This window comes from Miscanthus floridulus, chromosome 9, assembly GCF_019320115.1.
Source record: "Miscanthus floridulus cultivar M001 chromosome 9, ASM1932011v1, whole genome shotgun sequence".
NCBI lineage: Eukaryota > Viridiplantae > Streptophyta > Magnoliopsida > Poales > Poaceae > Miscanthus > Miscanthus floridulus.
In genome coordinates, this window is record NC_089588.1 from 33,351,097 (window position 1) to 33,495,275 (window position 144,179).

The 144,179-nt window shown below is 42.6% G+C and overlaps 2 protein-coding genes and 3 pseudogenes across 2 annotated transcripts; all 5 read left to right on the plus strand.

Moving 5' to 3' along the window:
- The first annotated feature begins 3,960 nt into the window (after positions 1-3,960).
- LOC136481695 (wall-associated receptor kinase 2-like) lies at positions 3,961-10,441 on the plus strand. Its single transcript, XM_066479016.1, has 5 exons — positions 3,961-4,927; positions 7,666-7,815; positions 7,908-8,852; positions 8,974-9,126; positions 9,219-10,441. The coding sequence occupies exons 1-5, from the start codon at positions 3,961-3,963 to the stop codon at positions 10,439-10,441; spliced, it is 3,438 nt and encodes a 1,145-aa protein (XP_066335113.1).
- Positions 10,442-26,758: 16,317 nt separating this feature from the next.
- LOC136481696 (wall-associated receptor kinase 2-like) lies at positions 26,759-33,240 on the plus strand (annotated as a pseudogene).
- Positions 33,241-49,588: 16,348 nt separating this feature from the next.
- On the plus strand, positions 49,589-55,992 carry LOC136481697 (wall-associated receptor kinase 2-like; annotated as a pseudogene).
- Positions 55,993-70,218: 14,226 nt separating this feature from the next.
- Positions 70,219-76,793, plus strand: LOC136481698 (wall-associated receptor kinase 2-like). Its single transcript, XM_066479018.1, has 4 exons — positions 70,219-71,212; positions 74,124-74,273; positions 74,366-75,319; positions 75,571-76,793. Exons 1-4 carry the CDS (start codon positions 70,219-70,221, stop codon positions 76,791-76,793), a joined length of 3,321 nt encoding a protein of 1,106 aa, XP_066335115.1.
- A 14,224-nt stretch (positions 76,794-91,017) lies between these two features.
- On the plus strand, positions 91,018-98,698 carry LOC136479627 (wall-associated receptor kinase 2-like; annotated as a pseudogene).
- The last annotated feature ends 45,481 nt before the right edge of the window (positions 98,699-144,179 follow it).

Here is a 144,179-nt window from a genome sequence, read left to right on the forward strand (position 1 = left end):
TATTAAATACGGATAAAATTTCCACTGAGACCGATCTTATGCTTGTGTATTTCATTTCATGCATCGGGGCACGTTCCGACACCGCAGGGTGGCTACACCAACAACCAAAATTCACCTAGTTAAATACGTGGAAAACAAATGTTGTGCCGTGGTACTACGTGTGTGCAAGATGTGTAGACAACAATCTACATCATTAACTTTGTGCAAAGATACCGTGTACAAGCTCTGGCCAGAAGTATGATTAACAAACTTTTTAGAAGAAAATATTTAAGGATTAGACTTATGCTTTTGGTTAGGTTTCCGAAAAGCAGGGAGTGTAGTAGACACGCTAGTTGACTGAGTGCTTCCCTTACTTAGGTTAATTAATGAACTACATATATGAAACCATAATGTCACGGCCTAACCGCTCACCGGCCTATGAGTATACGATGCAGCTGCTTTTATATATACACAATGTTCGCTTGATCGTTTCTATGGCTTATAAGTCGGCTGATGCTGTTTTGTTGTGAGAGAAAAACACTGTATCATGGCTGATAAGCATGGCTGATGCGATCAAGCGAACAGGATATAACTAACAAGGAGGTCCACGCAAATAGGGCGAGCTAGGTTTTTTTTTCATTTTTGTCATATAACATTTGGATTTTTTTTCATAAATTAACTTTTCTAAATAGTGCTTTTATTTGTTTGGTTATAGTAGTCATCCCTTTATTTAACTAAATTGCATCTATCGGTACGGACAACCATATATTTCTTTATTATTTTTGTTCATTTAAAACTATTGTTGTCTTTCTGTCATCCTCTTTTTTCCCTTTCCTATGAAGTACCCCCTGCGTTCCAAATTATAAGACGTTTTGGCTTTTTAAAATACTCCTATATTGATTTTACTATGCATCTAGACATAGTATTTATCTAAGTGCATAGCAAAAGCCATGAATCTAGAAAAGCCAAAACGTCTTATGAGTAGTTATGAAATTTATAATGATGCCAAATCAAAATAGTATTTAATTTCTTTGATAAGCTTCATTCCTCAATAAAATCAATACTAGTTTTCAATTTCTTCATCCTATTCTAAAAATTTAAAATTTGGACCATCTTATGCATATAAAATATTGTCTTAGCTATTCGTCCAAATTTGTATATAAATTATCCACTATCATTATTATTGATAATCTAAATCCAAGATCGAAGTGCCTGGTACAAAGTATCAGAGATAACAGAATACTAATCCTAAAGTCACTCGAAATTATGCTCCACTCCTCCCTAGCTCTCACTTAAAATTTATTTTCCTATTTTTTAAGTGGAATAGTGTCAAGGCTTCGCCTTGAATGGTTCTTCGTCATGTTCGCTTGAACTTATCAGTCTGGCTTATCAGTCATGTTACAGTGTTTTTGTCGTTTTCCATCCTTTGCAAATGAGCTAAGGAGCGCCGTTTATTGCTTTCAAATGGTGGTGCTTGGATCGGAGCAGGGCTATTTTGCAGAGAAGTGGGAACTCAGGTCGAGTAGGCTCCTTGATTAATAGAGACAGATACTTTTAGGAGCCACCATTGACCAGTATAAATGGTTAGACAGGTCTCAGGCAAACCCCCAACCTCTATTAATCATTTACAAAGGTAATCTAAGTATTTATAGGGGTGGTCGCCTGAAGACGTACACCTGCCTCTGTTAATTGATTTATTAATAGAGATGGACATTCTCCTCTAGAAATCGATTAAAAGAGGCGGCATTCTTAAGTGGCATGCCTCTAGAAATCATTACATAAAAAATAACTCATACCAAAGTCTTAGATGCCGACACTATCTACAACTCTGTAGTCGATAAGTTTTTTATTTGAAATTATTTGGAGTCCAAAAATTGTTTTAAGTTTTCAAACTTTGAAATTTAAAATTTAGAATTTTCATACAATCATAGATGTTATCATACTCTGTACCAAAGTGGTAGTTGTCAATACAATCTATAACTTTGTAGTTGACAAGTTTTTTATTTTGAAGTTATTTAGAGTATCAAATATGTGTTTTAGGTTCTTAGACTTTGAAATTTAAAAATTAGAATTTTTAAACAACCTTAAATGTTCACATGTTAATGCCAAAGTTGTAGTTGTCGATCACCCCCAATGGGTCTGTTTGGTTAGACGGCCAACCCCAACCAGGCTCTAGCAAGCCACCATGTGGGCTGTTTGGTTGCCTATTTGAAGCCCGAAGCCAGGCCCTGTGAAGCCACCTACCACCATCAAGCTAGGGTAAGTGGAAACAAGGGGGTGGCCATTTCCCCGTAGCAAGGCTTGCGCCCAGGCTCGCTTCACCGCCCGAGAGGAGCTTTGGAGCTCGCCGGAGGACAAGCTAGCCCTGGTCGCCACCGTTCTCCCCTCCCCTTCGTGCAAGCCATGGTCGGATCTCGCCAGAGGACCAGCGCCTCCTCGCCCTTGCCCACCGGAAGATCACCTCCTCTCCATCCCTGCTTGTGCACAGCCTCCACGCGCGCCATGACCGCCGCCATCCTCCTCCTCCTCCTTGCCTGCACGCGAACGACTAAGATGCGGGAAGACCTCCTTGCCGGAAATGCTCGCTCAAGGATGTGCTCGCCGGAGATGCTCCATGAGCTCCTTCCCGGAGATGTGCATGGAGGTGCTCGCCGGAGATGCGCATGGAGGTCCTCGCCACGAGCTCTCCTCGCCGTAGCTCCTCGCCCATGGAGGTGCTTGCCATGAGCTCCTCGCCACAAACTCCTCGCTCATGGAGGTGCTCGCATCTTGCGCTCGAGCTCCTCGTCGGAGATGCACCCGTGGCCATGGCGCCGGTGGAAGGTGCTCGCTAAATGCTTCAATGTGGTAACCTTACCGGTCTTAGGATATGGTGATTCTATTCAAGCCAAAGCAAACAACCAAACACACCAAAACTTAATCAGGCTTGAGCAATCACTCCAACCAAATAGGTGACTATTGGTTTGTGCCAAGCTAGTTAAGTCTAGCCGGACTCAGAAAACTAGGCAGGCTTGGAATTGAACGGGAACCAAACACACCCTATGTATCTACGAGTTTGTAGTCTATTGTTTTTTTTATTTAAAGTTGTTTAGAGTATCAAATATTTATTTTAAATTTCCCTAGTTAAGATTGAAATTTTAAAATTTTCAAAAAATCTTGGATGGAAATAAACCTTTAGGGCTTTATAAATTTGGTCAAACTTACAACAATTTGACAATTTAACTTGCAAATAAACCTTTAGGACTTGTTCGGTTAGCTCCAATCCGAGAGGATTGAGAGGGGATTGTGAGAGATTTTATCCCTACACCTTAAAATCCCCACCAATTTCCTGTAATCTTCTTGGATTAGAGATGAACCGGCTAAGCCCTTAAGGTGATTAGTCTGTCGGAGGCACTGATAAGGTGGTGAGTAAGTTGGAGAGATGTGGCAGGCAGGTTACTTGGGCGCCGACGCTAGCCAGTGCCTTGGATTTTTATCTCTCGTCACGCCCTTCACATGCATGTCCTTATGCCCTAGTACTATAGTATTGAGCGGTGTTTCTCGGAAAGAATCACTGCATGCAGGCGCCATGCCCAGCAAATAAAACTGTCAGGTCTGTAGACTGTAGGTAAAGCTTGTCGGTCTGCCAGCTGGCGAGTAGTCGGACACTCCAATACTCGATTTGTTTAGGCTAAAGTGTGCTTGTCGCGACCAGCAAACAAGCTAAGTTTAAGGGCCGCTAGCTTGGGAAGGCAGGCCGGTGGCAGAGACAGCCGCGTGCTTGCATGCAGCACGCGTGTGGTAGGTGAGAGATCGATCGATGATCTGTCATGGGAACACGTTCACCCCTGGCCATGGCCTTGGCCTGGAACGCGCGTCCATCCATAAACGGCACACATATATATACCCTCCCGGTGCTCGCATCTCATCACTACTGTAGCACAATCCACAATGGCAGTTCACCAGATGCGATGCGCCGTAGGTAGCACATACTCCTCCATAATGGCGCCAATCTCTGCAGCTGTCCTATTACCAGCTGCGGCGGCGGCGCTGATGGCGATGGCGGCGTTGCAGCTCTCGGCCGCAGCAGCTGCGGCGCCGCCACCGGGGCAGCCCGGCTGCAGCACCACCTGCGGCAACGTTAGCGTGCCGTACCCCTTCGGCTTTGGGCCCTCCCACTGCTACTGGCCGGGGCTCAACCTCACCTGCGACACCAGCGACAGCCACCACCCCCCGCGGCTGCTGCTCGGCGACGGCAGCCTCCGGGTCGCCGAGATCTCTCTCTCTAATCGAACCGTGCGCGTCATGCGCGCCGGCTTCATCATAAACATAACCGGCGACGGCCTAACTTCGCCCGGCTGGAATGGCTCCCTCGAGTTCGGCCACGGCTTCAGGGAGCACGGCTACCTGCTGTCGGCCGGGAACGAGCTCGCCGTCGGCGGGTGCAACGTGATGGCGACGATTTCCGCGGACATCATAGGGGAACGAACCACCAAGATCGTCAGCGGCTGTGCCTCCTTCTGCACCAAGAGCGACCGCGGCGGCTACTTCAGCGGCGAGGTAACAGACAAGGTCTGCAGCGGCACGTCGGGCTGCTGCCTGGCGCCCCTCACTTCCAGCGGCGTGCCCGTGCGCAATGGAGTACAGGCCAGGTGGCTCTACGGTGGTACTGGTAACCACACCGTGGAGCAGACACTTGATGAGGCGGTGACCGTGTTCGTCGCCCAGCAGGGGTGGGTCGAAAAGGAACGGCCGGTGGACGGATTCCAGGAGGTTCCGCTTCTCCTCGATTTCGGGGTCAGGCAGGGCCTGCCGCCCCGCAGTGAAGGCAACGGTAGCTGCAGCCAAGATGTACAGCGCATGGTCTGCAAGAGCGAGCACAGCGAATGCTTGGCCCTGGACCCGGGCTACGCGTGCCTCTGCGACCCTGGTTACGACGGCAACCCTTACCTCGCCGGCGGGTGCCAAGGTTAGTTATCATTGCATACTTAGTAGCTCCAGTACTACTTCCTTCCTACAGTCCCGTCCATTTGCAAGTAAAAAATTACATTACTCCTAGTCCTATCTCGATCCTATATGCGTGCGTCTTTATAAACCCTTAAATCAGAAAAAAAAAAAAAAGTATCGAGACCTCCTTATAAAAAAATATAGAAAAATATCTCCTAAATCTACATGTATATACTAATATAAGTTATTGTTGCTTTAGCTTGCACAGTGTTGTCGTAGCTAAGAATGAATAATACAGAATGCTCATCACCATCAGTTTCGTCACTTGGTGGTGATGAATGTGGGCGGTGATAACTATGGTCATCACCGCCAATTCCAATCAGCGTGATAATGAATTATTACCGCTAGGTTATCATCTCTGGTTGCAATAAGTACTGATAATGGAATATCACCATAGGCTCGTATTGCCGGTCAATTAATGGTGATAAGGATTTTAAAATTAATAAAAAGAAACTCGGTGAGCCTTGATGATGAGCATGTTGGCCGACCGTTGAGCCCATCGCCACTCACGCATCAGTTATAAGAGACCAGTTGGTCCGTGGGAGAAAAGAAGCACATAGGAGACCAGTTGGTCTGTTGATCCGAGCCCCTACCAGGATGCCAAATGTGGGGTGACACGCGGGTGAGTAAACCCCGCCTGTATTGAAACGGTCCATATTATGGACAGACGATGAAAATCACCACCAGCTGTTTTTACAAAACCAATGGTTAAAATGGTGTTGGCGAAAAAATTGTAGTAGTGAATGTAACGTAGGACCTAGACTCTTTTTTAATAAAATGAAAATTAAAATTTCCAAATAAAACACACAATAAACACTAGGGTTTCAACATATTATATGGATAAATGGTTGCAACAACATTAGGATTACAAGTTGAAAGCTAAAATATAGGTTTATGATGTTAAAGATATGGATGGAACAAGAGCTTATTACGCTAGAAAAAAAAATCCTATTTATTGTGACTAGCGGTCCCCAATGAAGCCTCCACATTAATCCTTACATGCATGAGAAAAATAAATCCTACAAATTCTCATAAAACCAGAATTACAGGGACATCAATTGGTAGACTCTAACCACCATTAATAATAATATACACTGGACCTATTCTATTTTATAAATCAATGTCCACATCAGCATCGTGAAGAAACTAGGATAAAGTAACCAATGGATATATCTATAAATTACCCACCTATACCATTAGGAAACACAATTTAATGTAACCCTATAGTTGCATCTAATTGCTGACCTACCATTATGATAGTTAAACTACTTAACCACTTAAATTTGCATCTTAATCACAACTTCGACCACTATTAAAAAACCTAATATCCTCTCAATCTATATATGATCTACCAACATCTTCTATTACACAAAATTTTTAAACAACCATAAATTGTGAATATATGCGTTTCTACATTACTCATTTATGTTAATATCTTAAAAACTAATTAAACTAAACATACATATTGCACCAAAATGTACATCAAGTACACACATGCTTGCGTAGTAAATATACATGTTATGTTTTAGCAATCATGAATCATATTTTGTTAACAACTCATACAATAATGGAACTAACAAATCATTTAAAAATTATATAAATAACCATGACATATAGTTTATGTAGATATTTTAGGTAAATTCATACTGTAACTGAAATGTTTTACATATCTATATTTGTAGTATGATCGTAAGAACCTTTTTATAATTAAGGAATATTATTAAGATATAATTCACATATAAGAAAATTCAAACATCTGGAGAAGTGGTGGAGGTCAATACACAACAAACGTGGCTATAACTAACTGGTCATTAATATTTATTCCCAGCAAATAATATTATCTTCCTAAGGTCAGCACTGCTACCATATTTTAGATCTCACTTTGAGTTTGACCACAGATTTTAAGTCACATGGTGCTGATTTTAAAAATTGTTGCCATTTTAGTACTTGTGCAGTATATGACCTAAAAACTTTATTTTCATACCAAAAGAGAGTTAGTAGATTCTATAATAAGCGCAAGAGTTTTAGGTCAACTCTTTAGATTAAAAAATATAAGGCAACTAATAAATTAAAATTTTGAAATGTTATTGGTCTCCTTGCAAAAGCTCGCATGATGGATTAGTCTTACTACCAAATGTGTGGCCATGCATTTTAACGAAACGTACAACTTGTTGTGCGGTTACCTGGACGATTTACGGTTTGGAAATTTATTCAACAATCATCAACTGCTCCAAAAGTTTTGGAATAAAATTTTGTAACATTGTTTGATGTGTCTTGGAATACGACATTATACTGCTACTCGACGTGTGTTGTTCTAACTAGTATGATCTCGAGTCGTGAGTCAGTAGGTCACATGTGGGATAGAAAGGGGCGTGAGGGCATTGTGGTAGTAAAAAAAGACGAACAGCAGAATACCTTCTCAGTTTAATATTAGACTAGCAAACACGTCCGTATGTTGCAATGGAACCTAATATGTCTTGCAATCGGACTCCTTAACAATGTTGAACGTCTGTTTTTTTTCCCCAACTTGTATGAGAATGTGTCGTGAGTTTGGACATATACGGGATAGAGAGTGCGCAGGGGCACTTTGGAAACTAAAAAAAAGACTGATGGAATCACCACACCTTTAATATTAGGTATATACATATAGATACAGATAAATTTCTATCATGTGTGATTTCGTGGGTTGATTGGCTCCAGATGTCGACGAGTGCAAGTTCCTGGGTGAATATAGAGTGTGCTTCGGTGTATGCATCAACACGATCGGGTCATATGATTGCCAGTGCCCGCAAGGAACTTACGGCGAACCCGACGTCGAAGGTGGCTGCGTCGACTATAATTTCAACAAAGGTCAGTATTAATTAAGTACAAAAGCACCCCGGAGTCGCACTGGTTGCACACACAGACACAGCGGTATCTTACATTAATTGATTTATTTGCAGCAGATGCGCTGTCGCCTACCGTGGTTCGGGGGCCGATCGGCTGCAACACCAGCTGCGGCGACGTGAGCGTTCCGTACCCCTTCGGCTTTGGGCCCTCCCGCTGCTACTGGCCTGGGTTCAACACCACCTGCGACACAAGCCACAATCCCCCGCGGCTGCTTCTCCACGGCAACGGCAACGGCACCCTCCAGGTCGTCCACATCTCCTTGCGCAACTCCACAGTGCACGTCATCCATCACAACAGCTACACCAACATGATCACCGTCGTCGATCACACGGTGATCAACTACACCTACCTTCTGGCTGACGTTAGCCTCCCAGACATCGGCGAGCCCTATGTGCTGTCGACCAGGAACGAGTTCATCGTCATGTCCGGGTGGGACATGCGTGCCAACCTCCACGGGGAGTACAGAAACAGCAGCAGTAGTAACACCAGCGATAGTATCATCAGCCGAGCTGTCTGCAGCACCTCCGGCGGAGATCGTGGTGCTGGTGGGCCGTCGCCGGTCCCAACACAAAGCCACCGCGGGTACTGCTCCGGCCACGATGGCTGCTGCCATGCGCCCATCTCTGCAGGCAGCACGCCCAAGAGAGTGGAATTCAAAGTGCTCAATAAGAACATCAGCCATCATCAATATGGTAATCGGTCGTGGAACTTCGCGTTGGCGTTTGTCTCGGAGGTGGGGTTGACTGATCAGTGGTACAAGATCTTCAACATGTATGAACAGTTTATCGGTTACATGTCATCTCCCGTTGTTCTCCAATGGGCTGTTAAACAAGGCTTGTCAGCGCCTGCTGCCGACAACTCAGGCAAGTGCCCATCGGACGTGTCCAGCCGCCTTTGCAAGAGTGAGAACAGTGACTGCCGACAAGAGAATGGAGGCTTTACGTGCCACTGCTCCAAGGGCTACGACGGCAACCCTTACGTCGCCAATGGATGCCAAGGTCACTAATGCTTTTACCCGAGTACACATTCCTCCTCGTGGATATCTCTATTCACTAGTACGTTTATAGTTCTTTGGAATGGCTTCCATTGTTCTCTATTGTCCATCATTATTGGCTACAGATATTGACGAGTGTAACGACCCGGCGATACGCAAATCATGCTTGGGCGGCTACTGCCACAATTTGCGTGGACACTACGAGTGCCGGTGCCCGCCAAGAATGCACGGCAACGCTTATGAGCACGCCGGCTGCGTCGTCAACAAGGCCCCAACAGGTGAGAGCCACTGGATCCTTCTGCTGACATTGTACGTACATTAGTAGCTTGCAAAAATGATCATAATAGTGTATGTGTATGTACATTTTCAGGTTTAATTATTGGTTTGTCAGTTGCTAGTGGCCCAGCGCTCCTTCTGATAGTTCTGGGTTTATTTTTCCTACTCCGCAAGTTTAAACAACGCAAGATAAAAGTACAGAAACAAAAGTACTTCAAGCAAAATCGTGGACAATTGTTGCAACAGCTGTTGTCCCAAAAGGCAGACATTGCAGAAAGGATGATAATACCATTGGATGAGCTTGCAAAGGCCACAAACAACTTCGACACAGCTCGTGAGATTGGTGGCGGAGGGCATGGTACTGTTTACAAAGGAATACTATCAGATTTACATGTCGTGGCCATCAAAAAGTCAAAGATTACCATGAAGAAAGAAATAGATGAGTTCATAAATGAGGTAGCAATCCTCTCACAGATCAACCATAAGAATGTGGTAAAACTCTTTGGATGTTGCCTAGAGACTGAGGTGCCACTGTTGGTGTATGAGTTTATTCCCAATGGGACCCTTTATCACCATCTTCATATTGAAGGCCAAGAAAGCTCACTTTCATGGAGCAATAGGCTGAGGATCGCAACTGAAATAGCTACTTCTCTCGCCTATCTTCACTCGTCAGTTTCAATCCCAATAATCCATAGAGACATCAAGTCTAGTAACATACTTCTTGATGATACAATGACATCAAAGATATCCGACTTTGGAGCTTCAAGGTACATTCCGATAGACAACACAGGGTTGACAACAAGGATACAGGGAACATTCGGATACTTGGATCCAGAGTGCTTTCAAACCGGTCGTCTTACCGAGAAAAGTGATGTTTATAGCTTTGGTGTAATTCTCGTGGAGCTACTCACCAGGAAGAAACCAACTTGTTCACATTTGTCCAGTGAATATGGTGGCCTTGTTCCACATTTCCTCAATCTGCTTGCCTCTAGAAACCTTGACCAGATAATGGATCCACAGGTTCTAGAGGAAGGAGGCACAGAAGTACAACAAGTTGTTATGCTTGCAGCATCCTGTATAAACATAAGAGGTGAAGAAAGACCAACGATGCGACAGGTTGAACTTACACTAGAAGGACTTCAACAAGGTTCCAACAAAAAGTACAAGAAAGATGATATGGTAACTGAGGAATTTGTGAATGGTAGCATTGGGGGATACTATCCATCATGGACTAGTGAAGGGCAGAGATTTAAGGAATCTAGTAGAAGATACAGTTTGGAGCAAGAGATGATGATGTCGGCGAGGTATCCTAGATAGCATAGCTCTGTGTCGTGTGCATCAGTAGCACAAGGGATTAGTTCACTTCTCGTACTAATATTTTTATGCATGATGATTCTACTGGATCCTCTATTTGTACCATTGCTTTTGTTTTGTTCACATGATTCAGCCATATCACCAGTTAATAAAGATAACCATATAGCAGATCAAATCAGACTTGACGAATCAGCTGTAGATTGAGCCACCTCTATTCAAAAAAAATTCTCGTTACTGAAAATCATTTCTATATTGCCTTTTGATGTCTTCTACGGGTCAGGCCTTTCCCATATGTATGCACCTCTATATATATTGTTCACTATTTTATTTATATATAATTTATTTTATCAATCCAAGAAGGAATCACCGCAGACGCCATGCGCAGCCAGGAATAAAACAGTGTGAAGTTGTTACATAAGGCTATAGTCGATGCCGAGTAGGAGTGCTCCGTTTGCTTGTTTAGCCAGGTGCGCCGGCCCACGGAACACTTTTGCTAAACTATTTAAATTTAAAAAAAAGGGCAGCCGTGTGCGTGCGTGCGCGTAGCTGGTGAGAAAAGATATCTTTCATTCGAACACGGTCGGTCCACGGTCAATCCGTGCCACCGAGAGCAAACTGCCAATCGGAGAAAATGAGAGGAATTCACATGGCGCGGCTCCTGCGACGAGCGCGGCATCCACGCCGTGGTCAACCACTTAGATGCTTCTCCCCTCCTCCGAGTCTGGACGGCAAGATGCTGCTGCTCGTCCTCGCGGCTCCGGCCGCCGGGACGCTGCTCACGCTCGCCACGCGACCATGAGAGCACTCGACGCGCTGGCCGCGAGGACCCAGCTTGCGCTCGAGGCGACCATGAGAGGACGCAGTTTACAAATTCAATTTTGGGAGCTCTTGGAGTTGCATCTCTCTTTTTTGTCTCATGGTGTATGTCGCCCAGCCCACCGGCGACCTAGTCAACGACCTCCCCACCCACCGCCGACCCCTGCCGTACGAACCCACCCTTCCCTAATCACAATGGAGGAGCTCGCCGACCCAACCGGTTATCTCCGTCTGCCCGCTTGGCCCCGCCGCCGCCGCCTCGCTCACCGCCCCTCAACCTGCCACCACCGTCGGGCCGGCGGCCGCCCCAAGGCCCCTTCTTCTAAAGCCGCCAGCCATAGATGGTCACAAAAGTGAAACCCTAACTGTGTTGCCTCCTCATCCACCGCCTTGGCCGCGGCGACCTCGCTGCTGGCCGTTCCGCCCACCGCCCGCCGTTGCCCCACCCCCGGCCCCTTCTTTCCCCATTATCGTTGATGTGTGCCAGGGCTGTCCCGAGGAAATCCGAGATCTTGTACAAAACTAAAAAATGAGGCCTACTAACTTGAAAAAAATAGGACTAAAATAAGATGTACGATATAATCACTACCGGAAACCGGCGATTTGCCGAGTGCTGTGGCTTTGCCGAGTATATTTTATCGGGCACTCGGCAAATACCGTGTTTGCCGAGTGCCAAATAAAATACACTCGGCAAACAAAAACACACGGCAAAATACGTCTTTGCCGAGTGTTTTTTTTCTGGCACTCGGCAAAGAAGCTTTTTGCCGTGTGCATTTTTTTTGCCCTCGGCAAATCATTTTTTCGAAGCAATTTTTGAGGCCCTAAATGAATTCAAATGAAAAACTTTTCAACTACAAAGTTGTATAACTTCTCAAGATCTACAAAGTTTATTTTGGTCATTTCTTCATTTGACAAAGCGACAATAACGTTGTTCATAAAATCTACATATCTCATATCTCTCATATTAATTTCATGAAAGTAGAAGATACATATATAAGATTTGTGAACAATGTTACTACCACTACGTCGGATGAACAAATGACCAAAATAAACTTTATAGATCTTGATAAGTTATGAAATTTTGTAGTTGGCAACATTTTGATTTGAAATCATCTTGTCATGCAAAAACGACGTTTGAATTTGAAAATTTAAAATTTGAATTTTTCAAACGACCCTCGGATGAAAAAACTTCCTAAATGAAAATTGTAGATCTCCAAAAGTTATGAAACTATGTAGTTGACAACTTTTTGATTTGAAATCATCTTATCATGCAAAACTATGTTTGAATCTCTCAAATTTAAAATTCAAATTTTTCAAACGACCTCGGATGGAAAAACTTACTAAATGAAAATTGTAGATCTCAAAAAGTTATGAAACTTTGTAGTTGACCACTTTTTGATTTGAATTCATTTAGGGCCTCAAACAAGCAATTTACTCTCAGTTTGCCGAGTGCCTTTTTTCTAACACTCGGCCGTATTTTGCCGAGTGTCTATATTTTGGCACTCGGCAAAGAGGTATTTTGCCGTGTGCATTTTTTTGGCCCTCGGCAAATCAGTTTTTCGAATCAATTTTTGAGGCCCTAAATGAATTCAAATGAAAAACTTTTCAACTACAAAGTTGTATAACTTCTCAAGATCTACAAAGTTTATTTTGGTCATTTCTTCATTTGACAAAGCGACAATAACGTTATTCATAAAATATACATCTCTCATATTAATTTCATGAAAATAGAAGAGAGATATATATGATTTGTGAACAATGTTACTACCACTATGTCGGATGAACAAATGACCAAAATAAACTTTGTAGATCTTGAGAAGTTATGAAATTTTGTAGTTGGCAACATTTTGATTTGAAATCATTTTTCATGCAAAAACGACGTTTGAATTTGAAAATTTTAAAATTTGAATTTTTCAAACGACCTCGGATGAAAAAACTTCCTAAATGAAAATTGTAGATCTTCAAAAGTTATGAAACTATGTAGTTGACAACTTTTTGATTTGAAATCATCTTATCATGCAAAACTACGTTTGAATCTCTCAAATTTAAAATTCAATTTTTTCAAACGACCTCGGATGGAAAAACTTACTAAATGAAAATTGTAGATCTCAAAAAGTTATGAAACTTTGTAGTTGACCACTTTTTGATTTGAATTCATTTAGGGTCTCAAATAAGCAATTTACACTCGGTTTAGTATAATATATTGGGAACTAAAACGGAATCTAGACACAAGTGACAGTGTGGTGTAGTGGTAGAGGAGGTTTGTGCGTAGCGGGAGGTCTTGGGTTCGAATCTCGTCGGCCGCGTAGCCGTGAAATTTACGCAAAAAAAGCCGGAGATGGATGGGCGCTGACCGGTGGGGGCCTCCACCAATTAAAAAAAAATTCATTTTTTTGGGTAAAAATTCCCATTTTTTCGGCTTTTTTTTCGGTTCCAACTTTGCCGAGTGTCGGCACTCGGCAAAGACTTTGCCGAGTGCCCGACAAAAGACACTCGGCAAAGACGTCTTTGCCGACTCTTTTTTTGCCGAGTGCTCTTTGCCGAGTGCAGCACTCGGCAAAGCCTTTGCCGAGTGCAAATTGGGCTTTGCCGAGTGCCCCTGGCACTCGGCAAATTCACTGAGTCCGGTAGTGAATATATTATATTGCAATAAGATATGTTATGAATGGTATCTATGTTGCATTACCTTTACTTGAATAGCATCATTCTTTTAGTGTTCTTTGAAATGGAATCTTCAATGATATGCTCAGAATCGATCTTGTCCAACATTTGGGCACAGGGCGGTAGGAGACGGCGAGACTAAGAAGTTTGGGAACTGGGATCGCAGTATCGCAGAGTCAGGGAGACAAAACGTCCATGCGGCCGGACGGGAAATCATTTTCTATTGGGTTAATTGGCCAAGCTATTGGGCCAGGCCAACGAACGGATCAAACAAATACGGCCTGCTTAGCTATATAGGTAATGGTACTACATACTTGGAAGCCTGTCAGAATTGGAGGCCCTGCGCCATCGCTGAGGCTGCACGCACCCTAGGAACGGCCTTGCGTGTGTGACGCTAATCTTATCGGCGCACGCGCGCTCAATAAGATTTGGGGTGACCGCATGTTTGTCGCGGAGCAGGGGTGGGTCACCAAGGAACACCGGGTGGTTAGGTTGCAGTAGGCTCCACTTCTGCTCGATTTCACGGTCACGCACAGAGCCTGCCACGACACGGCCAAAACTAGAATAACTGCACACAAATTATATTGTTTTACATGTGAGGATGACCTACATGTGGGTTTTTCTACGCTTCCAATCCCTCGATAGATTGGGAGTATTAGGGGTCCTTTTTGTGAGCTATAATTAGGGATGAAACGGATCAGATACGGACGGATATCACCGATATTACATTTGTTTTCATATTTCTGTCCGGATTCGGATTCGAATACGGATAGTGTCAACTATGTCGGATAGGATACGATTGGATATCGACATCATAAATATGCGATTTGAGTATTCGGATACGGATACGGTATCGGATGTTGGATATCCGGACTCGGATACGGACATATCTCAACCCCTCTAAACGGATTCGGTTTCGAATACGGTCGGAAAATATCCGTACCATTTTCATCCCTAGCTATAATTCATGGTCGTGGCATGGGCTGTGGATAATATATGAAATAAATTATATTGTTTTCTGACTTGTGATGTAGAGTTGATAGTGGTTTGCGTGGGATGTCATAAACTAATAATGTGTAAAACAATGTGTTGTAACACTTAAGTACTACTGTTCACTAATGTGATGTGAATTTGTGGTGAGTTATGTTTGCCCCCTTACGATTCATCTTGGATGAAGGTTGAATAGATGTGGTGCTAGGAATGGTAGTACTCTGCACGACTGGGCAGGTAAAGCCGTAAAGGTTAGGCACTTAGGCTAGTACGGTCAACAGATGACAGCTTGGCTTTAACGTTCCATCCAGCTAAGGAGCGGTCCTGTCAGCTAAAGTGTGTTATCCAAATTTAATTCCATAAGACCAGGTCAGATTATTTTTTGAATTAGTGGGAGGTCGGCTATGGAGGCAATCCTTACATCGCCGGTCGCTGTCAAGGTTGGTTTACTACTCAAACTCAAGCTACGTAATTAATTAATTTGATTCATTCAATTGCACGCAACTGAAATACAGTAAGCAGCAGGCAAATGGTCAACTCATACTCCCACTCCCGTACGGGCTAAAGCTTAGCAAACATATTCATATCGTGTTCTTTACTTGAAGAACTTCATTTCCTTAGTATTCTTTAAAAAAAAACATGATTTATTATGTACAGGATGATTTGAAGAAACTCATAGGGCATCAACCAGATTTAGCAGACACTAGTCAAGGAAAGGTTGCATGGAGAGGAGATGCACTAAATAGAGTACTAGGAGAAGAGAAGCTAGGTCATGTGCATGGCTTAGGACTTGTTCCAAATCCAAGTCAAGTTTTTGACCTGTCAACTTCAAAGCAACTTAAGAATATAAATATGACTTCGTTGGATGAGAAATCGAGTGAAGATGTTGTATCTCTAAGACTTCAAATGGAAAAGTTTGGACGTCAAGTCCAAAATCAAGATGCTACAATACTAGAATTACAACCGAAGACAAAAATCTTGGAACAAAGACATATCCAACAGGTAAATTTATAGAACCTCTACAGTAATCATTTTCTATACTAAAATTTTGATTTCTTATCACAGGAATGTTTAGATGTTCCATTGCAAGATAGCTTTTCTACTGATGTGCCAAATTCGAAACGAAAAGTATATGTCTCTATGGAGCATTAATAGAACATAATCTTTTATGTAAAATTATTTTTTGAATAATTAGTTCTGATGTATTATCTATTGTCTCTCAATAGCGAGTATATAGTGACCATCGAAGTGAAGAATTTGGCATGGTTGATCAATTGAATTGTATAATGGTATGATTGAATAGGCATGATTCTCCAACCAAATTTGTGTAAAGAAAATTTAGTTATTCTTTTCCATCACAGAGGGAGCAAACTACTAATGTTGAACGGACACACTACAAATATTATTCTACTGAAGATAAGGTTAGTGCACATAACTTAACATGGATGAAAAGCAATTCATTGTGTTTGTATTGTGGATACCAATGCTACATCTATTGCTTTCAAATCTCCTGACTTGTGTGTCATTCTAGAAAAAGAGATTTTAGTATATCTTGACATAACATGCAAATTCATTTATACTAGACTTATGGTTCAATAGTTCAATTTTATTTCATTACCATTGTATAGTAATTAAAGTCACCTATTCTGATTGTTTGTTGTATCTAACTGTAGAGCAAGGAAGCTAATGCCCATCATGAAAAAAAGTACAAGCCAATAAAGTTTCTGCTGCACATAAGGTTAATTCATATACTTATTTCTGTTCGAGAAAAAAATTCATATACTATTTCTAGCAGCACATACTTTGCAGAGATTGACACCTATTTATGATTTTATTATAGGCCAAATCAAACCAAAATGATATAAGATTTGACAAAAACAAGTATACTACAGCCAAGGTGATCAGTGTCATTTATTTTGTTATATGAATTTTATTAAATTGATGACCAGAGTGTTGTAATCAAACTAGCATATATTAAAGGTTGTGGACTAGGAAATATCTTTCAATTGCTCAAATCATGAAGCATCTTATTTCTAGGTAAATAATCTCTTAGAAATATATTGATGTTATATGCAAATTTCAAATTATTAGCTAACTTGCTGTGACTTTTATCTGCTCCACAGAATAAGAAGATGTCAACAGGAGCTAGTGCAGTTGTACTTGCTAATGTATAAGACACATCTTCCAAAAAGAATTTCTATTTCCTATTTCCTAACAATTCATGTAACTACAAACTAATATTACACGTAATATAATTTTGCAGAAATATCAGCATGGTACTAAAATTTGTTGGCTGCCAATTCTTTGAAGGTATGAGTGTCTAATTAATGTTTGTACTATGTTTCCATTGTGTTCTTATTTCCTATTTCCATTGCCCTTTCGGTAAGCTGCTACAAACTAGAAAGAGCAAGGTACTAGACTAAGACCAGAGCCATGTAGTCCGCATGGTTGTACTGTAAGTCCTTTATGATCACTTACAGATAAGTTCTTAGAGAGAGGAATCTGAAGCATTTAGAAAGTAGCTAAACACTCCAGCCCATGTTTTCAAGTTGCTAAAAAGTCATATTTTAATGTTTATTGCATATTCCATTAGTCAAGTTACAAGATCATGGTTGTAGTTGAGCACTAGCAAAGCTGCCCAATGCAATACCCCATAGGAATCAAGGCACAAGTACAAAAGACTAGGATATCCTTAGTGGTAGTCAAGGTAGACACATGCAGCATGAACTAAATGATTAAAGGTGAATAGGAAATAAGGATGATCCCATGCTATACTTGCCTTAAAACAACCGATCCTTCGGTAAGCTTTAATCTTCAATGTTTTTCTTCTTCTTCTTGATCACCACGTATATCTCACCAACTGGACGTAATCATAAAGCAACACATAAGCATCCATACAATCATACACGAAGCAAACAATAGAACTAAATCAGAACAGCACACCAATCATAGAAAAATAAGTGAAAGTTTGAAATACGATCCTACGCATCACTATGAACACACAAACGTGAAAAGCATGCTAATCGGAGCTACGGTGAAAAAGATACATCTACCGAAAGATTTGCTCATGGGAGAAAATATAAAAACTATTAGCTTCATGTGGTTGTAAGTATATAAAACATATATAAGATATTTTATAGATAATATAATTTAAGTCAAATTTAGTTTTAAAATATAATACTAAAGTAAAACAAATCATATTTTATTTATAAAACCCAGTTGCATAATTATTATTCAGATTGGAATTTAAACCATGAAATTCTAGAAATAGCGACATGGTAACCACTGTTACTAACGCGTAAATCTCGTCGCTATGAATCTAACGCAACTTGAATGGACTAAAACGGAGTTAAAACGTAGAAGATATGAATTAAACAAGATTTACTTTAATAAAATAATAGATTAAATCTAACCTCGAATTGTAAAAGTTGAGAATATACTTAACAGCAGTATGAACACGTAGACAACAAAAATACGAACCTAACGCAATTTGAACGGGTCAAATCGGAGTTGAAATGGAGAAATTATGGCCAAAAACAAATCAGTGGCAAATCTGTAAATAAGTGAAAACGTATTTTTAAGTCAACCGAGCAAAATACGCTTTTAAAAGAAGAAAACAGAATCCGGAAAGACGTTTTGGACTGTGGGTTCTATTATTGAAAAACGCAGGGACTCTTTAGTAAGACGGCCACGTGAAGGGGTATCTTTGCTTTTGGGCGTCGGATTAGAGATGGACGGTCGAAACTCAATCGGGCGGATGAAAAAAAAAACATGGCCGCCAGAACCGTAGCCGGCGCGGTGGCGCGCCATGGCTGGCGACAGAGCACATCGGCGAGACTCGAAAACGGCCTACGATGCCCGATTTTCAACGGGAAAGGCACAGGGTGGAAGAGGAGGTGAGGCGAGCTCACCTAAGGGTACCTCGACGGCGGAGAAGGAGCAAGGCGGGCGCTGTGCTTGGCTGGGCGATGGTGGACGGCGGCGCGAGCTCGCTAGGGCAAAGGCGGCTCGGCGAAGGTAGCTGCGGGCGCTCGAGGGCGGAGTAGGGAGGTGGCGCGTCTCGGTCGGTATTTATGGGGGTCGAGGCGGCTTGGGCGGCACAGCACCGAGGCATAGCGGACACAGACGGCGGCAACGCAGAGGTGTCCGACTGGAGCACGATGCGGGGAAGGAGATGCACTCGATAGGCGGGCCCGGCGTGTCAGCGAGTAGGAGGAGACTCGCGGCGTGCGGCACGACTTGGGCCAAGTGGAGCTGGGCCATGCAGAGCGGCGCGGGAGGGAGTGAGGCGACCTGGGCTTCGGCCCGAGCGGGGAGGAGAGGAGAAGGCCACGGCCAGCTGGGTCGGTGGGAGGAGATGGGCCACGGCACTGGAAAGCAAGGCCACGCGGGGAACGGCCACGCGGGTGAAAACGGGCCACGAGCGAGGCAGGCCGTCTGGGCCGAAAGCTGGGGAAAGGGAAAGAATTTCTTTGCTATTTTGTTTTCAAAACCAAATTCAATTTGAACCAAATCAAATTCAAATAGAGTTTAAAATACACTTTTTAATATAAATAAAAATGAGAAAATTTGGTATGCTCCCAAAAATAAATTTTACAACTTTTAAACTCTTTTATTTTCTAATTTTCTTTTCTTTTATTCAAATGCCATTTTTAATTTCATTTGCAAAAGAAATTTAAACCATTTTGAATTTTCAATCAAAACCACTTCAACCCAATAAATCAATGCAATGGCATGTATGCTCAAACATGTTGCCTACCTTATGATGAATTTTAATTTAATAAAAAAATATTTTCTTATGTTTTCATGAGCACAAATTTCATAATAAATCATTTTAATCCTATTTTTCAAAAAAGGCAATTTTAGGGTGTTACAATCGAGCGCTGGCTGCTCGGGGTGGCAGAGTTTGGGTGCCACGTGGCCATGAAGCACGTCGCGCAGTGACCGTGAACGACGGCGTTCCCTCCCATTTGGATTTTGGGTTTAGGGTTCTGGGTTAGCCCAAGACCCATTTTCTAAGCAGTTTTGGCCCAAGATCCAATAAGAAAACTTGCTGAACTCCCAACACAGTTCAAAGTTGATTACAGGACTTAACTCAAAAAGTGATTAGTTTGAGAGATAAGAGATGATCAACATAGGTTTGCATTAGGGTTTAATAATTAAACCAAGATTAAGATTTTTAACATTTTTGATGAATTTTTAAGCTATCAAAATGGCCTCTAATTTGGTCTAGATCAGCCCTAAGCTATTGTTCATAGTTTAGACCAATAAATGGTGAATTAGTTCACCCCCTTGACTTAAGAAATTTGGATAGAACAAGTTGATGAAAATGGCATTGCCATTGTTTTCCAAACTTAGGGTTATTTCATTACCTTTTTTATTTCCATCATTTTTATATGACCTTTAAGTTTTCAAACACTTGTGTATTTTGTTGTTACCTAAATTTGATTTATACTCAAAATTTCAAACTATCATATAACAATAATTAATCAAACAAATGCAAAAATGCATGATCATGACAAGATGAGCATGATGCTTATGTCAATGCAAATGAAATGACCTTGCATAACACCTAGGGTGTTATAGAGCACGTGCCGATCGGATCCACCGCAGTCGTGCCAGATTTGCTGCCACTGCCAGGAGAGGACCTTTGTCGCCCATGTGCGCTGCCGGGAGGGAGCCTGACCTTCCCTGCGTGCGCGCAACTGGAAAAGGGCCTTGGCCGCCCCTGCGCACACTGCAGGGATGAGGCCCTAGCCAACCACGCGCGCCACCGAGAGAGGCCCTGGCTGCCCCTGCGTGCTGCCGGGAGTGACCCTAGCCGCCGGAGCGTGTCTCACGAAAGAGGTGCTACCGTCGGGACTGGATTTAGGTCGCGCCACCGGGAAGGAGCCCTTGGCTGGAGGCGCGGACGCGAGAAGGTGTTCGCTCACGTTAGAGGCGTGGATATGGGGAGGAGTCCGCTCGCGTCGGAACTATGGTAAACGAGCAACCAAGATAAAAATAAACGAGCGGTGTAGTCCCAAACACCCCCGTATTATTGGGTTCGATTGGATTTATCAATTGGCTATAACCCTTTATATACTTATAAAGCGACTAGGCTAGTCTTTCCTTGTGTTCACGGAATATCTATGTCTGGAATATATACAGCTCAATTCTCCTGCATAAGATATTCCTTTCCCTTTCATGCCAACCACAGCTGCATTTAGATGGATCTGTAGGTCTTCAACTTGAATTCTATCTCTCCCCATGTGCACATGTCAGCATTGATTATTATGAATTTGGGTATAGAGTTTATCTTTATTTAAGTTCATATGAAAATGTTATAATTTTTTTGAATGACTTTTTTATAAAGGTGGGGCTTTTTAAGCTTGCCGCCTCCATTCACCGTTTTTTATAAATTTTAGAGGCGGCCCTAACAGAGACGGGCATCCTAATAAAGTGAGTGTCTCTATAAATAGTCGATTAACATAGATGGTCTCCATGCATACCCGGTTCTATAAATGATTAATAGAGACCAACATTCTGTCTGAGACTCACATTTTTTTAAGATAATGGAACAAAGGTTCTGAGACTCGCATGACCATTTTACAGAGGTGACTCTGAAAAATATTCGACTTTATTAGTTATGAGACCTGCCTCATAAAATTATTTTTGTAAAAGTGCGTGTGTCCCGACGATAGATCTCTCGTTGCCTCTAACCTGTACTGCCAGCTGCGCATGTGTTAGTTTATTTGATGGTCGCGAGATGCGTATTTTGGCTAAACCAATCGAGTGTCCTACTCGGCAGTCAGCACGTACAATCCACCAGCTTTATGTACCGACTTCACAGGTTTATTCGCTGGCATGCCGCGTGGATTCGGTTATTCTTTTCCGGGACGATAATAAGAAAATTAGCGCTTTAGACATGCATGTGAAAGGCATGAGCAGAAGACATGAGAGGGAGAGGCACAGCCTGAGCTTCCTCGCACTCTCTTCTAAAGACCTCCCCACGGACCCCCACCAGCCGACCCATCATTGCTTGCCTCAACCCTTCCTAAAATTTGTGTATCTGCTCTTCGTATTTCCTCTGTTCCTGAATAAATAGATTTCTAGATTTATCTTAAATCAAACTTTTAAACTTTGACGAATTTTATTAAAGAAACTGTCAAAAATTATGACATCAAATTAGTATCATTAGATATACCATATAATATATTTTTATAATGTGCTCATTTTATGTTATAGATATTGTTATTTTTTCATATCAATTTTGCCAAACTTATGATAGTTGATTTGGGGACGGTGGGAGTACAACAAATCTCCGATACCAATAAGTTCTTCACATTTTTAATCACTAAAAACATTAATCCCTCTATCACAAAATAAGTGTTGCCATGGTATTCGTGCTCTTAAGTTTGACCAGATTTATAGAAAATACTAGCAACATTTGTATCTCTGAATAAGTTTATTATGAAAATAGATTCAATGTATCTAATGATACTAATTATGTACTCTAAATATTAATATTTTTTGTATATATTTGGTAAAAGTTAAAAGCGCTTGACTTTTCGGGAAGAGAGACCGACACTTATTTTTTTAGAACGGAGAGAGTAGCTTATAGTAGTACTACTGATGCACCATCTTGGGTCCTTCCCTAATTAAGGAAGATGCATACAGGCTTTGTAATGATGCTTACCTAAGGTCAGTCTCAATAGGGAGTTTCATGGCGTTGTTTTCAACAATGCCACATCAAATAAAATGCAAAAACTAGAATGAAAGAACCACTCTCGATGTATAGTTTCATTCTATAGTTTTATAGATATTTAATTTTATGACGGTAACTATGCCAGAAGAGTTTCATCTTCATGAAACTCACTTCTTCTCTCTTCTTAAATATGGTGCCATGTCATCAAAATTTCTACATGACAATTTATTAAATACGGATAAAATTTCCACTGAGACCGATCTTATGCTTGTGTATTTCATTTCATGCATCGGGGCACGTTCCGACACCGCAGGGTGGCTACACCAACAACCAAAATTCACCTAGTTAAATACGTGGAAAACAAATGTTGTGCCGTGGTACTACGTGTGTGCAAGATGTGTAGACAACAATCTACATCATTAACTTTGTGCAAAGATACCGTGTACAAGCTCTGGCCAGAAGTATGATTAACAAATTTTTAGAAGAAAATATTAGGATTAGACTTATGCTTTTGGTTTAGGTTTCCGAAAAGCAGGGAGTGTAGTAGACCGCTAGTTGACTGAGTGCTTCCCTTACTTAGGTTATTAATGAACTACATATATGAAACCATAATGTCACGGCCTAACCGCTCACCGGCCTATGTATACGATGCAGCTGCTTTTATATATACACAATGTTCGCTTGATCGTTTCTATGGCTTATAAGTCGGCTGATGCGTTTTGTTGTGAGAGAAAAACACTGTATCATGGCTGATAAGCATGGCTGATGCGATCAAGCGAACAGGATATAACTAACAAGGAGGTCCACGCAAATAGGGCGAGCTAGGTTTTTTTTTTCTTTTTGTCATATAACATTGGATTTTTTTCATAAATTAACTTTCTAAATAGTGCTTTTATTGTGTTGGTTATGTAGTCATCCCTTTATTTAACTAAATTGCATCTATCGGTACGGACAACCATAGATTTCTTTATTATTTTTGTTCATTTAAACTATTGTGTCTTTCTGTCATCCTCTTTTTTCCCTTTCCTATGAAGTACCCCCTGCGTTCCAAATTATAAGACGTTTTGGCTTTTTAAAATACTCCTATTGATTTTACTATGCATCTAGACATAGTATTTATCTAAGTGCATAGCAAAAGCCATGAATCTAGAAAAGCCAAAACGTCTTATGAGTAGTTATGAAATTTATAATGATGCCAAATCAAAATAGTATTTAATTTCTTTGATAAGCTTCATTCCTCAATAAAATCAATACTAGTTTTCAATTTCTTCATCCTATTCTAAAAATTTAAAATTTGGACCATCTTATGCATATAAAATATTGTCTTAGCTATCGTCCAAATTTGTATATAAATTATCCACTATCATTATTATTGATAATCTAAATCCAAGATCGAAGTGCCTGGTACAAAGTATCAGAGATAACAGAATACTAATCCTAAAGTCACTCGAAATTATGCTCACTCCTCCCTAGCTCTCACTTAAAATTTATTTTTTCCTATTTTTAAGTGGAATAGTGTCAAGGCTTCGCCTTGAATGGTTCTTCGTCATGTTCGCTGAACTTATCAGTCTGGCTTATCAGTCATGTACAGTGTTTTTTGTCGTTTTCCATCCTTTGCAAATGAGCTAAGGAGCGCCGTTTATTGCTTTCAAATGTGGTGCTTGGATCGGAGCAGGGCTATTTGCAGAGAAGTGGGAAACTCAGGTCGAGTAGGCTCCTTGATTAATAGAGACAGATACTTTTAGGAGCCACCATTGACCATATAATGGTTAGACAGGTCTCAGGCAAACCCCCAACCTCTATTAATCATTTACAAAGGTAATCTAAGTATTTATAGGGGTGGTCGCCTGAAGACGTACACCTGCCTCTGTTAATGATTTATTAATAGAGATGACATTCTCCTCTAGAAATCGATTAAAAGAGGCGGCATTCTTAAGTGGCATGCCTCTAGAAATCATTACATAAAAAATAACTCATACCAAAGTCTTAGATGCCGACACTATCTACAACTCTGTAGTCGATAAGTTTTTATTTGAAATTATTTGGAGTCCAAAAATTGTTTTAAGTTTTCAAACTTGAAATTTAAAATTTAGAATTTTCATCCAATCATAGATGTATCATACTCTGTACCAAAGTGGTAGTTGTCAATAAATCTATAACTTTGTAGTTGACAAGTTTTTTATTTTGAAGTTATTTAGAGTATCAAATATGTGTTTTAGGTTCTTAGACTTTGAAATTTAAAAATTAGAATTTTTAAAACAACCTTAAATGTTCACATGTTAATGCCAAAGTTGTAGTTGTCGATCACCCCCAATGGGTCTGGTTTGGTTAGACGGCTAACCCCACCAGGCCTCTAGCAAGCCACCATGTGGGCTGTTTGGTTGCCTATTGAAGCCCGAAGCCAGGCCCTGTGAAGCCACCTACCACCATCAAGCTAGGGTAAGTGGAAACAAGGGGGTGGCCATTTCCCCGTAAGCAAGGCTTGCGCCCAGGCTCGCTTCACCGCCCGGAGAGGAGCTTTGGAGCTCGCCGGAGGACAAGCTAGCCCTGGTCGCCACCGTTCTCCCCTCCCCTTCGTGCAAGCCCATGGTCGGATCTCGCCAGAGGACCAGCGCCTCCTCGCCCTTGCCCACCGGAAGATCCCTCCTCTCCATCCCTGCTGTGTCACAGCCTCCACGCGCGCCATGACCGCCGCCATCCTCCTCCTCCTCCTTGCCTGCACGCGAACGACTAAGATGCGGGAAGACCTCCTTGCCGGAAATGCTCGCTCAAGGATGTGCTCGCCGGAGATGCTCCATGAGCTCCTCCCGGAGATTGTGCATGGAGGTGCTCGCCGGAGATGCGCATGGAGGTCCTCGCCACGAGGCTCTCCCTCGCCGTAGCTCCTCGCCCATGAGGTGCTTGCCATGAAGCTCCTCGCCACAAACTCCTCGCTCATGGAGGTGCTCGCATCTTGCGCTCGAGCCTCCCTTCGTCGGAGATGCACCCGTGGCCATGGCGCCGGTGGAAGGTGCTCGCTAAATGCTTCAATGTGGTAACCTTACCGGTCTTAGGATATGGTGATTCTATTCAAGCCAAAGCAAACAACCAAACACACCAAAACTTAATCAGGCTTGAGCAATCACTCCAACCAAATAGGTGACTATTGGTTTGTGCCAAGCTAGTAAGTCTAGCCGGACTCAGAAAACTAGGCAGGCTTGGAATTGAACGGGAACCAAACACACCCTATGTATCTACGAGTTTGTAGTCTATTGTTTTTTTTATTTAAAGTTGTTTAGAGTATCAAATATTTATTTTAAATTTCCCTAGTTAAGATTGAAATTTTAAAATTTTCAAAAAATCTTGGATGGAAATAAACCTTTAGGGCTTTATAAATTTGGTCAAACTTACAACAATTTGACAATTTAACTTGCAAATAAACCTTTAGGACTTGTTCGGTTAGCTCCAATCCGAGAGGATTGAGAGGGGATTGTGAGAGATTTTATCCCTACACCTTAAAATCCCCACCAATTTCCTGTAATCTTCTTGGATTAGAGATGAACCGGCTAAGCCCTTAAGGTGATTAGTCTGTCGGAGGCACTGATAAGGTGGTGAGTAAGTTGGAGAGATGTGGCAGGCAGGTTACTTGGGCGCCGACGCTAGCCAGTGCCTTGGATTTTTATCTCTCGTCAGCCCCTTCACATGCATGTCCTTAGCCTAAGTACTATAGTATTTGAAGCGGTGTTTCTCGGAAAGAATCACTGCATGCAGGCGCCATGCCCAGCAAATAAAACTGTCAGGTCTGTAGACTGTAGGGTAAAGCTTGTCGGTCTGCCAGCTGGCGAGTAGTCGGACACTCCAATACTCGATTTGTTTAGGCTAAAGTGTGCTTGTCGCGACCAGCAAACAAGCTAAGTTTAAGGGCCGCTAGCTTGGGAAGGCAGGCCGGTGGCAGAGACAGCCGCGTGCTTGCATGCAGCACGCGTTGTGGTAGGTGAGAGATCGATCGATGATCTGTCATGGGAACACGTTCACCCCTGGCCATGGCCTTGGCCTGGAACGCGCGTCCATCATAAACGGCACACATATATACCCTCCCGGTGCTCGCATCTCATCACTACTGTAGCACAATCCACAATGGCAGTTCACCAGATGCGATGCGCCGTAGGTAGCACATACTCCTCCATATGGCGCCAATCTCTGCAGCTGTCCTATTACCAGCTGCGGCGGCGGCGCTGATGGCGATGGCGGCGTTTGCAGCTCTCGGCCGAAGCAGCTGCGGCGCCGCCACCGGGGCAGCCCGGCTGCAGCACCACCTGCGGCAACGTTAGCGTGCCGTACCCCTTCGGCTTTGGGCCCTCCCCACTGCTACTGGCCGGGGCTCAACCTCACCTGCGACACCAGCGACAGCCACCACCCCCCGCGGCTGCTGCTCGGCGACGGCAGCCTCCGGGTCGCCGAGATCTCTCTCTCTAATCGAACCGTGCGCGTCATGCGCGCCGGCTTCATCATAAACATAACCGGCGACGGCCTAACTTCGCCCGGCTGGAATGGCTCCCTCGAGTTCGGCCACGGCTTCAGGGAGCACGGCTACCTGCTGTCGGCCGGGAACGAGCTCGCCGTCGGCGGGTGCAACGTGATGGCGACGATTTCCGGGACATCATAGGGGAAACGAACCACCAAGATCGTCAGCGGCTGTGCCTCCTTCTGCACCAAGAGCGACCGCGGCGGCTACTTCAGCGGCGAGGTAACAGACAAGGTCTGCAGCGGCACGTCGGGCTGCTGCCTGGCGCCCCTCACTTCCAGCGGCGTGCCCGTGCGCAATGGAGTACAGGCCAGGTGGCTCTACGGTGGTACTGGTAACCAACACCGTGGAGCAGACACTTGATGAGGCGGTGACCGTGTTCGTCGCCCAGCAGGGGTGGGTTCGAAAAGGAACGGCCGGTGGACGGATTCCAGGAGGTTCCGCTTCTCCTCGATTTCGGGTCAGGCAGGGGCCTGCCGCCCCGCAGTGAAGGCAACGGTAGCTGCAGCCAAGATGTACAGCGCATGGTCTGCAAGAGCGAGCACAGCGAATGCTTGGCCCTGGACCCGGGCTACGCGTGCCTCTGCGACCCTGGTTACGACGGCAACCCTACCTCGCCGGCGGGTTGCCAAGGTTAGTATCATTGCAACTTAGTAGCTCCAGTACTACTTCCTTCCTACAGTCCCGTCCATTTGCAAGTAAAAAATTACATTACTCCTAGTCCTATCTCGATCCTATATGCGTGCGTCTTTATAAACCCTTAAATCAGAAAAAAAAAAAAAGTATCGAGACCTCCTTATAAAAAAATATAGAAAAATATCTCCTAAATCTACATGTATATACTAATATAAGTTATTGTTGCTTTAGCTTGCACAGTGTTGTCGTAGCTAAGAATGAATAATACAGAATGCTCATCACCATCAGTTTCGTCACTTGGTGGTGATGAATGTGGGCGGTGATAACTATGGTCATCACCGCCAATTCCAATCAGCGTGATAATGAATTATTACCGCTAGGTTATCATCTCTGGTTGCAATAAGTACTGATAATGGAATATCACCATAGGCTCGTATTGCCGGTCAATTAATGGTGATAAGGATTTTTAAAATTAATAAAAAGAAACTCGGTGAGCCTTGATGATGAGCATGTTGGCCGACCGTTGAGCCCATCGCCACTCACGCATCAGTTATAAGAGACCAGTTGGTCCGTGGGAGAAAAGAAGCACATAGGAGACCAGTTGGTCTGTTGATCCGAGCCCCTACCAGGATGCCAAATGTGGGGTGACACGCGGGTGAGTAAACCCCGCCTGTATTGAAACGGTCCCATATTATGGACAGACGATGAAAATCACCACCAGCTGGTTTTACAAAACCAATGGTTAAAATGGTGTTGGCGAAAAAATTGTAGTAGTGAATGTAACGTAGGACCTAGACTCTTTTTTAATAAAATGAAAATTAAAATTTCCAAATAAAACACACAATAAACACTAGGGTTTCAACATATTATATGGATAAATGGTTGCAACAACATTAGGATTACAAGTTGAAAGCTAAAATATAGGTTATGATGTTAAAGATATGGATGGAACAAGAGCTTATTACGCTAGAAAAAAAAATCCTATTTATTGTGACTAGCGGTCCCCAATGAAGCCTCCACATTAATCCTTACATGCATGAGAAAAATAAATCCTACAAATTCTCATAAAACCAGAATTACAGGGACATCAATTGGTAGACTCTAACCACCATTAATAATAATATACACTGGACCTATTCTATTTTATAAATCAATGTCCACATCAGCATCGTGAAGAAACTAGGATAAAGTAACCAATGGATATATCTATAAATTACCCACCTATACCATTAGGAAACACAATTTAATGTAACCCTATAGTTGCATCTAATTGCTGACCTACCATTATGATAGTTAAACTACTTAACCACTTAAATTTGCATCTTAATCACAACTTCGACCACTATTAAAAAACCTAATATCCTCTCAATCTATATATGATCTACCAACATCTTCTATTACACAAAATTTTTAAACAACCATAAATTGTGAATATATGCGTTTCTACATTACTCATTTATGTTAATATCTTAAAAACTAATTAAACTAAACATACATATTGCACCAAAATGTACATCAAGTACACACATGCTTGCGTAGTAAATATACATGTTATGTTTTAGCAATCATGAATCATATTTTGTTAACAACTCATACAATAATGGAACTAACAAATCATTTAAAAATTATATAAATAACCATGACATATAGTTTATGTAGATATTTTAGGTAAATTCATACTGTAACTGAAATGTTTTACATATCTATATTTGTAGTATGATCGTAAGAACCTTTTTATAATTAAGGAATATTATTAAGATATAATTCACATATAAGAAAATTCAAACATCTGGAGAAGTGGTGGAGGTCAATACACAACAAACGTGGCTATAACTAACTGGTCATTAATATTTATTCCCAGCAAATAATATTATCTTCCTAAGGTCAGCACTGCTACCATATTTTAGATCTCACTTTGAGTTTGACCACAGATTTTAAGTCACATGGTGCTGATTTTAAAATTGTTGCCATTTTAGTACTTGTGCAGTATATGACCTAAAAACTTTATTTTCATACCAAAAGAGAGTTAGTAGATTCTATAATAAGCGCAAGAGTTTTAGGTCAACTCTTTAGATTAAAAAATATAAGGCAACTAATAAATTAAAATTTTGAAATGTTATTGGTCTCCTTGCAAAAGCTCGCATGATGGATTAGTCTTACTACCAAATGTGTGGCCATGCATTTTAACGAAACGTACAACTTGTTGTGCGGTTACCTGGACGATTTACGGTTTGGAAATTTATTCAACAATCATCAACTGCTCCAAAAGTTTTGGAATAAAATTTTGTAACATTGTTTGATGTGTCTTGGAATACGACATTATACTGCTACTCGACGTGTGTTGTTCTAACTAGTATGATCTCGAGTCGTGAGTCAGTAGGTCACATGTGGGATAGAAAGGGGCGTGAGGGCATTGTGGTAGTAAAAAAAGACGAACAGCAGAATACCTTCTCAGTTTAATATTAGACTAGCAAACACGTCCGTATGTTGCAATGGAACCTAATATGTCTTGCAATCGGACTCCTTAACAATGTTGAACGTCTGTTTTTTTCCCCAACTTGTATGAGAATGTGTCGTGAGTTTGGACATATACGGGATAGAGAGTGCGCAGGGGCACTTTGGAAACTAAAAAAAAGACTGATGGAATCACCACACCTTTAATATTAGGTATATACATATAGATACAGATAAATTTCTATCATGTGTGATTTCGTGGGTTGATTGGCTCCAGATGTCGACGAGTGCAAGTTCCTGGGTGAATATAGAGTGTGCTTCGGTGTATGCATCAACACGATCGGGTCATATGATTGCCAGTGCCCGCAAGGAACTTACGGCGAACCCGACGTCGAAGGTGGCTGCGTCGACTATAATTTCAACAAAGGTCAGTATTAATTAAGTACAAAAGCACCCCGGAGTCGCACTGGTTGCACACACAGACACAGCGGTATCTTACATTAATTGATTTATTTGCAGCAGATGCGCTGTCGCCTACCGTGGTTCGGGGGCCGATCGGCTGCAACACCAGCTGCGGCGACGTGAGCGTTCCGTACCCCTTCGGCTTTGGGCCCTCCCGCTGCTACTGGCCTGGGTTCAACACCACCTGCGACACAAGCCACAATCCCCCGCGGCTGCTTCTCCACGGCAACGGCAACGGCACCCTCCAGGTCGTCCACATCTCCTTGCGCAACTCCACAGTGCACGTCATCCATCACAACAGCTACACCAACATGATCACCGTCGTCGATCACACGGTGATCAACTACACCTACCTTCTGGCTGACGTTAGCCTCCCAGACATCGGCGAGCCCTATGTGCTGTCGACCAGGAACGAGTTCATCGTCATGTCCGGGTGGGACATGCGTGCCAACCTCCACGGGGAGTACAGAAACAGCAGCAGTAGTAACACCAGCGATAGTATCATCAGCCGAGCTGTCTGCAGCACCTCCGGCGGAGATCGTGGTGCTGGTGGGCCGTCGCCGGTCCCAACACAAAGCCACCGCGGGGTACTGCTCCGGCCACGATGGCTGCTGCCATGCGCCCATCTCTGCAGGCAGCACGCCCAAGAGAGTGGAATTCAAAGTGCTCAATAAGAACATCAGCCATCATCAATATGGTAATCGGTCGTGGAACTTCGCGTTGGCGTTTGTCTCGGAGGTGGGGTTGACTGATCAGTGGTACAAGATCTTCAACATGTATGAACAGTTTATCGGTTACATGTCATCTCCCGTTGTTCTCCAATGGGCTGTTAAACAAGGCTTGTCAGCGCCTGCTGCCGACAACTCAGGCAAGTGCCCATCGGACGTGTCCAGCCGCCTTTGCAAGAGTGAGAACAGTGACTGCCGACAAGAGAATGGAGGCTTTACGTGCCACTGCTCCAAGGGCTACGACGGCAACCCTTACGTCGCCAATGGATGCCAAGGTCACTAATGCTTTTACCCGAGTACACATTCCTCCTCGTGGATATCTCTATTCACTAGTACGTTTATAGTTCTTTGGAATGGCTTCCATTGTTCTCTATTGTCCATCATTATTGGCTACAGATATTGACGAGTGTAACGACCCGGCGATACGCAAATCATGCTTGGGCGGCTACTGCCACAATTTGCGTGGACACTACGAGTGCCGGTGCCCGCCAAGAATGCACGGCAACGCTTATGAGCACGCCGGCTGCGTCGTCAACAAGGCCCCAACAGGTGAGAGCCACTGGATCCTTCTGCTGACATTGTACGTACATTAGTAGCTTGCAAAAATGATCATAATAGTGTATGTGTATGTACATTTTCAGGTTTAATTATTGGTTTGTCAGTTGCTAGTGGCCCAGCGCTCCTTCTGATAGTTCTGGGTTTATTTTTCCTACTCCGCAAGTTTAAACAACGCAAGATAAAAGTACAGAAACAAAAGTACTTCAAGCAAAATCGTGGACAATTGTTGCAACAGCTGTTGTCCCAAAAGGCAGACATTGCAGAAAGGATGATAATACCATTGGATGAGCTTGCAAAGGCCACAAACAACTTCGACACAGCTCGTGAGATTGGTGGCGGAGGGCATGGTACTGTTTACAAAGGAATACTATCAGATTTACATGTCGTGGCCATCAAAAAGTCAAAGATTACCATGAAGAAAGAAATAGATGAGTTCATAAATGAGGGTAGCAATCCTCTCACAGATCAACCATAAGAATGTGGTAAACTCTTTGGATGTTGCCTAGAGACTGAGGTGCCACTGTTGGTGTATGAGTTTATTCCCAATGGGACCCTTTATCACCATCTTCATATTGAAGGCCAAGAAAGCTCACTTTCATGGAGCAATAGGCTGAGGATCGCAACTGAAATAGCTACTTCTCTCGCCTATCTTCACTCGTCAGTTTCAATCCCAATAATCCATAGAGACATCAAGTCTAGTAACATACTTCTTGATGATACAATGACATCAAAGATATCCGACTTTGGAGCTTCAAGGTACATTCCGATAGACAACACAGGGTTGACAACAAGGATACAGGGAACATTCGGATACTTGGATCCAGAGTGCTTTCAAACCGGTCGTCTTACCGAGAAAAGTGATGTTTATAGCTTTGGTGTAATTCTCGTGGAGCTACTCACCAGGAAGAAACCAACTTGTTCACATTTGTCCAGTGAATATGGTGGCCTTGTTCCACATTTCCTCAATCTGCTTGCCTCTAGAAACCTTGACCAGATAATGGATCCACAGGTTCTAGAGGAAGGAGGCACAGAAGTACAACAAGTTGTTATGCTTGCAGCATCCTGTATAAACATAAGAGGTGAAGAAAGACCAACGATGCGACAGGTTGAACTTACACTAGAAGGACTTCAACAAGGTTCCAACAAAAAGTACAAGAAAGATGATATGGTAACTGAGGAATTTGTGAATGGTAGCATTGGGGGATACTATCCATCATGGACTAGTGAAGGGCAGAGATTTAAGGAATCTAGTAGAAGATACAGTTTGGAGCAAGAGATGATGATGTCGGCGAGGTATCCTAGATAGCATAGCTCTGTGTCGTGTGCATCAGTAGCACAAGGGATTAGTTCACTTCTCGTACTAATATTTTTATGCATGATGATTCTACTGGATCCTCTATTTGTACCATTGCTTTTGTTTTGTTCACATGATTCAGCCATATCACCAGTTAATAAAGATAACCATATAGCAGATCAAATCAGACTTGACGAATCAGCTGTAGATTGAGCCACCTCTATTCAAAAAAATTCTCGTTACTGAAAATCATTTCTATATTGCCTTTTGATGTCTTCTACGGGTCAGGCCTTTCCCATATGTATGCACCTCTATATATATTGTTCACTATTTTATTTATATATAATTTATTTTATCAATCCAAGAAGGAATCACCGCAGACGCCATGCGCAGCCAGGAATAAAACAGTGTGAAGTTGTTACATAAGGCTATAGTCGATGCCGAGTAGGAGTGCTCCGTTTGCTTGTTTAGCCAGGTGCGCCGGCCCACGGAACACTTTTGCTAAACTATTTAAATTTAAAAAAAAGGGCAGCCGTGTGCGTGCGTGCGCGTAGCTGGTGAGAAAAGATATCTTTCATTCGAACACGGTCGGTCCACGGTCAATCCGTGCCACCGAGAGCAAACTGCCAATCGGAGAAAATGAGAGGAATTCACATGGCGCGGCTCCTGCGACGAGCGCGGCATCCACGCCGTGGTCAACCACTTAGATGCTTCTCCCCTCCTCCGAGTCTGGACGGCAAGATGCTGCTGCTCGTCCTCGCGGCTCCGGCCGCCGGGACGCTGCTCACGCTCGCCACGCGACCATGAGAGCACTCGACGCGCTGGCCGCGAGGACCCAGCTTGCGCTCGAGGCGACCATGAGAGGACGCAGTTTACAAATTCAATTTTGGGAGCTCTTGGAGTTGCATCTCTCTTTTTTGTCTCATGGTGTATGTCGCCCAGCCCACCGGCGACCTAGTCAACGACCTCCCCACCCACCGCCGACCCCTGCCGTACGAACCCACCCTTCCCTAATCACAATGGAGGAGCTCGCCGACCCAACCGGTTATCTCCGTCTGCCCGCTTGGCCCCGCCGCCGCCGCCTCGCTCACCGCCCCTCAACCTGCCACCACCGTCGGGCCGGCGGCCGCCCCAAGGCCCCTTCTTCTAAAGCCGCCAGCCATAGATGGTCACAAAAGTGAAACCCTAACTGTGTTGCCTCCTCATCCACCGCCTTGGCCGCGGCGACCTCGCTGCTGGCCGTTCCGCCCACCGCCCGCCGTTGCCCCACCCCCGGCCCCTTCTTTCCCCATTATCGTTGATGTGTGCCAGGGCTGTCCCGAGGAAATCCGAGATCTTGTACAAAACTAAAAAATGAGGCCTACTAACTTGAAAAAAATAGGACTAAAATAAGATGTACGATATAATCACTACCGGAAACCGGCGATTTGCCGAGTGCTGTGGCTTTGCCGAGTATATTTTATCGGGCACTCGGCAAATACCGTGTTTGCCGAGTGCCAAATAAAATACACTCGGCAAACAAAAACACACGGCAAAATACGTCTTTGCCGAGTGTTTTTTTCTGGCACTCGGCAAAGAAGCTTTTTGCCGTGTGCATTTTTTTTTGCCCTCGGCAAATCATTTTTTCGAAGCAATTTTTGAGGCCCTAAATGAATTCAAATGAAAAACTTTTCAACTACAAAGTTGTATAACTTCTCAAGATCTACAAAGTTTATTTTGGTCATTTCTTCATTTGACAAAGCGACAATAACGTTGTTCATAAAATCTACATATCTCATATCTCTCATATTAATTTCATGAAAGTAGAAGATACATATATAAGATTTGTGAACAATGTTACTACCACTACGTCGGATGAACAAATGACCAAAATAAACTTTATAGATCTTGATAAGTTATGAAATTTTGTAGTTGGCAACATTTTGATTTGAAATCATCTTGTCATGCAAAAACGACGTTTGAATTTGAAAATTTTAAAATTTGAATTTTTCAAACGACCTCGGATGAAAAAACTTCCTAAATGAAAATTGTAGATCTCCAAAAGTTATGAAACTATGTAGTTGACAACTTTTTGATTTGAAATCATCTTATCATGCAAAACTATGTTTGAATCTCTCAAATTTAAAATTCAAATTTTTCAAACGACCTCGGATGGAAAAACTTACTAAATGAAAATTGTAGATCTCAAAAAGTTATGAAACTTTGTAGTTGACCACTTTTTGATTTGAATTCATTTAGGGCCTCAAACAAGCAATTTACTCTCAGTTTGCCGAGTGCCTTTTTTCTAACACTCGGCCGTATTTTGCCGAGTGTCTATATTTTGGCACTCGGCAAAGAGGTATTTTGCCGTGTGCATTTTTTTGGCCCTCGGCAAATCAGTTTTTCGAATCAATTTTTGAGGCCCTAAATGAATTCAAATGAAAAACTTTTCAACTACAAAGTTGTATAACTTCTCAAGATCTACAAAGTTTATTTTGGTCATTTCTTCATTTGACAAAGCGACAATAACGTTATTCATAAAATATACATCTCTCATATTAATTTCATGAAAATAGAAGAGAGATATATATGATTTGTGAACAATGTTACTACCACTATGTCGGATGAACAAATGACCAAAATAAACTTTGTAGATCTTGAGAAGTTATGAAATTTTGTAGTTGGCAACATTTTGATTTGAAATCATTTTTCATGCAAAAACGACGTTTGAATTTGAAAATTTTAAAATTTGAATTTTTCAAACGACCTCGGATGAAAAAACTTCCTAAATGAAAATTGTAGATCTTCAAAAGTTATGAAACTATGTAGTTGACAACTTTTTGATTTGAAATCATCTTATCATGCAAAACTACGTTTGAATCTCTCAAATTTAAAATTCAATTTTTTCAAACGACCTCGGATGGAAAAACTTACTAAATGAAAATTGTAGATCTCAAAAAGTTATGAAACTTTGTAGTTGACCACTTTTTGATTTGAATTCATTTAGGGTCTCAAATAAGCAATTTACACTCGGTTTAGTATAATATATTGGGAACTAAAACGGAATCTAGACACAAGTGACAGTGTGGTGTAGTGGTAGAGGAGGTTTGTGCGTAGCGGGAGGTCTTGGGTTCGAATCTCGTCGGCCGCGTAGCCGTGAAATTTACGCAAAAAAAGCCGGAGATGGATGGGCGCTGACCGGTGGGGGCCTCCACCAATTAAAAAAAAATTCATTTTTTTGGGTAAAAATTCCCATTTTTTCGGCTTTTTTTTCGGTTCCAACTTTGCCGAGTGTCGGCACTCGGCAAAGACTTTGCCGAGTGCCCGACAAAAGACACTCGGCAAAGACGTCTTTGCCGACTCTTTTTTTGCCGAGTGCTCTTTGCCGAGTGCAGCACTCGGCAAAGCCTTTGCCGAGTGCAAATTGGGCTTTGCCGAGTGCCCCTGGCACTCGGCAAATTCACTGAGTCCGGTAGTGAATATATTATATTGCAATAAGATATGTTATGAATGGTATCTATGTTGCATTACCTTTACTTGAATAGCATCATTCTTTTAGTGTTCTTTGAAATGGAATCTTCAATGATATGCTCAGAATCGATCTTGTCCAACATTTGGGCACAGGGCGGTAGGAGACGGCGAGACTAAGAAGTTTGGGAACTGGGATCGCAGTATCGCAGAGTCAGGGAGACAAAACGTCCATGCGGCCGGACGGGAAATCATTTTCTATTGGGTTAATTGGCCAAGCTATTGGGCCAGGCCAACGAACGGATCAAACAAATACGGCCTGCTTAGCTATATAGGTAATGGTACTACATACTTGGAAGCCTGTCAGAATTGGAGGCCCTGCGCCATCGCTGAGGCTGCACGCACCCTAGGAACGGCCTTGCGTGTGTGACGCTAATCTTATCGGCGCACGCGCGCTCAATAAGATTTGGGGTGACCGCATGTTTGTCGCGGAGCAGGGGTGGGTCACCAAGGAACACCGGGTGGTTAGGTTGCAGTAGGCTCCACTTCTGCTCGATTTCACGGTCACGCACAGAGCCTGCCACGACACGGCCAAAACTAGAATAACTGCACACAAATTATATTGTTTTACATGTGAGGATGACCTACATGTGGGTTTTTCTACGCTTCCAATCCCTCGATAGATTGGGAGTATTAGGGGTCCTTTTTGTGAGCTATAATTAGGGATGAAAACGGATCAGATACGGACGGATATCACCGATATTACATTTGTTTTCATATTTCTGTCCGGATTCGGATTCGAATACGGATAGTGTCAACTATGTCGGATAGGATACGATTGGATATCGACATCATAAATATGCGATTTGAGTATTCGGATACGGATACGGTATCGGATGTTGGATATCCGGACTCGGATACGGACATATCTCAACCCCTCTAAACGGATTCGGTTTCGAATACGGTCGGAAAATATCCGTACCATTTTCATCCCTAGCTATAATTCATGGTCGTGGCATGGGCTGTGGATAATATATGAAATAAATTATATTGTTTTCTGACTTGTGATGTAGAGTTGATAGTGGTTTGCGTGGGATGTCATAAACTAATAATGTGTAAAACAATGTGTTGTAACACTTAAGTACTACTGTTCACTAATGTGATGTGAATTTGTGGTGAGTTATGTTTGCCCCCTTACGATTCATCTTGGATGAAGGTTGAATAGATGTGGTGCTAGGAATGGTAGTACTCTGCACGACTGGGCAGGTAAAGCCGTAAAGGTTAGGCACTTAGGCTAGTACGGTCAACAGATGACAGCTTGGCTTTAACGTTCCATCCAGCTAAGGAGCGGTCCTGTCAGCTAAAGTGTGTTATCCAAATTTAATTCCATAAGACCAGGTCAGATTATTTTTTGAATTAGTGGGAGGTCGGCTATGGAGGCAATCCTTACATCGCCGGTCGCTGTCAAGGTTGGTTTACTACTCAAACTCAAGCTACGTAATTAATTAATTTGATTCATTCAATTGCACGCAACTGAAATACAGTAAGCAGCAGGCAAATGGTCAACTCATACTCCCACTCCCGTACGGGCTAAAGCTTAGCAAACATATTCATATCGTGTTCTTTACTTGAAGAACTTCATTTCCTTAGTATTCTTTAAAAAAAAACATGATTTATTATGTACAGGATGATTTGAAGAAACTCATAGGGCATCAACCAGATTTAGCAGACACTAGTCAAGGAAAGGTTGCATGGAGAGGAGATGCACTAAATAGAGTACTAGGAGAAGAGAAGCTAGGTCATGTGCATGGCTTAGGACTTGTTCCAAATCCAAGTCAAGTTTTTGACCTGTCAACTTCAAAGCAACTTAAGAATATAAATATGACTTCGTTGGATGAGAAATCGAGTGAAGATGTTGTATCTCTAAGACTTCAAATGGAAAAGTTTGGACGTCAAGTCCAAAATCAAGATGCTACAATACTAGAATTACAACCGAAGACAAAAATCTTGGAACAAAGACATATCCAACAGGTAAATTTATAGAACCTCTACAGTAATCATTTTCTATACTAAAATTTTGATTTCTTATCACAGGAATGTTTAGATGTTCCATTGCAAGATAGCTTTTCTACTGATGTGCCAAATTCGAAACGAAAAGTATATGTCTCTATGGAGCATTAATAGAACATAATCTTTTATGTAAAATTATTTTTTGAATAATTAGTTCTGATGTATTATCTATTGTCTCTCAATAGCGAGTATATAGTGACCATCGAAGTGAAGAATTTGGCATGGTTGATCAATTGAATTGTATAATGGTATGATTGAATAGGCATGATTCTCCAACCAAATTTGTGTAAAGAAAATTTAGTTATTCTTTTCCATCACAGAGGGAGCAAACTACTAATGTTGAACGGACACACTACAAATATTATTCTACTGAAGATAAGGTTAGTGCACATAACTTAACATGGATGAAAAGCAATTCATTGTGTTTGTATTTGTGGATACCAATGCTACATCTATTGCTTTCAAATCTCCTGACTTGTGTGTCATTCTAGAAAAAGAGATTTTAGTATATCTTGACATAACATGCAAATTCATTTATACTAGACTTATGGTTCAATAGTTCAATTTTATTTCATTACCATTGTATAGTAATTAAAGTCACCTATTCTGATTGTTTGTTGTATCTAACTGTAGAGCAAGGAAGCTAATGCCCATCATGAAAAAAAAGTACAAGCCAATAAAGTTTCTGCTGCACATAAGGTTAATTCATATACTTATTTCTGTTCGAGAAAAAAATTCATATACTTATTTCTAGCAGCACATACTTTGCAGAGATTGACACCTATTTATGATTTTATTATAGGCCAAATCAAACCAAAATGATATAAGATTTGACAAAAACAAGTATACTACAGCCAAGGTGATCAGTGTCATTTATTTTGTTATATGAATTTTATTAAATTGATGACCAGAGTGTTGTAATCAAACTAGCATATATTAAAGGTTGTGGACTAGGAAATATCTTTCAATTGCTCAAATCATGAAGCATCTTATTTCTAGGTAAATAATCTCTTAGAAATATATTGATGTTATATGCAAATTTCAAATTATTAGCTAACTTGCTGTGACTTTTTATCTGCTCCACAGAATAAGAAGATGTCAACAGGAGCTAGTGCAGTTGTACTTGCTAATGTATAAGACACATCTTCCAAAAAGAATTTCTATTTCCTATTTCCTAACAATTCATGTAACTACAAACTAATATTACACGTAATATAATTTTGCAGAAATATCAGCATGGTACTAAAAATTTGTTGGCTGCCAATTCTTTGAAGGTATGAGTGTCTAATTAATGTTTGTACTATGTTTCCATTGTGTTCTTATTTCCTATTTCCATTGCCCTTTCGGTAAGCTGCTACAAACTAGAAAGAGCAAGGTACTAGACTAAGACCAGAGCCATGTAGTCCGCATGGTTGTACTGTAAGTCCTTTATGATCACTTACAGATAAGTTCTTAGAGAGAGGAATCTGAAGCATTTAGAAAGTAGCTAAACACTCCAGCCCATGTTTTCAAGTTGCTAAAAAGTCATATTTTAATGTTTATTGCATATTCCATTAGTCAAGTTACAAGATCATGGTTGTAGTTGAGCACTAGCAAAGCTGCCCAATGCAATACCCCATAGGAATCAAGGCACAAGTACAAAAGACTAGGATATCCTTAGTGGTAGTCAAGGTAGACACATGCAGCATGAACTAAATGATTAAAGGTGAATAGGAAATAAGGATGATCCCATGCTATACTTGCCTTAAAACACCGATCCTTCGGTAAGCTTTAATCTTCAATGTTTTTCTTCTTCTTCTTGATCACCACGTATATCTCACCAACTGGACGTAATCATAAAGCAACACATAAGCATCCATACAATCATACACGAAGCAAACAATAGAACTAAATCAGAACAGCACACCAATCATAGAAAAATAAGTGAAAGTTTGAAATACGATCCTACGCATCACTATGAACACACAAACGTGAAAAGCATGCTAATCGGAGCTACGGTGAAAAAGATACATCTACCGAAAGATTTGCTCATGGGAGAAAATATAAAACTATTAGCTTCATGTGTTGTAAGTATATAAAAACATATATAAGATATTTTATAGATAATATAATTTAAGTCAAATTTAGTTTTAAAATATAATACTAAAGTAAAACAAATCATATTTTATTTATAAAACCCAGTTGCATAATTATTATTCAGATTGGAATTTAAACCATGAAATTCTAGAAATAGCGACATGGTAACCACTGTTACTAACGCGTAAATCTCGTCGCTATGAATCTAACGCAACTTGAATGGACTAAAACGGAGTTAAAACGTAGAAGATATGAATTAAACAAGATTTACTTTAATAAAATAATAGATTAAATCTAACCTCGAATTGTAAAAGTTGAGAATATACTTAACAGCAGTATGAACACGTAGACAACAAAAATACGAACCTAACGCAATTTGAACGGGTCAAATCGGAGTTGAAATGGAGAAATTATGGCCAAAACAAAATCAGTGGCAAATCTGTAAATAAGTGAAAACGTATTTTTAAGTCAACCGAGCAAAATACGCTTTTAAAAGAAGAAAACAGAATCCGGAAAGACGTTTTGGACTGTGGGTTCTATTATTGAAAAACGCAGGGACTCTTTAGTAAGACGGCCACGTGAAGGGGTATCTTTGCTTTTGGGCCGTCGGATTAGAGATGGACGGTCGAAACTCAATCGGGCGGATGAAAAAAAAAACATGGCCGCCAGAACCGTAGCCGGCGCGGTGGCGCGCCATGGCTGGCGACAGAGCACATCGGCGAGACTCGAAAACGGCCTACGATGCCCGATTTTCAACGGGAAAGGCACAGGGTGGAAGAGGAGGTTGAGGCGAGCTCACCTAAGGGTACCTCGACGGCGGAGAAGGAGCAAGGCGGGCGCTGTGCTTGGCTGGGCGATGGTGGACGGCGGCGCGAGCTCGCTAGGGCAAAGGCGGCTCGGCGAAGGTAGCTGCGGGCGCTCGAGGGCGGAGTAGGGAGGTGGCGCGTCTCGGTCGGTATTTATGGGGGTCGAGGCGGCTTGGGCGGCACAGCACCGAGGCATAGCGGACACAGACGGCGGCAACGCAGAGGTGTCCGACTGGAGCACGATGCGGGGAAGGAGATGCACTCGATAGGCGGGCCCGGCGTGTCAGCGAGTAGGAGGAGACTCGCGGCGTGCGGCACGACTTGGGCCAAGTGGAGCTGGGCCATGCAGAGCGGCGCGGGAGGGAGTGAGGCGACCTGGGCTTCGGCCCGAGCGGGGAGGAGAGGAGAAGGCCAACGGCCAGCTGGGTCGGTGGGAGGAGATGGGCCACGGCACTGGAAAGCAAGGCCACGCGGGGAACGGCCACGCGGGTGAAAACGGGCCACGAGCGAGGCAGGCCGTCTGGGCCGAAAGCTGGGGAAAGGGAAAGAATTTCTTTGCTATTTTGTTTTCAAAACCAAATTCAATTTTGAACCAAATCAAATTCAAATAGAGTTTAAAATACACTTTTTAATATAAATAAAAATGAGAAAATTTGGTATGCTCCCAAAAATAAATTTTACAACTTTTTAAACTCTTTTATTTTCTAATTTTCTTTTCTTTTATTTCAATGCCATTTTTAATTTCATTTGCAAAAGAAATTTAAACCATTTTGAATTTTCAATCAAAACCACTCAACCCAATAAATCAAATGCAATGGCATGTATGCTCAAACATGTTGCTACCTTATGATGAATTTTAATTTAATAAAAAAATATTTTCTTATGTTTTCATGAGCACAAATTTCATAAATAAATCATTTTAATCCTATTTTCAAAAAAGGCAAATTTTAGGGTGTTACAATCGAGCGCTGGCTGCTCGGGGTGGCAGAGTTTGGGTGCCACGTGGCCATGAAGCACGTCGCGCAGTGACCGTGAACGACGGCATTCCCTCCCATTTGGATTTTGGGTTTAGGGTTCTGGGTTAGCCCAAGACCCATTTTCTAAGCAGTTTTGGCCCAAGATCCAATAAGAAAACTTGCTGAACTCCCAACACAGTTCAAAGTTGATTACAGGACTTAACTCAAAAAGTGATTAGTTTGAGAGATAAGAGATGATCAACATAGGTTTGCATTAGGGTTTAATAATTAAACCAAGATTAAGATTTTTAACATTTTTGATGAATTTTTAAGCTATCAAAATGGCCTCTAATTTGGTCTAGATCAGCCCTAAGCTATTGTTCATAGTTTAGACCAATAAATGGTGAATTAGTTCACCCCCTTGACTTAAGAAATTTGGATAGAACAAGTTGATGAAAATGGCATTGCCATTGTTTTCCAAACTTAGGGTTATTTCATTACCTTTTTTATTTCCATCATTTTTATATGACCTTTAAGTTTTCAAACACTTGTGTATTTTGTTGTTACCTAAATTTGATTTATACTCAAAATTTCAAACTATCATATAACAATAATTAATCAAACAAATGCAAAAATGCATGATCATGACAAGATGAGCATGATGCTTATGTCAATGCAAATGAAATGACCTTGCATAACACCTAGGGTGTTATAGAGCACGTGCCGATCGGATCCACCGCAGTCGTGCCAGATTTGCTGCCACTGCCAGGAGAGGACCTTTGTCGCCCATGTGCGCTGCCGGGAGGGAGCCTGACCTTCCCTGCGTGCGCGCAACTGGAAAAGGGCCTTGGCCGCCCCTGCGCACACTGCAGGGATGAGGCCCTAGCCAACCACGCGCGCCACCGAGAGAGGCCCTGGCTGCCCCTGCGTGCTGCCGGGAGTGACCCTAGCCGCCGGAGCGTGTCTCACGAAAGAGGTGCTACCGTCGGGACTGGATTTAGGTCGCGCCACCGGGAAGGAGCCCTTGGCTGGAGGCGCGGACGCGAGAAGGTGTTCGCTCACGTTAGAGGCGTGGATATGGGGAGGAGTCCGCTCGCGTCGGAACTATGGTAAACGAGCAACCAAGATAAAAATAAACGAGCGGTGTAGTCCCAAACACCCCCGTATTATTGGGTTCGATTGGATTTATCAATTGGCTATAACCCTTTATATACTTATAAAGCGACTAGGCTAGTCTTTCCTTGTGTTCACGGAATATCTATGTCTGGAATATATACAGCTCAATTCTCCTGCATAAGATATTCCTTTCCCTTTCATGCCAACCACAGCTGCATTTAGATGGATCTGTAGGTCTTCAACTTGAATTCTATCTCTCCCCATGTGCACATGTCAGCATTGATTATTATGAATTTGGGTATAGAGTTTATCTTTATTTAAGTTCATATGAAAATGTTATAATTTTTTTGAATGACTTTTTTATAAAGGTGGGGCTTTTTAAGCTTGCCGCCTCCATTCACCGTTTTTTATAAATTTTAGAGGCGGCCCTAACAGAGACGGGCATCCTAATAAAGTGAGTGTCTCTATAAATAGTCGATTAACATAGATGGTCTCCATCGCATACCCGGTTCTATAAATGATTAATAGAGACCAACATTCTGTCTGAGACTCACATTTTTTTAAGATAATGGAACAAAGGTTCTGAGACTCGCATGACCATTTTACAGAGGTGACTCTGAAAAATATTCGACTTTATTAGTTATGAGACCTGCCTCATAAAATTATTTTTGTAAAAGTGCGTGTGTCCCGACGATAGATCTCTCGTTGCCTCTAACCTGTACTGCCAGCTGCGCATGTGTTAGTTTATTTGATGGTCGCGAGATGCGTATTTTGGCTAAACCAATCGAGTGTCCTACTCGGCAGTCAGCACGTACAATCCACCAGCTTTATGTACCGACTTCACAGGTTTATTCGCTGGCATGCCGCGTGGATTCGGTTATTCTTTTCCGGGACGATAATAAGAAAATTAGCGCTTTAGACATGCATGTGAAAGGCATGAGCAGAAGACATGAGAGGGAGAGGCACAGCCTGAGCTTCCTCGCACTCTCTTCTAAAGACCTCCCCACGGACCCCCACCAGCCGACCCATCATTGCTTGCCTCAACCCTTCCTAAAATTTGTGTATCTGCTCTTCGTATTTCCTCTGTTCCTGAATAAATAGATTTCTAGATTTATCTTAAATCAAACTTTTAAACTTTGACGAATTTTATTAAAGAAACTGTCAAAAATTATGACATCAAATTAGTATCATTAGATATACCATATAATATATTTTTATAATGTGCTCATTTTATGTTATAGATATTGTTATTTTTTCATATCAATTTTGCCAAACTTATGATAGTTGGATTTGGGGACGGTGGGAGTACAACAAATCTCCGATACCAATAAGTTCTTCACATTTTTAATCACTAAAAACATTAATCCCTCTATCACAAAATAAGTGTTGCCATGGTATTCGTGCTCTTAAGTTTGACCAGATTTATAGAAAATACTAGCAACATTTGTATCTCTGAATAAGTTTATTATGAAAATAGATTCAATGATCTATCTAATGATACTAATTATGTACTCTAAATATTAATATTTTTTGTATATATTTGGTAAAAGTTAAAAGCGCTTGACTTTTCGGGAAGAGAGACCGACACTTATTTTTTTAGAACGGAGAGAGTAGCTTATAGTAGTACTACTGATGCACCATCTTGGGTCCTTCCCTAATTAAGGAAGATGCATACAGGCTTTGTAATGATGCTTACCTAAGGTCAGTCTCAATAGGGAGTTTCATGGCGTTGTTTTCAACAATGCCACATCAAATAAAATGCAATTAAACTAGAATGAAAGAACCACTCTCGATGTATAGTTTCATTCTATAGTTTTATAGATATTTAATTTTATGACGGTAACTATGCCAGAAGAGTTTCATCTTCATGAAACTCACTTCTTCTCTCTTCTTAAATATGGTGCCATGTCATCAAAATTTCTACATGACAATTTATTAAATACGGATAAAATTTCCACTGAGACCGATCTTATGCTTGTGTATTTCATTTCATGCATCGGGGCACGTTCCGACACCGCAGGGTGGCTACACCAACAACCAAAATTCACCTAGTTAAATACGTGGAAAACAAATGTTGTGCCGTGGTACTACGTGTGTGCAAGATGTGTAGACAACAATCTACATCATTAACTTTGTGCAAAGATACCGTGTACAAGCTCTGGCCAGAAGTATGATTAACAAACTTTTTAGAAGAAAATATTTAAGGATTAGACTTATGCTTTTGGTTAGGTTTCCGAAAAGCAGGGAGTGTAGCAGACACGCTAGTTGAAGTGCTTCCCTTACTTAGGTTAATTAATGAACTACATATATGAAACCATAATGTCACGGCCTAACCGCTCACTGGCCTATGAGTATACGATGCAGCTGCTTTTATATATACACCATGTTCGCTTGATCGTTTCTATGGCTTATAAGCCGGCTGATGCTGTTTTGTTGTGAGAGAAAAACACTGTATCATGGCTGATAAGCATGGCTGATACGATCAAGCGAACAGGGTATAACTAACAAGGAGGTCCACGCAAATAGGGCGAGCTAGGTTTTTTTTTTCATTTTTGTCATATAACATTTGGATTTTTTTTCATAAATTAACTTTTCTAAATAGTGCTTTTATTTGTTTGGTTATAGTAGTCATCCCTTTATTTAACTAAATTGCATCTATCGGTGCGGACAACCATATATTTCTTTATTATTTTTGTTCATTTAAAACTATTGTTGTCTTTCTGTCATCCTCTTTTTTCCCTTTCCTATGAAGTACCCCCTCCGTTCCAAATTATAAGACGTTTTGACATTTCAAAATACTCCCATATTGGTTTTACTATGCATCTAGACATAATATTTATCTAAGTGCATAGCAAAAGCCATGAATCTAGAAAAGTCAAAACGTCTTATGAGTAGTTATGAAATTTATAATGATGCCAAATCAAAATAGTATTTAATTTCTTTGATAAGCTTCATTCCTCAATAAAATCAATACTAGTTTTCCATTTCTTCATCCTATTCTAAAAATTTAAAATTTGGACCATCTTATGCATATAAAATATTGTCTTAGCTATTCGTCCAAATTTGTATATAAATTATCCACTATCATTATTATTGATAATCTAAATCCAAGATCGAAGTGCCTGGTACAAAGTATCAGAGATAACAGAATACTAATCCTAAAGTCACTCAAAATTACGCTCCACTCCTCCCTAGCTCTCACTTAAAATTTATTTTCCTATTTTTTAAGTGGAATAGTGTCAAGGCTTCGCCTTGAATGGTTCTTCGTCATGTTCGCTTGAACTTATCAGTCTGGCTTACCAGTCATGTTACAGTGTTTTTGTCGTTTTCCATCCTTTGCAAATGAGCTAAGGAGCGCCGTTTATTGCTTTCAAATGGTGGTGCTTGGATCGGAGCAGGGCTATTTTGCAGAGAAGTGGGAACTCAGGTCGAGTAGGCTCCTTGATTAATAGAGACAGATACTTTTAGGAGCCACCATTGACCAGTATAAATGGTTAGACAGGTCTCAGGCAAACCCCCAACCTCTATTAATCATTTACAAAGGTAATCTAAGTATTTATAGGGGTGGTCGCCTGAAGACACCTGCCTCTGTTAATTGATTTATTAATAGAGATGGACATTCTCCTCTAGAAATCGATTAAAAGAGGCGGCATTCTTAAGTGGCATGCCTCTAGAAATCATTACATAAAAAATAACTCATACCAAAGTCTTAGATGCCGACACTATCTACAACTCTGTAGTCGATAAGTTTTTTATTTGAAATTATTTGGAGTCCAAAAATTGTTTTAAGTTTTCAAACTTTGAAATTTAAAATTTAGAATTTTCATACAATCATAGATGTTATCATACTCTGTACCAAAGTGGTAGTTGTCAATACAATCTATAACTTTGTAGTTGACAAGTTTTTTATTTTGAAGTTATTTAGAGTATCAAATATGTGTTTTAGGTTCTTAGACTTTGAAATTTAAAAATTAGAATTTTTAAACAACCTTAAATGTTCACATGTTAATGCCAAAGTTGTAGTTGTCGATCACCCCCAATGGGTCTGTTTGGTTAGACGGCCAACCCCAACCAGGCTCTAGCAAGCCACCATGTGGGCTGTTTGGTTGCCTATTTGAAGCCCGAGGCCAGGCCCTGTGAAGCCACCGACCACCATCAAGCTAGGGTAAGTGGAAACAAGGGGGTGCCCATTTCCCCGTAGCAAGGCTTGCGCCCAGGCTCGCTTCACCGCCCGAGAGGAGCTTTGGAGCTCGCCGGAGGACAAGCTAGCCCTGGTCGCCACCGTTCTCCTCTCCCCTTGGTGCAAGCCATGGTCGGATCTCGCCAGAGGACCAGCGCCTCCTCGCCCTTGCCCGCCGGAAGATCACCTCCTCTCCATCCCTGCTTGTGCACAACCTCCACGCGCGCCATGACCGCCGCCATCCTCCTCCTCCTCCTCCTCGCCTGCACGCGAACGACTAAGATGCGGGAAGACCTCCTTGCCGGAAATGCACGCTCAAGGATGTGCTCGCCGGAGATGCGCCACGAGCTCCTTCCCGGAGATGTGCATGGAGGTGCTCGCCGGAGATGCGCATGGAGGTCCTCGCCACGAGCTCCTCGCCCAAGGGGGTGCTTGCCATGAGCTCCTCGCCACAAACTCCTCGCTCATGGAGGTGCTCGCATCTTGTGCTCGAGCTCCTCGTCGGAGATGCACCCGTGGCCATGGCGCCGGTGGAAGGTGCTCGCTAAATGCTTCAATGTGGTAACCTTACCGGTCTTAGGATATGGTGATTCTATTCAAGCCAAAGCAAACAACCAAACACACCAAAACTTAGTCAGGCTTGAGCAATCACTCCAACCAAATAGGTGACTATTGGTTTGTGCCAAGCTAGTTAAGTCTAGCCGGACTCAGAAAACTAGGCAGGCTTGGAATTGAACGGGAACCAAACACACCCTATGTATCTACGAGTTTGTAGTCTATTGTTTTTTTATTTAAAGTTGTTTAGAGTATCAAATATTTATTTTAAATTTCCCTAGTTAAGATTGAAATTTTAAAATTTTCAAAAAATCTTGGATGGAAATAAACCTTTAGGGCTTTATAAATTTGGTCAAACTTACAACAATTTGACAATTTAACTTGCAAATAAACCTTTAGGGCTTGTTCGGTTAGCTCCAATCCGAGAGGATTGAGAGGGGATTGTGAGAGATTTTATCCCTACACCTTAAAATCCCCACCAATTTCCTGTAATCTTCTTGGATTAGAGATGAACCGGCTAAGCCCTTAAGGTGATTAGTCTGTCGGAGGCACTGATAAGGTGGTGAGTAAGTTGGAGAGATGTGGCAGGCAGGTTACTCGGGCGCCGACGCTAGCCAGTGCCTTGGATTTTTATCTCTCGTCACGCCCTTCACATGCATGTCCTTATGCCCTAGTACTATAGTATTGAGCGGTGTTTCTCGGAAAGAATCACTGCATGCAGGCGCCATGCCCAGCAAATAAAACGGTCGATCAGGTCTGTAGACTGTAGGTAAAGCTTGTCCGTCTGCCAGCTGGCGAGTAGTCGGACACTCCAATACTCGATTTGTTTAGGCTAAAGTGTGCTTGTCGCGACCAGCAAACAAGCTAAGTTTAAGGGCCGCTAGCTTGGGAAGGCAGGCCGGTGGGCAGAGACAGCCGCGTGCTTGCACGCAGCACGCGTGTGGTAGGTGACAGATCGATCGATAATCTGTCATGGGAACACGTTCACCCCTGGCCATGGCCTTGGCCTGGAACGCGCGTCCATCCATAAACGGCACACATATATACCCTCCCGGTGCTCGCATCTCATCACTACTGTAGCACAATCCACAATGGCAGTTCACCAGATGCGATGCGCATATCTCGCTGCCGTAGGTAGCACATACTCCTCCATAATGGCGCCAATCTCTGCAGCTGTCCTATTACCAGCTGCGGCGGCGGCGCTGATGGCGATGGCGGCGTTGCAGCTCTCGGCCGCAGCAGCTGCGGCGCCGCCACCGGCACCGGCGGCAACGAAAGGGCAGCCCGGCTGCAGCACCACCTGCGGCAACGTTAGCGTGCCGTACCCCTTCGGCTTTGGGCCCTCCCACTGCTACTGGCCGGGGCTCAACCTCACCTGCGACACCAGCGACAGCCACCACCCCCCGCGGCTGCTGCTCGGCGACGGCTCATGCGCGTCATGCGCGCCGGCTCCATCATAAACATAACCGGCGACGGCCTAACTTCGCCCGGCTGGAATGGCTCGCTCGAGTTCGGCCACGGCTTCAGGGAGCATGGCTACCTGCTGTCGGCCCGGAACGAGCTCGCCGTCGGCGGGTGCAACGTGATGGCGACGATTTCTGCGGACATCGTCGGGGAACGAACCACCAAGATCGTCAGCGGCTGTGCCTCCTTCTGCACCGAGAGCGACCGCGTCGACCACTTCATATATGACCATGACGAGGTAACAGACAAGGTCTGCAGCGGCACGTCGGGCTGCTGCCTGGCGCCCCTCACTTCCAGCGGCGTGCCCGTGCGCAATGGAGTACAGGCCAGGTGGCTCTACGGTGGTACTGGTAACCACACCGTGGAGCAGACACTTGATTGGGCGGTGATCGTGTTCGTCGCCCAGCAGGGGTGGGTCGAAAAGGAACGGCCGATGTACGGATTCCAGGAGGCTCCGCTTCTCCTCGATTTCGCGGTCACGCAGGGCCTGCCGCTCCACAGCGAAGGCAACAGTAAATGCAGCCAAGATGTACAACGCATGGTCTGCAAGAGCGAGCACAGCGAATGCTTTGCCACGTACCCGGGCTACGTGTGCCTCTGCGACCCTGGTTATGACGGCAACCCTTACCTCGCCGGCGGGTGCCAAGGTTAGTTATCATTGCATACTTAGTAGCTCCAGTTACTTCCTTCCTACAGTCCCGTCGCGTCCATTTGCAAGTAAAAAATTACATTACTCCTAGTCCTGTCTCGATCCTATATGCGTGCGTCTTTATAAACCCTTAAATCAGAAAAAAAAAAGTATCGAGACCTCCTTATAAAAGAATATATATAGAAAAATATCTCCTAAATCTACATGTATATACTAATATAAGTTATTGTTGCTTTAGCTTGCACACTGTTGTCGTAGCTAAGAATGAATAATATAGAATGCTCATCACCATCAGTTTGGTCACTTGGTGGTGATTAATGTGGGCGGTGATAACTATGGTCATCACCGCCAATTCCAATCAGCGTGATAATGGATTATTACCGCTAGGTTATCATCTCTGGTTGCAATAAGTACTGATAATGGAATATCACCATAGGCTCGTATTGCCGGTCAATTAATGGTGATAATGATTTTTAAAATTAATAAAAAAAACTCGGTGAGCCATGATGATGAGCATATTGGCCCACCGTTGAGCCCATCGCCACTCACGCATCAGTTATAGGAGACCAGTTGGTCCGTGGGAGAAAAGAAGCATATAGGAGACAAGTTGGTCTGTTGATCCGAGCCCCTACCAGGATGCCAAATGTGGGGTGACACGCGGGTGAGTAAACCCCGCCTGCATTGAAACGGTCCATATTTGTTTTTACAAAACCAATGGTTAAAATGGTGTTGGCGAAAAAATTGTAGTAGTGAATGTAACGTAGGACCTAGACTCTTTTTTAATAAAATTAAAATTTTCAAATAAAACACACAATAAACACTAGGGTTTCAACATATTATATGGATAAATGGTTGCAACAACATTAGGATTACAAAGTTGAAAGCTAAAATATAGGTTTATGATGTTAAAGATATGGATGGAACAAGAGCTTATTATGCTAGAAAACAAATCCTATTTATTGTGACTAGCGGTCCCCAATGAAGCCTCCACATTAATCCTCACATGCATGAGAAAAATATATTCTACAAATTCTCATAAAACCAGAATTACAGGGACATCAATTGGTAGACTCTAACCACCATTAATAATAATATACACCGGACCTATTCTATTTTATAAATCAATGTCCACATCAGCATCGTGAAGAAAATAGGATAAAGTAACCAATGGATATATCTTTAAATTACCCACCTATACCATTAGGAAACACAATTTAATGTAACCCTATAGTTGCATCTAATTGCTGACCTACCATTATGATACATAAACTACTTAACCACTTAAATTTGCATCTTAATCACAACTTCGACCACTATTAAAAAACCTAATATCCTCTCAATCTATGTATGATCTACCAACATCTTCTATTACACAAAATTTTTAAACAACCATAAATTGTGAATATATGCGTTTCTACATTTATGTTAATATCTTAAAAACTAATTAAACTAAACATACATATTGCACCAAAATGTACATCAAGTACACACATGCTTGCGTAGTAAATATACATGTTATGTTTTAGCAATCATGAAACATATTTCGTTAACAACTCATACAATAATGGTACTAACAAATCATTTAAAAATTATATAAATAACCATGACATATAGTTTATGTAGATATTTTAGGTAACTTCATACATTAACTAAAATGTTTTACATATCTAGATTTGCAGTATGATCGTAAGAACCTTTTTATAATTAAGGAATATTATTAAGATATAATTCACATATAAGAAAATTAAAACATCTGGAGAAGTGGTGGAGGTTAATACACAACAAACGTGGCTATAATTGGTCATTAATATTTATTCCCAGCAAATAATATTATCTTCCTATGGTCAGCACTGCTACCATATTTTAGATCTCACTTTGAGTTTGACCACAGATTTTAAGTCACATGGTGCTGATTTTAAAAATTGTTGCCATTTTAGTACTTGTGCAGTATATGACCTAAAAACTTTATTTTCATACAAAACGAGAGTTAGTAGATTCTATAATAAGCGCAAGAGTTTTAGGTCAACTCTTTAGATTAAAAAATATAAGGCAACTAATAAATTAAAATTTTGAAATGTTATTGGTCCTTGCAAAAGCTCGCATGATGGATTAGTCTTACTACCAAATGTGGCCATGCATTTTAACGAAACGTACATCTTGTGTTGTGCGGTTACCTGGATGATTTACGGTTTGGAAATTTATTCAACAATCATCACCTGCTCCAAAAGTTTTGGAATCAAATTTTATAACATTGTTTGACATGTCTTGGAATAAGACATTATACTGCTACTCGACGTGTGTTGTTCTAACTAGTATGATCTGGGGTCGTGAGTCAGTAGGTCACATGTGGGATAGAAAGGGGCGTGAGGGCATTGTGGTATTAAAAAGAAGAAGAATACCTTCTCAGTTTAATATTAGACTAGCAAACACGTCCGTATGTTGCAATGGAACCTAATATATCTTGCAATCGGATTCCTTAACAATGTTGAACGTCAGTTTTTTCCCATTTGTACGAGAATGTGTCGTGAGTTTGGACATATACGGGATAGAGAGTGCGCAGGGGCACTTTGGAAACTAAAAAAAAGACTGATGGAATCACCACACCTTTAATATTAGGTATATACATATAGATACAGATAAATTTCTATCATGTGTGATTTCGTGGGTTGATTGGCTCCAGATGTCGACGAGTGCAAGTTCCTGGGTGAAGATAGAGTGTGCTTCGGTGTATGCAGCAACACGATCGGGTCACATGATTGCCAGTGCCCGCAAGGAACTTACGGCGAACCCGACGTCGAAGGTGGCTGCGTCGATTATAATTTCAACAAAGGTCAGTATTAATTAAGTACAAAAGCACCCCGGAGTCACACTGGATGCACACACAGGCGCAGCGGTATCTTACATTCATTTACTTGCAGCAGATGCGCTGTTGCCTACGGTGGCTCCGGTGCCGACGACAGGGATGCCCAACTGCAGCACTAGCTGCGGCGACGTGAGCGTGCCGTACCCCTTCGGCTTTGGGCACCCCGGCTGCTACTGGCCGGGGCTCAACCTCACCTGCGACACGCGCCACAGTCCCCCGCGGCTGCTTCTCCACGGCAACGGCAACGGCACCCTCCAGGTCGTCCACATCTCCTTGCGCAACTCCACAGTGCACGTCATCCATCACAGCAGCAACACCAACATGATCACCGTCGCGGTAATCAACTCCACCGACCTTCTGGCTGACGTTCGCCTCCCAGACATCGGCGAGCCCTATATGCTGTCGACCAGGAACGAGTTCATCATGTCCGGGTGGGACATGCGTGCCAACCTCCACGGGGAGTACAGAAACAGCAGCAGTAGTAACACCAGCGATAGTATCATCAGCCGAGCTGTCTGCAGCAGCTCCGGCGGAGATCGTGGTGCTGGTGGGCCGCCGCCGGTCCCAACACAAAGCCACCGCGGGTACTGCTCCGGCCACGATGGCTGCTGCCATGCGCCCATCTCTGCAGGCAGCACGCCCAAGAGAGTGGAATTCAAAGTGCTCAATAAGAACATCAGCCATCATCAATATGGTAATTGGTCGTGGAACTTCGCGTTGGCGTTTGTCTCGGAGGTGGGGTTGACTGATCAGTGGTACAAGATCTTCAACATGAATGATTTCATCACTTACATGTCATCTCCCGTTGTTCTCCAATGGGCTGTTAAACAAGGCTTGTCAGCGCCTGCTGCCGACAACTCAGGCAAGTGCCCATCTGACGTGTCCAGCCGCCTTTGCAAGAGTGATAACAGTGACTGCCGACAAGAGAATGGAGGCTTTACGTGCCACTGCTCCAAGGGCTACGACGGCAACCCTTACATCGCCAATGGATGCCAAGGTCACTAATGCTTTTACCCGAGTACACATTCCTCCTCGTGGATATCTCTATTCACTAGTTTATAGTTCTTTGGAATGGCTTTCATTGTTCTTTATTGTCCATCCTTATTGGCTACAGATATTGACGAGGGTAACGACCCGGCGATACGCAAATCATGCTTGGGCGGCTACTGCCACAATTTGCGTGGACACTACGAGTGCCGGTGCCTGCCAAGAATGCACGGCAACGCTTATGAGCACGCCGGCTGCGTCTTCAACAAGGCCCCAACAGGTGAGAGCCACTGGATCCTTCTGCTGACATTGTACGTACATTAGTAGCTTGCAAAAATGATCATAATAGTGTATGTGTATGTACATTTTCAGGTTTAATTATTGGTTTGTCAGTTGCTAGTGGCCCAGCGCTCCTTCTGATAGTTCTGGGTATATTTTTCCTACTCCGCAAGTTTAAACAACGCAAGATAAATGTACAGAAACAAAAGTACTTCAAGCAAAATCGTGGACAATTGTTGCAACAGCTGTTGTCCCAAAAGGCAGACATTGCAGAAAGGATGATAATACCATTGGATGAGCTTGCAAAGGCCACAAACAACTTCGACACAGCTCGTGAGATTGGTGGCGGAGGGAATGGTACTGTTTACAAAGGAATACTATCAGATTTACATGTCGTGGCCATCAAAAAGTCAAAGATTACCATGAAGAAAGAAATAGATGAGTTCATAAACGAGGTAGCAATCCTCTCACAGATCAACCATAAGAATGTGGTAAAACTCTTTGGATGTTGCCTAGAGACTGAGGTGCCATTGTTGGTGTATGAGTTTATTCCCAGTGGGACCCTTTATCACCATCTTCATATTGAAGGCCAAGAAAGGTCACTTTCATGGAGCAATAGGCTGAGGATCGCAACTGAAATAGCTACTTCTCTCGCCTATCTTCACTCATCAGTTTCAATCCCAATAATCCATAGAGATATCAAGTCTAGTAACATACTTCTAGATGATACAATGACATCAAAGATATCCGACTTTGGAGCTTCAAGGTACATTCCGATAGACAACACAGGGTTGACAACAAGGATACAGGGAACATTCGGATACTTGGATCCAGAGTGCTTTCAAACCGGTCGTCTTACCGAGAAAAGTGATGTTTATAGCTTTGGTGTAATTCTCGTGGAGCTACTCACCAGGAAGAAACCAACTTGTTCACATTTGTCCAATGAATTTGGTGGCCTTGTTCCACATTTCCTCAATCTGCTTGCCTCAAGAAACCTTGACCAGATAATGGATCCACAGGTTCTAGAGGAAGGAGGCACAGAAGTACAACAAGTTGTTATGCTTGCAGCATCCTGTATAAACATAAGAGGTGAAGAAAGACCAACGATGCGACAGGTTGAACTTACACTAGAAGGACTTCAACAAGGTTCCAACAAAAAGTACAAGAAAGATGATATGGTAACTGAGGAATTTGTGAATGGTAGCATTGGGGGATACTATCCATCATGGACTAGTGAAGGGCAGAGATTTAAGGAATCTAGTAGAAGATACAGTTTGGAGCAAGAGATGATGATGTCGGCGAGGTATCCTAGATAGCATAGCTCTGTGTCGTGTGCATCAGTAGCACAAGGGATTAGTTCACTTCTCGTACTAATATTTTTATGCATGATGATTCTACTGGATCCTCTATTTGTACCATTGCTTTTGTTTTGTTCACATGATTCAGCCATATCACCAGTTAATAAAGATAACCATATAGCAGATCAAATCAGACTTGACGAATCAGCTGTAGATTGAGCCACCTCTATTCAAAAAAAATTCTCGTTACTGAAAATCATTTCTATATTGCCTTTTGATGTCTTCTACGGGTCAGGCCTTTCCCATATGTATGCACCTCTATATATATTGTTCACTATTTTATTTATATATAATTTATTTTATCAATCCAAGAAGGAATCACCGCAGACGCCATGCGCAGCCAGGAATAAAACAGTGTGAAGTTGTTACATAAGGCTATAGTCGATGCCGAGTAGGAGTGCTCCGTTTGCTTGTTTAGCCAGGTGCGCCGGCCCACGGAACACTTTTGCTAAACTATTTAAATTTAAAAAAAAGGGCAGCCGTGTGCGTGCGTGCGCGTAGCTGGTGAGAAAAGATATCTTTCATTCGAACACGGTCGGTCCACGGTCAATCCGTGCCACCGAGAGCAAACTGCCAATCGGAGAAAATGAGAGGAATTCACATGGCGCGGCTCCTGCGACGAGCGCGGCATCCACGCCGTGGTCAACCACTTAGATGCTTCTCCCCTCCTCCGAGTCTGGACGGCAAGATGCTGCTGCTCGTCCTCGCGGCTCCGGCCGCCGGGACGCTGCTCACGCTCGCCACGCGACCATGAGAGCACTCGACGCGCTGGCCGCGAGGACCCAGCTTGCGCTCGAGGCGACCATGAGAGGACGCAGTTTACAAATTCAATTTTGGGAGCTCTTGGAGTTGCATCTCTCTTTTTTGTCTCATGGTGTATGTCGCCCAGCCCACCGGCGACCTAGTCAACGACCTCCCCACCCACCGCCGACCCCTGCCGTACGAACCCACCCTTCCCTAATCACAATGGAGGAGCTCGCCGACCCAACCGGTTATCTCCGTCTGCCCGCTTGGCCCCGCCGCCGCCGCCTCGCTCACCGCCCCTCAACCTGCCACCACCGTCGGGCCGGCGGCCGCCCCAAGGCCCCTTCTTCTAAAGCCGCCAGCCATAGATGGTCACAAAAGTGAAACCCTAACTGTGTTGCCTCCTCATCCACCGCCTTGGCCGCGGCGACCTCGCTGCTGGCCGTTCCGCCCGCCGTTGCCCCACCCCCGGCCCCTTCTTTCCCCATTATCGTTGATGTGTGCCAGGGCTGTCCCGAGGAAATCCGAGATCTTGTACAAAACTAAAAAATGAGGCCTACTAACTTGAAAAAAATAGGACTAAAATAAGATGTACGATATAATATATTATATTGCAATAAGATATGTTATGAATGGTATCTATGTTGCATTACCTTTACTTGAATAGCATCATTCTTTTAGTGTTCTTTGAAATGGAATCTTCAATGATATGCTCAGAATCGATCTTGTCCAACATTTGGGCACAGGGCGGTAGGAGACGGCGAGACTAAGAAGTTTGGGAACTGGGATCGCAGTATCGCAGAGTCAGGGAGACAAAACGTCCATGCGGCCGGACGGGAAATCATTTTCTATTGGGTTAATTGGCCAAGCTATTGGGCCAGGCCAACGAACGGATCAAACAAATACGGCCTGCTTAGCTATATAGGTAATGGTACTACATACTTGGAAGCCTGTCAGAATTGGAGGCCCTGCGCCATCGCTGAGGCTGCACGCACCCTAGGAACGGCCTTGCGTGTGTGACGCTAATCTTATCGGCGCACGCGCGCTCAATAAGATTTGGGGTGACCGCATGTTTGTCGCGGAGCAGGGGTGGGTCACCAAGGAACACCGGGTGGTTAGGTTGCAGTAGGCTCCACTTCTGCTCGATTTCACGGTCACGCACAGAGCCTGCCACGACACGGCCAAAACTAGAATAACTGCACACAAATTATATTGTTTTACATGTGAGGATGACCTACATGTGGGTTTTTCTACGCTTCCAATCCCTCGATAGATTGGGAGTATTAGGGGTCCTTTTTGTGAGCTATAATTAGGGATGAAAACGGATCAGATAGGGACGGATATCACCGATATTACATTTGTTTTCATATTTCTGTCCGGATTCGGATTCGAATACGGATAGTGTCAACTATGTCGGATAGGATACGATTGGATATCGACATCATAAATATGCGATTTGAGTATTCGGATACGGATACGGTATCGGATGTTGGATATCCGGACTCGGATACGGACATATCTCAACCCCTCTAAACGGATTCGGTTTCGAATACGGTCGGAAAATATCCGTACCATTTTCATCCCTAGCTATAATTCATGGTCGTGGCATGGGCTGTGGATAATATATGAAATAAATTATATTGTTTTCTGACTTGTGATGTAGAGTTGATAGTGGTTTGCGTGGGATGTCATAAACTAATAATGTGTAAAACAATGTGTTGTAACACTTAAGTACTACTGTTCACTAATGTGATGTGAATTTGTGGTGAGTTATGTTTGCCCCCTTACGATTCATCTTGGATGAAGGTTGAATAGATGTGGTGCTAGGAATGGTAGTACTCTGCACGACTGGGCAGGTAAAGCCGTAAAGGTTAGGCACTTAGGCTAGTACGGTCAACAGATGACAGCTTGGCTTTAACGTTCCATCCAGCTAAGGAGCGGTCCTGTCAGCTAAAGTGTGTTATCCAAATTTAATTCCATAAGACCAGGTCAGATTATTTTTTGAATTAGTGGGAGGTCGGCTATGGAGGCAATCCTTACATCGCCGGTCGCTGTCAAGGTTGGTTTACTACTCAAACTCAAGCTACGTAATTAATTAATTTGATTCATTCAATTGCACGCAACTGAAATACAGTAAGCAGCAGGCAAATGGTCAACTCATACTCCCACTCCCGTACGGGCTAAAGCTTAGCAAACATATTCATATCGTGTTCTTTACTTGAAGAACTTCATTTCCTTAGTATTCTTTAAAAAAAACATGATTTATTATGTACAGGATGATTTGAAGAAACTCATAGGGCATCAACCAGATTTAGCAGACACTAGTCAAGGAAAGGTTGCATGGAGAGGAGATGCACTAAATAGAGTACTAGGAGAAGAGAAGCCAGGTCATGTGCATGGCTTAGGACTTGTTCCAAATCCAAGTCAAGTTTTTGACCTGTCAACTTCAAAGCAACTTAAGAATATAAATATGACTTCGTTGGATGAGAAATCGAGTGAAGATGTTGTATCTCTAAGACTTCAAATGGAAAAGTTTGGACGTCAAGTCCAAAATCAAGATGCTACAATACTAGAATTACAACCGAAGACAAAAATCTTGGAACAAAGACATATCCAACAGGTAAATTTATAGAACCTCTACAGTAATCATTTTCTATACTAAAATTTTGATTTCTTATCACAGGAATGTTTAGATGTTCCATTGCAAGATAGCTTTTCTACTGATGTGCCAAATTCGAAACGAAAAGTATATGTCTCTATGGAGCATTAATAGAACATAATCTTTTATGTAAAATTATTTTTTGAATAATTAGTTCTGATGTATTATCTATTGTCTCTCAATAGCGAGTATATAGTGACCATCGAAGTGAAGAATTTGGCATGGTTGATCAATTGAATTGTATAATGGTATGATTGAATGGGCATGATTCTCCAACCAAATTTGTGTAAAGAAAATTTAGTTATTCTTTTCCATCACAGAGGGAGCAAACTACTAATGTTGAACGGACACACTACAAATATTATTCTACTGAAGATAAGGTTAGTGCACATAACTTAACATGGATGAAAAGCAATTCATTGTGTTTGTATTTGTGGATACCAATGCTACATCTATTGCTTTCAAATCTCCTGACTTGTGTGTCATTCTAGAAAAAGAGATTTTAGTACATCTTGACATAACATGCAAATTCATTTATACTAGACTTATGGTTCAATAGTTCAATTTTATTTCATTACCATTGTATAGTAATTAAAGTCACCTATTCTGATTGTTTGTTGTATCTAACTGTAGAGCAAGGAAGCTAATGCCCATCATGAAAAAAAAGTACAAGCCAATAAAGTTTCTGCTGCACATAAGGTTAATTCATATACTTATTTCTGTTCGAGAAAAAAATTCATATACTTATTTCTAGCAGCACATACTTTGCAGAGATTGACTACTATTTATGATTTTATTATAGGCCAAATCAAACCAAAATGATATAAGATTTGACAAAAACAAGTATACTACAGCCAAGGTGATCAGTGTCATTTATTTTGTTATATGAATTTTATTAAATTGATGACCAGAGTGTTGTAATCAAACTAGCATATATTAAAGGTTGTGGACCAGGAAATATCTTTCAATTGCTCAAATCATGAAGCATCTTATTTCTAGGTAAATAATCTCTTAGAAATATATTGATGTTATATGCAAATTTCAAATTATTAGCTAACTTGCTGTGACTTTTTATCTGCTCCACAGAATAAGAAGATGTCAACAGGAGCTAGTGCAGTTGTACTTGCTAATGTATAAGACACATCTTCCAAAAAGAATTTCTATTTTCTATTTCCTAACAATTCATGTAACTACAAACTAATATTACACGTAATATAATTTTGCAGAAATATCAGCATGGTACTAAAAATTTGTCGGCTACCAATTCTTTGAAGGTATGAGTGTCTAATTAATGTTTGTACTATGTTTCCATTGTGTTCTTATTTCCTATTTCCATTGCCCTTACGGTAAGCTGCTACAAACTAGAAAGAGCAAGGTACTAGACTAAGACCAGAGCCATGTAGTCCTCATGGTTGTACTGTAAGTCCTGGATGATCACTTACAGATAAGTTCTTAGGGAGAGGAATCTGAAGCATTTAGAAAGTAGCTAAACACTCTAGCCCCTGTTTCCAAGTTGCTAAAAAGTCATATTTTAATGTTTATTGCATATTCCATTAGTCAAGTTACAAGATCATGGTTGTAGTTGAGCACTAGCAAAGCTGCCCAATGCAATACCCCATAGGAATCAAGGCACAAGTACAAAAGACTAGGATATCCTTAGTGGTAGTCAAGGTAGACACATGCAGCATGAATTAAATGATTAAAGGTGAATAGAAAATAAGGATGATCCCATGCTATACTTGCCTTAAAATACCGATCCTTCGGTAAGCTTTAATCTTCAATGTTTTTCTTCTTCTTCTTGATCACCACGTATATCTCACCAACTGGACGTAATCATAAAGCAACACACAAGCATCCATACAATCATACACGAAGCAAACAATAGAACTAAATCAGAACAGCACACCAATCATAGAAAAATTAGTGAAAGAGTTTGAAATACGATCCTACGCATCACTATGAACACACAAACGTGAAAAGCATACTAATCGGAGCTACGGTGAAAAAGATATATCTACCGAAAGATTTGCTCATGGGAGAAAATATAAAACTATTAGCTTCATGTGTTGTAAGTATATAAAAACATATATAAGATATTTTATAGATAATATAATTTAAGTCAAATTTAGTTTTAAAATATAATACTAAAGTAAAACAAATCATATTTTATTTATAAAACCCAGTTGCATAATTATTATTCAGATTGGAATTTAAACCATGAAATTCTAGAAATAGCGACATGGTAACCACTGTTACTAACGCGTAAATCTCGTCGCTATGAATCTAACGCAACTTGAATGGACTAAAACGGAGTTAAAACGTAGAAGATATGAATTAAACAAGATTTACTTTAATAAAATAATATATTAAATCTAACCTCGAATTGTAAAAGTTGAGAATATACTTAACAGCAGTATGAACACGTAGACAACAAAAATACAAACCTAACGCAATTTGAACGGGTCAAATCGGAGTTGAAATGGAGAAGTTATGGCCAAAACAAAATCAGTGGCAAATCTGTAAATAAGTGAAAATGTATTTTTAAGTCAACTGAGCAAAATACGCTTTTAAAAGAAGAAAACGGAATCCGGAAAGACGTTTTGGACTGTGGGTTCTATTATTGAAAAACGCAGGGACTCTTTAGTAAGACGGCCACGTGAAGGGGTATCTTTGCTTTTGGGCCGTCGGATTAGAGATGGACGGCCGAAACTCAATCGGGCGGATGAAAAAAAAACGTGGCCGCCAGAACCATAGCCGGCGCGGTGGCGCGCCATGGCTGGCGACAGAGCACGTCGGCGAGACTCGAAAATGGCCTACGGTGCCCGATTTTCAACGGGAAAGGCATAGGGTGGAAGAGGAGGTTGAGGCGAGCTCACCTAAGGGTACCTCGACGGCGGAGAAGGAGCAAGGCGGGCGCTGTGCTTGGCTGGGTGACGGTGGACGGCGGCGCGAGCTCGCTAGGGCAAAGGCGGCCCGACGAAGGTAGCTGCGGGCGCTCGAGGGCGGAGTAGGGAGGCGGCGCGGCTCGGTCGGTATTTATGGGGGTCGAGGCGGCTTGGGCGGCACAGCACCGAGGCATAGCGGACACAGACGGCGGCAACGCGGAGGTGTCCGACTGGAGCACGATGCGGGGAAGGAGATGCACTCGATAGGCGGGCCCGGCGCGTCAGCGAGTAGGAGGGAGAAGGGACTCGCGGCGTGTGGCGCGACTTGGGCCAAGTGGAGCTGGGCCATGCAGAGCGGCGCGGGAGGGAGTGAGGCGACCTGGGCTTCGGCCCGAGCGGGGAGGAGAGGAGAAGGCCAACGGCCAGCTGGGCCGGTGGGAGGAGATGGGCCACGGCACTGGAAAGCAAGGCCACACGGGGAACGGCCACGCGGGCGAAAACGGGCCACGAGCGAGGCAGGCCGTCTGGGCCGAAAGCTGGGGAAAGGGAAAGAATTTCTTTGCTATTTTGTTTTCAAAACCAAATTCAATTTTGAACCAAATCAAATTCAAATAGAGTTTAAAATACACTTTTTAATATAAATAAAAATGAGAAAATTTGGTATGCTCCCAAAAATAAATTTTACAACTTTTTAAACTCTTTTATTTTCTAATTTTATTTTCTTTTATTTCAATGCCATTTTTAATTTCATTTGCAAAAAAAATTAAACCATTTTGAATTTTCAATCAAAACCACTCAACCCAATAAATCAAATGCAATGGCATGTATGCTCAAACATGTTGCTACCTTATGATGAATTTTAATTTAATAAAAAAATATTTTCTTATGTTTTCATGAGCACAAAATTCATAAATAAATCATTTTAATCCTATTTTCAAAAGAGGCAAATTTTAGGGTGTTACAATCGAGCGCTGGCTGCTCGGGGTGGCAGAGTTTGGGTGCCACGTGGCCATGAAGCACGTCGCGCAGTGACCGTGAACGACGGCGTTCCCTCCCATTTGGATTTTGGGTTTAGGGTTCTGGGTTAGCCCAAGACCCATTTTCTAAGCAGTTTTGGCCCAAGATCCAATAAGAAAACTTGCTGAACTCCCAACACAGTTCAAAGTTGATTACAGGACTTAACTCAAAAAGTGATTAGTTTGAGAGATAAGAGATGATCAACATAGGTTTGCATTAGGGTTTAATAATTAAACCAAGATTAAGATTTTTAACATTTTTGATGAATTTTTAAGCTATCAAAATGGCCTCTAATTTGGTCTAGATCAGCCCTAAGCTATTGTTCATAGTTTAGACCAATAAATGGTGAATTAGTTCACCCCCTTGACTTAAGAAATTTGGATAGAACAAGTTGATGAAAATGGCATTGCCATTGTTTTCCAAACTTAGGGTTATTTCATTACCTTTTTTATTTCCATCATTTTTATATGACCTTGAAGTTTTCAAACACTTGTGTATTTTGTTGTTACCTAAATTTGATTTATACTCAAAATTTCAAACTATCATATAACAATAATTAATCAAACAAATGCAAAAATGCATGATCATGACAAGATGAGCATGATGCTTATGTCAATGCAAATGAAATGACCTTGCATAACACCTAGGGTGTTATAGAGCAAGTGCCGATCGGATCCACCGCAGTCGTGCCAGATTTGCTGCCACTGCCAGGAGAGGACCTTTGTCGCCCATGTGCGCTGCCGGGAGGGAGCCTGACCTTCCCTGCGTGCGCGCAACTGGAAAAGGGCCTTGGCCGCCCCTGCGCACACTGCAGGGATGAGGCCCTAGCCAACCACGCGCGCCACCGAGAGAGGCCCTGGCTGCCCCTGCGTGCTGCCGGGAGTGACCCTAGCCGCCGGAGCGTGTCTCACGAAGGAGGTGCTACCGTCGGGACTGGATTTAGGTCGCGCCACCGGGAAGGAGCCCTTGGCTGGAGGCGCGGACGCGAGAAGGTGTTCGCTCACGTTAGAGGCGTGGATATGGGGAGGAGTCCGCTCGCGTCGGAACTATGGTAAACGAGCAACCAAGATAAAAATAAACGAGCGGTGTAGTCCCAAACACCCCCGTATTATTGGGTTCGATTGGATTTATCAATTGGCTATAACCCTTTATATACTTATAAAGCGACTAGGCTAGTCTTTCCTTGTGTTCACGGAATATCTATGTCTGGAATATATACAGCTCAATTCTCCTGCATAAGATATTCCTTTCCCTTTCATGCCAACCACAGCTGCATTTAGATGGATCTGTAGGTCTTCAACTTGAATTCTATCTCTCCCCATGTGCACATGTCAGCATTGATTATTATGAATTTGGGTATAGAGTTTATCTTTATTTAAGTTCATATGAAAATGTTATAATTTTTTTGAATGACTTTTTTATAAAGGTGGGGCTTTTTAAGCTTGCCGCCTCCATTCACCGTTTTTTATAAATTTTAGAGGCGGCCCTAACAGAGACGGGCATCCTAATAAAGTGAGTGTCTCTATAAATAGTCGATTAACATAGATGGTCTCCATTGCATACCCGGTTCTATAAATGATTAATAGAGACCAACATTCTGTCTGAGACTCACATTTTTTTAAGATAATGGAACAAAGGTTCTGAGACTCGCATGACCATTTTACAGAGGTGACTCTGAAAAATATTCGACTTTATTAGTTATGAGTCCTGCCTCATAAAATTATTTTTGTAAAAGTGCGTGTGTCCCGACGATAGATCTCTCGTTGCCTCTAACCTGTACTGCCAGCTGCGCATGTGTTAGTTTATTTGATGGTCGCGAGATGCGTATTTTGGCTAAACCAATCGAGTGTCCTACTCGGCAGTCAGCACGTACAATCCACCAGCTTTATGTACCGACTTCACAGGTTTATTCGCTGGCATGCCGCGTAGATTCGGTTATTCTTTTCCGGGACGATAATAAGAAAATTAGCGCTTTAGACATGCATGTGAAAGGCATGAGCAGAAGACATGAGAGGGAGAGGCACAGCCTGAGCTTCCTCGCACTCTCTTCTAAAGACCTCCCCACGGACCCCCACCAGCCGACCCATCATTGCTTGCCTCAACCCTTCCTAAAATTTGTGTATCTGCTCTTCGTATTTCCTCTGTTCCTGAATAAATAGATTTCTAGATTTATCTTAAATCAAACTTTTAAACTTTGACGAATTTTATTAAAGAAACTGTCAAAAATTATGACATCAAATTAGTATCATTAGATATACCATATAATATATTTTTATAATGTGCTCATTTTATGTTATAGATATTGTTATTTTTTCATATCAATTTTGCCAAACTTATGATAGTTTGATTTGGGGACGGTGGGAGTACAACAAATCTCCGATACCAATAAGTTCTTCACATTTTTAATCACTAAAAACATTAATCCCTCTATCACAAAATAAGTGTTGCCATGGTATTCGTGCTCTTAAGTTTGACCAGATTTATAGAAAATACTAGCAACATTTGTATCTCTGAATAAGTTTATTATGAAAATAGATTCAATGATCTATCTAATGATACTAATTATGTACTCTAAATATTAATATTTTTTGTATATATTTGGTAAAAGTTAAAAGCGCTTGACTTTTCGGGAAGAGAGACCGACACTTATTTTTTTAGAACGGAGAGAGTAGCTTATAGTAGTACTACTGATGCACCATCTTGGGTCCTTCCCTAATTAAGGAAGATGCATACAGGCTTTGTAATGATGCTTACCTAAGGTCAGTCTCAATAGGGAGTTTCATGGCGTTGTTTTCAACAATGCCACATCAAATAAAATGCAATTAAACTAGAATGAAAGAACCACTCTCGATGTATAGTTTCATTCTATAGTTTTATAGATATTTAATTTTATGACGGTAACTATGCCAGAAGAGTTTCATCTTCATGAAACTCACTTCTTCTCTCTTCTTAAATATGGTGCCATGTCATCAAAATTTCTACATGACAATTTATTAAATACGGATAAAATTTCCACTGAGACCGATCTTATGCTTGTGTATTTCATTTCATGCATCGGGGCACGTTCCGACACCGCAGGGTGGCTACACCAACAACCAAAATTCACCTAGTTAAATACGTGGAAAACAAATGTTGTGCCGTGGTACTACGTGTGTGCAAGATGTGTAGACAACAATCTACATCATTAACTTTGTGCAAAGATACCGTGTACAAGCTCTGGCCAGAAGTATGATTAACAAACTTTTTAGAAGAAAATATTTAAGGATTAGACTTATGCTTTTGGTTAGGTTTCCGAAAAGCAGGGAGTGTAGCAGACACGCTAGTTGACTGAGTGCTTCCCTTACTTAGGTTAATTAATGAACTACATATATGAAACCATAATGTCACGGCCTAACCGCTCACTGGCCTATGAGTATACGATGCAGCTGCTTTTATATATACACCATGTTCGCTTGATCGTTTCTATGGCTTATAAGCCGGCTGATGCTGTTTTGTTGTGAGAGAAAAACACTGTATCATGGCTGATAAGCATGGCTGATACGATCAAGCGAACAGGGTATAACTAACAAGGAGGTCCACGCAAATAGGGCGAGCTAGGTTTTTTTTTTCATTTTTGTCATATAACATTTGGATTTTTTTTCATAAATTAACTTTTCTAAATAGTGCTTTTATTTGTTTGGTTATAGTAGTCATCCCTTTATTTAACTAAATTGCATCTATCGGTGCGGACAACCATATATTTCTTTATTATTTTTGTTCATTTAAAACTATTGTTGTCTTTCTGTCATCCTCTTTTTTCCCTTTCCTATGAAGTACCCCCTCCGTTCCAAATTATAAGACGTTTTGGCATTTCAAAATACTCCCATATTGGTTTTACTATGCATCTAGACATAGTATTTATCTAAGTGCATAGCAAAAGCCATGAATCTAGAAAAGTCAAAACATCTTATGAGTAGTTATGAAATTTATAATGATGCCAAATCAAAATAGTATTTAATTTCTTTGATAAGCTTCATTCCTCAATAAAATCAATACTAGTTTTCAATTTCTTCATCCTATTCTAAAAATTTAAAATTTGGACCATCTTATGCATATAAAATATTGTCTTAGCTATTCGTCCAAATTTGTATATAAATTATCCACTATCATTATTATTGATAATCTAAATCCAAGATCGAAGTGCCTGGTACAAAGTATCAGAGATAACAGAATACTAATCCTAAAGTCACTCAAAATTACGCTCCACTCCTCCCTAGCTCTCACTTAAAATTTATTTTCCTATTTTTTAAGTGGAATAGTGTCAAGGCTTCGCCTTGAATGGTTCTTCGTCATGTTCGCTTGAACTTATCAGTCTGGCTTACCAGTCATGTTACAGTGTTTTTGTCGTTTTCCATCCTTTGCAAATGAGCTAAGGAGCGCCGTTTATTGCTTTCAAATGGTGGTGCTTGGATCGGAGCAGGGCTATTTTGCAGAGAAGTGGGAACTCAGGTCGAGTAGGCTCCTTGATTAATAGAGACAGATACTTTTAGGAGCCACCATTGACCAGTATAAATGGTTAGACAGGTCTCAGGCAAACCCCCAACCTCTATTAATCATTTACAAAGGTAATCTAAGTATTTATAGGGGTGGTCGCCTGAAGACACCTGCCTCTGTTAATTGATTTATTAATAGAGATGGACATTCTCCTCTAGAAATCGATTAAAAGAGGCGGCATTCTTAAGTGGCATGCCTCTAGAAATCATTACATAAAAAATAACTCATACCAAAGTCTTAGATGCCGACACTATCTACAACTCTGTAGTCGATAAGTTTTTTATTTGAAATTATTTGGAGTCCAAAAATTGTTTTAAGTTTTCAAACTTTGAAATTTAAAATTTAGAATTTTCATACAATCATAGATGTTATCATACTCTGTACCAAAGTGGTAGTTGTCAATACAATCTATAACTTTGTAGTTGACAAGTTTTTTATTTTGAAGTTATTTAGAGTATCAAATATGTGTTTTAGGTTCTTAGACTTTGAAATTTAAAAATTAGAATTTTTAAACAACCTTAAATGTTCACATGTTAATGCCAAAGTTGTAGTTGTCGATCACCCCCAATGGGTCTGTTTGGTTAGACGGCCAACCCCAACCAGGCTCTAGCAAGCCACCATGTGGGCTGTTTGGTTGCCTATTTGAAGCCCGAAGCCAGGCCCTGTGAAGCCACCGACCACCATCAAGCTAGGGTAAGTGGAAACATTTAAGTGGAAACAAGGGGGCTAGCCCTGGTCGCCACCGTTCTCCCCTCCCCTTCGTGCAAGCCATGGTCGGATCTCGCCAGAGGACCAGCGCCTCCTCGCCGTTGCCCGCCGGAAGATCACCTCCTCTCCATCCCTGCTTGTGCACAACCTCCACGCGCGCCATGACCGCCGCCATCCTCCTCCTCCTCCTCGCCTGCACGCGAACGACTAAGATGCGGGAAGACCTCCTTGCCGGAAATGCACGCTCAAGGATGTGCTCGCCGGAGATGCGCCACGAGCTCCTTCCCGGAGATGTGCATGGAGGTGCTCGCCGGAGATGCGCATGGAGGTCCTCGCCACGAGCTCTCCTCGCCGTAGCTCCTCGCCACGAGCTCCTCGCCCATGGAGGTGCTTGCCATGAGCTCCTCGCCACAAACTCCTCGCTCATGGAGGTGCTCGCATCTTGCGCTCGAGCTCCTCGTCGGAGATGCACCCGTGGCCATGGCGCCAGTGGAAGGTGCTCGCTAAATGCTTCAATGTGGTAACCTTACCGGTCTTAGGATATGGTGATTCTATTCAAGCCAAAGCAAACAACCAAACACACCAAAACTTAGTCAGGCTTGAGCAATCACTCCAACCAAATAGGTGACTATTGGTTTGTGCCAAGCTAGTTAAGTCTAGCTGGACTCAGAAAACTAGGCAGGCTTGGAATTGAACGGGAACCAAACACACCCTATGTATCTACGAGTTTGTAGTCTATTGTTTTTTTATTTAAAGTTGTTTAGAGTATCAAATATTTATTTTAAATTTCCCTAGTTAAGATTGAAATTTTAAAATTTTCAAAAAATCTTGGATGGAAATAAACCTTTAGGGCTTTATAAATTTGGTCAAACTTACAACAATTTGACAATTTAACTTGCAAATAAACTTTTAGGGCTTGTTCGGTTAGCTCCAATCCGAGAGAATTGAGAGGGGATTGTGAGAGATTTTGTCCCTACACCTTAAAATCCCCACCAATTTCCTGTAATCTTCTTGGATTAATTAGAGATGAACCGGCCAAGCCCTTAAGGTGATTAGTCTGTCGGAGGCACTGATAAGGTGGTGAGTAAGTTGGAGACGTGTGGCAGGCAGGTTACTTGGGCGCCGACGCTAGCCAGTGCCTTGGATTTTTATCTCTCGTCACGCCCTTCACATGCATGTCCTTATGCGCTAGTACTATAGTATTGAGCTGTGTTTCTCGGAAAGAATCACTGCATGCAGGCGCCATGCCCAGCAAATAAAACTGTCAGGTCTGTAGACTGTAGGTAAAGCTTGTCCGTCTGCCAGCTGGCGAGTAGTCGGACACTCCAATACTCGATTTGTTTAGGCTAAAGTGTGCTTGTCGCGACCAGCAAACAAGCTAAGTTTAAGGGCCGCCGGTGGGCAGAGACAGCCGCGTGCTTGCACGCAGCACGCGTGTGGTAGGTGAGAGAACGGTCGATGATCTGTCATGGGAACACGTTCACCCCTGGCCATGGCCTTGGCCTGGAACGCGCGTCCATCCATAAACGGCACACATATATAGCCTCCCGGTGCTCGCATCTCATCACTACTGTAGCACAATCCACAATGGCAATTCACCAGATGCGATGCGCCGTAGGTAGCAGATACTCCTCCATAATGGCGCCAATCTCTGCAGCTGTCCTATTACCAGCTGTGGCGGCGGCGCTGATGGCGATGGCGGCGTTGCAGCTCTCGGCCGCAGCAGCTGCGGCGCCGCCACCGGCGCCAGCGGCAACGAAAGGGCAGCCCGGCTGCAGCACCACCTGCGGCAACGTTAGCGTGCCGTACCCCTTCGGTTTTGGGCCCTCCCACTGCTACTGGCCGGGGCTCAACCTCACCTGCGACACCAGCGACAGCCACCAAACCCCGCGGCTGCTGCTCGGCGACGGCAGCCTCCGGGTCGCCGAGATCTCTCTCTCTAATCGAACCGTGCGCGTCATGCGCGCCGGCTTCATCATAAACATAACCGGCGACGGCCTAACTTCGCCGGGCTGGAATGGCTCGCTCGAGTTCGGCCACGGCTTCAGGGAGCACGGCTACCAGCTGTCGGCCCGGAACGAGCTCGCCGTCCGCGGGTGCAACGTGATGGCGACGATTTCCGCGGACATCGTCGGGGAACGAAACACCAAGATCGTCAGCGGCTGTGCCTCCTTCTGCACCCTGAGCGACCGCGGCCGCTACTTCAAATCTGACCATGAAGAGGTAACAGACAAGGTCTGCAGCGGCACGTCGGGCTGCTGCCTGGCGCCCCTCACTTCCAGCGGCGTGCCCGTGCGCAATGGAGTACAGGCCAGGTGGCTCTACGGCGGTACTGGTAACCACACCGTGGAGCAGACACTTGATGAGGCGGTGATCGTGTTCGTCGCCCAGCAGGGGTGGGTCGAAAAGGAACGGCCGGTGGACGGATTCCAGGAGGCTCCGCTTCTCCTCGATTTCGCGGTTAAGCAGGGCCTGCCGCTCCACAGCGAAGGCAACAGTAAATGCAGCCAAGATGTACAACGCATGGTCTGCAAGAGCGAGCACAGCGAATGCTATCCCGCGTACCCGGGCTACGGGTGCAAATGCAAGGATGGTTATGACGGCAACCCTTACCTCGCCGGCGGGTGCCAAGGTTAGTTATCATTGCATACTTAGTAGCTCCAGTTACTTCCTTCCTACAGTCCCGTCCCGTCCATTTGCAAGTAAAAAATTACATTACTCCTAGTCCTATCTCGATCCTATATGCCTGCGTCTTTATAGGAAAGTCTAGCCCTGTTTAGTTTAGACAATCACTTAGTATTAAAATGGAAGTATGTTTAGTATAGAAGAAATGGAAGCCATTTACTGAGTATATGCTTATCTATTTTGAGTCCCCATGCACTTATCTTACTAGTATAACTAATGAAATATTCTGAAGCCTTCCTTTTAGTCCTCTCGAGACAAGAAAAAAAAAACATAAACCCTTAAATCAGAAGAAAAAGTATCGAGACCTCCTTATAAAAAAATATAGAAAAATATCTCCTAAATCTACATGTATATACTAATATAAGTTATTGTTGCTTTAGCTTGCACACTGTTGTCGTAGCTAAGAATGAATAATATAGAATGCTCATCACCATCAGTTTCGTCACTTGGTGGCGGTGAATGTGGGCGGTGATAACTATGGTCATCACCGCCAATTCCAATCAGCGTGATAATGAATTATTACCGCTAGGTTATCATCTCTGGTTGTAATAAGTACTGATAATGGAATATCACCATAGGCTCGTATTGCCGGTCAATGGTGATAATGATTTTTAAAATTAATAAAAAAAACTTGGTGAGCCATGATGATGAGCATGTTGGCCCACCGTTGAGCCCATCGCCACTCACGCATCAGTTATAGGAGACCAGTTGGTCCGTGGGAGAAAAGAAGCATATAGGAGACCAGTTGGTCTGTTGATCCGAGCCCCTACCAGGATGCCAAATGTGGGGTGACACGCGGGTGAGTAAACCCCGCCTGCATTGAAACGGTCCATATTATGGACAGACGATGAAAATCACCACCAACTGTTTTTACAAAACCAATGGTTAAAATGGTGTTGGCGAAAAAAATTGTAGTAGTGAATGTAACGTAGGACCTAGACTCTTTTTTAATAAAATTAAAATTAAAATTTTCGAATAAAAGACACAATAAACACTAGGGTTTCAACATATTATATGGATAAATGGTTGCAACAACATTAGGATTACAAGTTGAAAGCTAAAATATAGGTTTATGATGTTAAAGATATGGATGGAACAAGAGCTTATTACGCTAGAAAAAAATCCTATTTATTGTGACTAGCGGTCCCCAATGAAGCCTCCATATTAATCCTCACATGCATGAGAAAAATAAATCCTACAAATTCTCATAAAACCAGAATTACAGGGACATCAATTGGTAGACTCTAACCACCATTAATAATAATATACACCGGACCTATTCTATTTTATAAATCATTGTCCACATCAGCATCGTGAAGAAAATAGGATAAAGTAACCAATGGATATATCTTTAAATTACCCACCTATACCATTACGAAACACAATTTAATGTAACCCTATAGTTGCATCTAATTGCTGACCTACCATTATGATAGATAAACAACTTAACCACTTAAATTTGCATCTTAATCACAACTTCGACCACTATTAAAAAACCTAATATCCTCTCAATCTATATATGATCTACCAACATCTTCTATTACACAAAATTTTTAAACAACCATAAATTGTCAATATATGTGTTTCTACATTACTCATTTATGTTAATATCTTAAAATCTAATTAAACTAAACATACGTATTGCACCAAAATGTACATCAAGTACACACATGCATGCGTAGTAAATATACATGTTATGTTTTAGCAATCATGAAACATATTTCGTTAACAACTCATACAATAATGGTACTAACAAATCATTTAAAAATTATATAAATAACCATGACATATAGTTTATGTAGATATTTTAGGTAAATTCATACATTGACTAAAATGTTTTACATATCTATATTTGTAGTATGATCGTAAGAACCTTTTTATAATTAAGGAATATTATTAAGATATAATTCACATATAAGAAAATTCAAACATCTGGAGAAGTGGTGGAGGTCAATACACAACAAACGTGGCTATAACTAACTGGTCATTAATATTTATTCCCAGCAAATAATATTATCTTCCTAAGGTCAGCACTGCTACCATATTTTAGATCTCACTTTGAGTTTGACCACAGATTTTAAGTCACATGGTGCTGATTTTAAAAATTGTTGCCATTTTAGTACTTGTGCAATATATGACCTAAAAACTTTATTTTCATACAAAACGAGAGTTAGTAGATTCTATAATAAGCGCAAGAGCTTTAGGTCAACTCTTTAGATTAAAAAAATATAAGGCAACTAATAAATTAAAAATTTGAAATGTTATTGGTCCTTGCAAAAGCTCGCATGATGGATTAGTCTTACTACCAAATGTGGCCATGCATTTTAACGAAACTTACATCTTGTTGTGCGGTTACCTGGACGATTTACGGTTTGGAAATTTATTCAACTATCATCACCTGCTCCAAAAGTTTTGGAATCAAATTTTGTAACATTGTTTGAGGTGTCTTGGAATAAGACATTATACTGCTACTCGATGTGTGTTGTTCTAACTAGTATGATCTCGGGTCGTGAGTGAGTAGGTCACATGTGACGTGAGGGCATTGTGGTAGTAAAAAAAGACGAACAGAAGAATACCTTCTCAGTTTAATATTAGACGAGCAAACACGTCCGTATGTTGCAATGGAACCTAATATGTCTTGCAATCGGACTCCTTAACAATTTTGAACGTCAGTTTTTTTCCAACTTGTATGAGAATGTGTCGTGAGTTTGGACATATATGGGATAGAGAGTGCGCAGGGGCACTTTGGAAACTAAAAAAAAGACTGATGGAATCACCACACCTTTAATATTAGGTATATACATATAGATACAGATAAATTTCTATCATGTGTGATTTCGTGGGCTGATTGGCTCCAGATGTCGACGAGTGCAAGCTCCTGGGTGAAGATAGACTGTGCTTCGGTGTATGCAGCAACACGATCGGGTCATATGATTGCCAGTGCCCGCAAGGAACTTACGGCGAACCCGACGTCGAAGGTGGCTGCGTCGATTATAATTTCAACAAAGGTCAGTATTAATTATGTACAAAAGCACCCCGGAGTCGCACTGGTTGCACACACAGACACAGCGGTATCTTACATTAATTGATTTATTTGCAGCAGATGCGCTGTCGCCTACCGTGGTTCGGGGGCCGATCGGCTGCAACACCAGCTGCGGCGACGTGAGCGTTCCGTACCCCTTCGGCTTTGGGCCCTCCCGCTGCTACTGGCCTGGGTTCAACCTCACCTGCGACACGCGCCACAGTCCCCCGCGGCTGCTTCTGGGAGGGGACGGCAACGGCAACGGCACCCTCCAGGTCGTCCACATCTCCTTGCGCAACTCCACAGTGCACGCCATCCATCACAGCAGCGACACCAACATGATCACCGTCGTCGATCACACGGTGATCAACTACACCGACCTTCTGGCTGACGTTCGCCTCCCAGACATCGGCGAGCCCTATGTGCTGTCGACCAGGAACGAGTTCATCGTCATGTCCGGGTGGGACATGCGTGCCAACCTCCACGGGGAGTACAGAAACAGCAGCAGTAGTAGCACCAGCGATAGTATCATCAACCGAGCTGTCTGCAGCAGCTCCGGTGGAGATCGTGGTGCTGGTGGGCCGCCGCCGGTCCCAACACAAAGCCACCGCGGGTACTGTTCCGGCCACGATGGCTGCTGCCATGCGCCCATCTCTGCAGGCAGCACGCCCAAGAGAGTGGAATTCAAAGTGCTCAATAAGAACATCAGCCATCATCAATATGGTAATTGGTCGTGGAACTACGCGTTGGCGTTTGTCTCGGAGGTGGGGTTGACTGATCAGTGGTACAAGATCGTCTTCAACATGTTTGATCTGTCGATCGGTTACATGTCATCTCCCGTTGTTCTCCAATGGGCTGTTAAACAAGGCTTGTCAGCGCCTGCTGCCGTCAACTCAGGCAAGTGCCCATCGGACGTGTCCAGCCGCCTTTGCAAGAGTGAGAACAGTGACTGCCGACAAGAGAATGGAGGCTTTACGTGCCACTGCTCCAAGGGCTACGACGGCAACCCTTACGTCGCCAATGGATGCCAAGGTCACTAATGCTTTTACCCGAGTACACATTCTCTATTCACTAGTTTATAGTTCTTTGGAATGGCTTCCATTGTTCTTTATTGTCCATCCTTATTGGCTACAGATATTGACGAGTGTAACGACCCGGCGATACGCTGCGTCGTCAACAAGGCCCCAACAGGTGAGAGCCACTGGATCCTTCTGCTGACATTGTACATACATTAGTAGCTTGCAAAAATGATCATAATAGTGTATGTGTATGTACATTTTCAGGTTTAATTATTGGTTTGTCAGTTGCTAGTGGCCCAGCGCTCCTTCTGATAGTTCTGAGTATATTTTTCCTACTCCGCGAGTTTAAACAACGCAAGATAAAAGTACAGAAACAAAAGTACTTCAAGCAAAATCGTGGACAATTGTTGCAACAGCTGTTGTCCCAAAAGGCAGACATTGCAGAAAGGATGATAATACCATTGGATGAGCTTGCAAAGGCCACAAACAACTTCGACACAGCTCGTGAGATTGGTGGCGGAGGGCATGGTACTGTTTACAAAGGAATACTATCAGATTTACATGTCGTGGCCATCAAAAAGTCAAAGATTACCATGAAGAAAGAAATAGATGAGTTCATAAATGAGGTAGCAATCCTCTCACAGATCAACCATAAGAATGTGGTAAAACTCTTTGGATGTTGCCTAGAGACTGAGGTGCCATTGTTGGTGTATGAGTTTATTCCCAATGGGACCCTTTATCACCATCTTCATATTGAAGGCCAAGAAAGGTCACTTTCATGGAGCAATAGGCTGAGGATCGCAACTGAAATAGCTACTTCTCTTGCCTATCTTCACTCATCAGTTTCAATCCCAATAATCCATAGAGACATCAAGTCTAGTAACATACTTCTTGATGATACAATGACATCAAAGATATCCGACTTTGGAGCTTCAAGGTATATTCCGATAGACAACACAGGGTTGACAACAAGGATACAGGGAACATTCGGATACTTGGATCCAGAGTGCTTTCAAACCGGTCGTCTTACCGAGAAAAGTGATGTTTATAGCTTTGGTATAATTCTCGTGGAGCTACTCACCAGGAAGAAACCAACTTGTTCACATTTGTCCAATGAATATGGTGGCCTTGTTCCACATTTCCTCAATCTACTTGCCTCTAGAAACCTTGACCAGATAATGGATCCACAGGTTCTAGAAGAAGGAGGCACAGAAGTACAACAAGTTGTTATGCTTGCAGCATCCTGTATAAACATAAGAGGTGAAGAAAGACCAACGATGCGACAGGTTGAACTTACACTAGAAGGACTTCAACAAGGTTCCAACAAAAAGTACAAGAAAGATGATATGGTAACTGAGGAATTTGTGAATGGTAGCATTCGGGGATACTATCCATCATGGACTAGTGAAGGGCAGAGATCTGAGGAATCTAGTAGAAGATACAGTTTGGAGCAAGAGATGATGATGTCGGCGAGGTATCCTAGATAGTATAGCTCTGTGTCGTGTGCATCAGTAGCACAAGGGATTAGTTAACTTCTCCTAGCTACTAGTATTTTTATGCATGATGATTCTACTGGATCCTCTATTTGTACCATTGCTTTTGTTTTGTTCACATGATTCAGCCATATCACCAGTTAATAAAGATAACCATATAGCAGATCAAATCAGACTTGTAGAATCAGCTGTAGATTGAGACACCTCTATTCAAAAAAATTCTCGTTACTGAAAATCATTTCTACCGGTCACGCCTTTCCCATATGTATGCACCTCTATATATATTGTTCACTATTTTATTTCTGTATATATAATTTATTTTATCAATCCAAGAAGGAATCACCGCAGACGCCATGCGCAGCCAGGAGTAAAACAGTGTGAAGTTGTTTAGCCAGGAATAAGGCTATAGTCGATGCCGAGTAGGAGTGCTCCGTTTGCTTGTTTAGCCAGGTGCGCCGGCCCACGGAACACTTTTGCTAAACTATTTAAATTTAAAAAAGGTCCACGCCCGGGAACGCGCAGCTAGCGATCGTCGATCGATCCGTCGGTCCACGGTCAGCGCGTCTTGCTGAAGCAGTCTCGAGGTTGCGCAGGAACTCGACCACGTGTGCGGGGCTGTCGTCTCGGGACAATCCGTGCCACCGAGAGCAAACTGCCAATCGGAGAAAATGAGAGGAATTCACACGGCGCGGCTCCTGCGACGAGCGCGGCATCCACGCCATGGTCAACCACTTAGATGCTTCTCCCCTCCTCCGAGTCTGGACGGCAAGATGCTGCTGCTCGTCCTCGCGGCTCCGTCAGCCGGGACGCTGCTCACGCTCGCCGCGACCATGAGAGCACTCGACGCACTGGCCGCGAGGATGCAGCTTACACTCGAGGCGACCATGAGAGGACGCCGCTTACGAATTCAATTTTGGGAGCTCTTGGAGTTGCACCTCTTTTTTGTCTCATGGTGTATGCCACCCAGGCCACTGGCGACCTAGTCAACGACCTCCCCACCCACCACCGACCCCACCGTACGAACCCACCCTTCCCTAATCACAATGGAGGAGCTCGCCGACCCAACCAGTTATCTCCGTCCGCCCGCTCGGCGCCGCCGCCGCCGCCTCGCTCACCGCCCCTCAACCTGCCACCACCGCCGGGCCGGCGGCCGCCCCAAGGCCCCTTCTTCTAAAGCCGCCAGCCATAGATGGTCACAAAAGTGAAACCCTAACCGTGTTGCCTCCGCATCCACTGCCTTGGCCGCGGCGACCTCGCTGCTAGCCGTTCCGCCCACCGCCCGCCCGTTGCCCCGCCCCCAGCCCCTTCTTTCCCCATTATCGTTGATGTGTGCCAGGGCTGTCCCGAGGAAATCCGAGGTCTTGTACGAAACTAAAAAAATGAGGCCTACTAACTTGAAAAAAATAGGACTAAAATAAGATGTACAATATAATATATTATATTGCAATAAGATATGTCAAGAATCGTACCTATGTTGCATTATCTTTACTTGAATAGCATCATTCTTTTAGTGTTCTTTGAAATGGAATCTTCAATGATATGCTCATAATCTATCTTCTCCAACGTTTGGGCACAAGGCGGTAGGAGACGTCGAGACTAAGAAGTTTGGGAATTGGGATCGCACTATCGCAGGGTCATGGAGACAAAACGTCCGTGCGGCCGGACGGGAAATCATTTTTTATTGGGCTAATTGGCCATGCTAGGATTTGACTATGCAAGGATTTGTTGAGGACTACACAGTGTGGATTTATCATGGTGAAACGATTATTGTTAACGACGAGAATGAGGAGGAATACGATGATGAAACCATAGAATCCCTGTCCCAATATTCAGCAGAGCTTGATGCACGAATGGATTTCGAGTTTGGCAATGAACAAGGTGGTGATGCTGGTGGTTGGGATGGTAACGACGAAGGTGGTGCCAATAATGATGGTGGAGCACATGTCGGGGATGAAGATGATTTGGAGGACATGATTCGAGCCCTTGGACCAGAGATTTTACTAAATAGCCCGAAAGGTCTAGAAAATTTAGAAAGGGTGATAAAAGCATCGAAGGAGACTGTGTATGGTGTTGAAAAGGGTTGTCCGACACATTGGACATTGCTACGTTTTGTGCTTGAGCTGCTCATCCTGAAGGCTAAGTACGGCTGGTCAGATTGTAGTTTTAATGATCTATTGCATCTCCTGTCATGGGTGCTGCCACAACCAAACTCAGTTCCCGTCAACACATACCAAGCGAAGAAGGTCATAAGTCCATTGACAATGGGGGTTAAAAAATCCATGCATGCCCCAACCACTGTATATTTTTTTGTGGCAAAACGTTAAGTCACTGGATAAATGTCCTCGGTGTGGGGCCAGCCGGTACAAGAACAATGACCTTTACGGTGGGGACGAAGCCTCCATGGGGAAAAAGAGGAATAAGAAGGGTACAAAAAAGGTGGTACAAGAATCTCAGCCCCAGAGGATACTCTATTAGGCAACGATGCAAAGCAGAGAAGAATTTCTGCCTTAGTAATGTGGTACCTGCCAGTGACCGACCGCTTGAGACGTATCTTCCTAAATCCTAAAGAAGCCGCACTCATGACATGGTGGGATGATGAGCGCAAGGTGGATGATGGTAAGATTGCATACCCGGCTGATTGTAGTCAGTGGCAAAGGTTTGATGAGAAGCACAAAGAATTCAGCGATGACCCAAGGAATGTACGGTTTGGCTTGAGCACCGATGGAATGAATCCCTTCAATGAGAGGATGAGCGACCACAGCACATGGCCAGTGATCTTGACCATGTACAAGATGGGATGCTTGGTTTGCTTGGATGGTACTACATGGGTGTACCTGGATGAATCCAAGAAAATAGTTTACCTAAGGAACCGACGCTTCTTAAAGATAAATCACAAGTACCGCAGCAAATTGTTCTTTAGATTTTATGACAACGCCCCGGAGATTGAACCCCCTCCGGAGAGACGTCATAACTGAGAACACGTGTACAGAATGGTGAAAAACATACGCGTCGTCTATAGAAAGAAGAATCCGGATGAGACAAACAGAGATAGAAGCACACCTCCTGTCGAGGGTGTACCTTTCAAGAAACAATCGATCTTCTTTCAGTATCTGCCTTATTGGCCAGACTTGGAGGTCCCCCATGCCATTGATGCTATGCACGTGCAAAAGAATGTCTTTGAGAGTCTCATTGCTACCTTGATGGACACAGGCAAGTCAAAGGATGGTCTGAAAGCACGGAAAGACATGGTGCAGCTAAACGTGATGCCACAGCTTCACCCGGTACCTGAGGCTAATGGAAAATACACTCTACCCACGGCGTGCTTCAACCTAACATCGGACAAGAAGAGAGCTATATGCACTTTCCTAAGGGAGGTCAAAGTCCCGACTGGGTTTTCAGCAAATGTGAAGAAGCTAGTGCCGATGAAGGACTTGTCAATAACACACTGCAAGGCTCACGATTGCCATATGATGCTGATAGTGTTTCTACCTATTGCAATCAGGGCTATAAAGCCAGAGTTCTTGAAAATGGCCATCACCCGCATGTGCTACTTCTTTTCGAATATCTCACAGAAGACGATTGGCAAGCAAGAGCTGAGTGACCTACATAAATTTGTGGTGGAGACACAAAACCAACTGGAGATGTGTTTATCTCCTGCTTTTTTGATATAACGCCACATCTCATGATTCACATGGTTCATCAGATACAGGCACTGGGCCCTTACTACTTGCATGAAATGTGGTCCTACGAGCGGTTCATGTCGGTTCTAAGTCGATACGTGTATAATCGAGCATACCCAGAGAGTTTCATGATAGAGGGTTACAGTACTGAAGAAGTCATCGAGTGCTGTCAAGAGTACCTAAAAGTACAGAAAGGGATTGGTAAACCCGATTCTCGTAACAAGGATAGGCTGGCTGGGAAGGGCACCAGTGGTAGAAAAGTGTTCATCGACCATGATTACAAAGAGGTGAATTAGGCGCATTACAGTGTCTTGCAGAGTACACAACTGATGCAACCGTACATTGATGAACACTTGGCTATCATTATGGCGGAGAGAAATTGCCGTTCGGATGATTGGGTCATGAAACAACATAAGCAATGACTAACTACATGGTTGAAGGACCAAAACATACCGTCTGGAGAAACCATAGACTCTATTACCATCAGTAGGTTGGCGGAGGGGCCATCGAGACAAGTGACATCTTGGAATGCTTATGACATCAATGGGTATACATACTATATCCACGCAAAGGATAGTAAATATGTGAACCAAAACAGCGGTGTTCGAATAGATGCTCTCGATGGATTGGGGCGAAAGATCCAATACTTTGGCATCATTGAAGAGATATGAGAACTTGACTATAGAAGGGATATAACTATGGCCCTGTTTCGATGCCGCTGGATCAAACAATACCAACTGAACGAGATCGGATTGAGAGTCCTAGACCTCGAGAATCTAGGCTACCAAGATGACCCTTGGGTGCTCGCTTCACGTGTCGCACAAGTTTTCTATATGTCTGACCCACAAAGTAACCTCCCTCGAAGAAGAAGACAAAGCACGTGGTTGCCTCCGGAAAACAGCACATTATTGGAGTTGATGGCGTAGACGATGTTGAAGCTTGCAATAACTACGATGGGATGCCGCTATTCGCAGACTTTCCTAAGAAGATCAGTGTTATAGAAAAGAACCTACCCAAAGATATATTGCCATGGGAATGAAAATGTGTTAAGGGAAAAGTCGTTACAGCGGGCTAGCTAGTTGTTGAACGTGGAGTGTTTGTGTAAGTGTATGTTTATAAGACTTCATTTATGCATGCGTGTGAGACTATATATTTATGTATGTGTGTAAGACTACATATTTTTTTATGTGTGTGAGACTATATTTATGCATGTGTGTGAGACTACCCTTTGCAACATTCAGATGAATCTATTTGAAATCACTTAACACTTTATGAAATAAAGAAATGACCAAAATAAAAGTAGGAGATCTTGACGAGTTATACAACTTTTATATTCATCGCCTTTACAGCTGAAATCATTTAGTGTTTGAAAATTAGGTTTGAAGCTGCCATTTTTTGAAATTTAAAATTTGAATTGTTTAAAATTAATGACAAAGATATATGACAAGACTAAAATAATAGAGCATGATTTTAGAAAATTTTAGGAAAAAAACTCATCGCATTTTGAGTTAGTATGAGGGAGAAAAACTAGTTATAAGTTTCAACCACAGATTAAAAAGAGAAATCACACTTATTCATCATTGATCATGATGAACAGTTGTGATTTTTCTTTTTAATCTCTGGGTAAAATTTGTAACTAGTCTTTCTCCCTCGTACTAACTCTAAATGTGATGATTTTTTTCCTAAAATTTTCTAAAATCTTGCCCTATCAAGTTAGTGTGTTGATTTGGTCATTCTTTTCATTTGACAAAGTTTGAGCACTTTAAATTTTTAAATTTAAAAAAATGACAAGTTCAAACGAGATTTTCAACCATTAAATGATTTCAACTGAAAAAGTGATGAATACCAAAGTTGTATAACTAATCAAGATCTACAACTTTTATTTTGATCATTTCTTCATCTAACAAAGTGATAGTAAATATTGTTCACAAATCAACATGTTTCTCGTATAGTTCATGAAACTATGAGTCATGTGAATTTGTGAACAGTGTTTATTAATACTTTGTCATATGAAGAAGTGACCAAAATAAAAGTTGTAGATAGTGATGGGTTCAACAACTTTTATGTTCATAACTTTTATTGTTGAAATCATTTCAGGTTTCAAAATCTTGTTTGAAGTTGCCATTTATTGAAATTTAAAATTTCATCTGTTCAAATTTGGTCAAATGAAAATATGATCAAAATAAAAGTTGTACATATCGATGAGTTCTACAACTTTGGTATTCGTGAGTTTTTCATCTAAAATCATTCACTCTTTCAAAATATTGTTTCAAGTTGAAATTGTTTGAATTTCAAATTTTGAATCGTTCAAACAAACTCACATGACATGATGACCAAAATAAAAGTTGTACATATTGATGAGTTATACAATTTTTTTGTTTACAACATTTTTATTTTATTTCATTTAATGTCATAAAATTGTAGTTAAAGTTTTAAAATTCAAATTTTTAGTTTTAGTTTTTTTTGTTTTCTATATTGTTTTTACTACAATTGTTTTTATATATATTTCTGCATATATAGAATAATACAAAATATTATATTTGTGCATAAATACAATTGTTTTTATATTACTTTGTGCTTTTGTGATATAAAAAATACAGAATTAATAATTTAAAAAAATAGAAAATATTTGTAGGGGCGGCTGGATCAGGAACCGCCCCTACAAATGCATTTGTAGGGGCAGCTGGATTAGCAACCGCCCCTATAAATCGTCCTAAGTATAAATACAAGGGCGCACGGGTGAAAACCTGTAGGGCGCTCTCTTCTTCCTCCGACGCCGTTAGGCTGCCCACTTTTTCCCCGGTGCCCCGCCGACGCCACCTCCCAGACCTGTCCCGACGCCCGCGCCCCCTCTCCGCACCTCCGGACCTCTCCCGACGTAGCGGCCTAGATCCCCGACCCCTCCCCTTCTCATCCTCCTCCCCCACCCGCCTGCCGACCACGGCGGCCGCTCTCGCCGCCGCAACCCGCCCAGCCGCGGTTCTCGGCGCGCGGGCCGGCTACGGCGCCCAGCTGTGGGCTCTTCACACTACACCGGCCTACAGGGAGGTGGAGAAGTCTCGGGCTCTTGTCGATCCGTGCCTACAGCTAACCCTAACCGTGAGCCCGGCGAACCCAGATGTGGTCTACTTCGACCTGCACCACTGGCTCTTCGGCGTGAACATCCCCGAGCGTAGAGTGGTGGACTACGAGGCCAACTAGCACGAGCTCGTGAACGTGCCTGAGGCGCCGCTGCCGCAGACGGGCTCTAGCCACTACCTCCTCACTTGGAACCTGCTGCGCCCAGGCCGAGGTAAGAACTACGTTCCAGCAAGCTAAATTCTACTCTGCTTTCTTATTTCTTGCAAATGATCCCTGCTGGAGAAGTTTATCTGGTAGTAGTACCTTGGTTCTGTAATTACATGCTTCGAATCTCAATAGCATTAGGTGATGAATGTTTCTGTAACATGTAGTTGTCTAGTACTGCTTCATTCCCTAATTTAGGAGGTTTAGTTTGTCCATGAGCAGTCATCAGTACTGTCGGATGAAACTTGTGAACTAATTTTAGGAGATCTTGCTGGAAAGGATGCCTTCTAAATTTGTTTGAGTTTGTATGACGTTGCAGAATGCAGTTTCATAACCATAATCTGACGCATACATACGCTAATGGAGTTGTTTCTCTGTTTCTGATCCTAATTGCCTGAACATGGATTTCATCGACCAGCACATAGCGCATTAGCTCAACACTTTGAAGTTACACATTTGTCAAAGCTAGCAATCTAGCATGCACTTCATATTAGGGGCAATCTTGCTTGTTGTCATGAGTGCTTTATCAACCATTTAACGTCCTGTCATGATTCTCTATTTACTAGTAGTGGTGTCCATTTTTTTCTAAGAGGGTAGTGGTATACCAGTTGATGTTGGGAACAACATGATTGTAGATTGAAATCACATTTCTGTCAATACGGATAACTTGACTGTGCTGATGCTAGAAATCAAGTTTGGAGGCTCAGACTGTTCCATAAATTACCCTTTTTCATCTTGTCGCTGCAAAGTTACTGGGTGCTTTTAACTTCGTTATTTATGATCAATCTGTTCTTATGTGGAGGATTTCTTTTTCCATATCAACAAAGTGACACTTGTATTATAGTTTCCTTTTCAAACGACAAAGCAGAGACTGCTGCCGTGACACTCTCTTCCCTCACAGGGTAATCTTTCCCCCTTGTTGTTATCTCCACACCACCTCCATGTGCCACTTGCCCACAGCCAGCCATTCTACCGGCGTTGGCTACCAGTTTAACCCGTTTCCCAATGGTAACAGAGTCTTCTAACTTGGCATCAGCAAAGTACTTGTTGCCAAACTTAGTAACAGAAATGCCACCTCCAGTAGTGTTCCAAGGCAGATTGCGGAACTTGGCATCCCCGTGAACGGTACAGACCAAATCTCTGCTTGCCATTTGCATATCCATACCCCCCCATCAAGGAGCAGCCTCTCTGAGCATTGTCTTCCTTGTCCTTTCTCATCTATCCTGTAATTGCTCCAGAGACATTCTTTTTCAACTCTTGAGATGCTTCAAAATTGATGGCATCGAACCCAATATCATGGTCTCATCCTTGGGGATCCAAAACTGGTTTGGGGGTCTAGAAGTTAGATTTCATGAAGCATATTTCATTAACTTATTTATTTAAACTTTCAAACAGAGTTTATTATATGCATACATTTAACTTATTATCCTTCGAATTTTACAGCTATTGCATTTTTTCATATCTTTTTGTTTGTTTTTCTATGAAAAGTGTATCAGGTTAGATTTGTTTGACCTCCTTTGTTCGGTGGTGGCAGCAAGCACATGCAGTTAGCTTAGGTTCTGAACTTTGTCATTTGCACGAATTTTGGTCATCTTTTTAGGTTGCAAGTAGTTTTATTTATTTATTAGTTGGTTTCACTTGCCTAAGCTATATTGGTTGTAGCAGTTTGCATGCATGTGTGTTGATACTGCTAGCTGCTGGCTACTGCTACTACTGAACTACTGTAATGAACTACTACTACTACTCTACTGAACTACTACTACTACATCTCATTGTAGCAGTTTGCATGCATGTGTATTCACTTGCCTACTGTACTGAACTAATACTACTACTCTACTCTACTGAACTACTACTACTCTACTTGCTACTGCTAGCTACTCCTACTCCTACTAGTTGGCTGCTACTCTACTCTCTTCCCTAGCTGCTGGCTGCTACTCTACTCACTTCCCTATACTACTAAGTGGCTCACTTCTACTACTCTATCTACGACTACTACTGTATCTAAGTGGCTGCTGCTCTTAACTACTGGCTGCTACACTTCTCTACTCCTCCTCTACTCTACTCCTCTACAATTACTCTATCTACTATTACTCCTCCTCTACTCTAATCCATTATTTACCACATCTAAGTTACCAGATTTTGATCTGCAGGGGTATTCCAACCATGTGGCAGCAGTCAACTATTTTTTTGCTATTTTTCCTATTCTCTATGTTTGGGAAGCAACAGCTGCTTTTTTATACCTTTTTCTCTCTATGTTTGTTAAGCAGCTGTTGCTTTTTTTGCCAAATCTCCCCTCTCCTCTCCTCTTCTTTATTTTGCCGATGATGAAATTGTCCAAGTCCATACATTATATGGAATATGAGCTGATGATCAAGAACTTGTGAGGAACTTGGCATCATTAGCAGCCGCCCCTACATTACCTTCTCCTATCTTCTCTATTATGATGCCTTGATGCTCTAAGTTCATGATCAAATGATGATTGACATGTTTCTGAGGCCTCTACTGCTGCTACTACTCGTTTTTTTTATATATTATTGTTTTATAGGACTATTTTGGTTTATAGACCTTTTTTATTTCTTATACCTTCTCGCGTACATAAAGCACACTTTCTTGGATCTATTAGAACAAAGCGTGAAATAATATCGCGGACACCAGACAGTGCAGCCCGATGCCCCGAGCATGATGAGCAACCAACCTATGAGGAGCAAGCACTAGAGGATCAGCTAACTCAGGAGCAGTTTGATAATGAGTTAGAAAAAAGATCTAGAAGTGATGCTTACTCAGAAGCAGTGTGACGAGGAGGAAGGGGGAGTAGAAGGAAGAGCAGGAGAGGCTGCTGAAGGCGAAAAAGAAGAGGATGATGATGATGATGACTCAGAAGAGGGATATGTAAGTCCCGAGGATCCTTTCCCACGTGAAGCCAGAAGGAGGCCAACGGAGGAAGATTTGGACAAGGATTTTGACCCGAACGAGGAGGTAGGGAAAAAGCCTTAGCTTGTAAATTTTGCTAAAGCTTTGGCTGTGTTACCTCTGCTAACACTTTGACCTGTCGTATATACAGGTCCCTCCTGAAACTCAAAAAAGATGATGTCGACGTCCGCGACATCTCGCTGGACAAGACGAAGTAGAGGAAAGAAGAGCAGAGGCAACAGCCATAGAGACGGATCACGATGCCTCTTCTTCACAACCTCAAGACACAACCACGACTACCAAGCCTAAGAGGAAACGAGGGGATAGAAAAGGAAATCTATATCCAGATAAGGCATGCTATGTGATAACGGAGGTCGAGCCAGCAGGGGAGATCCTTGAGCCGAAGGAATTAAGAGGACGATTTCGTAATGCGATCGGGGCCCTAGTAAGAGATAAATTGAACCCAGTAATCCCTACCTAGAAAGAGGTACAAGAGAACAAAAAAAATGAACTATGGGATAGGCAGCTGAAGCTCAATTTTAGATTTTCGAAGGGTAATCATGAACTGATAAAAAATGCTTTTAGGATGATGGGAGAGTCATTCCGACGTTGGAGGTCAGAGCTCAACACAAAGTATATCCAAAAGGGGTTAACTCCCTTCAACGAGTTCGGCAAAATAACTCTTAGTCAATGGGAGGAGCTCGTGGCTCAAAAGACTTCACAGGAGGCATTGGAGCTCAGTGCCCATAACACCGAGCTGGCAAAGAGGAACAAACACCACCATCATCTAGGCCCCGGTGGCTACTATGCCAAGGAAGAGTAGTTTAGGAAGATGGACGAAGAGGTTGCAACTGCTGGGAATATCGATGTGACAAATTTGAAGGTACGCTCAAGGAATTGTATATATGCGAGGAGTATAGAATAATCCAGCGGTAGTCTTAAGTTTGATTAGGCAAAGACCCAAGAGGCAGTATCAAGGATACTAAAATATGCTGAAGATAAGGAAAATGGCTCATTCAATCCTTCCACGGAGAGGGATGAGCTTAGCCTTGGCTTGGGAAACAAGGAGCACACAGGCCGCACCAGGGGGCTAGGGAAAAAGGACGACCTGGAAGCAAGGATTCAAAGAGGACAGGCACATGTACAAGAAACATGGTAGAGACCGGGAGACTAATCTTGAGCTCCAAGTGAAGGCTCTAGTGGCGAAGGCGCTGGAGGAGCAATGACTGTCTACAGAGCCACGGATATTAGTGACACCGCCGGGAGAACAGGCATTAGCTGGCAGCCCTCCGAAAGTTCCTAGCAGCCAAGGTTCCACTACAGCCACAACCCCCGTTGATCGCATACGGGAACCAACTAGTTGCACCTTTGTGTTTCTCAGCGGCCGGCAGAACACTGTGATGAAGGTGGCAATGGGTGTGGCACATCCTCCCGGTGGCTTACACCACAATAATAAGATACCGCCAGGCTACACTAGGGTCGAGGTGCATACCGTGAAGCCCGAGTTCATGTAGTGGAGGATAGACTACGCAACTCCCGAGGGGCTGGTGTTAGTTGGAGACGTTATGGGGTAGTTCATCCTCTAGCACAAATGGGACATTATATTGCCTGCTTCTTCGCCGCCTCCCCCTCTCCCAAATTTGGAGCAAGTTCTTGAGGTCGGGGAGATATTTGCACCGTCTCGTGACCACCACATTCCTGAGATGCCACATTCTTCCTCGCCTCCTAGCGAGCATGTGCCTGATGAGATGCCACAACCTTCTCTAGCTCGTACCGAGCAAGTGCATGATGAGATGCCACAGTCTTCTCAACAAGCACAGCCGATACATGAACAACGAGTGCCTCCTGAAGAAGGTGCTGCACAAGAAGATGAGGACGTGCCTGAATGGGAACTTCAAAGAAGCATCCAATCACCATAAGGCTAGTTTATGTTCCGATGAAAGACATCTCGTCGGTGTCCAAGTGGTATTCCCATGACCAATTCAAGCCTGAGAATCAAGTTAAAAAAATCCCATCACAGGGTTCTGAGGAGGCCATCACTAGCAAACTCCACCAAATTGCAAAGCAATATCCAAATGTTGATGCCATCAAATGGTCAAAGGATTGCCCAAAAACATATGAAAGAGGCAAGCCCTTCCTACCAAACCAGGATATCTAGCGCCTACCACTTGAAATGAGAAGGTTCCATGATTGGTACTTGTGTGTTCTCCCAACGAGCATAGATATCATACAAGCATGCTTCCCCACCGGCACATTTGGAAGCCCAGCCGGGAAAATTATCTTTGACTTCAATGACATGCACACATGCTTTCACTAGGGAGAAATGGAGATGAATCTAATTCGCACGTAGTGCCTGTAAGTCCTTGTCCTCCTAATATGATATGAATGTAATCTTTGAATTTTATTGTAACTAACCCACGCCGTGATTTGTTGAATGCAAGTGCACATTATCAAACAAATGCCAAGTGTGAAAGCCGGGTATCTAGACCCTCAAGCTATAGCCCAAACAAATTTTAATTACCCTAAACAGTGGACACTGGATAACAAAGAACTAGCTGCTGCAAAGACTCTTCGGGAGAAAGAGCACATCCATACGGCGAAACTAAGGGAAGAGTCCCTTAAGGTTGCGGCATACATTGCCCTGGCTTTCAAAACTCTCCAACAACACTCTACTATATGGCTACCATACAACTTCGAGTAAGTTCAACTCTATACTTAAAGCTTTGTTCAATATATTTTATTCGATGCAAAAGAGTTTATCTTGTTCTATGATTCAATCCATGCAGCAACCACTGGATTTGTATAGCCGTCGATGTCGGGAGGAGCATGGCATGGGTCTTTGATTCAATAGATAGGGACCTGGTGACATACAAAGACTTCATATCGATTCTGAAGACGTATACATATCGACAATCCTCATTTGCTTATATGTTTGTATACATACTTGTAACGTTCACTTTTGGATACTAACAAGTTGTATTTGTTAAAATAATTCGAACATGGCATTTAGGTTCTATGTCACTAATCATCATGGAAGGCATGATCCAGCAAGGAAGGAAAAGCTGGCTATAAAAATACTATGTGCGGTAAGTGTAACTTACTTCTTCAGTACTCCATTACATGGTTGTCAAAAGCATTACTTAATATTTTCATATGCAAAACACACAGTGCCCCAAACAGAAGCCTGTGAGTGTACATTGTGGATACTATATATGTTCTATGATGAGTAACACCGGTGTTTACAGGAGACACCCCTTAAGGGTAAGTTTGAACCTCTTCACCCGTAGTATAAAAACTTCGTACATGATATGAAATATTAAACCGAAACTTGTTCTCTTGTAGTGGAAAGAAGAGAAAGGAATGAAAAGAGAACCATACAAGGATGACCAATTCCTAGAGCTCGTCGGCGACCTTTGCAACTTCATATTGGACCAGATTGTACACGTCAAATGCGCCTACCATGACCGAGAGTCTGACTTAGGTAGAAATCTTCAGTACCAATACCTTCGTGAGACTGAAAGGCTAGCTCTAGGACGTTGATAACAATGTGTATAGAATTTGTATATTTAATAATGGATTGTATATATTCTTGTGAATTGGACTTGTAATTGTAGTTTATATAATACTCTTGTGCTTGTAGTCTAAGGGGTTCGGAACGCTGGTCGCGGGGCGTTCGGCAACGCGAACGCGGTTCGGAAGGTTGGTCGCGGGGCGTTCGGCAACGCGAACGCGGTTCGGAACGCTGGGCGTTCGGCAGCGTGAACGCGGTTCGGAACATTGGTCGCGGGGCGTTCGGCAACGCGAACGCTGGATGGAATACGCGGAAACAAACAATGTTCTGGTCAAATTTGAATTGTAAATTTGATTTTTTTTTATGGAAAAACGTACTATAGGGGCGGTTCTAGATTGAACCGCCCATACAAACAGGTATTATAGAGGCGGCTAGTACTACAGTCACCTCTACAAATCGATTTGTAGGGGCGGCTGGTACTACAGCCGCCCCTACAAATCGATTTATAGGGGCGGCTGGTAATACGAGCCGCCCCTACAAATCGATTTGTAGGAGCGGCCCAAGAACCGTCCCTACAAATGCATGATTTCTAGAGACGGTTCGGTAGGGGCGGCTGGCCAAACCGCCCCTACAAAGAGTTACAAGTCGCCCCTAAAAATTGTTTCTGCAGTAGTGACTCGGGATTCACAAAAACCATCAAACTGTGTAGAATTTCAGCAGCAATCCTAATCAGTAAACGCAGTTTTGTATCCAGCATATCAGAGAGAAAAATGCATAAGGGAAACTTTAATTAGCTAGCAAATACCAAAGTACACACCAACTACCAAACAGGATGTTCCACAATCACAAGAGACAAGAGTGGAAGACCAGGTGCGTGCACCTCCTTGTCTCCTCGTCACTCGATCTGCTGGTGCAGCGGTGCCAGCGCTTGGGACCAGTGAGTGCGTCGCCTAGCTCCGTGGGCTCCTGGGAAGGTCTGGAGGAGGAGATGAGGGCTGGACGCCTCGACCTCGACTGCTCGGCCCGAGGCACCGCCGCACCGCCGCCATGCCACGGTAGCCGCTGGGTTTCCCATTTGTCGCCGTCACCGCTAGGTTTGTGTTTCTCGGTCTCGGGGAGACAGGGACTCGTGGGGTGGGGAATTGTCTGGGGCTGGGACGCTGCCGCGATGGGCTCTTCTCTCCTGTTGCCTGTTGGGCCGACTAGTAGGGTTGGAGGTTCTGTGTTTGCATTCATGTACAAATCGGGTACCACGACTTATTACCTGAATTACCCAAATTAAATTCGGGTATCTCAAGTTACTATCCGAATTTGTAATCGGATAATTTGGGTTCGGGTACTTCGGGTACGGTTTCAGATAATGGGTATCGGGTATTTTGCCCAGGGCTAATTGTAGGTGAGTCAACTAATATGCCGGATTTAGGAAGGCATTCAGACCTAAAACGATAACTGAAAACTGAAACTAAAAAAATATTTAAAAAATACTGAAAACTGAAACTAAAAAAACAATGAAAAAAACTTGCCTGAAAACAGAAAATAAAAAAAAAATTGAAAAAACTCCTAACTCATTTAACTAAAACTAAAAAAACAATGAAATAACTGAAGTAATGAACTGAAATTGACAACCACAAAAAAAAAATGGAATTGAAAAAAAAAACTAAAGTAGATAAAATGAAATAAAAATGAAACTGAAATTAGTAGAAGCAGAAACTGAAATGGGCAATTAGAAAATAAAACTGAAAATGACAAATAGAAACTGGAAACTAAAGTAGATAAAATAATAAAAAAACTGAAACATAAGAATTATTATCAGGCGCGAAAGTGGGCTGTTGCTACTGCATATACATAGGCCAGATCTGGCCATGATATGATCCTTGTGCACGTTCCAGGCTACACAACCAGACCCACGAGAGCTTTTTCGTTTTTTAACGTGGGCTGTCGCTACTGCATGTGGATGCGTAGGCCTGGCCAAGCCACCAGGCCACTCGCGCGCTACGCACCAAGCGCGACCAGTAGCGCGTTAGAGCTTGCGACTCGTGACTCGTCTCGTCTCTCTCACTCGCATATACGCCTCGCGGCGACACATTCGTTGGATAGGACAGGTAGTGGCTGCTGGGCTTCCTGCTTCGCTTGGGCCATCTAGTAGCCGGGCAGCCGGCCCAATGTACTCTCCGTAGGCACCTTTGGGTTACATAGCTTGTGGCAACTGGCCATCGTCGATGTTTGCTGTGGATCACTACCACCTTTGAGTCGTTCTCTGATCAATTCTCCCTCCCTAAACAAATCTCATGCTGCTAGGGGGTGTTCACCTACCCTAATACTCCCTCCATTCCAAATTATAAGTTATTTTGACCTTTTTGGTATATCCATTTTGCTACACATCTAAATATAATAATATATCTATATACATAATAAAATAGATGAACAAAAAAAATCAAAGCGACTTATAATTTGGAATGAAGGGAATAGATCTATTGGTAAAATAGTGAGTTAGGCTTTCAAATTTGAACTGTAATGGTAACTACGAGAAGGTTTCTATGAACAAGTGACAGAGGTTTGGGAGAACAAAACAAGAGGTGCTAATTCATTACAAAAATGGCAATTTAAGATAAGGCGCACCCATCACTATTTAAGAGGAAAATAATTTCAATATGCTGGAAATTTAAGATAAGTTGCACCCATCAATATTTAAGAAGAGAATAATTTCACTATGCTGGAGAACAGAGTGATGGCATACCACAACTGAAGAAGAGAATGATTGTTTTTTAACAGTAGTGTTCAGTGAAGATGAGACTAAAGAAACCATTTTCCAAATGGAACATTACAAAGAACCTCGTCCAGATGGTTTTCTAGCTGAGTTCTATCATGTGTTTTGGGATGCAATTAAATCCGATTTGTTGGATATATTCCATGATTTCTATGAAGGAAATCTATCTCTTTTTAGTCTCAAAACTTTGGGATTATAACATTACTGCCAAAAGGTTAAGATGTTATTACTAAATTTGAGTTTCAAAATCTTCACAAAAGTTTCGACAAATAGGATCAACAAGGTAGCAGATAAGATGATACATGGAAGGTGTCACAATCCTTCATGAAACAGTTTAACTATATAGAAAGAAAATAAATAGGGCCATTTTTAAGGTTGATTTCGAGAAGGCGTATGATAAAGTTAACTTGTACTTTTTGCAATAAACCCTATGATAATTGGATGGTTTGGTGCAAAACTTTTTCAGAATAAAATTTCTTTAAAAAAAACTCGACAAAAAGTCCAGACAGTTACCAAGCAGTTTGGGGCACTACGGACCGGCCAGGCAGCCTCTACGGCAGTTCACCAATTAGCAAATCAGCAGAATGAGATATCCTAACCAGCGCCTCGTTTAGTTGCGCGCGGAATCGCCGCCGCCGGATTTCTTGTAGTACTATAGCGCACTGTAGTATTTCGTTTGTATTTGGTAATAATTGTCCAATCGTTGACTAATTAGACTCGAAACGTTCGTCTCGCAAAATATAACCAAACTGTGCAATTAGTTTTTGATTTCGTCAATATTTAGTACTCCATGCATGTACCATAAATTTAATGTGATGGAGAATCTTTTTTTTTTGCATGGTGCCAAAGTTTAGATTTGGGTGAACTAAACGTGGCCCAGGCTAGGCTCGTGGAGTCGAACACACGGGACAGCGAAACACTGACGCAGCGCCATACCGATTTCTGACTCCTGATGGGCTATCAAAATTTGGGGGCCCAAAAAATCCAAGGTGCTATACGGTCGCACGGCCTGCATATTAGTTTTTGTTCTAAGGTCAAACATTTAAATTTTTAATACCAATTTAAAAAATTACACTGGCTACCAACATAAGATTTATATTTATAAATTGAATATATGAGAAATACATTTATAGTATGTAGTTCACATGTTGTCAAACTACACGGATTTTTCTTTAACTTATGCCGGTCAAAGTTAAGAATGTTTGACTTAGAAGTATGCTTTGGTGTTTATAGGAAAGTCGAGCACTATTTATTTTAGCCAATCACTTATCAAATTGTGAGCACAAGAAATGCTAGAAAAAAATATATCTTATAAATTCTCATCAAAACCACAATCACATGGACAATTTGTAAACGTACTCTAATCATTATTGATAATAATAACCATTTGATCTGTTTTTTCCTAAATAATTGCTCACATTAATAAATGCAAAAAAAACATAAGGTGATCTATGAATATGTATGTAAATTACCCACCAATTATGAATATAATTTAAGGTAACCCTAAATTTTCCTATAATTACCCACCTACAGTCGATAGATAATTTACTTAAGCTCTTAAATTTGTGTCTTAATTACAACTTCTTTGATTATTAAAAAATAAAATATCCTCTCAAATCTACATATGAATTACCAACATTTTTTATTACAAAAAAATGTTTAAATAACCACAATGTTATCATATTACCCACTTCTATTAATATTAATATATTTACATGTTTTGCCAAAATGCAGATCAAATACATATGCATGCATGAGCAATAAATATACATGTTATGTTTTAGATGTCATGAAAAATATTGACTCATTTACTAATGATAGTAACAAATCATTTAAAATTATATTAATAATTGTGACATATAATTGTATAAAAAATATTTTGTATTTGTGCATACATTTAACTAAAATATTTTACATGTCTATATTAATAGTATAATTGTAAGAACTCTTTGTTAGAATAAAGAAACATTATTGTATATATAATTATGTAATAAGAAAAATTCAAACATCTTGAGAAACTGTGGAGGTTAATACAGACAAATGGTGGTTGTAATAACTTGTATTTGAGATTTATTTCCAATAAATAATACTATCCTCCTGAGGTTATCGCTGCTATCCTATCTTACATCTCACTTCAAGCTTGATCGTTGATCTTAAGTGATATGGTGCATCTATAAATGACTGGTGTGCAATTGTAGTACTCAAGGGTGCAATCTATGGCATAAAATCTTTATTGTCAATAAAATAAAAAGAAGAGTTAATAAAGTATAAAATAAGTACAAAAGTTTTGGCTACTCTTTAGGGTAAAAATGTATAGTAACTATAATAAGACTAAAATTTTAAAATTAAAATCTATATTGATGGCATCAGAAAATATGGTTTAAGCTAAGGTTTTGACTATATATTCAAACATACATGGAGATGCCTTGCAAAGAAAAAAAATATGGATAGATGTCAAAATATATAGATTAGTAGTCGTTAGGATCACAACTGAACTAAATAGTGACTACACACAAAGTAACAAGCTAGGAGATAAAGCGAAAAACTTAATATAAGTAATTTTTTTTAGTTATAGGTATTGTCGAATAGTAATACATAATGCTTATATCTCATGAGATTTTAGCACATGCAAGAGCATATGTTGATGGACTAGTGAATTTAACATTTATATCGCTTAATATTAGGGGTCCTTGCAAAATCACGATAATGGATTATTAGTCTTATTTATTTCCATCATGTGTCAATTGGTGGTTAACTGGCTCCAGATGTGGACGAGTGCAAGTTGCTGGGTGAAGACAGAGTGTGCTTCGGTGTATGCATCAACACGATCGGGTCATATGATTGTCAGTGCCGAACTTACGGCGAACCCGACGTCGAAGGTGGTTGTGTCGATTATAATTTCAACAAAGGTCAGTATTAATTAAGTACAAAAGCACCCCGGAGTCACACTGGATGCACACACAGGCGCAGCGGTATCTTACATTGATTTACTTGCAGCAGACGCGCTGTCGCCTACGGTGGCTCCGGTGCCGACGACAGGGATGCCCAACTGCAGCACTAGCTGCGGCGACGTGAGCGTTCCGTACCCCTTCGGCTTTGGGCCCTCCCGCTGCTACTGGCCTGGGTTCAACCTCACCTGCGACACGCGCCACAGTCCCCCGCGGCTGCTTCTGGGAGGGGACGGCAACGGCAACGGCACCCTCCAGGTCGTCCACATCTCATTGCGCAACTCCACAGTGCGCGTCATCCATCACAGCAGACATTCGTCTTGGACGACCGAAGTCGATCAGATGGAAGACGATATCGTCGTCGGACAAATTATTTCAGCTGACGTTAGCCTCCCAGACATCGGCGAGCCCTATGCACTGTCGACCAGGAACGAGTCATCTTCATCTCCAGGTGGGACGTGCGTGCCAGCCTCCATGGGGAGTACAGAAACGGAAGCAGCAGCAGCCGCACCACCAACAGTATCTGCAGCTACGGCAGGCCACCGGTCCCAACACAAAGCCACCGCAGGTACTGCTCCGGCCACGATGGCTGCTGCCATGCGCCCATCCCTGCAGGTAGCAAGCCCAAGATAGTGGAATTCAAAGCTCTAGGGAACGTTAGCCATGATTATGGTAATTTGATGCTGAAGTCCGCATTTGCGTTCATCTTGGACTCCAATATCGGCCGAAATTTACTGATATTTCCGATATATCCTCTTTATCCGTAGGTGCCGATAAGGAAATATATATCTTTTTCGTACAAATTTTGTTTAAATTTATTTAAATTTACTTAAATTCAAATTAAATTTTATTTGAATTTGGTCTGATATTTCCAATATATCCTGTTTATCCTCTTTATCTGTGACCCCCAATAAATTTTAATTTCCGAAAATGAAAACCTTGTCTCGGAGGCGGGGTTGGCTGATCAGTGGTACAAGATCTTCAACATGTATGATCAGAGGATCGGTTACAAGTCATCTCCCGTTGTTCTACAATGGGCCGTTAAGCAAGGCTTGTCAGCGCCTGCTGCCGACAACTCAGGCAAGTGCCCATGGGACCTGTCCAGCCGCCTTTGCAGGAGTGAGAACAGTGACTGCCGACAAGAGAATGGAGGCTTTACGTGCCACTGCTCCAAGGGCTACGACGGCAACCCTTACGTCGCCAATGGATGCCAAGGTCACTAATGCTTTTACCCGAGTACACATTTCTCCTCGTGGATATCTCTATTCACTAGTTTATATTTCTTTGGAATGGCTTCCATTGTTCTTTATTGTCCATCCTTACTGGCTACAGATATTGACGAGTGTAACGACCCGGCGATACGCAAATCATGTTTGGGCGGCTACTGCCACAATATGCGTGGACATTACGAGTGCCGGTGCCCGAAAGGAATGCACGGCAACGCTTATGAGAACGTCGGCTGCGTCGTCAACAAGGCCCCAAAAGGTGAGAGCCACTGGATCCTTCTGCTGACATTGTACGTACATTAGTAGCTTGCAAAAATGATCATAATAGTGTATGTGTATGTACATTTTCAGGTTTAATTATTGGTTTGTCAGTTGCTAGTGGCCCAGCGCTCCTTCTGATAGTTCTGGGTATATTTTTCCTACTCCGCAAGTTTAAACAACGCAAGATAAAAGTACAGAAACAAAAGTACTTCAAGCAAAATCGTGGACAACTGTTGCAACAGCTGTTGTCCCAAAAGGCAGACATTGCAGAAAGGATGATAATACCATTGGATGAGCTTGCAAAGGCCACAAACAACTTCGACACAGCTCGTGAGATTGGTGGCGGAGGGCATGGTACTGTTTACAAAGGAATACTATCAGATTTACATGTAGTGGCCATCAAAAAGTCAAAGATTACCATGAAGAAAGAAATAGATGAGTTCATAAATGAGGTAGCAATCCTCTCACAGATCAACCATAAGAATGTGGCAAAACTCTTTGGATGTTGCCTAGAGACTGATCAGGTGTCATTGTTGGTGTATGAGTTTATTCCCAATGGGACCCTTTATCACCATCTTCATATTGAAGGCCAAGAAAGGTCACTTTCATGGAGCAATAGGCTGAGGATCGCAACTGAAATAGCTACTTCTCTTGCCTATCTTCACTCATCGGTGTCAATCCCAATAATCCATAGAGACATCAAGTCTAGTAACATACTTCTTGATGGTACAATGACATCAAAGATATCCGACTTTGGAGCTTCAAGGTACATTCCGATAGACAACACAGGGTTGACAACAAGGATACAGGGAACATTCGGATACTTGGATCCAGAGTGCTTTCAAACCGGTCATCTTACCGAGAAAAGTGATGTTTATAGCTTTGGTGTAATTCTCGTGGAGCTACTCACCAGGAAGAAACCAACTTGTTAACATTTGTCCAATGAATATGGTGGCCTTGTTCCACATTTCCTCAATCTACTTGCCTCTAGAAACCTTGACCAGATAATGGATCCACAGGTTCTAGAAGGAGGCACAGAAGTACAACAAGTTGTTATGCTTGCAGCATCCTGTATAATAAGAGGTGAAGAAAAACCAACGATGCGACAGGTTGAACTTACACTAGAAGGACTTCAACAAGGTTCCAACAAAAAGTACAAGAAAGATGATATGGTAACTGAGGAATTTGTGAATGGTAGCATTCGGGGATACTATCCATCATGGACTAGTGAAGGGCAGAGATCTGAGGAATCTAGTAGAAGATACAGTTTGGAGCAAGAGATGATTGATGTCGGCGAGGTATCCTAGATAGCATAGCTCTGTGTCGTATGCATCAGTAGCACAAGGGTTAGTTAACTTCTCCTAGCTACTAGTATTTTTATGCATGATGATTCTACTGGATCCTCTATTTGTACCATTGCTTTTGTTTTGTTCACATGATTCAGCCATATCACCAGTTAATAAAGATAACCATATAGCAGATCAAATCAGACTTGTAGAATTAGCTGTAGATTGAGCCACCTCTATTCAAAAAAATTCTCGTTACTGAAAATCATTTCTATATTGCCTTTTGATGTCTTCTACCGGTCACGCCTTTACCATATGTATGCACCTCTATATATATTGTTCACTATTTTATTTATATATAATTTATTTTATCAATCCAAGAAGGAATCACGTGTGCGGGGCTGTCCACGGTCAGCGCGTCTTGCTGAAGCAGTCTCGAGGTTGCGCAGGAACTCGACCACGTGTGCGGGGCTGTCGTCTCGGGACAATCCGTGCCACCGAGAGCAAACTGCCAATCGGAGAAAATGAGAGGAATTCACACGGCGCGGCTCCTGCGACGAGCGCGGCATCCACGCCGTGGTCAACCACTTAGATGCTTCTCCCCTCCTCCGAGTCTGGACGGCAAGATGCTGCTGGGGCCCAGTACACCAGTAGAGAACAGACCTTTCATCCGAGGCTAAAATGGGCTCTAGTTCTGGCATTTTTTGCGCCCGGAACTAGAGAGACCTTTAGTCTCGGTTGGTGTCTCCAATCGGGACTAAAGGTCCCTGCCCAACGGCTACTGCGCTCAGCACAGTGGCAGGGGACCTTTAGTCCCGGTTGGAGACACCAACCAGGACTAAAGATGGACCTTTACTCCCGGTTGTTGCCACCAACCGGGACTAAAAGTCCTCCAACCTTTAGTCCCGGTTGGTAACACCAACCCGGACTAAAGGACCCTTTAGTCCCGGTTGCCGATGGGTTAGTTCAAAAGGGAAGCATCCCATCCATTGTTAGATGTGTTGTGTAGGTGGGGTGGTAAGCTACGCGCGAGGCAATGCATGAGGTCTTGAGTTCGAATCTTACGGGACGCAGCGGTGGGAGACATTATTTTTTTTTAAAGCTGGGAGGACCTTTAGTCCCGGTTGGTGTTACCCACCAGAACTAAAAGTCCCCCTTTAGTTGTTACCCACCAGGACTAAAAGTCTCCCTTTAGTCCCGGTTCCCGACTCGGGATTAAAGGGGGGTCCTTTAGTCCCGGATGCTTGCTCCCAGGTGGGGAACCGGGACTAGAGGGGGTTCTCTACCGGGAGTAAAGCCCGTCTCTATATTAATGGTAGTTAGTTAGAGGCTATACGAATAGCCCAAGTGGTATCTCACATCTGGGTGATGATCTACTCGCCACTGGGCAGTATACATTGCAGATTATACAATGGCAGTAGAAAAAGGCTCGGGGTCGTACGTCTTGGGGCTTGTTTAGTTCCCACCAATTCCAGAAGTTGGCACTATGCAAAAAGAAGATTCTCCGTCACATCAAACTTGCGGTACATGCATGGAGTACTAAATGTTGACGAAATCAAAAACTAATTGCATAGTTTGGTTGTACTTTACGAGACGAACGTTTTGAGCCTAATTAGTCAACGATTAGACAATTATTACCAAATAAAAACAAAACGACACTGTTTGGTTGTACTACAGTGTCGACACAATAATATGATGATTTTTCTAAGATATATTAATCATATCAAATCATATTTTTTTTGCGGAATTAAACAAAAATAATTTTTATATGAAAATTATAGATCTCGACGAGATCTACAACTTTCTAGTTTTGAGTTTTTTCATTTGAAGTCGTTAAGATGCTTAAAAAATTAATAACATATTTGAACTTAAGGGCATTTTCGTCTTTTCACATCTGCAGTTTGACGACGTTAGAGCCTGAACTGACGGAAGTGGCATGGAGGACCCGAAAAAGTTGGAGTAGTAGCGCTGAAGACCGCTGAATTTTTCCAAGGACACACAAGGGATTACGATATTTTATAATGGCACACAGGGAAAAGTCTCCAAAATTTCAGATATACATACACAAAGGAAACTACCATACCAAGAGCTTCGTGGCGGCATGGGTACCGACTCTCAGTTTACTGTGCAACGAGGGTGGGGTGGGATCGATTCGTACTCGTACCCTGAGGAAATTTGTTGCTGTAAAGCAATTCGCCAGCTCCTTGAAGCTAGGACTCCAGCCGGCATCTCGGCTATGCCACGTCGGGCGTCGACGGTGGCACTGCTGCCTCGAGGTCCTGCAGCTAGCTAGCGGTTTGTCGCCCTCCTCGTCGGCCAGCGCCGGCCACGATCGTGTGATGCCACGGCAAAGGCAAGCCCACAGGCACCGCTAGATTCTCACACTAGGAACGAGGGCAATTTTACTATAAAGGTGGCTGAGGTTGGGGGCGCCCCTACAGTGGACGTCCTCGGACCCAGTAGCCCAGCCGCCCCTACAGATGGCACTGTAGGGGCGGCTGGTAACCTGAGCCGCCCCTACAGTTGGGGTTGATCTGTAGGGGCGGCTCAATCACCAGCCGCCCCTATAGTGCCCATTTGTAGGGGCGGCTGCCACCAGCCGTCCCTGCTGTTCAACTGTAGGGGCGGCGGAATCACCAGCCACCCCTACTAATAACGCACGAATAAATAGCAGCCACCCCCTTCTTCCAACTCGGGACACACTCTTCTACACAAAAAAGGTTGGGAGGCCTTAGGCTCCTTCTAAAAATTGCTCTACTAAGGGGGGAGGCCTTAGGCTGGTCGGACTGCAGTTTCGATAATTTGTTGTGCCTCATGTCACGGTTGCTCCCACGGCCGAACACAGTTCCTGCCAACACATACCAAGCGAAGAAGGTTATAAGTCCACTCACATTGGGGGTTGAAAAAAATCCATGCATGGCCCAACCACTGTATCCTTTTTCGGCGTGGCACATCATTCGAGACTTTAGATATATGTCCTAGGCGTGGGGCTAGTCGGTACAAGAACAATGACCTTCAAAGTGGGGTGGAAGCCTCCACAGAAAAGAGGAAGAAGGGTGGGAAGAAGGTGGTGCAAGAATCTCAGCCCCCAGAGGAAACTCCATTAGGCAACGATGCAAATAAGAGAAGAATTCCTGCCCTGGTTATGTGGTACTTGCCAGTGACCGGCCGCTTGAGGCGTATGTTCCTAAACCCTAAGGAAGCCGCACTGATGATATGGTGGGATGATGAGCGCAAGGTGGATGATGATACGATCGCACACCCAATCGAATATAGCCAGTGGCAAGCGTTCGATGCCAAGTACAAAGCAGAATTTAGTGATGACCCACGGAATGTACGGTTCTGCTTGAGCACCTATGGAATGAATCACTTCAATGAGAGGATGACCGACCACAGCACATGGCCAGTCATCTTGACCATGTACAACCTCCCAACGTATTTGTGTCAGAAGAGGAAGTACCTTCTCCTCACCATTCTTATCTCCGACCCCAAACAACCAGGCATTGATATAGACGTGTCATTGGAGCCTCTGATGCAAGAAATGGAGAGGCTATGGAGGTATGGGGAGCCGATGTACGATGCATTCCGGCGGGAGGACTTCATATGCAAAGCAATAATATTTGTTACTACCAATGATTACCCCATGATGTTTGCCCTGTCTGGACAGTTCAAAGGCAAGACTGGATGCTTAGTCTGTTTGGATGGTACTAAATGGGTGTTCCTAGATGGATCCAGGAAGATAGTTTATATAAGGAACCAGCGCTTCTTAAAGACAGGTCACAAGTACCACGGCAAATTATACCTAAGATACTATGGCAACATCCCGGAGGATGAACTCCCTCCAAAGAGACGTCGTAATGGAGAACATGTGTTCAGAATGGTCCAAAACATACACGTCGTCTATGGAAAGAAGAATCCAGATGGAACGATCAGAGATAGAAGCACACCTCCCATCGAAGGCGTATCATTCAAGAAGCAATCGATCTTCTTTCAGTACCTGCCTTATTGGGCAGACTTGGAGGTCCCCCATGCCATTGATGTGATGCACATGCAGAAGAATGTCTTTGAGAGTCTCATGGCTACCTTGATGGATACGGGCAAGTCAAAGGATGGTCTCAGATCATGGAAAAACATGGTACAGTTGAACGTGATGCGGGAGCTTTGGCCGGTACAGCAGGATAATGGCAAGTACAGTCTTCCCGCGACTAGCTTCAACCTAACCCTAGAGGAGAGGAGAGCTATATGCAATTTTCTTAGGGGGGTCAGAGTGCCGACTAGGTTTTCGGTGAACCCGAAGAAGCTAGTGTCGATGAAGGACCTATCATTAACATACTGCAAGGCTCACAATTGTCATGTGATGCTGACAGTGTTCCTACCAATTGCAATTAGGGCTATAAAGCTAGAGTTCCTAAAGATGGCAATCACCCGCATGTGCTACTTCTTTTCGAAGATCTCACATAAGACGATTTGTAGGCAAGAGCTGAGTGATCTACATGAATTCATGGTGGACACCCAGAAGCAGCTAGAGATGTGTTTACCTCCCGCTTTTTTTTGATAAAATGGTACATCTCATGATTCACCTAATTCATCAGATCGAGGCGCTAGGCCCTAGCTTCTTGCATGAAATGTGGTCCTACGGGCGGTTCATAATTGAAGATATATGGGAACTTGACTATGGAAGGGATATAAAGGTGGCCCTGTTTCGATGCCACTGGATGAAGCAACATCAATTCAATAAGATCGGACAGAGAGTCGTCGACCTCCAGAATGTAGGGTACCAGGATGACCCTTGGGTGCTCGCTGAACGTGTCACGCAAGTCTTCTATATGCCCGACCCGCAAAGTAACCACCCCCCAAAGAAGAAGACAAAGCATGTGGTGGCCTCCGGGAAACAACATATCATTGGAGTTGATGGCGTGGACGATGTTGAAGCTTACAATAAGTGCGATGAGATGCCGCTATTCATAGACTTTTGTAAGAAGATCGAGGCTATGGAAAAGAACCTACCCAAAAATGTATTGCCATGGAAACGAAAAGGTGTCAAGGGAAAAGTTGTCACGGTGGGCTAGCTAGTTTATGTAAGTGTGTTAGTGTTCATAAGACTACATTCATATATGTGTGTGTGAGACTACATTTATGTATGTGTGTGTGAGACTACATTCATGTATGTGTGTATGAGACTACATTTATGTATGTGTGTTTGAAACTACATTTATGTGTGTGTTTGAGACTACATTCACGTATGTTTATGTGAACAATGTGTACTAAGAATTTATCAAATTATAAAATTACCAAAATAAAAGTTGTAGATCTCCATGAGTTATTCAACTTTGGTATTCATTACTTTTTCAGTTGAAATAATTTGGGGGTCCAAATTATGGTTTCAACTTGTCTTTTTTCAAATTTTAAAATTTGAAAGGTTTAAATTTAGTCAAATGACAAGATAACCAAAATAAAAGTTGTACATCTTGATGAGTTGAACAACTTTTGTATTTATCACTTTTACATCTGAAATCATTTAGGGTTTGAAAATTTGGTTTGAACTTGTCAAATTTCAAATTTCAAATTTAAAAATGTGTAAAACATTGTCACATCCAAGTTTGATCAAACTTAAATGCTGAAGCATGATTTTAGAAATTTTTAGGAAAAACAAACATCACATTTGGAGTTAGTATGATGGAGAACAACTAGTTATAAAGTTTACCCACAAATTAAAAAAAAAATCACACTGTTCTAGATGATCCTTACATGATCATAGTGAACAGTGTGATTTCTTTTTTTTAATCTATGGGTCAACTTTGTAACTAGTTTTTCTTCCTCATACTAACTCCAAATCTGATGATTTTTTTCCTAAAATTTTCTAAATTCATTCTCTATCAATTTATTTTGTTGGTTTTGTCAATATATACATATGAAAAGTTTGAACAATTTAAATTTTGAATTTCAAAAAAATACAACTTTAGACAAGATTTTGGTACCCCAAATGATTTCAGCTGAAAAAGTGATAAATACCAAAGTTAAATAACTCATCAAGATCTACAACTTTTGTATTGGTCATTTCTTCATATGACAAAGTGGTAATGACATTGTTCACAAATGTGACACATCTCTCCTAAGGTTTTATAAACTATATGAGACATGTGTAAGATTAGTGAATAATGTGTGCTAAGAATTTGTCAAATGAAGAAATAACCAAAATAAAAGTTATAGATATTCATGAGTTGAACAACTTTGGTATTCATCACTTTTTATGTTGAAATCAATTTGGGTCTCAAATTTGGTTCGAACTTATCATTTTTTAAAATTTCAAATTTGAAAGGTTCAAATTTTGTCAAATGACAAGATGACTAAAATAAAAGTTGTAGATATTAATGAGTTGAACAACTTTGGTATTCATCACTTTTTATGTTGAAATCATTTTGGGTCTCAAATTTTGGTTCGAACTTATCATTTTTTTAAATTTCAAATTTGAAAGGTTCAAATTTTGTCAAATGACAAGATGACCAAAATAAAAGTTGTAGATCTTCATGACCTCTACAACTTTGATGTTTATCAAATTTTCATTTGAGATCATTTGGTATCTCAAAATTATTTTAGCAGTTTTGATTTTAATTTTTGAAAATTTAAATTTTTTCCCCATTTTTAAAGGTTCAATTTTGCAATTTTAAACTGTTGTAGTTGTTTTAGTTATTGTATATGTAAATATATATATAAAAATAATTATAAATTTTTGTACTGTATTATTTATTATTTACATGTGAATAATTCATTTTCATTTAGAATTTTGAAAAAAAAATTCAACTGTAGGGGCGGCTTATAACCTCAGCCGCCCCTACAGTGGCTCAATTCTATATTAGAATGACCGTCGCTGGGCGCTAAGTGTTGGGCGGTGGATCGGGCTGTGGACGCCGTCAGGCTGCCCAATTTCGCCGTCGGTGCCGCCTGCACCGTCGCACCTGCACTGCCGTCGCCTGCCCCTCCCTGACCCCTCCACCGTCTCCCTGACCCCAACCGCCGCCCCCGCCCCATCCACCACTATTCCCTAGGCCACGACGGCGGCTAGGGTTTGGGAGTGCTCCTCAGCGCGGCCCCTCCGTCTGCTCCCACGGCGCCCGTCCGTCCTTGCCGTCATCTCTGACCTCGACCTCCTCCCTTCTATCCCCCCTCGTGGAACGCCGGCAACTCGACTCGGCTCAACAAGCCACGCAACCTCCGCCGGTCCGCCGTACCCTGCTGTCGTCAAGAGAAGCGTCGCCGCCCCTGCCCTCTCTGCCGGCACGGTGCAGGGTGGAGAGCCGCTCGGGCTCCGATTGACTGGCGTGCGCTCCTCTTCCTCGCGTTCGTAAGTAACCCTCTTCAAGCAACATCTTGTTTGCAATATCTTTTGATCATTTCATATGATCATATCAACAAGTATAGTGTTAACATACTTGATATGATCAACAGAAGTCAAAAAACAAAGTCCAATACAGGCCAAAACTAAGGTTAGCGGAGATCAACATACCTTATCTTACTATAGAACTTCTCTCTCCCTTATACCTTTCACATTCAATGAGCCCATGAGCACATCAAGCTGTCATTAAAAAAAACCTATTTGAGCAGAGGGCCTTTGGTGAATGCCTGATTGATCGTTCAGTACAATCTTACATAACCATTTGTATCAGCTACTTTATCCTCATTTTTGCATTTCTGATGGCTTCTTGAGGAATCCCAATAACAAGTTCAATGATATGTTTCTGTTTGTTCAGTTGTTGGGATTTGGTTACTTATGCTACAAGACCTACTATATTCTAGTACAATAAAGTGAAAGTTTGTTTCCAAGTTTATTTCTATATTTGTATGGTGGCCATCGCAAAAACACGCAAAATACTGCTGACTTGGTTCCTCTGTCTACATTTTGGCCAAGTTGTTTCAAGCCGCTAGTGCTGTTCTAATTTCTAGCTGCAGTGTTAAAACCGAAGCACATCTTGGTTAATTAGCAACGATATGCTTAACGAGTCAGTTTTCCACCCTTTGCAGTGTTAACTCTTCTGCCACTTTTCTATGACGCTACGTTGCCAGGATTCTATTTTCCAATAGTTACAGTGTTGTTCCAAAAGAACAAAACATGGTTGGATGCTACTGTTACATTGTGTTATACTTTGTTTTGATTATATATTATAGTGAAAAAAGAAAACTCAGAATTCCAAAATTTGTCTTGTCTTCACTTGATTTGCAATTCTCTTGCACCTCATGTTGGTACATCATAGCAACAGTATGGTTTGTCTTGCTGAATGGAATTTCATGAACTTACTCTGTTTCACTTTCTTTTACTCTTATTTGCTACTTCATTTCCATACATGTAGCATGTTTGAAGTCATAGCTTTACTTGAGTGCATTGTTGTGTCGCAAAGCTATTCTATAGTTATGAGGTTGGTAGATGTTCTAAATTTTTATTATTTCTTTTGATCTAGTACTCACCATTAGTGTCGATGTGGCTTTCATTTACATTCACTGCCATTCTCAGCTTGACAGTCCATCAGTCAAAACAAGTTTTAGAACTTTTTTTTGTCAGTGTGTGTTCAAAATTCACCAGTTTTAGAAATTATTTTTACAAGATTTAGAATTAGAAATATATTCTGACTACGCTAGGAAATTTAGACATCCATGGTTGGACTTATGTTATTAAAATTTAGCAGTCTGTGTACAAGCTTACAATAATAAGAAAAAAATAATAAGAAAAAAAGAGAATAGATAGTTCATTAGAGGAAATAGGAGGATCTTCTTGTTTTGTGAGACTTTTGTTTGTATAGTGATATTCATTTTCGTATAACTTTCTGAATAATATGGAGAGTGGTTGCAATTAACATCTGTATGTCTCCCGATCCATCCTTGGCCGATTCAGTGAGGCTGTCATTTGTCAGATATATATATATATGTCTATTTACCAATGACCATTTATATTTTCATATGCATGATCTGTTCTATTTTAGTTTTTTTTGGAAGAAACTGGAGGGGCTGAAGCCCCATACAGGCAAATTATTATTAAAGAGCAAAAGGGGCAAAAGTCTTACAGAAAAATTAAGGAACAAATGATCTGTTCTATTTGCATGGAGCAAGTAGGCAACTGCTTTGTTTTAGTCTTTTAAAAAAAGCTGCTTAGTATTAGTTTGGTTGGTAATTGGGATCCTTCTCTGTGCCACAGTTAAACAGATAATCACTACCTGCTACTTTACAATGCCTTCACTTTGTAATAACAAACTTGTGAGTACCACTACATTTGCTGCCACAAGTAACACTTTTGTTTCAAAGTAATGATCAAATGATGTCCCGGGAGTATATGCCAAAGCACCAGGATCTAAATAGACTAAAGCCGCAGACTTGCAATATTACTAGTACTAATGCCCACGCTCACACAGTACGGACAGTAGTGCTGCACAGGAACTCTCTCTCCCTCCCTCTGCTTCGCCCCTCACCGCCTCTGTTCTTCATGTTGCACAGCTTTGATACCACCAGTAATGTCCTCCTAGCATGGCTCTACTGTGAATTGACCAGGAGCTGTGATAGGGATGGAGACTTGGTACTCATTCTGTGTATTTGGTGTAGCTGCCCATGCTGGCTTGCAATATTATGCATGTGTTCTTTGTGGTCCTTATGTGGCTTTTGAAATGGCTGAAATGTGGTGATTGCAAGCTTGCACACAGACGAAATTATATTTGATGGATGGTTGGACTTATGTTACTTAAAATTTAGACATCCATGGTTGGTCCTTATATTTGATACAACATATGCAGTGGTTGGCCTAACTGTGAATTTTTTGCTTATCTTTTCTTCTGTCCATCTTGTTTGAGTCATACAGCATATGCAGTGGGCTAGTCCTGCTTTCTCTTTGTTTGACTACTACTACTACTACTACTACTACTACTACTACTACTAGTAGTAGTACTACTACTTATACTACTTTTTTCTTGCATCTCTTAGAACAAGGCACGAAATGTCGTGAACATCAAAGAGTGCATCCCGATGCCCCGTGAATGATGAGCAGCCATCCCATGGAGAGCAAGAACTAGATGACCAGCTTACTTAGGAGCAGTTCGATAACGAGTTAGAAAAAAGTCTAGAAGTGATGCTTACTCAGGAGGACCTTGTCGATGATGAGGATCCAGTGGGGGGAGCCCAGGGAAGAGAAGGCGGAGAGGATGCCCAAGGCGAAGAAGGGGATGATGATGAGAATGAGGATGAGGATGACAACACCTCATCATGGGGATATGTAAGTCCCGAGGATCCTTTCCCACGAGAACCCAGATGGAGGCCAACGGAGGACGAGTTGGACAAGGATTTTGATCCGAACGACGAGGTATGGATAAAGCCTTAATAGCTTGTAAATTTGGCTAATGCTATGGCTATATGTTACCTCTGCTAACACTTTTGACCTATTGTATACATAGGTCGTCCCTACTCAACCTCTGAAAAGACAACATCGGCCTCCGGCTCATCTTGCTGGACAATACATAGCGAGGCAAAGGAGATCAGAGGAAGGAGCCACAGATACTCACAATGAGGCCTCCACTCCACAACCTCAGGACACAACCACGACTGAGACTGTCCAGCCAAAGAGGAAACGAGTAGGGATTAGAAAGCCAAACCAATATCACAACAAGGCATGCTATGTGATAACGGAGGTCGGGCCAGACGGGCAGATCCTTGAGCCATATACATACAGGGCGAAATTCTATAATCACATCAGGTTTGTAGTTAGAGATAAGTTGAACCCAGCTATCCATGGCTAGAAACTTGTACCTATGAGCCAAAAGGTAGACCTATGGGAGAAGCTGAAGCAGAGCTTCATGCTTCCATAGGGAACGCATGAGTTGGTACAAGAAAATGCTTTTAAGATAATGGGGCAGAGCTTCTGATGTTGGCGGTCGGATCTAAACAAGAACTTTATCCAACATAAGTTAACTTCTTTCCACGAGTATGGCAACATAACTCCTAGTCAATGGGAGGAGCTCGTGGCTGAGAAGACTTTAGAGGCATCATTGGCCCTCAGTGCCTGTAACAGCGAGCAAACGAAGAAGAACCAACACTACCCTCATCTAGGCCCCGGTGGCTACGCTGGCAAGCAAGAGGTCTTTAGGAAGATGGACGTAGAGGCCGAAGCTGTCGAGAATATGGAAGTGCCAAAGTTGAAGCCACGCCTCAAACAGTGGATATACACGAGGAGTGTGGATTCATCCGGTAGTAGCCTCAAGTTTGCTAAGCCAAAGACCAGAGAGGTAGTATCAAAGATACTGAAACTTGCGGAAGACAAGGAGAAGGGCGTATTCAACCCTTCCAGAGAGAGGGACGAGCTTACCGTTACCTTGGGAAACCCCAAGCACACAGGACGCACCAGGGGGCTAGGGAAGAGGATGTCCTGGAAGCATGGATTCGTAGAGGAGAGGCACATGTACAAGAAACATGGCAGAGACCGAGAGTCTAATCTTGAGCGCCAAGTGAAGGCTCTAGTTGAAAAGATGTTGGTGGAGAAAGGACTATCTACGATGGAGCCACAGACACTAATGGGGCCGCCCGAAGAACTGGCGGTAGTTGGCAGCCCTCCTGAAAGGTCCTAATGGCTAGAGGGGGGTGAATAGCCTAATAAAATTTCTACAACAACACTTAACAAACCGGTTAGACAATTATAAGGCGAAGCGAGTGTTGCGCTAGCCTACTCAAAATGTAAGCCACCAACCACAATTCTAGTTTAGATAGTGTCTATCCACACAATAGCAAAGACACTACCCCATGTTAGTGTGCTCTCAAAGACTAACTAAAGAGCCACACCAACCAAGCAAACAAGCTCTCACAACTAGTTACACTAAAGAGCTTGACAACTAGTTTGTGATAATATAAAGAGAGTGATCAAGAAGGTTATACTGTCGTGTAGAGGAAGGAGCCAATCAATCACAAGAGAGAATAACAATGGAGACCAATCACCTCGGAATCAAAGATAGACACAATGATTTTTTACCGAGGTTCACTTGCTTGCCGGCAAGCTACTCCTCGTTGTGGCGATTCACTCACTTGGAGGTTCACGCGCTAATTGGCATCACACGCCAAACCCTCAATAGGGTGCCGCACAACCAACACAAGATGAGGATCACACAAGCCACAAGCAATCCACTAGAATACCTTTTGGCGCTCCGCCGAGGAAAGGTCAAGAACCCCTCACAATCACCACGATCGGAGCCGGAGACAATCACCACCTCCGCTCGACGATCCTCGCTGCTCCAAGCTGTCTAGGTGGCGGCAACCACCAAGAGTAACAAGCGAAATCCATAGCGAAACACGAATACCAAGTGCCTCTAGATGCAATCACTCAAGCAATGCACTTGGATCACTCCCAATCTCACTATGATGATGAATCAATGATGGAGATGAGTGAGAGGGCTTTGGCTATGCTCACAAGGTTGCTATATCAATAAAAATGGCAAAGATGTGAGCCACAGCCGGCCATGGGGCTTAAATAGAAGCCCCCACGAAATAGAGCTGTTGTACCCCTTCACTGAGCACAACGTGGGGTGATCGGACGCTCCGGTCCGATCGACCGGACACTGGTCCTCAGCATCCAATCACGTGATTCACGCCACGTGTCCCTGCTTCAAATATTGTTCATCAGATTTCAACAGTCGTCTGCTGACCAGACACGTCAGTTATAAAGTGACCGGACGCTGGACCTTAGCGTCCGGTCGTTTCCAGTAAGGTTCCAAACGCGATTTTTCCTGACCGGACGCGTCCGGTCATGCTTGACCGGACACAGCCAGCGTCCGGTCACACAACGTCTCCTCTGTACGCCATACGTCAGCGTATGTCAGCATTGACCGGACGCAGCCTGCCAGCATCCGATCGCTGAGCGACCCAGCGTCCGGTCATGAGACCAAAATGCACGCCCTCTGCTGCCATTGACCGGACGCGCCGGTCCAACCGAGACCAGCGTCCGGTCACTTACAGTGACCTCCGTCTTTTCTGTCTAGGGCACCGGTGGAGTTTCTTACCCTTGCACCTAAACTTCACCACCCTTGATCAAATGTGCCAACCACCAACTGTATCACCTTGTGCATATGTGTTAGCATATTTTCACAAACATTTTCAAGTGTGTTAGCATTCCACTAGATCATAAATGCATATGCAATGAGTTAGAGCATCTAGTGGCACTTTGATAACCGTATTCTGATATGAGTTTCACCCCTCTTAATAGTACGGCTATCAAACCTAAATGTGATCACACTCTCTAAGTGTCTTGATCACTAGAACAAAATGGCTCCTACAATTTATACCTTTGCCTTGAGCCTTTTATTTTTCTCTTTGTTCTTTCCAAGTCCGAGCACTTGATCATTACCATGGCATCACCATCATCATGTTATGATCTTCATTTGCTTCACCACTTGGAGTGTGCTACCTATATCATGATCACTTGATAAACTAGGTTAGCACTTAGGGTTTCATCAATTCACCAAAACCAAACTAGAGCTTTCAATCTCCCCCTTTTTGGTAATTGATGACAACCCTTTCACAAAGATATGAATTTGAATTCAATTGAATCCATGATGCTTGTCCAAGCATATTTATCATGTGTAAAAGGATATGGACAAGTTTTATGAACCCCAAATGGTAGCAATTGCTCCCCCTACATATGTGCTAAGAGTTTGGATTGAAGCTTGCACATATGCTTAGATAGGAAACATAGGAGACAATGTCTACCAAATGATGCTAAGGTATAAAAGATGGACCTTTGAAGTGTGATACCAATCAGAGTGCACCATTATACCATCCTTAGCACCATGGTTAGCTAAATACCACTTGAACACTTGATATCAAGATACCACTTGAAAATGCTTGGAAATGAAATCATTAGATATCCTATGCATGCTAGTTTTTTATTTCATCATTCAAACCTACAACTAGCATACACCACACAAGCATGGATATTTAGATTTAAAACTTATGCCATGCAAGCAAACATATGAGATGCGCATTCAAATGCACCATACAAGTTTATGAGCTTGCTCCCCCTACTTGTGTGTGCTCAAAGTTTTAATTGATCCCTTTCCTTTGTCATTTCTCTCCTTATCATTTATATCTTCATTTCTCTCCCCCATCACTATTCTTTGTACACTAATTTCTCCCCCTTTGTACTAATATCTTTGTTTCTCTCCCCCTTTGTCATCAATGACCACAAAGGTTTAAAAACTTAGATAGGTAGAGATTATCAATGTCAATCAATGGGGTGAGGATCGTATTCCCAGATTTGGTTCAAGCTAGAATATTTACCAAAGATATTTAACTCGGTTTGATCCAAGGACAAGCTTCTTCACACCTCCAAATAGGGGTTATCTTGTACCATGTTGAGTTAAACACTTATGGTTCATTTTCTAGATTAAACACTAGGTTTACAAGCCCACAAACATATTATATGCTATCACTAGATCAAGTCAAGCATAGGAGCAATAGTGATACCATATAAACATTAAGTTCATTTGATTTTCATGAATGAGCCTAATAAGTAGGTCCTAATGAAATGAGGAATGACTAGATGCACTAAACATGTCCTTAGCAAGGATATATGTCATGCCAATCAACTTTTACCTTTGATAGCTTGAAGGAGAGGCATGTCATGTAAGTGGGGGGTGCATCAAAACATATTTGAGAAATCTAATATGTTCAACTCATTCCTTAGCTTGCAAAACCTTTTCTCATCCAATGGCTTGGTGAATATATCGGCAAGTTGATCTTCGGTGCCTATACTCTCAATGCAAATGTCGCCTTTTGTTGGTGATCTCTTATGAAATGATGGCGGACATCAATGCGCTTTGTTCTTGCATGTTGTACCGGATTGTTGGTTAGTTTGATTGCACTCTCATTGTCACATAACAATGGCACTTTTTTGAACTTGATTCCAAAGTCATTCAAGGTGGCCTTCATCCAAAGAATTTGTGCGCAACAACTACCGGCAGATATGTATTCGGCTTCGGCGGTTGATAATGCAACACTATTTTGCTTCTTTGATGACCATGACACAAGTGATCTTTCCAATAATTGACATGTGCCTGAGGTGCTCTTTCTTTCAACCTTGCATCCCGCATAATCCGAATCGGAGTAACCAACTAGCTCAAACTTTGCTCCTTTGGGATACCACAAACCAACATTTTGTGTATGCTTCAAGTACCTCAATATCCTTTTTGTAGCCTTCAAATGACTTTCTCTTAGTGAGGCTTGAAATCTTGCACACATGCATACACTAAACATGACATCCGGCCTTGATGTGGTCACATAGAGTAGGCTTCTGATCATAGACTGATACATCTTTTGATCCACCATGTTTCGACTTGCATCACTATCCAAGTTGCCATTGGTTCCCATTGGTGTGCTAATGGCTTTACTTTCACTCATGTCAAACTTCTTGATCATGTCCTTGATGTACTTGCCTTGAATTACAAATGTACCATGTTTCAATTGCTTGATTTGAAGACCAAGGAAGTAACTCAATTCTCCAATCATGGACATCTCAAACTCATTAGCCATCATCTTTCCAAATTCATCACAAAAATCTTGATTGGTTGACCCAAATATGATATCATCAACATAGATTTGCAACACAAACAAGTCTTTTCCAATCTTCTTGATGAAAAGAGTGGTGTCAACCTTGCCCATTGTGAACCCTTTAGAGAGTAGGAAGTCCCTCAATCTCTCATACCATGCTCTAGGTGCTTGCTTCAAGCCATACAATGCTTTCCTCAACTTGTACACATGGTTGGGCTTCTTGTCATCTTCAAAACCGGGAGGTTGCTCAACATATACTTCTTCATTGATGTAGCCATTGAGAAATGCACTCTTAACATCCATTTGATAGAGCTTGATGTTGTGGGCACACGCATAGGCTAGCAAGATCCTAATTGCTTCCAATCTAGCAACCAGGGCATATGTTTCTCCAAAGTCAAGACCTTCAACTTGTGTATAGCCTTGTGCTACCAATCTTGCTTTGTTCCTTACAACTATCCTATCTTGATCTTGCTTGTTTCTAAAGACCCATTTGGTTCCAATCACATTGTGTCCCTTTGGTCTTTCAACTAACTCCCATACTTGATTTCTTGTGAAGTTATTTAATTCTTCATGCATAGCATTCACCCAATCCACATCCTTCAAAGCTTCATCTATCTTCTTTGGTTCAAAGGATGACACAAATGAGAAGTGTTCACAAAATGATGCCAATCTTGATCTTGTTTGAACACCTCTTGAAATATCACCAATGATAGTGTCCAATGGATGATCTCTTGCAATACTTGTTGGTTGGAGCAATGGAACTTGATCACTTGCACTTGCTTGATCATTAGGTTGAGATGATGTACTAGCCACTTGATCTTGATCAATATCATGAGAGCCACTTGCACTAGCTTGATTTGTGTCATCTTGCTCATTTGAGTTAGAGAGTACTTACACTTGATCATCTTCATCATCAATCACTTGCCTAGGCCTCAATTCACCAATATCCATGCTCTTCATGGCATTTGAAAGTTGAGTGCCTCTAACATCTTTCAAGTTCTCATTCTCTACTTGTGAACCCTTGGTTTCATCAAATTCAACATCATGAACTTCCTCAAGAGTACCACTATCCAAATTCCAAACTCTATATGCTTTGTTTGTAGTTGAATAGCCAAGTAGGAATCCTTCATCACATTTCTTGTCAAACTTGCCCAATCTAGTCCCTTTCTTCAAGATATAGCATTTGCACCCAAAGACCCGAAAATATGCAATGTTGGGCTTTCTACCATTCAAGAGCTCATATGGTGTCTTCTCTTTCAACTTGTGACAATAGAGACGGTTGCTACAATAGTAAGCCGTGTTGATAGCTTTGGCCCAAAAAGATTGACTCACATTGTATTCACTAAGCATAGACCTTGCCATATCAATGAGTGTTCTATTCTTTCTCTCAACAAGCCCATTTGATTGAGGTGTGTACTTGGCCGAGAATTGATATCTAATTCCAAATTCATCACACAACTCATCAATTCTAGTGTTCTTGAACTCACTACCATTGTCACTTCTAACTCTCTTGATGGTTGTTTCAAACTCATTGTGAATGCCCTTGACAAATGATTTGAATGTTGCAAATACATCACTTTTGTCTACTAGAAAGAATACACATGTGTATATAGTGTGGCAGAACCTCCTAAATTATAGGGCCCATATGCACCTATCACTGTCCGACGACCTTTGACATCTGTGCATATGTTTCCGGTAACTTAAGAAGACTGTCGAGTGTCCTCGGGGAACCCCAAATCATCCACGATTTTCGAGCAGGATCACGTTACAGAGTCATTGTAGTATTACAACATTTATTTAAATATCTACACCAGAGTAAAAACAACGGAAGTCTTACAATAACATAATTTACAAAATAGTAGCTTCAAACCTCACAACTAATTTCGATGATTATTACAAAATGAAATAGTGGAGTGGCATTATAATATAATACAAAACACATAATGAAACTGCCCTGCCCAAGGGCCACACATTTACTTCTCATCGTCAGATCGAACAATAGTCATGCAGCATGATCCAAAACAGATCTGCTCATGAGGCTCACCTGCAACATGGGTCAACGAACCCTGAGTACAAAAGTACTCAACAAGACTTAACCAAAATAAAACTGAGAAGACTCAGGAATGCGGGCTCAGGGATTCAAGGTATGGTATTAGCAATAATCAAAGTTATTTTGCGTAAAAGCTCTTTAGCAAAATTCTTTATTTCAACAGTTAAAACTTCATAAAAATCATATACAAAGATGACACGATCCGTAATGAGATCATGAAACTTCATATCCAACACCTTCACAAACCATTCTCAAGTTCCAGTTATTAATACTACGATGATGAACAGTGAGTTGAGTCTCCATAATCGAGGAGGAATGACGATTCGAACCGATTATAAACCTAGCTGGGGATTCTAGACCACACGACATATGTAGGTCCCCGACCTACATATACCAACCTATCCTTAGATCATCTAAACAAGAATGGGTCCACGCCACCCGAGAACACAGTACTCCACCAATCCAGCCCATGGCCACGTGGGTACACGCTATTCCCGCCATCTCTCCACTCCCAGTGCGCGAGTAGCCATTCTCATACTAGAATTGCCAAGTTAAGGCTTACTGGAGTATGTGGTTAGTACTACAAATTCTCACCTCATGCAATTCAACAACGGACGTGTCTTAATCGACACAGGTGAAAAGAACCCGCTCACAAGACCTCCATGTCTTGTGGCTCCCATACACCGAGTCCGCCCGGTCTTGAATTATTACTTCACATTCTCATATTTCATGATAACATAAGTAACCAAAGATCCATTTAAAACTCACAGGTGATAGATAATCACCCGACTAAGCATGACTAAGCATAACTAGTCATTTACGAATAAAACAGGTAACAAGGTAGATATGGAAAAACAATATTGGTAATGTACCAATTAGGCTTTTACTTAACTCCTAATCACTTAATGCAGTAAAGAAAAGCAAAAGCAAAATTAATTTGTAAAACACAAGGTAGGGTTGTATGCATCCGGGGCTTGCCTTCGTTCACGGAAAAGTCTGGTTCCTACGACGTTTCACAAGTATTCGACCGACCTCAATAGACGGATTAACGTCCTCCGCAACTTGATTAACTACCACATGTTCACCTTCGTTCACTACACGTAGTAACAATGCCATATTTAACATGATGCAGAATACGAAACATGATGCTCGATGATGGATGCAAAAATTAACAATTTGAATACAACTTTCCTTCGCGGTACAGTTACAAGTCACACTAACTAAACATTTCCAGAATACTAACATCAATTGCCAAAGATCATTACCAACTAATGACCCAAGGACATCACTCAATCAAAAATTCAAATAAAACCTAAATCACTAAAGGTTACTATTTGCTTTTATGAATTAATTAATTAAGAATTATGAAATAAATCAACTTGTTCCAATTGACCTCAAAATTTTTGTAAATGTTTATCACAAGATAACTAAGTGGCAAAACAATTTTCATGATTTTTGGATAAATAAATAAGCCTAGAAAAATCATGGAAATTCATTTATTAATTAATTGAGCAATTTTCATCACATTCAAAAAGTACTAAAAACATTATTTCTTATTTTTCTTAAATACTATACATCACAGAGAAGTCACACAAAAATTTTCATAATATTTGGAGCTCTAAATAAATCTACACAAAAATATCAAATTACATCACTATTCATTCAAATCTGAAAATAGAAAAAAATCCATTTGAACGCTGAGTCACTGACATCGAGTCCCACCTGTCATCCCTAACCTCGCGCGTTTGACCACACCGGTGACTGCGCTGACCGGTGAAATCATGCCGACGGCGAGGTCTACGGCCAAGACGAAGGCACCAACACATTCATTAAGACTATGCACACCTACTGACATCACTAATGGCATTGACCGCGGTACGAACTGAGCACGGCACCAGCCATGGCAGCCATGACCACACGGCGGTACTATGCCGGTGATAGGAGACCAGTAGAGGTTCAACAAATGGTATGGGAAGCACCAGAAGCTCACCCCGAACACGACTGAGCAGAGAGCAAGACCGGAGGAGCCACGGAGGAGCAGTTCGACATGTACAGCACCCACGGCGGGACTACGGTCGTCGGTGGCGGTGCTCCGGTGACTGCGGTGGTCAAAACGAGCAACCAACAAGATATTAAGCACCACGGCAGCAAGGCAAAACTAGAGCAACCAAACACAAGGGCAGAGGTGCACCGTGGAGCTCCGGCCACGGTGAGGCGAACACGATGGCGACGCTGCCGGCCGCGAGGAAGAAGACGAAGAACGGCGTAGCCCGGCGAAATCAGGCGATCCAAGTGGGATGGCTAGATGCGGAAGGAGCAAGCGAAGCTAGAACAAGCATTGCTAAGACGGTAACAGTGCTAGGTCGACGGTGAAAGCTCAACGGAGCGATGACAACGGCGGCGGCGGCGAAAACAGAGGAAGAAGAAAAACGACGACGACGGCGTCTCGGTACTTATAGCGCGGCTCAGAAGCTCAAGGAAGCCACAACGGAGCCATTCCCGCGCCAGCGCGACACCAAAGACGACCACGACGTGCCTAGAACGCCGAAGAAGGCCCGCCGGCAATGTAGCTTAGACGGTGAACACTGTTCACAGTATTTACAAGATTGCCATTCGCTTAAAATCCCAAATTACTCCCAATTTTGTAGCACAACTCAAAAATCTCCAAAAATAAAAGTTGTTCAAAATCAAAAGTTCTACAACTTTGCTTTTATAACTAATCCCTAATTCAGTCAATATTTTGAAATGAACTTTTGAATTTAAATAGGGAATATTTAACGAATTACGCCTTTTCGAATTACTCCAAATTTTTCGTAACAACTTTGAAAACTCCAAAAACAAACTTTGTATAACTTGTCAAGCTCTACACTTTTTCTTTTGGGCTCAACCCCAAAATATGCTTAGATTTTGAAATGAGTTTTTAGGGTAGGGTTTAAATGCTGAAAATCAGGGTTTTCTCGAAAATTCAAAATCCAAACAAACTTTCAACTTGAGTCAAACAATACAATTCAACACATACCACATCAATATAAACTTGTTTTAGTGTATGCATCTCGAAGTTTTCACCAAATGCCAAATGCTTTGCAATACATATGATGACATGTCAGGTTTTAGTATTTAAACACCCGAGGTGTTACATCTAGTGTAGTCATCCACTATCACAAAGCCATATTTGTTACCACCAATGCTAGTGTATTGTGTTGGCCCAAACAAATGCATGTGCAATAACTCAAATGCTTTACTAGTGCTCATCATGCTTTTCTTAGGATGGGTGTTTCCAACTTGTTTGCCGGCTTGACAAGAGCTACAAAGCTTATCCTTTTCAAACACAACATCTTTCAAGCCTTTAACTAAGTCATGCTTAACCAATCTATTCAATTGTTTCATACCAACATGACCAAGCCTTCTATGCCATAACCAACCCATGCTAGACTTAGTGAATAAGCATGTAGACAATCTAGCATCACTAGCATTGAAATTAACCAAGTATAGATTCTCATATCTAAAGCCTTTGAAGATCAAGTTAGAGCCATCTACACTTATGATCTCTATATCATCTACCCCAAATATGCATTTGAATCCAAGATCACACAATTGAGCCATGGATAGCAAGATGAAATTCAAGCTCTCTACTAGCAACACATTGGATATGCTCATGTCATTGGATATTGCAATCTTACCAAGCCCTTTGACCTTGCCTTTGCCAATGTCACCAAATGTGATACTATCATAACCATCATTGCCATTGGTGTTGATTGAGTTAAACATTCTAGCATCACCGGTCATGTGTTGAGTGCACCCACTATCAAGAACCCAATGCCTTCCTCCGGCTTTGTAATTGACCTACAAAAGAGGATCAATTCCTTTTAGGTACCCAAACTTGCTTGGGTCCTTGAAGGTTAGTAACCAAGCTCTTTGGCACCCAAATGACTTTCTTCTTTGAGCCCATCCATGGTTTGCCAATGAACTTAGCCTTCACACCATTTGTACCCTTAACAAGCATATAGGAAGAATTAAGCTTAATGGAGGATACATTTGCATTTTTGCTCTTGTTGGTGCATTCTTGCTCTTTATGACCAACTTGCTTGCAACTAGTGTAAAAACGACCATTGTTCTTCACAAAACTAGTCTTGTGAGGAGCAAAGGCCGCTTTGCCTTTCTTGGGGGTATAGCCCAATCCTTCTTTGTAGAGAGAAGCTCTTTGGCTATCCAAGCACATAAGCAAGCGGTCCTCACCACCATAAGCCTTAGCTAAGGTGTGAGTGAGCTTAGTGACCTCCTTCTTGAGGTTCTCATTCTCAATCACTAGTGAGGCATCACAAGTGAGACCATCATAAGCCTTTTCAATCTTTTTGTGAGCCTTGCAAAGCTTCTCATGGGCATCCTCTTGCCTCTCATGAGATGCATTAAGCTCATCAAATGCTTGCTTAAGGGCTTTTAGTTCCTTACGGAAGCTTTTGCATTCCCTCCTTGAGATGTCAAAGTGTTCTCTAGCATCTTCTAGCATGTCAATTAATTCATCTTTTGTAGGTTCATCATCATCATTATCACTATCACTATCATGTTCACTATCACTTCTATCATCACAAGTTTGTACCTTAGTGACCTTTGCCATGAAGCATGATGGAGAGACGAAGAGAGAAGGCTTCTCATTGATTACTATACTTGCAAGAACCTTCTTCTTGGTGGTCTTGTGATCATCACTATCATCATCATCATCACTTGAGGAAGCATCACTATCCCAAGTGACCACATGTGATCCACCCTTCTTCTTCTTGAATAATGTCTTGTCCTTCTTCTCCTTCTTTTCTTTCTTGTCCTTCTTCTTGTTCTTCTTATCATCATCATTGTCACTATTATATGGACATTGAGCAACAAGATGATCTTTGCTTCCACACTTGAAGCATCTTCTTGACTCGTCTTTGTTCTTGGATGAAGACTGCTTTCTTCTTGCACGGTAGCCTTTCTTCACCATGAACTTGCCAAACCTCTTGACAAAGAGAGCCATCTTCTCATCATCACTATCATCCCATGAATCATCATCCTCACTTGATGTTTCTTGCTTTGCTTTGCCCTTAGATGATGTGGCCTTGAATGCCACACTCTTCTTCTTGTCTTCCTTCTTCTCATCTTTCTTCTCCCTCTTTTCTTCCTTCTCATCATCATCTCTATAGGCATCATCGGTCATGATATCTCCCAAGACTTGGTTTGGTGTCATGGTGTCCAAACCACTCCTTACTAGAATAGTGACCAATGTACCAAATCTTGAGGGTAGGCATCTCAAGAACTTGTTTGAGAACTCCTTGTCTTCTATCTTCTCACCAAGTGCCTTGAGATCATTTACAATCACTTCCATCCGATGGAACATGTTCGGCACACTCTCATCTTCCTTCATCTTGAAACTAGCAAATTTATCCTTGGGAATGTATGCCTTTGCACCCTTGATTGCCTTGGTGCCCTCAAATGATTCTTCCAATTTCTTCCATGCCTCATGAGCTCTCTCAATGTTCTTGATTTGTTCAAATGTTCTTTCATCCAAAGCATCATGGATGGCACTAAGAGCAATATCATTGTTTTGAAGTAGCAATTCTTCGGCAACGATGGGAGCCTTTTCATCTTCTATCTCAATTTTTGTTTCTACCACCTTCCAAATCTTCCTATTGATTGACTTGATATATGTTGTCATCTTAGACTTCCAATAAGGATAGTTGGAGCCATCGAATTGGGGTGGCTTCTTGGTGTTGTTGATTTGAGACATTTTAACACCGAAGGTTGTTAAGCCTCAAATAACGGTGACCTCGGCTCTGATACCACTTGAAAGGTCCTAATGGCTAGAGGGGGTGAATAGCCTAATAAAATTTCTACAACAACAATTAACAAACTGGTTAGACAATTATGAGGCAAAGCGAGTGTTGCGCTAGCCAACTTAAAATGCAAGCCACCTACCACAATTCTAGTTTAGATAGTGTCTATCCACACAATAGCAAAGACACTACCCTATGTTAGTGTGCTCTCAAAGACTAACTAAAGAGCCACACCAACCAAGCAAACAAGCTCTCACAACTAGTTACACTAAAGAGCTTGACAACTAGTTTGCGATAATGTAAAGAGAGTGATCAAGAAGGTTATACCGTCGTGTAGATGAAGGAGACAATCAATCACAAGAGAGAATAACAATGGAGACCAATCACCTCAGAATCAAAGATAGACACAATGATTTTTTACCGAGGTTCACTTGCTTGCCGGCAAGCTACTCCTCGTTGTGGCGATTCACTCACTTGGAGGTTCACACGCTAATTGGCATCACACGCCAAACCATCAATAGGGTGCCGCACAACCAACACAAGATGAGGATCACACAAGCCATGAGCAATCCACTAGAGTACCTTTTGGCGCTCCACCGGGGAAAGGTCAAGAACCCCTCACAATCACCACGATCCGAGCCGGAGACAATCACCACCTCCGCTCGATGATCCTCGCTGCTCCAAGCCATCTAGGTGGCGGCAACCACCAAGAGTAACAAGCAAAATCCACAGCGAAACATGAACACCAAGTACCTCTAGATACAATCACTCAAGCAATGCACTTGGATCACTCCCAATCTCACTATGATGATGAATCAATGATGGAGATGAGTGGGACGGCTTTGGCTATGCTCACAAGGTTGCCATGGAATCAATAAAAATGGCCAAAGATGTGAGCCATAGCTGGCCATGGGGCTTAAATAGAAGCCCCCATGAAATAGAGCCGTTGTACCCCTTCACTGGGCGCAACGCGAGGTGACCGGATGCTCCGGTCCGATCGACCGGACGCTGGTCCTCAGCATCTGGTCACGTGATTCACGCCACGTGTCCCTACTTCAAATATTGTTCATTAGATTTCAACAGTCGTCTACTGACCGGACACGTCAGTTAGAAAGTGATCGGATGCTGGACCTTAGCGTCCGGTCGTTTCCAGTAAAGTTCTAAATGCGATTTTTCCTGACCGGACGTGTCCGGTCATGCTTGACCCGACACAGCCAGCGTCCGGTCACACAACGTCTCCTCTATACGCCATACATCAGCGTACGTCAGCATTGACCGGATGCAGCCTGCCAACGTCCGGTCGCTGAGCGACCCAGCGTCCAGTCATGAGACCGAAATGCACGCCCTCTGCTGCCACTGACCGGACGTGCTGGTCCAACCGAGACCAGCGTCCGGTCACTTACAGTGACCTCTGTCTTTTCTGTCTAGGGCACCGGTGGCACCGTCGGACTGTCCGCACTCTATAGGCGAATATTCCGCCGGTGGAGTTTCTTACCCTTGCACCTAAACTTCACCACCCTTGATCAAATGTGCCAACCACCAACTGTATCACCTTGTGCATATGTGTTAGCATATTTTCACAAACATTTTCAAGGGTGTTAGCACTCCACTAGATCCTAAATGCATATGCAATGAGTTAGAGCATCTAGTGGCACTTTGATAACCGTATTCCGATATGAGTTTCACCCCTCTTAATAGTACGGCTATCAAACCTAAATGTGATCACACTCTCTAAGTGTCTTGATCACCAGAACAAAATGGCTCCTACAATTTATACCTTTGCCTTGAGCCTTTTGTTTTTCTCTTTGTTCTTTCCAAGTCCGAGCACTTGATCATTACCATGGCATCACCATCATCATGTTATGATCTTCATTTGCTTCACCACTTGGAGTGTGCTACCTATATCATGATCACTTGATAAACTAGGTTAGCACTTAGGGTTTCATCAATTCACCAAAACCAAACTAGAGCTTTCACCTCTGGATGTTCCCAGCAGTCAAGGTTCCAATGCAACCGAAACCCCCATCGATCGCATACGGGCACCAACCAGTTGCAAATTGGTGGTTCCGATGGGCAGGCAAAACGTGATCATTGAGGTGGCAACGGGCGTGGCACATCCTTCGGGTGGCACGTGGCATAATAGGGACATCCCACGGGACTACACTCAGGTCGAGGTGCATACCGTGAAGCCTGAGTTCATGACTTGGAAGATAGAACACCCTACTCCCGAGGGGCTCGTGTTACTCAGAGACGTCATGAACCAGTTCATCCTCTGGCATAGATGGGACATTGTATTGACCGAGTCTTCGCCAACTCCGACTGAAGTTCATCCTCTGGAGCGACCCATCGAGGACGGGGAGGTATACTCACTGGCCCATGACCATGACCACCACACGCTAGAGACTTCTCCACCTCGTACCGAGCAAGGGTATGATGACATGCCATGTCCTTCTCCACCTCATACCGAGCATGGGCATGATGACATGCCATGTCCTTCTCCACCTCGTACTGAGCAAAGGCATGATGAGATGAAACATCCTTCTCAACAAGCGTAGCCAATACATGAACAACAAGTGTCTCATGAACAGTAATTGCCTCGTGAACAGTCGATACGTGAAGAACAAGTGGCCCCTGGAGCAGGTGATGCATAAGTTGACAAGGACGTGCCCCAATGGGAAGCTCAAAACAAAATCCCAATCAAGATAAGGCATCGTATGTGGGAATTAATGACGTCTCATCGATGCACAAGTGGATGGCCCATGACCAATTCAAGCCTAAGAACCATGTAAAAGAATTCAGAGCACCAGCTTCTGAGGAGGGCACCACTAGCAAACTGCACAAAAGGTTTAACAAGTATCTAGCTGTTGATAACCTCAAATGGTCAAATGATTGCCCGGATAAATATGAAAAAGGTAAGAACTTCCTACCAAACTGAGTCATACAGTGCTTGCCACGTGGAATGAGAAAGTTCCATGATTGGTACTTGCGTGCTCAGATAACAGAACTAGAAATCTTACAAGCATGGATCCTTACCGGCACATTTGGAGCCCCAGGTGGGCAAATTGCCGTTGAGTTTAAGGATATTTAGGCATGCTTCCACCTCGAACGAATGGAAATGAATCTAATTCGCATGTGGTGCCTGTAAGTCCTTGCCCTCTTGATATGATATGAATGTAATCTTTTGATTTTGTTGTAACTAACCCGCATCGTGATTTGTAGAATGCAAGTGGACTTTGTGAGAAAGAGGCCAGCTCTGAAACACAGGCATATAGACCCTTCACCTATAGCATCAACAAATTTTAATTACCCTAAAGAGTGGAAACTAGATTGCAAAGAACTAGGAGGTGGAAAGACACTTAAGGAGAAAGACGACATCAGGAACTAGAAAATATTGGAAGAGTCCCTCAAGGTTGCGGCATACATTGCCCTATGTTTTAAAAATCTCCAACAACACGATAATATATGGATACCATACCACTTCAAGTAAGTTCGACTGTATACTTAGCTTTGTTCAATATACTTTGTTTGATGCAAAAGAGCTTATGTGTTCTTTCTATGACTAAATTCATGCAGCGATCACTAGATTTGCATAGGCGTCTGGCTCTCACATAGCATGGCATGGGTCTTTGGTTCAGCGGATTTCCTAGTCGAGACATACAAAGACTTCATAGCGATTGTCAAGACGTATACATATCAACAATCCTCATTTTAGCTACTATGTTTGTATACATACTTGTAAGGTTCAATGTGGGATACTAACAAGTTCCATTTGCTAAAACCATTGGAACAGGGCATTCAGGCACTATGTCTAGGAACATAAGGGGAGGCATCATCCAAATAGGAAGGAAAAGTTGTATGTCAAAACTCTATGTGCGGTAAGTGTCATTTACTTTGGTACTCCATATATTACATGTCTGTCAATAGCATTACTTAACATCTCCATATGCAAAACACACAGTGCCCCAAGCAGAAGCCTGGGAGTCTACATTGTGGATACTGCACATGTATTATGATGAGTACCATCGGTGGCTACAATAGAAACCCCAATCTGGTAAGTTTGAACCTCTTCGCTCGTAGTATGAAAAGTTCGCATATGTTGTGATATAGTAAACCTAAACTTATTCTCTTGTAGTTGGAGAAAGATAAAGACACGAGAAGGAACCCATACAAGGATGATGAGCTCTTAGAGATGGTCGGCGACCTTTGCAACTTCATAATGGACCAGATTGTGTACCATAAAGGCACTTACCATCATCTTCTTTCTGACTTAGGTAGTAATCCTCTATACTAACACCTTCGTGAGACTGATAGGCTAGCCCTAGGCCGTTGATGACAATGTGGACTTGGTATGGTTTGGATCAGACTTTGGAATGGTTTGGACTTTGTTTTGCATGTGGACTTGTGGATTTCTTAATGGACTATGTTATAATGATGGACTTCATAATGGACTATGTTGTAATGATGGACTTTTATGAATTATGACTTGTGATGATGTTCTAAATAATGGTCTTGTGTTTGTGGATGTATATATGTATATTTGTGGCGGTCAGATTCGAATTTGAATTATATATACGTGGTCATATTTGAATTTGAATTATTTATTTTTTTGCTGGAAAATCCACTGTAGGGACAGTTCTTGATTGAACCGCCCTTACAAATACACACAGCAGGGGCAGCTGGTGATACAGCCACCCTTATAGAAGTCCACTATAGGGGCGGTTGATATTACCAGCCACCCCTACAGAGGGCACTGTAGGGGCGGCTGAAAACACCAACCGCCCCTACAGAGGGCACTGCAGGGGCGGTCAGGAAACCGCCCCTATAGAGGCACCCTCTGTAGGAACACCATAGGAAGGGCGGCTGGCGCAGCCACCCCTACAGAGGCTCTAGAGCCGCCCCTATAGTTAACTTCTGTAATAGTGGCAGTATGCACTACCAGAATCCTCAAATTTGCCGAGTGTTTTTATGTTTGCTGAGTGTATTCTCTCGGGCACTCGGCGAACAAGATCTTTGCTGAGTGCTGCGCTAAAAACACTCGGCAAAAAAACACTCGGCAAAGATGTGGTTTGCCGAGTGTCAAAAAAAACTCGGCAAAGAGGGGGTTTGCCGAGTGTCAAAAAAAACACTCGTCAACTAAATAAAATCTTTTTTTTGAAAAATAAGGAGAAGAAAACAAATGAAAAAAAAAACTTTACCCAGTGCTCAGATCTAGAACACTCAGCAAAGAAATAAAATCTTTTATCTAGAAAAGAAGGAGAAGAAAACAAATGAAAAAAAAACTTTTCCAAGTGCCCCGATCTGGGACACTCGGCAAACAAAAAATATCATACTTAACCCACCCCTCCCGTCTCCCAGTCACGCCCTCACTTCTCTCCCCATCTCCCCGTCTCTCTGTCACCTCTCTGAAAGCTCTAGTTTGGTTTTGGTGAATTGTTGAAACCCTAAGTGCTAACCAAGTTTATCAAGTGATCATGAGATAGGTAGCACACTCCAAGTGGTGAAGCAAATGAAGATCATAGCATGATAAAGATGATGGCATGGTGATGATCAAGTGCTTCGACTTGGAAAGAAGAAAGAGAAAAACAAAAAGCTCAAGGCAAAGGTATAATTTGAAGGAGCTATTTTGTTTTGGTGATCAAGACACTTAGAGAGTGTGATCACATTTAGGTTTGATAGCCGTACTATTAAGAGGGGTGAAACTCGTATCGGAATGCGGTTATCAAAGTGCCACTAGATGCTCTGACTCATTGCATATGCATTTAGGATCTAGTGGAGTGCTAACACCCTTGAAAATGATTGTGAAAATACGCTAACACATGTGCAAAAGGTGATACACTTGGTGGTTGGCACATTTGATCAAGGGTGGTGAAGTTTAGGTGCAAAGGTAAGAAACTCCACCGGTGCCCTAGACAGAAAAGACGAAGGTCACTGTGAGTGATCAGATGCTGGCCTCGGTTGGACCGGAGCGTCCGGTTAGTGGCAGCCGTGGACGTGTGTTTCGGTCTCATGACCGGACGCTGGGTCGCTCAGCGACCGGACGCTGGCAGGGTGCGTTCGGTCAGTGATGATGTACGCTGACATAGGGCGTACAGAGGCAAATGTTGGCTTGTGGTATCCCAAAGGAGCAAAGTTTGAGCTAGTTGGTTACTCCGACTCGGACTATGCGGGATGCAAGGTTGAAAGGAAGAGCACCTCGGGCACATGTCAATTGTTGGGAAGATCACTTGTTTCATGGTCATCAAAGAAGCAAAATAGTGTTGCATTATCAACCGCCAAAGCCGAATACATGTCCGCCGGTAGTTGTTGTGCACAAATACTTTGGATGAAGGCAACTTTGAGTGACTTTGGAATCAAGTTCAAGAAAGTGCCATTGCTATGTGACAATGAGAGTGCAATCAAGCTCACCAACAATCCGGTTCAACATGCAAGAACAAAGCACATTGATGTCTGCCACCATTTCATAAGAGATCACCAACAAAAAGGGGACATTTGCATTGAGAGTGTAGGCACCGAAGATCAACTTGCCGATATATTCACCAAGCCATTGGATAAGAAAAGGTTTTGCAAGCTAAGGAATGAGTTGAACATATTGGATTTCTCAAATATGTGTTGATGCACACCCCACTCATATGACATGCCTCTCCTTCGAGCAATCCAAGGTAAAAGTTGATTGGCATGACATACATCTTTGCTAAGGACATGATTAGTGCATCTAGTCACATTTTCAATTTTATTAGGACCTTTCAAGTGGTTCTATTTTATTAGGCTCATTCATGAAAATCAAATGATTTTGATGTCTATATGGTATCACTATTGCTTCTATGCTTGACTTGATCTAGTGGTAGCATATGGCATGTTTATGGGCTTGTAAACCTAGTGTTTAATCTAGAATATGAGCTCTAAGTGTTTAACTCAACATGGTACAAGATAACCCTTATTTGGAGGTGTGAAGAAGCTTGTCCTTGGATCAAATCGAGTTAAATATCTTTGGCAAATGATCTAGATTGGACCAAATTTGGGAAAATAATCCTCACCCCATTGATTGACATTGATAATCTCGACCCTACAAGTAATACTATCTATATTTAGCACCTTTGTGGTCATTGATGACAAAGGGGGAGAGAAACAAAGATAGTAGTAAAAATAGTGAAAAAGGGGGAGAAATATCATAAAGGGAGAGAAACATAAAGAAATACTTGATGTATGACATAGAGGGAGAAAAGTGAAAAAGGAAAGGGATAAATTAAAATTTTGAGCACACAAGTAGGGGGAGCAAGCTCATGAACTTGATTGGTGCATTTGAATGTGCATTTTCATATGTTTGCTTGCATGGCACAAGTTTTAAAATTCAATATCCATGCTTGTGTGGTGTATGCCAGTTGTCGGTTTGAATGATGAAATGAAAACTAGCATGCATAGTTCAATATCCATGCTTGTGTGGTGGATGCCAGTTGTCGGTTTGAATGATGAAATGAAAACTAGCATGCATAGTTCAATATCCATGCTTGTGTGGTGTATGCCAGTTGTCGGTTTGAATGATGAAATGAAAACTAGCATGCATAGGATATCTAGTGCTTTCATTTCCAAATATTTCTAAGTGGTATTAAGCTAACCATGGTGCTAAGGATAGTATATTGGTGCACTCCGATTGGTATCACGCTTGAAAGGTCCATCTTTTATACCTTAGCATCATGTGGTAGACATTGACTCCTATATCTCCTATCTAAGCATATGTGCAAGCTACAATCCAAACTCTTAGCACATATATAGAGGGAGCAATTGCTACCATTTGGGGTTCATGAAACTTGTCCATATCCTTTTACACATGGTAAATATGCTTGGGCAAGCAACATGGATTCAATTGAATTTCAATTCATATCTTTGTATAAGGGTTGTCATCAATTACCAAAAAGGGGGAGATTGAAAGCTCTAGTTTGGTTTTGGTGAATTGATGAAACCCTAAGTGCTAACCTAGTTTATCAAGTGATCATGAGATAGGTAGCACACTCCAAATGGTGAAGCAAATGAAGATCATAGCATGATAAAGATGATGGCATGGTGATGATCAAGTGCTTCGACTTGGAAAGAAGAAAGAGAAAAACAAAAAGCTCAAGGCAAAGGTATAATTTGTAGGAGCTATTTTGTTTTGGTGATCAAGACACTTAGAGAGTGTGATCACATTTAGGTTTGATAGCTATACTATTAAGAGGGGTGAAACTCGTATCAGAATGCGGTTATCAAAGTGCCACTAGATGCTCTAACTCATTGCATATGCATTTGGGATCTAGTGGAGTGCTAACACCCTTGAAAATGTTTGTGAAAATACGCTAACACATGTGCACAAGGTGATACACTTGGTGGTTGGCACATTTGATCAAGGGTGGTGAAGTTTAGGTGCAAGGGTAAGAAACTCCATTGGCGCCCTAGACAGAAAAGATGGAGGTCACTGTGAGTGACCGAACGCTGGCCTCGGTTGGACCGGAGCGTCTGGTCAGTGGCAGCCACGGACGTGCGTTTCGGTCTCATGACCGGATGCTGGGTCGCTCAGCGACCGGACGCTGGCGGGGTGCGTCCGGTCAGTGCTGACATACGCTGACGTATGGCGTACAGAGGCAACACTGTGTGATCGGACGCTGGCTGTGTCCGGTCAAGCATGACCGGACGCATTCGGTCGGGAAAAATCACGTTTGGAACCTTACTGGAAAAGACTGGACGCTAAGGTCCAGTGTCCGGTCACTTTCTAACTGACGCGTCCGGTCAGCAGACGACCTTTGAAATCTGACGAACTGTATTTGAAGCAGGGGACACGTGGCGTGAATCACGTGACCGGACGCTGAGGGCCAGTGTCCGGTCTATCGGACCGGAGCGTCCGGTCACCCCGCGCTGTGCCCAGTGAAGGGGTACAACGGCTCTATTTCGTGGGGGCTTCTATTTAAGCCCCATGGCCGGCTCAAGCTCACTCTCTTGCATATTTTCATTGACATAGCAACCTTGTGAGCTTAGCCAAAGTCCTTCCACTCATTTTCATCATTGATTCATCATCTTAGTGAGATTGGGAGTGAATCCAAGTGCATTGCTTGAGTGTTTGCATCTAGAGGCACTTGGTTTTTGTGTTTCGCTGTAGATTTCGCTTGTTACTCTTGGTGGTTGCCGCCACCTAGACGGCTTGGAGCAGCGAGGATCGCTGAGCGGAGGGTGGTGATTGTCTCCGGCTCTGATCGTGGTGATTGTGAGGGGTTCTTGACCTTTCCCTTGTGGAGCGCCAAAAGGTACTCTAGTGGATTGCTCGTGGCTTGTGTGATCCTCATCTTGTGTTGGTTGTGCGGCACCCTATTGAGGGTTTGGTGTGTGATGCCAATTAGCGCGTGAACCTCCAAGTGAGTGAATCGCCACAACGAGGACTAGCTTGCCGGCAAGCAAGTGAACCTCGGTAAAAATCATTGTGTTCATCATTGATTCCGAGGTGATTGGTCTTCATTGTTATTCATCTTTGTGATTGATTGGTTCTTCATCTACACGGCGGTATAACCTTCTTGATCACTCTCTTTACTTTACCGCAAACTAGTTGACAAGCTCTTTAGTGTAGCTAGTTGTGAGAGCTTGCTTGCTTGGTTGGTGTGGCTCTTTAGTTAGCTTTTGAGAGCTCACTAACATAGGGTAGTGTCATAGCTATTGTGTGAATAGACACTATCTAAACTAGAATTGTGGTAGGTGGCTTGCATTTTGAGTAGGCTAGCGCAACACTTGCTTCGCCTCATAATTGTCTAACCATTTTGTTAAGTGTTGTTGTAGAAATTTTGTTAGGCTATTCACCCCCCTCTAGCCATTAGGACCTTTCACTCTCTCACTCTTTCCTCTCCCTCACTTCTCTTGGTGGAGGGCACGGCGGCGCGGGCACACCAGGGCTGCTTCACAGGCGTGGTGGAGGGGCGGCCCGGCGTTGCGGGTGTGGCACGGCGGCGTGGCTTTGTGGGTGGGGCATGGTGGAGCTGCCTCTTGCCCTCGCGACGCCTGGATCCATGGCGTGGCGTGGCGCGGCCTCTCTCCCTCACCGGTGCTCAGATCCACGGTGGCAGTGGGTGGAGGCGGTGGCCGACGAGCACGGGTCCTCACGGCAGCTGTCTCCCATGACGTGAATCCAGGGCGGGCCGGCCCCCACCAGCATCGGTGGTGTGGATCCATGGCGGGGTAACCCCCACCCGCAGAGGCGGCAGCCAGCGCCGGTGCGAGCGGGGTGCCCGGATCTAGCTCCCTCCCTCATTTGCTTAGCACGATGGCATGGATCTAGGGCAGAGTAGGTGGCCGCGGATCCAGAGCAGGGAAGGCGGCCACGCCGTCGCTCAGCACGGCAATGCGGGCCCAGACTCCCTCCCTCGCTCGGTGGTGGCGCGGATCTAGCTCGGTGGCTTCCAGCACGGGATCCATCATGGGAGCGGTAGATGCAGCATGGGAGGATGGCAGGATCGTGGTGAGGTGGCGCGGCTATGTCGGGTGTCGCGGGGAGGACGGCGCGGCTGCGGGGAGGCGGCATGGGTGGTGGTGGAGGTGGTGGCATGGATGGAGGCGGAGCAGGAGGTGGCCTTGGTGGTGGTGGCAGAGCAGGCAGACGAGGCGGGCTTGGTGGTGGCGGAGCAGGAGGTGGCCTTGGTGGTGGTGGCGGCGGCAGAGCAGGAGGTGGTGGTGGCAGCCGGTGGCTGGTGCTTGTTTTTTTTTATTTTTTTTAAAAAATATTTGCCGAGTGTTTTTGGGGCACTCGGCAAAGTCTTTGTCGAGTGCTCGACAAAAGACACTCGGCAAAACAGCGTTTGCCGTTAAACCATTTGCCGAGTGTTTTGGGGCTTTGCCGAGTGCCTGTATCCCGTAGTGATGGCCGGATCGAGATCTACCGTCTACCATTATCGTGTATACCTGCATATGTCCTTCCTCAGGAAGCCACGTTGACAGGCACGGAAGCATGACTGTACACAGCGCTGTTCACCTGTACTGTACCGAATAATGTGCAGTTCTTTCCTCCTCCATATCTCGTCCCTCAGGAAGCCAGGTCGACGGGCCCTGTAGCTTGTACTGTACAGCACTAAAAATATTCCTAAACCACTCAAACCTACGCTAGCGTGTCAATTCTAGGAAAGTAATTACAATGAAAATACATACTGGAGTTAAAGGGGCTAGAGACGTGGCAATGTTTTTGGGTATCAGAGAGTCAGCAGTCGGCACTATTCTTGTTGGAGAACCCACGCAAGGGTATCGCTCTCCTTAATCCGCATAAGGATCAAGTGCTCTTTGTAGATTGATCCTTCTCTACTCCAGGATGGTGGATCATCTATAACCGTTTACACCATCTTGAGCCTCTTACAATCGCCTCCGGGAGATCACCTAGTCACTGATTGCCACCAAGTCATCTAGGTGATGCTGATAGCCAAGTGTAACAAGCACAAACTCTCATTTGATCCTAACAAGCTAATGAAATGAATAGATGCACACTTTCTACTCTCTAAGAACTAGTATAGTCCTTAATCTTCAATTAAGAAATCTATAATCACTCCAATAGGCCAAATTGCTCTGTTGGATCACAATGTGTGTAGCTAACTCCTCATATGACCAAGAGATCTCAAGTGATAGATTGGATGGGAGATATATAGGCCTCACAAAAAAATAGTCGTTTCAACTCCATTCACAAGAAATGCATGCATGCATCAGAGATCTCCAATGACTTCTTCGTTGAAGCACTGGTGAGCTCCGGTGCCCTTCCAACAGCCAAAATTCAACTAGACGTTATTATACAACTAGGAGCTATGGTACCTTTCTAGTAGTGGACCTCCGGAGTGTTGAGTTGTGATCCAAATTCAGTTATGTACAAGATAAAGGCTAATTTCTGCCAAAGCGAAGCGAGGCCCATCGCCGGGAGGCTTGGGCCGAAGTGAAGGAGATCGTTGCCAACCTAGTGTCGATGGAGGTAAAATATGATGATGAAGATTTAGCTCTTCTACTATTATGCTCACTGCCTACTTCGTTTGCAAATTTCTGAGATACCATACCATTAAGCCGTGATGAACTAACTCTTGCGGAAGTATATGAGGCCTTCCAGACGAGGGAGAAGATGAAAGGTATGATTCAGTATGATGTGTCATCCTCCAATGACGAAGTGTTGCAGGTTAGAGGCAGGCCCGAGTAGAAAACCTACAACAACAACAATAATCGAGACAAGAGCAACAATGGTAAAGGTCGTTCGAAGTCCAAAGGCAGGGATAAGTTCTGCAGGTATTGTAAGAAAGATACTCATGTCATTGAGGATTGTTGGAAGCTGTAGAATAAGGAGAAAAGAAACGGTACGTATAAACCAAAAAATAAATCCGGTGGTGATGGTAAGGCCTCTGTTGTCTCCGCTGTTGATAATTCTAATTCAGGAGATGTTCTGGTTGTTTTTGCTGGTTGTGTTGCTAGTCGTGATGAATGGATACTTGATTCTGCATGCTCGTTTCATATATGCTCTAACAGAGATTGGTTCAGTTCTTACAAGTCTGTGCAGAGTGGAGATGTCGTGCGTATGGGAGATAACAACCCATGTGAGATCATGGGCATTGGCTCCGTTCAGATCAAGATGCATGATGGCATGATACGCACACTGAAAGATGTGAGACATATACCAGGGATGGCCAGAAATCTCATCTCCCTCAACACACTTGATGCCGAGGGGTACAGTCACTCCAGTTCAGGTGGTGTGTGTAAGGTATCAAAAGGCTCTCATTCATATGATAGGTGATATGAATTCTGCAAAGTTATATGTTCTTAGAGGAAGTACTTTACATGGTTCCATCACTACTACTACTGTTTCTAATGATGAACCAAGTAAAACTAATCTCTAGCATATGCGTCTTGGGCATATGAGTGAACTTGGTATGGCAGAATTGATCAAGAGAGACCTGCTGGATGGTTGCACTGTGGGTAAGATAAAGTTCTATGAGCACTATGTTTTTGGTAAGCACAAGAGGGTAAAATTCAATGCATCTCTTCATACCACCAAAGGTACACTTGATTATGTACATGCTGATTTGTGGGGGCCGTCTCGTAAGCCCTCTTATGGTGGTGCTCGTTACATGCTTACCATTATTGATGATTACTCTAGAAAAGTGTGGTCTTACTTTCTAAAAAAAATAAAGATGATACTTTTGCTGCTTTTAAAGAGTGGAAAGTTATGATAGAAAGGCAAACTGAAAAGAAGGTAAAATTGCTTCGTACTGACAATGGTGGTGAATTCTGTTCGGATGCTTTTAATGATTACTGCAGGAAAGAAGACATTGTCAGGCACCACACCATCCCGTACACTCCTCAGCAAAATGGTGTGGCTGAGTGCATGAACCGAACCATCATCTCGAGGGCTCATTGCATGTTGTCCAATGCTCGTATGAACAGGCGTTTTTGGGCTGAGGCTGCTAACACCGCCTGTTACTTGATCAACCGATCACCTTCTATCCCACTTAATAAGAAAACTCACATTGAGGTATGGTCTGGTATGCCTGCTGATTATTCACAGTTGAGAGTTTTCGGTTGCACTACTTATGCTCATGTTGATAATGAAAAGCTAGAACCTAGAGCCATTAAGTGTCTGTTTCTTAGTTATGGTTCTAGAGTTAAAGGATATAAGTTATGGAATCCTGAAACTAAAAAGACTTTCATGAGCAGAAACGTTGTTTTCAATGAATCTGTTATGTTTAATGATAGCTTGTCCACAAATATTTCACCAGTTGGTTCTGATGAGGAGCAGGAACATGTTCACGTGTAGGTGGAGCACGTAGATGATCAGGAAACTGAAATTGTTGATAACAATGTTCATGATATTGTTCAGCACTCACCTCCTATTTTGCAGCCTCAAAATCAGTCTATTGCAGATCGTAGAACAAAGAGGAGTTGTGGACCTTGTCCACGTTTAATTGAGGAATGTGATATTGTTCGTTATGCCTTTAGTTGTGCTGAATAGGTTGAGAACATTCATGAGCTGGCTACGTACACTGAGGCTGTTGTTTCTGGTGACCGCGAGAAGTGGATTTCCGCTATGCAAGAAGAGATGCAGTCACTTAAGAAAAATGGCACATGGGATATTGTGCGCTTGCCTAAACACAAGAAGACCGTTCGTTGCAAATGGATCTTCAAAAGAAAGGAGGGTTTGTCTCCTAGTGAGCCTCCAAGATTTATGGCAAGGTTAGTAGCAAAAGATTTTTGTCAGATTCCTGGCATTGATTATAATGATGTGTTCTCTCCAGTTGTAAAGCATAGTTCAATTCGTACATTTTTTGGTATTGTTGCTATGCGAGATCTTGAGCTTGAGCAGTTAGATGTAAAGACTGCATTTCTACATGGAGAGCTCGAGGAGGAGATATACATGGACCAGCCAGAAGGGTTCATAGTACCTGGTAAGGAGGATCATGTTTGCAAATTAAAGAGGTCCTTATATGGTTTAAAACAGTCTCCTCGTCAATGGTATAAAAGGTTTGATTCTTTTATGATGTCATATGGTTTTAAGAGGTCTGAATTTAATAGATGTGTGTACATTAAATTTGTTGATGGATCATCTATATATTTGCTGTTATATGTTGATTGCTGCCAAGAGCAAGAAAGAAATCACTATGTTGAATAAACTGTTGAGTAGTGAGTTTGGGATGAAGGATCTTGGTGCTGCTAAGAAGATTCTAGGTATGGAGATTACAAGAGACAGAAATTCTGGTTTGTTATTTCTTAGTCAGCAAAGTTACATTAAGAAAGTTCTTCATCGTTTCAACATGCATGATGCAAAGTCTGTTAGTACTCCTATTGCTCCTCATTTCAAATTATCAGCTTTATAATGTGCTAGTACAGATAAAGATTTTGAGTACACGTCAAGAGTTCTATATTCTAGTGTTGTTGGTTCTTTGATGTATGCCATGGTTTGCTCTTGTCCAGATTTATTATATGTTATGAGTTTGGTTAGTAGATACATGGCTAATCCTGGTAAAGAACATTGGAAGGTTGTTCAGTGGATTTCCAGGTACCTTCGTGGTACAACAAATGCTTGTTTGAAGTTTGGCAAGACTGATAAGGGACTCACTGGCTATGTGGATTCAGATTTTGCTGCCGATTTGGATAAGAGGAGATCTCTCACAGGTTATGTGTTCATTGTTGGTGGTTGTGCTGTGAGTTGGAGGGCAACATTTCAGCCCGTTGTTGCCCTGTCAACCACTGAAGCAGAATACATGGCTATTGCTGAAAGCATGTAAAGAATCAGTTTGGTTGAAAGGTTTGTTTGCTAAGCTTTGTAGAGATGATTCGTGCATTAATTTATTTTGTGACAGTCAAAGTGCTATATGTCTCACTAAAGATCAGATGTTCCATGAGAGAACGAAGCACATTGATGTCAAATACCATTATGTTCGCGATGTGGTCGTACAAGGTAAGCTGAAGGTATGCAAGATAAGCACACATGATAATCCTGCTGATATGTTGACAAAGCCAGTTCCTGTTGCTAAGTTTGAGCTTTGCTCAAGCTTAGTTGGTATAACTGTTTAGCCCAAGAGGCTATTTTGGCACCGGAAGTATTTCTTTGTTGTTTCAGGGTGAAGGTTCATTTTATGCTACAAGAAGAAATTTGTCTCAAGGTGGAGTTTGTTGAGTTGTGATCCAAATTCAGTTATGTACAAGATAAAGGCTAATTTCTGCTGGAGCGAAGCGAGGCCCGTCGCCGGGAGGCTTGGGCCGGTACGGATCATCGCCTATTAGGGTTTTCTATCTATATATACTTCATGTAAGCCGTCATCTTGGGATAAGAAAAATTATAAATCCCCAACGTTTGTAACCTCACCCGATATAGTGAAGATTTGCTGGCTGGTGCCCGTGGTTTTTTTCCCTTCCACCTTGGGAGGGTTTTCAACGTTAAAATCTTGTGTCCCCTGTGCTTGATCTACTATTCTTCGTCGTTTATATTGCCTATCATTTATAACACGGAGAACTTCGGTGAGCTCCAAACTTCCAAACCAAGAAAAATGCTCTCTAAAGTTAAGCTCTAGTTGCTTTCTCCATTGGGGAGCTAGAGAGCTTTGGTGCCACTCATCTCTCTGGTGACCACCGGAAGACAAGGCTTACACTGAGTTTTGCAATTTTCTTAAGCACTCCATTTAACCTCTAGTGCCTCACCGGAGAGCTCTGGTGCACTCAGAATTGCTTAATCTCTTCCGATTCAAACACCTTTGAGATTGGTTCTGCTTTCCGACCCATTGATCAATGGGCTTCATCTGAGCTACCTAGTGTTAGTTTCACAAATGTGCATCGCAGCCACTCACTAGGGTTAACATATTCGCTCATAACACACACACACACCCTCCAAACCCCTAGTAGTTCGCCCAAAGAAAAAACAAAAGACCTATACTAATCATTAGAGGCATGAAAACCATTGTTTCCTAATCAATCAATCATCATTGTAACCTTTACTTACTAGTGTTGTCATAGAACATACGTTAGTCACAGCACGTCATTAATCATCAAAAGCAGATTAAGGTCCCATATGGTTCCATAAGTATTATTCATCAAAAGCGGATTAAGGGCCCATATGGTTCCATAAGTATTCCATCCTGCTTGCTTGCCTGCTTGGTGTAGGGCTGGCCGTTGGAAAGGCTGTGACTTCCGGTTGCCGTACTTATCTATTTTTTTTACATTGTATTGTCGTCCTAGTTCTTTTTTGAAACAATGTTGTTGTACTAGTCACGCAGCATAAGAAATCGGTACAAAACTCGAGATAGAACTCCATGTTTGATGCTCCAGCTAAATACTACCTCCCTCCCAAAAAAGAATGCAATTATAGGTGCATTTTGCATTAAAATGTCTGAAGTTTGACCAAATATATAAGTAAAAATATTAATGTTTATGATATCAAATAAATATATTAAAAATGTATGTTTCATGACGAATCTAATGATACATATTTAGTACGATAAATATTATTAATTTTTTATATAAATTTCATCAAACTTGATATTTTTTAACATGGCACTATTTTAGAATTGCATGCTTTTTTGGAACGGAGGGAGTAGAATGGACCAAAGCTTAATGGACGACAACAAACAGCCCTGAAAACTCCGAGCAAGAATATTGGCATAATGTTCTTTCAAAAGATGCAAAACTTTTGCCATGGGTTTTATTACAAAATGCAGGTCTAGTATTACTGCAAACTGGACCTAAAATCCATAACTAGAAAGGCAACACTACCCGGAATGACTTCGGTACTTTGAATGATGGACTAATAATTTCTCAGTCGAAACGACTTTGGTAGTATGATGAATGATGAACCAACTTCTCGATCAAAGCATCGACCTAACCCAACTAAAGCCGTTCAATTGCTCAACTAAGAGTGTGTATGGTTTGAAGGCATAGTTGAATGAGGTACGATTATCCATATAGATCTCGTTTGGGATAGGATGATCAATGCTGACTGTTTGGTTGGATGGATAGAACAAGAACAAGCCATTTTTTTGGTTTGAATTAGATGGATGAGAGTGGATCAGGGGATACATCTTTTTACTTAAAAATAACAAAAAATAATTATACAATAGTAAATAGGCACTAACACTAATTTTATCATGATAATTGCTAATTAAAAATAAAGTATGTCAATTAGCACGTATTGGTACTCATATCATGAAGTAATCAACTTAGTAGCAACTATCAAAACTTATTTTACTATCATTTTTTAGATAGGACTTATTTTACTATCATAATATCTAAGTAATAATATAACATACTAATAGTTGTTAATTTATTTATTAGTGACCAAGATTAGGAAATGTGGACGAGCTCATTTTTTTAGGGGCATGTCCATCCAACATGTACAAGTGATATACTCTTTTGGCGGTTGCCTCTGTCCAAATCACCCGCAAATCAAACGCTACACATCCAGGGACCGTCATCTCCTATACATAAATATCCCATGAACCACAGACCCTTTTTTTTTGACTGATGAACCACACACCCTTAAAGCTCGTTCGTTTTGACCCGGAACGGCCCGGATCGTGGCCTGATCCGCCCGGATCGAATAGGCCCGGTTCGAAGCCAGGCCGGATCAAGAATGGCCGTTCGGTTAGATAGGCCCGGAATGCAAACCGGTTAATCCGGGCCTTTTTCCCCTCTGTTTGGCCCCGGAACGGAGACGGACCCTCCTACGTCCGGAACCTATCCTGGAAACGGCGCGGCACGCGACTCCCAACTTGCGATGGAGCAGCACGAGGCGACGGCGCGGGGCATCGCGAGGGGACACGACGGCGCGGCACGAGGCGACGGTGATCGCTTCCCATCGAACATCCGCGTTCTCTGCCGCCTTCTCGCTGGTAACGCATCGCCCTCGTCTCTCTTGCCCCATTCTCTCCCTGGCGCTAGGGTTCTTGCTAGGGTTCTTGCTCGCCTATGCTCCATCCGTCGCTAGGTCTGGATTGGCGACGATGAGGTCCGTGGACCAGTTGCAACATGCACGTGCGCACATCTATCTCCCCGCCCTGCCTTTGCATCCGTCCCCTGATTCCTTCGTACTATATCCCCAAAGCAAGCAGCTCTCGAGTACAAAGCAACCACCACGAAATCAGACGCCAGCGACGAGCAAACCAAGGGAGGGAGGGAGGGAGGGAGAGCGGCGGATGGGGCAGTGCCCGTGTTTCGGTGGGTCGGCGCAGGCGGTGGAGCAGGAGCGGCGGGCAGCGGCGGACCGGCGCGAGTCGCAGGACGCCCGCGCCAAGGCCGCCGAGGCCGCGCAGAGGAGGTAAACCGTCTCAAAGTCCCAACCATCCTCCCGGGCCGCCGGCCGGCATCTGACCGCAGATTGGTGGTCACATTTTCTGTTGTAGCCCTCTTGTATTTGTTGGTGAATGCTAGTTTACCGCTGGGTGGTCATGTGCCTGGTTAGCAGTCATTGCGCGCTCTAATGCTGCAGCCACCGTCTCTAGAGACGATGGATTTCTGGAACCTTAGCCCTTAGGTTGTCGTGGATCTGTGGTGCTTTCATCAATATTTGCAGCCTAATCTTGCATTTTATTTTTCTTTTCTTTTTCTCCCAGAACGGTACACAGTTGTCAGTTGTGTTACTGTGTATGATCAAGGAATTGAGGATTGAATTCTGCTTTACTTTTCTTTGGTTAAAAAATTATGAGTAATTGCCAATGTACATTTATAAGTTAAGTTAGCCTTTTTGTTGATTGTCATTTGTTCCCCACTGCCTTCTTTTGTTAAACTTAGGGTTTGTCAGCCTTAGGATTTGTCTACTCCATTCCCAATTTTAGTTACGGTTAACTTACACTGGATCTACGCTCGACATGTACTAGAGCTACGGTCATTATTTTGACATATAATTTCTAGGTAGAATTGGTGTAACTAAAATTCAGGTGTAATTTAGAATTGGTGTAACTAAAATCCGGATGTGGAGAAGGAATACTTCACTCGATTCTTGCAACACTTTTAATCTGGATGCGATACTCCTTTAAAGCACCAAAAAAAATTCTTATAACATACTCGCAATCACAAGGTTCGGGTGTAAGAGATAAGTTTTTCACCAGACCATGATATGGCAAAACTATAGAGCATTATTATACTTTCTGCTTTCCAGATTTAAATATTTGATTTATGTTCAACTAAAAATGACAAGATATTGCTTACAACTATGCCTTTTGAATTCAAATGTTTACAAACCGAGTAAATAACTAAGAAAGCTTGCCTTCTCATCAGTACAAAAGTTCGAAATATGTTCTTCAGTGCAACAAATTGTTCAAGTATTTTCCTACTAAACTTCCATTAATTGTTTGTCATGTTTTACTTTGGATTTGATATAGTACTACAGCATTGAATTACACGCCAGATTGAGAGACGATGATAGATCAATCATGGGGCGTTCCTCGCGTTGGTTATTGGGCACGAATATACTGTAGTTCCCTTCCAAAGAGGGGTTGACTTGGCTCTGGGTTGATCCGCAGGACGCGCTCGGGTTGAGAGTTTATCAGATTGGGGGATTTGATTGGCCCCACATCCCCGACTCCAAGACGCTGGATTGAGTGGCCCCTCGATCGAATCAGATTCTGATGGCCTCCTTCCTGAATCGAATTTAATCGAGCTCGGCTGTTGTAAATTTTATTGCAAATTTTAACTTTAAACAGAAGCCTCGTCTCTTGCTGCTACTACATCATTTGCTCTAAAGCAACCCTGGGCTGCAGTTTCTTGGATGGGTGATGACTGTTAATCACGTTTCTAAACATGAGTACTAGTAGTGAAATACCTAGTTAGTGACGATCGGGATGTATTTCTGGTCTTTTGGTGTCTGTTTTTTGTGCTCTTGTCAATTGTAGCATTTACGCATTCTCTATGATTGTTGCTTCTGGACTGATGTTTCTGGACTACTGTAGGGAGGTGCTAGCTTGCTCCTGATGTTGGACTGCTACCTTGTTGTAGCATTAGCTATTAATAGAAAAAAGAGCATGCTGCACTCTTATGGAAAACTATTGGAAAACATTGGAAAAGTAGGGTAGTCAGCCAATGCAAGTAGATATGGAGCTACACCTCTGCTCCTTTTGAGTGAATTCACATTGCAAGCTTATTTTGATTTGCTCTTTTTTGCGAACACGCGCTAGGGAAAGGAATGTCCCTTTGTTTCAGTCTATAGTGAAGACTGAAGTTGACATACCTAGCCTATTAGCTCACTTTGTTACTTGTATTATTATCTAGATGATGTCTTGATTTGCCAAATGGTTTCTTATTACTTGTAGATCTCTCCAGCACCATTTAGAGTTAGGGAAGGTGAACCACCGCCTTCTTGGGATCCGATACCAACTCCAAAAGCTTCTATATGACTATAAGTTTATATATGCTTCTATAAGACGACTATAATCTTTATTACAGCTTCTATATGACATGATCAATAATATAACTTCTATATGACATGGTTAATAATATTTAACTTCTATATGACTATAAAATTGTATGCTTCAGTCCTACAATGCGTCTCTCACTACGAGATCGTATTAGAAAGAGGAGGGAGGAAGAAGACGATGACATGATGCTATTTATTTTCCCTGCCTTATATCTTATGAGTTCTGCTAGAGGAGGGTTGCATTTCTAGTCAGGTTGAAAGCTGAGATCTGCTCCTTTCATTTAGCTTGAAAATTGCTGTCCTTTTACAATAAGGTCGAAAGCTGAGATCAAGGAGTATATCTGCAGTTTGCTAGTAGTAGGTTTGTAATGATGTGGCAATGTCAAACTTAAATGCTAGTAGTAAGGTTCAAATTGCTTCTTGCAGATAGAGTGCTTTCGTTTGTGATGTCAATATTAAAATGTAGTTATGTCATTTATGTGATTCAGAGTAGCATCCATATTATGCACACCTGGTAGTGACAATAGTTTAGCCTTTGCAAAGTGATTTAGTTAAATATCTTATCTCTTGTTTGACCTGCAGTGTGCTTTGCTAAATTCTTTGTTGCTCTGTTGTTTGCTTGCTGAGTTCAGTGGATGTTGTCAGTGCTTTTACTTGTGTGTCGACAGTAGCAGTAGTTCAGTGGCCGGTTACAGTAGCAGCAGAGTAGTTGTTTCTTTACATGCTTTCAATTAGTTGAAGTTGAAAAAACAGGCTGCAGTGCTCATAGCTTGCTTATTATACTTGCAGTGCATATAATTTAATTAACTCATGGGCTTATACTTGCTGATTGTAGTGCATATAAAAGAATTTTCAGTACATGTTTAATTTGCACCTGTGGATGATCAAAATAATGTTAACTCCTGGTTTAATAAGCACATCAGTAACTTTTTGCGAGGGACAAGTCTAAAATTGATCAATTGTGTTCATCCAACATAACACGGTGTGACCGTGTGAGGGACAAGTCTGGTATGCTTGTTTGTGCAGTATGTCATTCCTGCTTAGGTGCTAATTTGTTGGTTAAAATCCATGGGTGTAATCCACTGTGCACGTTGGATTGGATGAAAGCAACCTATGGGTGGGCTGAGAAAACAAATTCATTTGATTTGGAGTGGGGTGGGTTTAGTCAATTAGCAGGGCTACTACACTTGTTGTAGCTCATTCTAGGTCCAAGAACGTGCTTGAATTA

Excerpts from the sequence above, each read along its gene's own strand:
- LOC136481698 (XM_066479018.1), top strand. The coding sequence starts at position 70,219 with ATGGCGCCAATCTCTGCAGCTGTCCTATTACCAGCTGTGGCGGCGGCG. Across the intron at positions 71,213-74,123 it reads CCTCGCCGGCGGGTGCCAAG|ATGTCGACGAGTGCAAGCTC; the intron begins GTTAGTTATCAT and ends GATTGGCTCCAG. Across the intron at positions 74,274-74,365 it reads CGATTATAATTTCAACAAAG|CAGATGCGCTGTCGCCTACC; the intron begins GTCAGTATTAAT and ends ATTTATTTGCAG.
- LOC136481695 (XM_066479016.1), top strand. The coding sequence starts at position 3,961 with ATGGCGCCAATCTCTGCAGCTGTCCTATTACCAGCTGCGGCGGCGGCG. Across the intron at positions 7,816-7,907 it reads CGACTATAATTTCAACAAAG|CAGATGCGCTGTCGCCTACC; the intron begins GTCAGTATTAAT and ends ATTTATTTGCAG. Across the intron at positions 8,853-8,973 it reads CGTCGCCAATGGATGCCAAG|ATATTGACGAGTGTAACGAC; the intron begins GTCACTAATGCT and ends TATTGGCTACAG.